The sequence below is a fragment of the Passer domesticus genome, chromosome 3 (assembly GCF_036417665.1).
Source record: "Passer domesticus isolate bPasDom1 chromosome 3, bPasDom1.hap1, whole genome shotgun sequence".
In the NCBI taxonomy this organism is placed as follows: Eukaryota; Metazoa; Chordata; class Aves; order Passeriformes; family Passeridae; genus Passer; species Passer domesticus.
The window spans coordinates 53338966-53483144 of record NC_087476.1 but is presented as its reverse complement, the minus strand read 5'-3'; the positions used below and the strand labels follow the sequence as shown (position 1 = coordinate 53483144).

General features: G+C 41.1%; 3 protein-coding genes and 1 long non-coding RNA gene across 21 annotated transcripts in view; 1 reads left to right on the top strand and 3 right to left on the bottom strand.

Moving 5' to 3' along the window:
- Positions 1-2055, bottom strand: part of LOC135296608 (uncharacterized) — a 25048-nt gene extending 22993 nt beyond the window's left edge. For both annotated transcript variants that reach the window (XR_010358664.1, XR_010358663.1), the window contains exons 1-2: positions 1122-2055; positions 859-1013 (exon numbers count right to left, since the gene is read on the bottom strand). This is a non-coding gene — a long non-coding RNA (uncharacterized LOC135296608). The remainder of the gene's footprint in view (positions 1-858; positions 1014-1121) is intronic.
- Positions 1870-46584, top strand: ECHDC1 (ethylmalonyl-CoA decarboxylase 1). Of its 9 annotated transcripts, none has more exons than XM_064413103.1 (6): positions 1870-2008; positions 9775-9996; positions 14470-14612; positions 19359-19411; positions 21341-21421; positions 40709-46584. In XM_064413103.1, exons 2-6 carry the CDS (start codon positions 9777-9779, stop codon positions 41112-41114), a joined length of 903 nt encoding a protein of 300 aa, XP_064269173.1. In that variant the 5' UTR covers positions 1870-2008; positions 9775-9776; the 3' UTR covers positions 41115-46584. The 9 variants fall into 9 exon arrangements, with proteins under 9 accessions (XP_064269173.1, XP_064269171.1, XP_064269172.1 ...); XM_064413101.1 differs by lacking the exon at positions 1870-2008 and adding an exon at positions 2470-2638; XM_064413102.1 differs by lacking the exon at positions 1870-2008 and adding an exon at positions 2668-2919.
- On the bottom strand, positions 46013-57045 carry RNF146 (ring finger protein 146). 8 transcript variants are annotated; one of them, XM_064413093.1, is made up of 3 exons: positions 56931-57045; positions 51336-51484; positions 46013-47777 (listed from the first exon to the last, which is right to left on the bottom strand). In XM_064413093.1, the coding sequence occupies exon 3, from the start codon at positions 47774-47776 to the stop codon at positions 46718-46720; it is 1059 nt and encodes a 352-aa protein (XP_064269163.1). In that variant the 5' UTR covers position 47777; positions 51336-51484; positions 56931-57045; the 3' UTR covers positions 46013-46717. The 8 variants fall into 8 exon arrangements, with proteins under 8 accessions (XP_064269163.1, XP_064269164.1, XP_064269166.1 ...); XM_064413094.1 differs by lacking the exon at positions 56931-57045 and adding an exon at positions 56736-56909; XM_064413096.1 differs by lacking the exon at positions 56931-57045 and adding an exon at positions 56317-56609.
- A 22302-nt stretch (positions 57046-79347) lies between these two features.
- RSPO3 (R-spondin 3) lies at positions 79348-137377 on the bottom strand. Of its 2 annotated transcripts, none has more exons than XM_064413086.1 (5): positions 137243-137377; positions 106252-106443; positions 104583-104729; positions 102067-102264; positions 79348-80393 (listed from the first exon to the last, which is right to left on the bottom strand). In XM_064413086.1, exons 1-5 carry the CDS (start codon positions 137337-137339, stop codon positions 80200-80202), a joined length of 828 nt encoding a protein of 275 aa, XP_064269156.1. In that variant the 5' UTR covers positions 137340-137377; the 3' UTR covers positions 79348-80199. The 2 variants fall into 2 exon arrangements, with proteins under 2 accessions (XP_064269156.1, XP_064269157.1); XM_064413087.1 differs by lacking the exon at positions 137243-137377 and adding an exon at positions 111299-111449.
- Positions 137378-144179: the final 6802 nt, after the last annotated feature.

Below are 144179 nucleotides of genomic sequence, written 5' to 3'. Positions count from 1 at the left end.
TGAGGTACTCATGGTGACTGCCCTGTCCCCAGCCAGCCCCTGCCTAACAAAGTCAAACCAAATGTAACTTGGCACGTGGGGCTGCATTTAGAAAGCTGCAGCAGCTCTGGGTTATTTCAGATATCTGCAGTGAGGACGGGAGAGACAGCTGGGGTGGTAGTCTTGTTAGCTAATCTGATATAAATTGTCTCTTCCCATGAATCACAGCTGTCAGGCACCAATGGGACTGGGGAGCCTCTAGGGTGAGGCTGTAACGAGAAACTGAATACCATGATTTTGGATTCAGAAATCTAGATTTTAGAAATATTTGAAAAATTTAGGAATAGAATGCATGTGTCCACCTTTTTATGTGGGTCTACTCTTTGGAGTATATGTTACACCATCCTTTAGCCTGCCACGCTTCCACACAGAGCTGATGATATTTGCCTCCTAAAAATTATGGTCAAGGGACCCTTTATGAACTGACTGTGGGTTTATGTGTTGGTTAGTATCCAATAATTCCTGAGATCTAAGCCCAGATCTGTCATCTATCTGTTCCATTGCTCTGAAAGGAGTTCATAAAAATAGCACCCGGGAGCTCTGTATCTATTGGAATTCAATATTTCAGTCTGGCAGCCTTGAAACAGAGAGTGAAGCATTGCTCTTTTAGCCACTACATTGTCGCCAGCTTCTGGGTCGGCAACAGGGAATGGGCACATTCTATATAATTCAGGTGGTGACCTGACTCTCCTCAGTCAGTACTGCTTCAGCAATGCAAGGAGAAAGTGTTATTGAAGTCAGTGGAATTATGGGCAAGAATAAGTGACTTGCAGGATTGTACTTTTTTTTTTTTTCTCTTTCTTTTTCTCTCTTACTGACCAGTCAAACATCCAGGGGACTAGTCACCATCCTGCTGAAAGTTACAGCCTGTCTGGTCTTTATTTTCTGTTTTCCGAGATGATCCCATCCACCTGTTCATTTTCCTACGGTCCTCATTCTTCACTCTGAGTGCATCCTAGTCTTTTCCTTATGTCCTGTAAGATGCAAGGCAATAAAACCAAAAATGAGGCAAACTGGTTTATGGATCTACCGCTCTGGTTTGTGCTACTTCCAGCAAGCGCTGCTAGGTGGCAATATGTCACCTGGAAAACCACGAGCTTCCAGCCGCCGTCGCCTTCCTCTGCTTCCGACCGAGCTGGGACGTGCCTGGGCATCGCTCTGCTCCCAAAGAGGACAGGCCCCTAGAGCAGGACCTGGTGAGAGCAGCTTCACTCACACAGATCTTTACTGAGTTTTTCCAGACACAACTGCAGGGCTGAATACTACTGGAAAAATTCTTTGTGAACCCAAGAGGAAAAATAAGAGGCAAGCCTGCTTGTTGCAGAGTGTTGTAAAAAGGAAATGTATCCTTCTATTGTATAAAGATAACACTGCCTGGGACAGGACCATATCATATTCTCAATTCTCTGAACAATACAAAGTTGAAGGGACCTGTTCAGCGTGAAAAGCTTTTGTTTTCTCCACATAAATGAATAATTGGAATCCCCTACATATTCAATCACAATCTTTAATTAACTAGGCCAATTTTGGAACATTTGTATTGACAGTTGGCTTGAAAAACAGCTTTAATAAAGATGGAGAAGATGTATTTCCAGATACATATTTCAGCCATGCTACAAATACTTAAAACGAGTCATCTTATGTATATTTCTCAACAAGGACACAGAAAGACTGGCTCATATTTGCATAATGTTTTGAATTTGCAAAGCGCTAAGTGATCTTCATTGAAACCATTTATTTCCCTTGATCTGGCTGCTGGCAAAAGCGAGGGCAGGGCTGTGTGTGACAGTGCCATTTTATGCCAGCCTCAAGTTTACACAATTACAGTTTGATGCCAGGGTAGTTTGCGGCTTGCTCAGCACTTTGGCCCAGCTGCCAGAGCTGGGCACAGGTGAGCGGCACCTGGAGCCGGAGAGGCACAGCGGCCAGGAATAGGACAGCTGGAAAGAGCTCCCACTTAGGCTGACAGGTAAAATAGATGGGGGTGAAAATGGGGAGCACAAGTCTCTCCTTGTGGCGACGTATTAAGCTAACTTAATGAACAATGAACTTAAAAGCTAACATCTCTGCTGCCTGCTGGGCACCCCCGGGCACAGCCAGTGCAGGCCCCGCTGCTCCAGGCTGGATGTTCCCGGCAGGGATTTGTATCCTCACCTTGTCCTGAGCCAGAGGAGAAACGAGGATCATTAATTACTCTGACTTGGATAGAAACACGGGGCTTGGTTTTCAGAGATGGAGGCGATCGGTGCAGAAAACAACAATAATGACGACCTGCTTATGTAGTACTTAGCAACCTTGGAGCTCACGAGTATCGTCTGCTTCAAAATTGCTTAAATTCAGGCAGAGCTCTCGGTGCTTGGGGTCTCGCCTCTATGGATGCGGTAGGAGACCTCTCCTGCCGGCCCCAAGTCAGGCCCAGCTCCCGGGGGCTCAGCCGGCTTTTAATGCGCTTTGCTCGGCGCGGGCTGCCCGACACCGCTGGGCCCGGGGCGCGGGCAGCGGCTGCGGGCCCGGCCCGGCGGCCGCGGCAGCGGTTCCCGGCGGGGCCCTTTCCCCGCAGCACCGCCCGCCTCCGCTGCTCCGCCGGCGCCGGGGCCAGGTCAGTGCCCGCCCGCGGCCCTCGGGGGAAACAGCGGCCTCTGCGGGGGAACGGGGCTGCCGAGGCGGCGCGGGGCCCGGCAGCGCCCGGCGGCGGGGCAGGCGCGGAGCCTCCCGCTCCCCGCGAGGCCTCGGGGCGCCCGCGGCAGAGGCGAGCTGCCCTCGTCGGTACCGGAGGGGCCGGCGGTGCTTCTGCTCAGCCCTGACAGCTCGGGCGTCGCTTCGGGAACAACCGGTCACCGCCCACTTCGGCCCTGCTCGGCACTGAGCCCAGCCCTGACGGTTGATTTAACATAAGTCATTTTGTTAAAAAAAAAAAAAAAAGGGGCCAGAAAAGCTCCCCTAGGTCAGACCGCGTGCAACAGCGCACTGCTGGGGATTTTGGCATGGCTGCTTAGCAGCAAGAAATGTCCGCTGGGGAAGCAGCCTCCACCCCTCGGTCCCTGAGTCTTGCCATCTTCCCGGGGTGATACCGCGCAGGGAGGTTGCCTTTCCTTCCCGGGATTCCTGTGTGGAGCCAAGGAAGCCGGTGACAGGCAGTCCTGGTGTGGTGCCCCTAGTTCCCACTTCTGTTACAGGGAGGCAGGAGAATCGTGGCTGCGTGGCCGGTTCAGAGCGCGGTATATGGGTTTTTTTGGTGTTGCTGTCGGCAGGATCATTTGTGGGCGGTGATGATAAGGAGAGGATAGTAAGGAACAGTGAATTAAGTGGAATTCAGAATACTTCTTGACTGTAAAAGTTACACTTTTCAAGGTAACCATTGGGAAAGCATCAGTATTTGTGGTTACAGCTAGAACTGAATTCATGCTTTTGTGGTTCAGGATTTGGTGACTGAAAGGCAAATGATGAGTTGGTTGTGGTTGTTTCCATTCCTGTTAAGTTGTGCATCTGCTGTTCTTAAAGGTCTCTAAAACACACCTAGTGAGCAATGAACTTAAAAGACTTTTCTGTCACTGTTAAAAAAGCTCCTTTGGTGACGCCTGTGAAGAGAATCTCTTTGGGTCAAAGCATTAAAAAATAATGGGCCTGAGTGCTTTTTGCAGAAGGTAAATTCTTGCCCTCTGCTATGAAACTCAAAATCTTTTACTCACCATGGGACCAAATTCAAAATTTTTTTAGGTAGTGTCATCTGTATTTACAAAAAGGCTTCCTTTGTCAGCTGTTTTGCATCCTTAAATGCCATTATTTTTCTGTGGCCTTCAGTATGTTTCTTTGTGATTTATTTACTATTTTTCAAAATAATTAAAATGGGATTAAAAGAGAATGTAATTGTTTAGGGATAGAAAGACAGTTCACATCTAAACTCTAGCCTGCAGGGATCATTAAAAAATACAAACCTAGACAAAGAACACATAGTTTGGAAAGGCATAGCTTGCTATGTCTAGAATTGGGCTGCTGAAAAACAATGAAAATAACAAGAAAAAAAAGAAAAGAGATAAAAGCAGAAATGAAGTGTAAATGGTCAGCCAGCTTAAAAGTGAAACTATGGACAAAGGTTTGTTTTTTACTTACAGTGTTATAAGGTTTTTCTTCTCCCAGTTAATTTTTATTTCCCATGTACATTATTTGATGCCATTTCAGTTAGTTACTTTGGACATGTTCTCACTTCTTGTTCTCTCAGCTTCTGGATGGATAAATTTTGTTTCTAGTGCTGACATCTAGAAAGTAGCAGGCCCAAATCTTTTTTTCTCTCAACAGTAATACAGAGGTTAAAAAATTGTCCTTTAAAATACCAGCTACTTTAAAAGTCCGTTTTAGAGGAGTAATAAGGCTTTTAAAGTAATTTGATGAACTGGAGGGACTGTTGATCCCATCTAATTTGTCTGCAGTGCAGGTACCAGAGACAATGTACTAAAAATTTGAACAGGGCTCAGCAAGTTTGAGAGAGGCAATGACATTTTGAGAAAGGCATGAGGAATCTGTCCCCTAGTTGGGGGGGGGCAGAATCTCCTCAGCTCCCCAGCTTTGTTAAGTTTCTGTATTTGCAAATTATGTTTTGTCAGTAGGTTTTCTGCTGCTGATCCCTTAGCAGGCTTACGATCTGCTTGCTGCTTGCTTTCAGCAGTGAGAAAGCCAGCTGGAGAAGTGACTGCCCTCAGCTTGCTTCATCTGGTAATTATTAGAGTGGGAGAACCTGTTGTACAAGGTGTTTTAGTTAACCTAACCCACGCATCATGGAGGGAAAGTGGAGAGGTGGATAAGTGGATGAGGTAGGTGGAGGTTACCCCTCTGTAACCTGCAGGTGAGGGGTGGTGACAAGCAACTGGCAACAGAGGAATCCTGCATGTGAATCCTCCCTACTACACCTTTCTTGTGTCTGAAGGCAGGGTCTATGGCTCGACTGGGAGACCAAGCTGGCCTCCTTTTGTTTTTGAATCTCTTCTCTTTGTCCAACACCATAATTTATTTTCTTTCTTTTTTTTTTTTTTTAATTCCCTATAATCACCCACTAGCCCACTGCCCAAGGTTACAGTCGGTTTGTTGGTTTTTTCACTCATTTTCAACTTACTTTTATTTTCATGCTTTGTTTTCTCCATCACTTTGTTTTTCATCTGCTTTCATGCTATAGGGTCAGTTGTTCCAACCCTCACTACTGGGCCACCACTTGCTTTCCATTCATTTGCCACTGCAGGAACCTATTGAAGCATCTGCCAGTCATGGTCACTGCTCTCTAGTACAGGTGAATGCCTTTGAAAGTGGCTGGTAAGCCACCCACACAGGGTTGAGTTGTGAGTCATCTCATCATCATCCTCAGTTCACATCTTCTATGCTTTCTTTTCTGTCTTTGCACTTCTGTGCTTGTTGCTGAAATTGCAGCTGCCAAAGGTCTTCATCAATTCAGGTTTTCTTCTTGACCAAGTGCCCTTGATGCCTTTGGTAGTCTTACAAAAGTGCCTGATTGTTTTTTTAATGCCTTTTGAATATTTTCTCCTCCCTGAGATTTATTTTGTGGATTTTGTCTGTTGAGTCCCATTATTTCTGTTATGCTTAATCTCAGTATACCTTCATCCAAACCCAGAAATTCAGTTGAATGGTTTTTTTTTTTCAGTGTCTATATCTGCATATCACACCTGTCACATCCTGTCCCAGATGAAAGGGCATGCTTATTTCTCTGATGTATTGAAAACCACATGCCTGCATCTTTTTTCCCCCATTTGCTATTTCCAGGACTTGTGTCAATAATTCAGGCACCATTTTTGAACTGGAATTTTCCTTGCTCATGTATTTTTAACTTGCTGATTTAGCTTGCTGTCTTGTTTGACATACAGCTGTAAGATTCTCTGGTTTGTCTTAGCTCTTCTACCCTTTCTTCTAGAAAGTTGCTACTTACAACTCTTACCTCTTACTTTAGCCAGGTATCTTAATGTTCAGTGATGATTGCAGCATTGCTGGAGGTTGGTGTTTGATACATCATGTGTTAGGAGACATTTGGGTTGCAACAGAGTCGTGGTAATGGCAAGGGCAAATACCCTTGTTAACACATAATAATTTTCCAAGGAATCTACTCAGGGAATATTCATATTGGTGTTATCCCTATTATTACTATGTTCTATTAACATTGTAAGGTCTGAATTTTACTTAGACAGTTGCCAGAGGCTGTCAGAAGGCCTGTGATTACCTGCATGCACAAAAATATATAGATTGGTAGTGCCTGCATGTAGATACATGTACTTTGCTTGTAGATACATGTGCTGCTCTTGCATAATGTGTGTCAGTCCTTGGTACTGGAGTGCTGGCACTCAATGTGTTTATATTAACCCACAGCCTGCTACCCCACGGGCAAGGGTGTTACAAAATCACTTGAGTGTCAAATGGGATTTAAACTGTTGTTTTATGTAAGAGGTACAACTATGGAATGAACAGCTACTGATGTCCATACTGTTGGCTTGTCTCTTAGTTGTCACCAGTGATATATAAAGCTGTAGCACTTAAAACATATGAAAGATGCTAATTTGACCACTGTTATTCCTATACTGTCAGGTTGGGTTTTTTTTCATTGTAGGAACTGTCCATAAACTACCTTTGCTACAGAGGCTAATGGGTATAGCATGTTGCCTTTTTAAAATTAGACTAAGACTCAATTTCTGTAAGTATGTATAAATGGATGTGATTATGCTAAACTGAAAATCTGAGAACTTCAATGTTAATAATATCTCTTGGCTGGTCCTACAACATCGTAAATATTACTGCAACATCTTTCTTGCACTGCTTTCATGCAAAATACAGAAATAATCAATCTCAGTCATGCAGTGGATTGTGAGTGTTCCGTACTGATTGAAATTCTGGATGTTGTTTGTCAGATATCAGTAGAAATTCCTTTATGCTGAGAGAGCTCTAGCTGTTCCTATCATACTTTTTTTGAGTGGTTACCTCAGTCAGACTGGACTATTAAAATAATCTTATTTTATTAAAAAATTGTATTGGTCACTGACCTGTACTGTAGGAGATGATTGTAAATAAAATAATTCAAAGATTATACCTTGCATGAGTCATTAATCGTGAGTCATGATCAGCAGGCAGTGGTGTCCAATTTGTTTTCTAATCCTGCACTTGCTGCTGTTCTTTATTACCATAGTGATAATATTAAAGAGCTGTTAATGCACATAACCACACAGCTGAAAATGACAGACTTTTTTTGTTGGAATAAAATTTCCATATCTTAAGTCTGTTTTGCTCAGTATATTTCTTGTCATGAGAAATTCAGTACTGTATAAAAGTAGTGAAAAAAGTTTAAGTCTGCAAGTGGTTAAGATAGCAGAACAGCCTTTTCCCCCGGCTTTGCTTTCACGCCAGTCACTGGGGCTTCCTAGAGAATTCCAGCTAGTCTCTTTTAGTATGAGAACTGGGGACACTTTGTATTCATTAAAAACTGGGAGCTGGTTGTTGAAATTACACGTTACAAGGAAAGGCTGCACTGTCCATGTTTTTCATGTTTGTTCTCTCCTGAGCAAAAACTAGCAGCTGGATGGAAAGTTTTATTGCTTTAATATATGCTGAGGAATGACTACTGAGGTTTTAGAGAAAAGGGAAGGCTGTCTCTCTCTTGAGAGACTGTATATAAAAAGAGTCAATTAGGAGAAATGAGCTTTAGAAACCCATTTTCACTCTTTAAATAAAATTTTAAAAGCTCTGAAAGGTGGTAGCTGAAGTGTTGCAGACTATTAGAATGTGCATAGATAGAGAGTGTTTGAGTGCAGCAGCATCAGGGAATGTTTTCTATGAAGTAATGAATCTTGTATTCAATTAGATTACAAAATTTAATCAAGTTTAAAATTAGTTTTATTAGTTTAGCCTTTGGTAAAGTTCATCATGACAGATTAAGGCCTTGTTTGCCAACAGATATTGAAAAAATCATCCCTTTACGTTTTCTTGTGCAGATGATTTTATAATGCATAGATTTGAGTAGGCCTTACTAGTTTCTTGGTGTTGAGCTTGTGAGATCCTGTTGTATTGGTGGGTGCAGTTTGGCAGGACAGGTGTGAATCTAGTGGCATAGATGGCTCTTCACAGTTGCCTGGTACTGCTGCATGTACCTTCACATCCCATAGTGTGGTTGCTCTGCAAACTCCTCCCCCCTTTGAATGAGGACTGTACCTGAACCAACAGAAGCATTCTCAAGTTTAGTGTAGAATGGTACAGCCAGTGACAAGATAAGTGTTCACCTGACATAGCTAATTAGGAACTAATTGGGAACAATTAGGAATTAATTGTGTGGTTTTTAATGTGCATTTACTTGATCATGTGTAAATAATAAAGGTTTTCAAAAATATTGAGTCTGTAAGATACCCTGAACAGAGCATACAATATAGCTGTCACCAAATTCTGTCTCAGTGAATGTGTTTGTGTTCTGAGTTCACCTTAGAAAAACTTTCCAACAGCTGCTTGCCAATTTTGAAAGTATTTTGTTTCTGCTAATTATGATTCAGAAACAAAGAAGGCCTTTTCCCAGTTATCAAAAAAATGAGCAGCTACCATGTCTTCTGAATGGCCAAGCCCATTAAAAAGTAGGTTGGGGCAAAGGTAGGACTACTCTATTATATTGCAAAATAACAAGAGGTTTTGTTTCCATGTTCTGTGGGGGTTCTTTTGATTCCCATTCTGATTCGTTTCTAAGATGACTTTATTTCCAGATCAGCTGTTTTCAGTTCAGGCTTTGCCCAGTTTCTTTCAAGTCACTTGTAAACTGCTTTCTCCAGTAGACCCGTTTCCAGAGTAAATAAATTAAGGCAGAGATGCAGATCAAGTGATAATTACTTTCTTGTTGTTTCCTGATCTACAGTCATACACTGTAGAGAGGAAATAGCAGAGGAATAAGCCATGGTATACTGGTACACAGAAATACTTTACAAGTATTATTACCTGTACAAAAGGCAAGTGTGGCACTCAGTGCATAATACTGTTGCACAATTCTCATCCTTTGGAGCACTGCACAGATTCTGTGTCCAAATGAGATTAACTAAAAGTGCTACTGGGATGACTGGGAAAAGCACATAGCAATCAAAAGGCTAGGCAGACTAATTAGTTTTAAGATGGCGTGTGACAACTGTGTTAATGGAATTAGGTGACAAGGAACAGACTTTGATATAAGAATGATCTTCAGTTCTTAAGTTCCTCAAGTATTTCTCTGGGGAAGGTCTTGCTCTAATAGTTGCTTACAGAAAAGCAGGACATCCAGACCTTGAAAGTTGTGGGATTTGATACAATTTTTCCTCTGTTATAGGTGTGTTTGGGGGTCTTGGTATTTTTTAGAAGGAAGGGTGAGGGAGGGTTTGGAAGAGTAATGCAAAGTAAATTGGTCTAGTGGAAAATGTATTTTTTCTGTAATTTTTGAGCCTCTTTTGTTTTCTGCACAGAATAACTTTTTTGGTAAATTTTACAAGGAAATATTTTAAAAGGTGCTAATACCTGGCGTAACTACTAAAATCACTCCATAATACTCCTTCTGTTAACTTTGTGGAGGTAGATTCAAATGAAGAATTTGCTAATATAATTTGCACTGATTTCTATCAACTGTTATGATTGTATCAACTTTATATTAGTTTCTGCTGTCATACTTCCCTCTTTCTCAGAGGACTGAAGTGGATTTCAAAGGAAGTGTCCTAATTTTTTTTTTCCCCTCACTCCATGAATTTCCAGAAATGGCCCTTGCTTTGTGGAAGAACTTTCTTCAGATTACAATGAAAAGGATACTACAACAGAGAAGGTTGTCACTGTATAATGGTGCTCATGGCTATGAGGAAGAACTGATAAAGAAGAAACTTCAGCAGTTTTCTGGTGGATCCATCAACCTTTCCAAAGAAGACAATGGCATTGCAATACTTACTTTGAATAATCCAAAGTTAATGAATGCCTTTACAGGTATTAATTAGTTGATGGGATTGCTGGTTGGTTTTGATATTTCTCTTGTTCAGTTACCTGTTGTGATATTTTGCCTAAAGAAAGTGAAACACTGCTTTACCACACCTTAGTTAAAAGAGTTAATGTGTTTATTCTGATGTGCAGCAAATATGTCCAGTGTTTTGTATAGTAACTTTGCTGTAAATGTCATAAGACTCTAAGAAATTCTGAGTTGACACAAGGATTGTCTTGCAGAAGGTGCTTCTCCCCATGTTGCTTAAGTGTTAGCACAGTTCTGCCACTGAGCTCTTTCTTGCATCTCCTCTCATTTTGTCATCACTGCTCTGGAAACATGGAAGACATTTTTGTGGGCATGAGACAATGCCATCTCCCTTTTGTAGGTGATATAGAAAGACTGAGTTTGTTGCTTGGTTCATTACCTAAAACCTTCCCTGTACATTAAACTTCTGTAGTTTGGTCTTTTCCACTTACCCAAACTGTCTTCCATTTGTTCTTCATTTGCCTTATGTCTTAAATATCAGCGACTGGTTAATTAAAGATCTGATGAGCTGGGTATTCTCAGCTGTTGCAGGTCACTGATCTATTTAATATGCTTTTACACTGGAGAATACTTAGCTATCAAAACCAAGTGCCCTATTTTATTAATCTTGTATTATGACAGGGTTTTGTTCTCCAAGTTGAGTATATTTGCTGTCTCTTCTTAATTATTTAGATTATTCCAATTTATGCCACTTTCTTCATATATGAATGGCACAGGTCCAGGGTGTGAATCTGCTTGAGCTGGAGCTGTGCATAAGCCTTTACTGTAAGAATGATTTTATCTGTTAATATTTTGATGTGGATGCATTTGTGTCATCTTGCTAATTTCTTTGTTGCTGTTCTGTCTTCCTGCCCAGTTCTCACTGTTCCTTTGCTGTGAGCAAACATTTTGCAACATGCTAGCAAAGTGTGCCCTTTACATGCAGAATGTCAATCTAGTCTTTCCACTAGTTAGTGTTAGCTGAAAGGAAGCTAAGAGAGCAGCAGAATTGCTGTTAATGCACCCAGATGTTTCTGCATTCTCTTTTATTTTGCTTAAAAAACTTACCTATAAAATCATTACCTAATTTAAGAAATTGTAGCTAAAAGATGTTAGCGTACGGATTGTCCTTCTGCATGCCTCCGTCAGCATACGTTCTGTTATACAATCATAATTACATGGTTGTTTCTCCTTTTTCTACAGAATGGTTTCTATTCTTGACTGAAAACAAAACTGTGCAATGTACGCCCTGTAGACTGTGTGCTTTTAGCTTATTTGTTGTGGAAGTTGAAAGGGGTATGCAAAATGAGCTGTAACAGCAAAAGGAGAGAGCAGGCTGGGTTTTTCTGCTCTTTGAAGATCAGGAGTAATAAAAATCAAATTGCTTAAACCAAACTTTCATATAAACTGGCAAATATGTTCTCTGTTTTCTATATGCTTGGCAGGAGGGGCTCAGAAGTGATTGGTAGCTGTGCTGAGCACGTGCAGCTGCCATTTAGACAACTGATAGCTGTTCGTTGCCTATACAATGTTCTGTGTAATGTTAATGGGCTAAAATCATATCATACATCTGGAGCTGAGCACCCAAAATTAGCAGACATTTTCTCTCTGGCTCAGTTAGTTGTCTGTAAAATAATCTCTTCTCTCCTTACAGGACTGCTGTGAAAATAACTTATTAGTGTATGCCAATTAGATGCTCTAGTAGCAAAGAGGAGCTACAAAAACCACTGAGGAAATTAATAGCTCTGTCTTTGTTGTGGATCCTCATTAGCATATAACAAATGAGCCGTGGGATCAGGCAGTTCTGTTTTAAAGCAGTGTGTAGAGCTCTGTAGAGAACTCTACATACTCCATTTTGCTAGGCAATAGCTACAAAAAATTGCTCTGGGAAATCTTACTGTCAGTTCAAGAGATGCTGCTTCTTTGTGCTGTACACCTCTGCTAGAGACTTTTGTTTTCATGGGAGGGAGAGTAGAAGCAAAATCAGGCTGGTCCCTTCGCTACTGCAGTAAATGGTAGGGCATCTTAATTTATACTGATCTTAATTTCATTTTTAACATTATTATTTGTAAAATGCAGTTGCTGAGAAACTACCAGGAACTTAATCCTTTGCCTTCATTTGTGTATTAAATAATGCTCTTCAGGGGGCAGGATGGGGTGTGCTACCCCTGAATTGCCTCAGCAGAACCTGGTGGACTTCATCAGCTAAAGCCTGTAGGTACAGCTACCTCCCCATCAAATTCTGTTGGTTCTGTGTCTCAGAGCTTCTGAATAGTGGCAGATGTGAATTTATATATCCATGCATGCTCCCTCTAAAAAGCTGCAAAACATTATTAAACTGTTGAGAGAAATTCTATTTTCCAGGCATTTAATTTACACAGCAGTTTTTTATCTCAAAGGAATTATGTTTATTCTAAGCTTGAGCAACTCCTGAAATCAAAAACAGAACAAAATTGTTGGCAAATTGCTAATGGGAGATATGGAGATTGTTATGCCTTTTTTCTCTTCTTAATTGGAATCTGGTGGCCACCTGTTTGAAATGGTCTCTCTGGAAATAAATCTAATAATGTCAGTTTAAGCCTGGTAGAGCCAATTTCAGCAACCCAACCTGTCACTGAACTAAACTTGAATGTAGTTTAAAAGAGAAGAAAGCTAGCCTGTAGGAATTAGAAAATAATGATGATAGTTGTTATCTTCTAGAATTTACTTGAAAACGTTTATTCTCAGATTATAGTTAAAATACAAGCAAATTATTTATTATTAATTCTGTAAAGAGGATGAACTTAGTGGTATCAAATACTGAAAGACTAAGATTGGCAGAAGGAGGATTTGTTTTAGTGGTGTGCCTTCTTCATTACATCAAACATCAGGAACCATATCTGTTGGTAAAATAGTAGTTCAGTGTTGTCTGGAATGGAAAAGAGCCTCTCACAGGAAGGTAGAACAGGCTCTGGCCAGTGTCTCTTGTCCCCTGCTATAGCAGGTAACAGGCTCATATGGATCCTGCATTTTTTCAGTTAACTCCATTGTTTTTTTTTTCTTGGAATACTCTGTGGAAAGACTCTTCAATACCTCACTGCTTTGCCTATTTAAAGAACCACAAACAGTAGTTCTGCTGTATTTGACTCTAGCAAAGCTTGGATGCCAGCCCAAATACCTTTCTGTTAAGAACATTTAAGAAAGAACATATGCAATGAGAGAAATCCACAGGGTTAATGCATACCTGTTTGAAAAGCAGCATTTGCAGAAAAGTTCTTGAGAGTGCCGTCATGATGGAAAAACATTTCAAGTGAAGACCGACAAAAATCTCATCTAGGCCTGGTTCTGCTCAGTATTTTCATTCTTGGCTTGGATGATGAAACAAAGTGAGCTGCTGAAATGGTCAGATGACCCCATATTAGGAGAGCTTGCAAGATTATGTTTTGGAGAAGAGGAGAGGCATTCAGTGATCTTGATTAGTTGCTGCAAAGAACTGAAGATCAACAGGGTGAAATTCAGTGAAAACAAATGTAATGTGCCACATACAAAAAGGATGACCAAATTATAAATACAGAAAGGAAAGCAACTGGCAAAACTGCTGGGATTTTTTAGAGGATCATAGTATGGACTTGACAGTGGGTAAAAAAAAACCCAACTCAATGCTGTTCTCGTATATAATATGTAATGTCCACTTAATTATTGGCTACCTCAGAAACATTGTCAAACTCTGTTATTTCAGTGGCTGAGACCAAGCCTAAGGGATGAATACTTAACTGAGTGTTCACCCTTGATGTGGGACTGGGAAGCTTATTTCATAATGAACTGTAAGAAAAAAACATAAGAAAGAAAACATAAATATCCTATGGACTAGCTGCTAATGGGACATTTCAGAAGAGGATGAGTCCTGTGCATGTAGGCATAGAGTTAAAAAAGCAACACTGTGATGTTGCATACTCTATGATGATATGCTTTATAAAGACAGTCTTTTTAGAAAGGAACCTTTATTAACATTGACTGGTTGTGCCTTGAGCCCACCCTGGACATGATTCCTTTCTGTTCTCTGCCAATTGTTGGGGCAGGAAGGAATGTTAGTAACTTCAAAATTACTAGTGGAACAGATCTTGATGGATACATATAAATTAATTTGTCCTGAATGTATGCAACTGCACGCAGAAATAAATCAGGCAGAGGGTTTTTGTTTGTCGGTTTTGTTTGGATTTGTTTTGGGGCTTTCTTGAGTGTAACGCAAATATCCGTCATACAGAATATCTTTTGGAATTTTGGAAACTTCATCCTTGGAGAGCAAATGTATGTCAGTGATTGTGTGCAGAATTTAAGATGATAGTTTCTGTTGTGATTTTAAGCCCATCTCTTATTAACAGTAACTTGGCTTTGCTGGTGGAACATGTAACAAAAAAACATGATGGGGATAATAATTTCCTGTTAAAAATTTTGTTTCTCGCCTCTTGTGACAGGCACTATGATGATAGAGCTCCAGGAGAGGGTAACTGAACTGGAAAACTGGAAGGATGGCAAAGGTCTTATAATCCATGGTGCAGGAAACACCTTTTGCTCAGGATCTGATTTGAATGTTGTCAAAGAAATATCCAATTCCCAGGCAAGTATTAATACACATTAATGTTTTGGAGAAAAATTAACATGTTGAGATTCTTTTTAGACAGAAGTGTTGCACTGCACTTCTACAATTTTACATACAGGCCACAGAATGGAGCTTTAATGGTAAAAAAAAAATGCTGTCAGCCCCTTTAAGCTGTGATTTAAGTGTTATTGTAAGTGATTCATAACTCTAAATTCCTACACTAGATGTTCTTTTTAGCCTTTTCTTTTAAAAGTGTCATTTCAGTTTCTCCCAGCAGTATATGGCAAATTTGCACGTCAGATAAAATGTGCTTCTGTAGTTTGACCTTTAGAAACAGATAAAAGTAATAATTTATCATATTCTAAAATAAAAAAAAAGAAATTTAAGTAGAATGGCTGCTATTACAGAAAGGTTTCTATTTTATCAAAACTGTGCTTGGACCTGCATGAAATGGAGGAACAGATGCAATTCTTGTGCTGTACTTGAGGCATGTGAGTCTTGTGTGTATCTATGAAGTTGAAGAGGTTGGGGTTTGATGGCAATTTTTTGCTCATGCCACCCATTGGACAACTTTCACATATTCTACAGTTCTTTCTGTACATTAATATGTGGACTTGGCAATGTGTGAAATAGGGCTTTGCCAGCTGCCAGGGAAGAGAGTCTTGCTGTGCTGCTCTTAGAAATGGTTTACAGTTGTGGTAAGTACCAATCCTCGTGCTTCTTTGTGGCCACTGCAAGTTTCAGGATTTAACCACGTAAATTCAACATTTAATTGGCCCTTCCTGTATGAATATCAACACAAAAACTCATTAATCTGATATTTGTCTTTAGTGATGATTTTTTTTTTCCTGTTGATAAAACTAAAGATGATAAACCCCGCAATGTCTTAGATTTTATTTCTGGGCTTGTAAAGTAAAAAGGACAGTCCAGTTTTCAAAGGGTATAGGATACTTTGTTTTCTTATGGGAACATTACAAGAAAGATGCTTTTCTTAATACAGAAATGTCATATTTTATAGTATAAATGGATTTGGGGGCGGTTTTCATCTGGATATTTTATAAGAACTTGTAATTAAAAAAAATATAGATGTAGATGAGATTTTTTTTCTAAATTGATTTTTTTTTTAAATTTTGATCTGCAATTCTTAACTTCTTTGAACATTGTACCAACAGAAAAGTAGCTGAAGCCAAGCAAGGCCAGTTCTTTTCTTATCTGCAGTCTAGGCTTTCCTTCGGAGTTCTTCTGCATTCAGTAAATCTCAGTGATTCTGCTTCCATACATTTTGTATTCTCTCTGTATGCTTATACAAATTACTTGGAGCCACTGCAGTGGCAGAGAGGGCTCTTGGTTCGATAACAGATATACTGGACAGAATTAAATGTATACGTGTTACAAATTTGTTGAGAATTCTCTGCACATAATCTAGATCTCTCAACTGAAATTAAAGCCTAAGAGTCACCAGAAATGCTCCAAGAATAGTTAAGCATAGTTGCTTTTCTATTTCAAGTTACTTATCTTTTACTGAGAGTTTCTGTATAATAGCTCCTAAAGCATGTTTGGTGGGATTTAATAGTCGTTACTAGAATATGAAATAGCATTTGCTGTTCTTCAGTCTTACAGAGCTCTTTTCTCTAACTTGATGCAGATGAGAGTGTTTTGTCTGGTTTCAGGTTCAATTTTCTGTCCACAGGCATCTTCAAGACAAAAAAAAAAAAGGGTGAATAGCTTCATGCCTGTACTGGTATGTCTTTCAGAGTGTCACAGAATATTCTGAGTTGGAGGGGACCCACAGGGATGATCGAGTCCAACTTTTAAGTGAACGGATTGAACCCACAACCTATTAGTACCATGCTCAAGCAACTCAGCTGTCCTTTATATATTTTTTTCAAGGCTTCTTTAGCCCATAGCTTTTAGTAATTAAAGAAAACACTTTTATTTTATCCTAGTGGTTGGTTGAGGGAGGACTGTGTTTTTCATTATTTTCGGTACAGTTTGCTTTTCCCTGTGGTGCAGAATAATGGCCCAGAATGCTGAAGGATTTTCGTGCCCCCTAGTGGCTCTTTGTCCTCCTCTTCCGCCTGATTCTTTTCCTCTTTCTTTGTCCACCTTCTCCCATCTTCAATTGTTCCTAACTCTGAAGCAAACCTAGATCCCCCACCTCCTTTTCTTTTCTAACTGCTAACATTACATAAGCAAATTGCAGAAGGTAAATGAATAGTGGAATTTAAATAAAAAATATTTTCCTTGTGTCTTTATAAGGCTTTGTAAGCTGTTCCCAGAGCAAGAACCTCATTCTGGAGTGAGACTTGAAAAGTTGCCTAGCTGAAAAGCAAGATCAGCTTTTAAAGCAACAGTTCAGAGGAAGAAGTACAAAGGAGAATTTTGCTTTCCTTTGTCCCTGTCTAGAAGCCCTAGGACAGAGGTTCCCAAACATAAGCTGTGGAGGGAGGACTTTGGAGCAGTTGGAGATAATATGTAAATTATGTTCTATCTGTAGTGCAAATGGATTCAAAGCTCTTGCAGCAATAAGAGCCAGCATTACACTTTTCTGCTTTATGAAGGTGACTTTCTTCTTCCCTGCATCTCCTAGGCCCACACCAAGCTATTAATCCTTTTCTTCCATATGTAGTAAATGTATTTTACTGCATTTTAGCTCCCTTTCTGCTAGTTAGATATCTTCTTATTTCAAGGACAGTATTAGAGCTGCAAATATAATTATTCTACTAGACTGCAGCGAACACCTCTTAGTCAGAGAATTTTGTCTGAATAATAGCCTTATTTTTCTTGTCAGGAAGGTTTGAAGGGTTTATTTGCCAGCACTCAAGCAATTGCTTTTTTTTTTCTTGGGTTTTTGGGGTTTTTTTAAGGAATGTGTTCTCTGGAAGCATTTTTTTCCATAGAATACACAGTAATCTCCCTACCACCTGAGAAAAAATTATTTTTTGTCTGCTCAGACATAAATGCATTTTTCAAGTTTGTCTGTTCTGGAATTAATATTTAATTACCATTTTGGATTTTGTCATGATTGAGAAGGCCAGTTTGAATGCAAGGATTGTGCTGTGATGAAGTGAAAAACTGTGTTCTCTGAAGAGCTTTTGTACAGCTTCATCCTGACAGTTGTAATATGGGAATTGTGCAAGTCTGTGTCTGAGAATTGGTATCCTGTATGTTTGTGTGGGCTTTGAACTTAGCTACTAAGGCAGCTATCACAAAGGGTTTGAATGTTCTTTGTTTTGGAATGGAAATATTACTAATGTTGTTAGGGGGTGTAGGAGATGGCTACAGTGATAATTAAAAACCTTTTTATAAATCAACAGGTGCTAAAATTTTTGAGGAGCCCTTTAGTGTAGTAAAACTAAATACACTGGTTCATGTGTAGTAATTGTCATGGCACTGACATCTGCCAGAGATCTGCACCTAAACATCATAATGCTGGTTGGCTTTGGGCAGAGTAGCTCTTGGGAATACATGACTAAATGGACAATAAATCACCTGCAATTGGCCTACTGTTATTTCAAGGTTCTATTCCAAAGATGTACTGAAGACTTACTGCGTATGAGTCAGAGGCTTTTAATTCAGGCATATTCTCTAATTTGCAGCTTCTGTAAAACTGTGTTTTAGAAATCAGTAAATTCTTGTTCAGAGATATTTGGTTTGGTTTTTTGGATTTTTTTTCTTTATTATTTGAAAGATGTACTGAAATTTTTACCTACTTTTTTTTTTTTTTATTTCTGCGGTGTCCAAGCATAATTTTTTCTTTTATATGGGATAAATAATACATGTTGTTCAATTCAGTATGTATATGAACATGGTGGTTCTGGATCATTTAGCCCAGGTATTTGTCAACTTCCTGATTAATTCTAGATGTCTGAGAAAGAGGATAACAACAGGGTAGGCAGATAGATAATGATTTTGTTTCAAAATATTTTCTTGGCTCCCAGCAACTTGTGATAAGACTTCTAGAGCTAGAGGTGTTGCCTTCTGTGTAATAACCTATTGTTGCTGTTCCTGTTGTGAGTTTATGTAGTTGTTCTTGAATTCATGTAGAGGGTGTAAAGCCCTGCTGCCAAGTGTTCCACATTTTAAGTGTGCATTATAGGGAAGAAATATTTGTTTTGAATGTATTTTATTTGGAGCCCTTTCTTTCTTGTACTAGATTAAAAGTAAGTGCTTGTATCTTTTTCACTGTTGATTGTAAGTAGATGTAAAACACAAAGGACAAGAGACATAAGAAGAATCTTCTTTCTGGTTTGGTTGTTTATTTGTTTCAGTGTTTTGTGGTTTGGTGTTTTTAGTTTTCTTTATCTGTAATGCTTTTGGCCCAAACAATAAAAGATTAAATTGGTAAATTTTATCTTGTCTAAAACTTGATGGATTTGGGACATAAAAAGTATGTAGCACACCATGGCTTTGTACAGAATTTAAAAACTCAGATTTATGCGTGTTCAACTTGAAGTGAGAAGAGGAAGTTAAGAGGAAACACTAAAATTTAACGGAATAGAAATTCAGTATTGCAATTACTTGAACAGTGGCTTAATTTTAACTGAAATTTATATAAGTTGGTTGAGTTTTTATTTTTTTTTAACCTGATTTATACTAGGTTTTCTATTTGTGCATTTGGATTAGAACTTGGCCAACATGAACCAGAGACAAAACCCAGCTGAAGTAAATATAAGGAATGCCTACTCCTATTTACTTTGTCTATGTGTTTAATTGCTTCACATTAAGATCACATAACATTTTTTAATTTCCTATTCATTGTAGGATGGGATGAATATGTGCATGTTTATGCAAAACACCTTAACCAGACTTATGAGGTAATATATTTTATTTACCCATTTATTAAGTAATTATAAGTATCAGAATGTATTTTGGCTAACTCTTTAACGAGATAAAATATGTCTTTTTATGTATGTAATTTTGAATCCCAGACCTTGTATTCACATATGTTAATCAGGTAGGTATTTATGGATTTAAATTAGACCTTAACATTTTGCAACTATTACACTTTCCAGAGATTGGGACAGGAAAAAAAAACAAACTAGAATTATATATGTAGAGCTAGGAGATATCCAGAATTAAGGAAATCTAGGCCTTCAGATTTTCTGAAACTCAACCTCTCTAACTCACTGGAAGTTGGTAGCTCTTAAATAACAAGCGCCAACAGGTTACGCAGCCTACATAGGTAACAGTTATTTGACATATTTATTTAATCTTCCCACTTCACAAGAGGAGTGTGTCAGTTCTACCATCTGGTAATTCTGAAAAAAACACCCTTTCCTTTAGACTTAGCTTCCCTTACAAAGTCATGTTTCTATTAAATCCATTTGTGGTAGAGTCTGTGTTTTTCTGCTTAGAGCTCTTTGAAGATGAATATTCTTTGTTTTCAAAAATTCTTTGTTTTCAAATAATCTGTATGAGAAAATGTTATGAATTAACATTTTTTCTGTAAAATTACCCAGGAGATTGGAAACCCACATTAGTAGTACTGTAAGGAGTCCTCAGGATTGGAAGCCATTTGCATAAGCTTGTCTCCATATAATCAAAATTGATGGGGCAAAGCTAAGAGGAGGAAGATGTGTGAAGATTAAGTCCCCACCTCAGGTGTGTAGACTTAGTGTATCTAAGCCATGGTTCAGGGGCAGCACTGAGCTGCTGTCTGGGGACATCTGTTGTAGATGGGATTAGTCTCCCTCAGAGCTGAGACCGACCGTGATCCTGAGAGAGGTGCCTCAAATGGATTAGAGTGTGGATGTAGCTATCTTGGACCCACATCTTCTGCTTTCTCATAAAGCACAGGAAAAATGAGATTGCCTTCTTCCAGTGGGTTCTCTTGTGCCATGTATTGTATGAACAGTGCTGCAGCTTGTAAGTGAACTTGGGCTGTAAGAAAGTGTTGGTGCTTCTATTAAAGGAGAACTAAAACCAGAGATGTGGTTATGATTAGGATGCTGACTTCTGAATGTGGTTTGCAAACTGCTCAAAGAGCTAAATGTCTCTTCACAGTAAAAGATGAAACAGCTGTATTAGTGTGCAAATTCTGTGACTAGCCAGCTGCCTTCATTTCTTAAGGAACTTGCCTTATCCTAAGTCACTACTCATTAGTATTCATTTCGCATCAGCAGTGGGGAAACATACTTTTCCTTCCCTCTGTCCTTTGAATTACCTTGAACATGATTAAATACCTTGAACATGATTAAATACAACACCAACAAAGGTAACAGATTGCTGCTTTCGTCAAAAGGTTTTGTCTGCAAAAAAAGTTTTGTTGATGACTGAGATAGTAGCACTCTGTTTGAAGAAGCTGCTGAAGCTGTCATGGTAATTCTCATTAATTTTAGATAACCCAGCCCTTCAGCTCTTTGTGTCTCTTTCTGCTGCTTTCTGTGGTGCAGTGGCTTAGAGTAGAATCTTGTGTTGCTATCCTGTCACTCCTCACAGGTAGTCTTTTTAGATATATTCTATAGCAGGTATTTTTCATTGCATGTTTTTCAGTACATGATCTTTATTTTGACTCCATTTAAAATATCTGTGTTACTGCTTCATTCTGAGATTCTGTATCAATTATGCAATAGTAATTTTGACATAAGTGGAATTGGTGTTGTGCCACAAAGATGTAGTTATTTGATTAAATTGGAACAGTATATTTTTCACAACTTTTACTGTATAAATGCTTTGGTTGAATTGTTTTGTAATTTCTGAAAGGCTAAAAGCATGAATTTTGCTTACTAGGGTCTCTTCTGCAGGTTGCCTTTGATCAGTGTTGCACTAGTTCAAGGAAAGGCTTTTGGAGGAGGAGCAGAACTTACCACAGCATGTGATTTCAGGTAAGGCTAAGAAGTGTGTAGCTGTTATGTTGGGTCAGTGATTTAATGGTTGTCCAGCTGAAATGTGAGAACCATGAGGTACCGCTTCTACCAGGAGTCACGTTCCTGGGTTCCAAGGCATTTGCAATGAGATTTTGTCATCAGATGTCACAGGAAAAGAAAAGTTGTGCTATCTGCAAAGTTATGTGATTTGGATCACTGGGTAAAATAAGAGCAGTAAGGAATTTTAGCAACTGACTTGGTTGGACACACCAAGTGGGTTCAACTCACCCCTGAGTGAGAGGTAGGAGGGTTGCAAAATTGTGTATCTCTCTGTGTCTCTTTTTTGAATGTCATAAGTAAAAATAAATAAATAAATCTCTTCACTACTCTTGTATTTCTTGTTCTGGGTTTATTGTTTGTAACATAATATTGTGCTGTGCAGCTGTTGAAACAAGAATTTGAGGTACAGAGGAAAACAAATGAGGTTTCATCCCTGTTTTTTTTTACATGCAGGTGCAGGGATTTGCTAGCACAAACAACTGGCAAAAAAGAGGACTTTAATTAAATAGGCAGAACAGGAATGGGAAGACACTAAAGTAATAAAATGTCACTTTATATAAACCATTGCTAATGTGTAAACAGCCTACAGATGTAGCAGGATAAGCACAGTGGGCAGCATCTCTGAAAATAAGGAGCCTTTAGTAAGTCTTTCATCTAAGAAAAGGAAATGTGCTCTTGAAGAGGGCCTTAGTGCATGAGGTCGGAAAGGAATTGCCTTGAACAAGCTGAAAGAAGATACACTCAAAAGTAAAGTAAGCTAGACTATTACAGTGCTGTTCCAGGTGTCAGGACCAGGCTTTGGATAGAGGAGATGATATCTGCATTGTCTGAGCCACTTGGAAGTAATCTTCCTTTGCTTTGAAAGTAGATGTGGCTGGATCTTTCTTCATATCTGCTCAGCACACAGTGCGCTGAAGCCCCAGCTGTGATGTGAGTCCAGGCTGTGTTACAAATAGCAGAGAGGCTCTGTGTTTGACAGCTGCAGTGCTGGCAGGGGAATGCACCTGGGAGACTCAGCAGACCTTTCTGTATCTGTGAGCCTGTCGACAGAAAGTGTTTCTTGTTATCGCTAAATAGGCGTTTAGGGAATGGGAATATAATGAAATGGAAATCTTTTGGCTTTCTAAAATATGTAGTCTCTACTTACGCTCCAGCTATGCTGTTTTGACATGCTGTGTAATTATAGGCATTATCAAGTAGCTCTTATTTGCATGAATTGAGCAGCTGCAATTCCTCTCATGCAGTGCCATAATTTTCATAATAACTACAGCTGTTGATCCATCTTCTATTACTTTCTACACACCCATCCAGTGCAACTAAATAACAGCCATTCAGGAGCAGCAAATGGGACTTAATTAATAACAGCAACAAGACAGAGAAACATACTCTGTGCTGTTATTGCTCTTGAATTTGAGCATTTTTATACTGGTGGACAAAATTCCAGGGGTTTTTTGAGGACTGTAAGTAGATACTAGTGGAATAGATATTCTGTCCTCAGTCACTAGATGACAAAAGATGAACATGAGACAGAAATCAGAGATTTGTTTTCTTCTTTGAATAATCTGTTTGACCATTTTATTTTTTAAAAACAAAATGAGTTTGTTGTGGTTGCTTTTAATTCTAGATTTTCAAACACAGTTCTGTTTTTCACAGTCTGTTTAAACTACCAAACTGCTTGGTTTTTGCCTGAAATGTTTTCTTATCTCTGCCACTTTGTACCATATTAACTATAGTGATATAGTTTGAGCAACTCAGTTGAAACAAAATGCACTGAAATGTGGTCTGGCAGCATGATGCACATCTCTACTAAAGTAGAGGTGTGGACAAGTCCAATTTTAAAATAGCTGAGGTGGTTTAAGATATTACTGATACATTGTTCCTGTAGCGGTTCTTGTGGCTAATTGTCCCACTGTGTTTTAAGCTGGCTCATTTGTAATTGGATTGAGGGAGATTGTATGAACTTCGGCACGTTTATTGCTGGAATAAGGACAATGATAAAAAGTGAAAGCATCTTAGCTTAGTCCACATTTAATCTGGAGGATGAGATCTTCTCAAAACATCTTCTTCAGTCTTAGCTGTTTTATGTGTTGTTGCAGTATGGCTTCTCCAGAAAAGCAGTATCCTTATAAAGATCATAAAATGTTACTGGGAAAAAAAAAATCAGGCCAGTCTAGACAAGGGCAAGGTAATTAATTTCCTTTCAGACTTTCTTCTGATATGAAAATTGGAAAGATAAAGCTTCTGACACTAGAATTATTTGTCTCAATTATTACTGCAAAACTGAGTAATGTAAAAGGATGCAAGTATGAAACTTGCTCAGACAGCTGAGCATTTTAGTAATGTTTTCAAGAAATACTGACTTTTCTCAATGTGCCGCAGTTGAGCACATGAAGGTGGCTCGTGTTTTCTGCTGCCAAATGTTAATGTATTTTACAGCTCTGCATGACACCGCAGCCATTTCAGTGAGGTGCAGAAGTGAATGTGATGTTGGATTTAGTTAGTGATGGAATTTTACAAACAATTGAGGTGCCTGCTTTGGTTTCCTTTATGCAGAAACTTGAAGTGTGTCTTGTCTTTACACAGTATGTGAAGGTAAGGAGAGCAGATCTGGCAGGATTGGTTGAGGACTTCAGACAGGAAAACAGGAATGTAAGCTGACAAATACGGGGAAGAGACAGTTGGTAATGAATCCATTTGTGCAATTAGCACATCACAATAATCTCTGAGTGTGGTTGCTGAAATTTGCTACCAGATAATAGCCAGAATAACTAACTTTAAATTCTGAGCTATCTTGTCTTCTATTTCATGTTAGCGCTTTTGAGAAATTTTGCTGGGGCAATGTCCATGTAGGTATTTTACACACATCTACGTCTTCAAAAATTTGGTCCTAGATTGCCTGGCAAATGGACCTCCGTGGTATCTGAGTGCTTCTGAGATACAGTCGCTTTCCCCCACCTCCTTTTTCCTCTCTAAAGCTGCTGCAGTCCAAGCAGAGGTGTGTCTGTGTCCCTGCCATGTCAATCAAATTTAAAAGTTGGTGTCTTGAGGCAAAGGACAAGAGTGCAGAGATGGAAAACTGCCCATTTCTCATACCATTGATCACAGAATGGGCTCGTAGGTAGAGACAGCAGTAATTTCCTTTTCTTCTTTAGAAAATAAATTAATGAACTATAATTTCTTCAGCTGTAGTTGATGTTGCACAGTTAAATTGCAAAGGGCCAGTTTCATTACTGTTGTAAGTGCTGAGCTAACTAATAGCTTATGCTAATAATACTGCATTTATCAAATTGGCCTTCTTTCATTTTAGTGGTGTGTTTTCTGTATTTCTGTGAAATATGTAGTCATGCTTACAGTATTACATTTTAAGGTGTTAAATGTGTTCCATGAAACACTTAGTAAGAGATACAATGAAATTAAATGTTACGGATAGCTTTTGGTGTGTGTGTTCCTGTGATAATTTATGTTTATTTGATTCTACAAGTTGTGTGTTAAATGCAACATATAGGAGGAAGTCAAAGGAGCAGAAGATAGTCTAGTCTCTGCATAGTTGTAGCTACACTATGACCAGCTTTTCAGTTTTTCACCTTTCAAAAAGGAGAAGTGGAAGAAGCCATAAAGACTTCAGTATTCTGCAGTAAACTTTTTGAAAAATAGGTTTCAGAACATCAGAGCACAGCACATGAGCTTCTTTGGAAATCTTTTACTCTGTACAAGGATTTGGGCTTTTAATTTTATCAGGAGGAACATTTAGATGCACAGGATGCTACTGTTTGAAACAAGGGTGCCTCAGGACATAGTAACATTTTTCATTGGGTAGAGCCTGATATGAATGTAGCAATATGAGGTTCACATATTTATGAGTTCTTGCAGAGTCCAGGCTTACAAAGCACTTTCCATTATGTGACTGTAACATTGCTACACATCATCAGAGAAGAATCAGTAGCCAAATTTGAGAGTGGGTTTTCTGTAGAAACTTAAAAGATAATGGACTAAAATGTGTATGTTTCAAAAACTGATAGCTGGATAGCCATGGAGCCAGCCAGGAGTTGTTGGTAATAACACACTGTGAGAAAGAATAGGGTGGGTGGAGAAGGGGTCCCTATGGAGGTAGAGCAGCACTTTTCTGGGACAGATATCCTTGTTCTGGCGCAACAGAATGAGCACAACACAGTACAGGGCAAGTGCAGCAATGAGGTTGAGAAGCGGACGTGCACTGTAGATTAAGACCATCGAAGACCCTTCAAGCCTCCAACCTATATCCAGAAAGATCTAGAAGAAAGAACTGTGCATGATAACTAATTTGCATAGAAAGTGAGAAGCTTACCTCCAGAACAGGGTAAAGATATCTATAAAAAGGTATCCCCACAAAGCCAAGGCATGTGTGCACCCCTGCACCCTGGATACTCCAGCTGGATCAATGCTGGGGCCAGAACAGGTGATCTGTCTAATTTTCTTTCTTCCTTCCTCTCTCATACACTTTAATTCATATCTCTCTCTCTTCCCTTTCACCCTACCCCTTATCCAAAACCCACTGCTGTATGCTTATGCTGGGAGGTCAGGGACTAGAATAACAATGTCCTTGCCAAGTGAGGAAATTATTAATAAAAGTCTACAAGCTTTTGCAGGTCCTCTGACTTTTGGCATTCCTTTCAATCATGAGCGTCTACAAATCTTGGGTTCTCCCTTCTCCTTAAGGGTGGAACACCACATTCTCACAGCTTCAAGTGCTTGCTGTGTGGCATAGATCACTTTTTAAAACTATGTAGAATTTTGGTCTCATATATATATGTGTGTGTGTGTCTGTGTGTGTGTATTTAATCTCTTGCAAATCAGTTGACAGTTTTAGAATTCCAATGCAGCCCTACATCACTTCACATTTTTAGAGCCCTGGGGGTTTGTTACTACAAGTTTCTGGTTATTATTTTGAAAGTCTCACATTGCCTGTCTTTAAGAAGGCTGTTCTTATTTTTGACATGGTACATTTGACATCTGGTTAAGTAAGCACTGCTAGAAATGGGCTCAAGAGCTTGTGTTATTTGCCTTGTATTTATGGGCTAGTATTGAGCATCTTTTAACAGTTTTCATTTGTGAATGAATTTTGGGTGCTTCCATTCTTTCAGGCAGAGGATTTTTGGATGTAGTCTACAGTTCAAATTTATCACTGTTTGATTTTAGTAAAAATTTAAATAACATCAACAAAGCATGAATTTGCATTGATGCTTTCTTTCTGAAATTGTCTTTTTGCAGGGATTTACTTCATTTTAGGTTTTTTCATTTGTTTTGGGTTTTTTGCCTTTGGGAGGCCAAACCATCTTATCCTGAATAGGTATCAGCATGTGTCATTGTTTTTTACCACTTGAACCATGCAATCTTGCATCCTTTCTGTTGAACAGTCCTGTCTGCAGCTGATAAAATGTGCTGCATGATAATAATAAACAGAGATAGTCCAGATAATGGAAAACTTAGATGAGGCAGATTTTAGAGAATACAGGTCTAGACCCATTTTGATACTTGCTGATACAATGAGCTGTTAATCCACCATAGAGAAGTATTTAAGTTTCAAATAAAATTTGAGGAAAAGAGTACAAATGCACTGGAATTGTCCATTCTGCTTGCATCTGGGAAGTTACTAATTCCCAGTTTAGATAAACTGGCATTGGAGGTGTTTGAGTTTGATGCATCCTTTCTGATCTTCACTACTGTTCTATTTATTTATTTATTTATTTATTATCAGATAGCTCCACAAATTGGATAATACAAAGTGTGAGAAGCATTTATGTATTCTAGTCTTTTGTTTTTGAGGTGAGGTTATACTGAGCTGTGGCTTCATGAGCACAGAGTGCCTGAACAGCTTCCTTGGATATGGAAGGAGGGTGTCCCTGTTGCCTATTCTCAGCTCACTTCTTACCTCTGGTTTGCAGGCATCAGTGAAGATGCCTGTGTGAGTTGATTATCTCATTGAAAAGCAACAGAAAGCCTGGGTTTTTTCCCGTTTTTACAGTTAACTAGAGTGACTTGTAAGGTCATATAGTATTGGCTGGAGCCAGTGTAAAGGAGAAGCTAAGTCTAGGAGATGGCAAGAAGTGTAGGGAGTGAGAATACAATCTACTCCTTTTGGCTCTAGGGAGATGTTAAATACCCTCAGTTTCCCTTGAAGCCACGGCTTTCAACTGCCTAACTTTGCACGGGATCAGCTTCCAGAGAATGTCTTCCTGAGTCCCTGTTAGCTCTTTTATATTTCAGCCCTATCATGTGCTATTGAAGGACTACAGAAAGAACTCTTCCTCTCTGTATCACTCCAAGTGGCAGTATAGTTAACATTGTAGACCTCTGAAGGATAATCACCCACATCAGGGTTACTGTTCATTAAAATGACCAATGTTCCCAAAATAACTCGGTTTCCCTGGGTGTAAGTAGGCGTTGTGTGGATCTCAACCTACTTTCACCGTAAACATTGCCTTCAAAATTGCAATTTCCAATCTTCCTCTTTAGCCTCTGGTTTTATTTTTTTTCTCTGATCCAAAGCAGGCCAAGGTCTTAGTGAAGATTTGGAGCCCTGCAGGCTGGACCTCTGTATTCCTCTTCCTTCCAGATCTATGCAAAATTGTGTGAAACAATCTGTTTGAACTTGTTGACTTGGTGGCTTCAGCTCCCTACGTTTGGGATTCTGTAGTCAGTAAGAAATTAATAACTAGGCTGTGACTCGGCAGTCTCAGTAAGAATAAATCAAATAGTAAATTCTTATGTTAAATAGATTCTTATTGTGCTGAAAGTTGTGTGTATAAGAACTTCTGCTGTATCCATGGTCTGTTACTAGGTCTTATATTCCAGTCCTGTTTTGTGTGCTGATGACTCATATTCATAAACAAAAAGCAAATATATAGACTGAGGAAACCCCAATAATTTAAGTTGGCATGGATTTGTATATGTGTGAAAAAGACAATGATTGTAAATAAAAAGATAGCAGCAGAAATTATACTTTTGGCGATAATTGGTCACACTCTTAAGCATATTTATGGGATCTGTTACAGTTTGCTGAAAATGTGCCTGCTTCTAGTCCAGGTAGTCTGAACATGACATCAGTGATCTGAAGTTGGTTTGAGATCCCCATCAGTATAATTAATACTTTATATTGTAAAGAAGAGAAGCAGCAAGTCACTGCTTCAATGTAGAATTTTAATGTTAAATTATCTATCTCATTTATGCCTTTTTGAGTTATATCGTTGTGCTTTTCCCCTCCCAAAATAATCTCAGAAGACATGTATCATATCTGGAAAACTTAGGTCGCAGTCACTGTGATAATTTAAAAAAACCCAAACCACTACTGTCGGTATTTTTTTGTTTGAAATTAACATGGTATCCTGACAAAGTGGCAACATTCCATTGTAATTGAATCACCAGTGATTTCAACTAAGTATGTGATCTCTCTTTGCTTTAGTCAGAAATTGTGTAGGAAGTGCAAATGCAGCATTGGTAGCACTGCGTGCAGAGATAGCTGAATTTCAAAGCCTGTCTTGTTACCCTGTGTCTTGTGAAGGGTTGCTAGTGTGATGTTACGTTGTATTTTAAATTCTTTAGTGCTGTGAGTTGCAGAAACCTGATACATCAAATCCATCATAAAGTATTAGAACAGCTTGAATATTGCATCTCTCATGACTGATGTGAAGAAATGCTGTTCCTTTCCAGTCAGCTGAATTCAGGCAACTGAGGTTTTTGACATTTTAGATGCCAAGCTCAGCCACTGTTGGGAAGCCCCTCCTCCCCTTTGTGTATCAGCAGTAGAGATGAGCAGAAAATATGATTTAAATGTTCCTGCCTTGAGAGACTCTTGAATTTGGTCTGGGAGAATTTTGTTCTGCGTTCCATGGTTTTGTTAAACATACACGATGAAAATAAAGATGTGGGAAGCCAAAGTTAACCTGGTTTGCATATGCTGCATGAAAGTGTGCACATAATTTAAAAAAGCAATATTTCCTCTTTGAGAACAAGCCTCACTGCACTTTTAAAAAAAAATTATTTCTAGAGGAATACTGTCATTTAAATTTGACTAAAATTTATAATCAAACACCTCTGCCTCCAGGTGGTCTTTTTCATTGGAGAATCTGTAAAATATCACTGGAGCTTTCCTGACAGAAATTTTTGCTTTAGTCTAAAAGGCATATCTGTTGTTGAAAATGTTTGCTTGAACAGAATCCGAATAGCTCTAGTTTCTTTTTTAGGAAGGAAAGACTCATGTAACATTTCAGATTGCTAGCATGAGTAATTTTTCTATGAGCATTATTTTGGCATTCACTCACTTGTGTACAGAGACTTTGGCAGTGTCTAAAGAATAGCTAAAACCTGCTTCATGGGTAAAGCCCAAGTGCTATGACAAGATGAAAACTGCTCTGAAAATAATTGTGTGGTAGCTGAGGTGCCTGGGACCCACTGACACCAGGGTAATTCAAATATAGTCATAACTGGGAATTAGAAGAAGAGAGTGTTAATAATATATTGGTCATTAGCAGGGGAGGAGAAATAGGGCAGTAGCCCATAGATTGCTGTTGTACACCTGCAGGTAGTAAGGAGGATCCAGGCACTGCAACTTGAATGATGGAACATCAGTCCAACTTTATGGCTCTGGGTGATTCATGTAGTTTTTAGAGTTTATACTGCACACTTCAGGGGAATAAAGCTCCCCAGTGTAACTATCTGCTTTATTCTCTTGGTTCTATGTGGTCTTAAATTGTGATCTGAGTCCTGTGTGTGTTCAATAATCCTTTGTAAAACCATGCTACTCCTCACTGGTGTGCCCACAGGGGGTGTTAAACAGGTCCAAGGCAGTACCTGTGGGCAGAGCAGTCTTTATTGCTGTCTGTGTAATGGTAAAAAGTTTGTCTCTCCTGCCTAAGAAATACCTTTTAATTTACTTTTTCTGCTGTTTTCTGAAACTACTCAGCTCATTTGGATGCTTAGGCACAAGATGGAATGAGGGATTGATGTTTGGCTCACACAGCTTTTATGTCACATTGCAGATTGAGAAGGGACCAGCCAATGTGTGTGTGCAGACCCAGGGCCTGGCTGCATGAGCCCTCTGGCCAGCCCTATCTCCACCAAGTCCTCCTGCATGGTGCTGCCCACCCCCAGCACCATGGTGGGGATGAATCTCTGGGCATTTCATGGGAGCCTAAAGAAGTGTCATCCTGGAAAATGGGGCAGATTCACCTTGTGCTTTGGCCAAATAATTTTCTTTCCTGTCAGTTTATTGAAAAATGACTGGGAAGGGGAAAACAAAATAAAAAGGCTCATCTTACTTCTTTTAATACTGCAGCTTGAGTTTAATCAGTCATGCTTTTTTTGGGCCCTTATTTCTTGCCTTGTGATCTGCCATCTAATTCAATTTTTCATTCCTGCTGCAGAAAATGTCTTTCTGCAATTTCCAATACCCAGCTTCATTTATCCCTTTTAGAAAAAATGTAGCTTTTCATAGCATGCTTTTTTCTCTCTGGCTTCTATGAAGCCATGGGTGAGAAAGTGTCAAGCCTGAGGTAATAAATTCGATTTAAACCTCCTAATCAAGGTCTGATGTGTGAGTCTCCATCTGTACCTGACTCCTGGGAGATCTGGTCCAGAATGAGATGGAAAGTCAGTGTGGATGGCAGCTGGTGTGACAGCAGACATCACCTGTGGAAGATTTTGGGGGGGGCCTTACCTGCCTTGTCTTGATTGAGCCTGTGCTACTCACCTTGCAGGGTATTAGCAGCAGTCTATTGTTTTCTTTCTATTTCTTTTTATTATGCCTTGATAAAACTAACAATCTTTCTGTCCCTTTTTTAACCCCCCCTCCTTAGATCAGGGAAGTGTTTAAGAAATAGACCCTATTTTACTTCTCTGGTTGTTCTTACACAATCATGTCTAGACCAGTTTTAATCTGGGTCTTGCCAGGGCACTTTCTTAGAGGGTCTTCTCTGCTGTCTTACTGAGCTCCTTCATGCTGCTGATAGGCCTCTTCTTGATTTTTCTCAGTGCAGACTTTGCTACTGATGAGATGCTCTTTTATGGGGGACATGCAGTTCTCTGTGTCTTCCTATTATAATTTAATTCTGGTTATCCAAGGGATCTTTTTCTAGTAACAGTGTTATTTTTGTGCTTCTTCCCTGGAATGGCTTCCTTTAGAATTGCTAATCTTGCCACCTTTTTGAGTTGACTTTGTTGATCTTGGAGGCTTCTCTTACATTGAATATCCCAATATTTGGGCAATAGGTGGTGATTATCCACACTTTAAGTTCCTGTTTATTCCTAGAGACGACATTCCTGCTAAAATGGCTCATGTCCATTTAGCAACTTCTGCACTGATGTCCCAGTGTTCCAACTCTTCCTATAACCCTTGTTGTTGCTACATACTCCATTTTTTAGATTCAGGACGCCACTTTTCAGAATTTTAGCATCAACCAAATGTTCTGGGCTCGTAGATAAAAGTGTGACTTTGTCATTCGTTCTTCTGCATTTCATTTGACTCTGGGTGATGTGAGAAAGCATGATAGAGTCACATTAAAAATTGCTATTTTAAGGCCTCCTTTGAAGAATGCAATTCTCATTGTTTAGGTCCCCTTACTCCCCTCTGGGAAGTGCCCTCAGGTTTCCCAGACAACTCAGAAGAATGTTAACTCTTATTTAAAAAAATACTTCTGTAATTAGGAGTGTATTTACTTGATCTCATTTTTACCCTGATCCTTAGAGTTCCATAAAAGGCATTGGAAAATCTGACTGGAGGATGACAAAAGTAGGGGGTAAAGGCAATATGTGCTAGGGAGACGTGAGATTTTCTGGGCTACTTTATGTAAAGTTTGATTCTTAGCTTTTGTGGTGAGTGGGGGGAAATGGATGCACTGAGTGTTACAAAATAATTCAGTAACTATAAATAAAAGTCCATATAGTCTCTGTAAAGCAATGTGAGAAAAGGAAGCTTTTGTGTTAGTGAAATTTCTTAGGATGGCATCAAGCCTACTCCTTTGACACTGCGATTTAGAGTGTGCCTAGAACACTCTGTGCTTGGGAGGCTTGATAGGATTTTGTTTTTTTGTTTTGCTTCTTGGGGATCATTTTAATTTATTTAAACCTCATATACAGAAAGTATACTCTTTGTGATTTTAATTGGTGGAGTGTTTTTAAATCACCAAAAGGATTTGAGAGGGGTGGCTTTCTGATGGCTTGTTAATATAGTAGCTGGACCTACTTCTTTCCATTGCTTTCTTGTAGAAAAGGTTATGGATTAAAGCTGATAAACAGGAAAGATTATTAGTGTGCACAGTCTTTTATCCTATTGAAACTTGGAATTACAGAGCATCTTTTAGCAACTGTATCTAAGATAAGCACAAGGCATGCAGTTCTCCCACACTATCTTTAAGCTATTTTGTCTTCATTTTTGTGTTCTTTAGTAGTTACCATTTAGTCATCTGTAAGTGAACATCTGTGACTAAAGGATTTTCAGCAAGAGCAAATATTTGGGGGGGTTTGCTTTTATGATGCCATAGTGGTCTGCAGAGACCATCACCACAAGCATGTAGCACAAATCCTTACTTTCATTGGTTTTACAGTATTTTCACTTTGGAAGTCTCACTTTGTGCTGTTGTGGATCTGGAGTAGCAACTGCTGCAATATCTAATTGCCTTATTATTTCTCTGCATAGGGCAGGAACATGAGAAGCCCTCAGTGAGAAAGAAGATATGGGAGAGACAGAGGGAATTAATACTAGCAAGCTGTGTTGGGAAAGCATGTAACTGTTATGGCTTGCCAATATTCACTGCATTGCTCCAGTTCAAAAATCCGCTAAATAGAATTAGCAAGGAGTTATTGATTAAATGTTTAATCTGTGTCTTTATGGTTCTTTAAAGCCTATCTAATTAATCAAGTGAGATTGAAAGATAAGTGAAATTATTACTAACTCTTCTCAGGATTAATCCACTTGTTAGCATTTTCAAAGAACTAGGGTGGGGTTATTTGTTTATAGTGGGTGTAGAAAGATGACTTTCAGAAAAATCTGTAGCCATTTTGTGTAGATAATCCCCTTACAGAGTAGATAGGTAATTATTTGATGGTGTAGTGATAAAGAGGCTGCTGAGATATTCCATTGGATAGGCAGAGAGGGATCATTTAGTCCCAGCTTGCTTTTTGGAGGAGGCTGTCTTATTCTTAAGGGTCCAATTCTAAAAACATCTGTCATGAAAATTGAAGTAAGGACTGGAAGCTGCTAATCAGCAAGTTTGCTGACTGGCTAAATTATTTTAGTGTCATACTGCATATTTCTTCTGCAGAATATTCTTCCCACAGTACCTTGCTGCGTCAGAATTTATTTTTACTGCAAAAATGACTGGTTCATACATTTGTTGTTTTAAGATGAGTTTCTGTAATAACTATGGAAGGCTTGTGTATTGGAATATTGAACGAGGCTTACAGAAGACAAGATGTCACTACCAAAACACAATGTTGTCATGTAATTAACTTTTTGGTGTTTAGGTTTCCAGGTCAGGTCTCTGCAGGCACAGACTGCAGCCTTACCTTTAGTCATTTCAGGCTTTCTGTGGTTTTGTGAAAATATCAAGGCAGTAGTTCATATTCAGATTGTGTTTTCAAGGCTGTACTCAGGAATTACTTTGGTTGTTAAACATTCTGGAGAAGGTAGGGATTAGTTTTGCAGCAATTGCCAAGGATCATTCATATACAATGCCTGAAGAATTTGTATCTTATTGCTAAGCAAGTTCTGTAGTTTCTTACACTTGCTGTAATATCTGTCTTTCTGTGGTGGGGAGAACAGGTAGAAGACATATTAAGTGGGAACGTGCATGATATCTGGTATATCTTTCTGACTCTGAGATTTGGAATACAAATACCAGAGATGGATTGAGGTACAAGTTAAACCTTGCAAATCCAAATGCCATGCTAAAGAAAACTGGGAGAAGGCAGTGAGCTTGGAGGATTCCAGACCCCTTGGTATGGGCTATGGGCTACATGAACTATTTAAAGTAATGTGAAATTCTACAGTGCTTGACTGGTTATCTTTGTGATTATCTTTGCCCAAACCTCAGGCTGACAGCATTTGCAGTCCCAATTAATTGCTCCTTATGGTCCAGCTTTCAGAGCTGCCACTTGCCTGTGGCATGATCCCTTAGTATCCCTGCCTAAGCCAAGGAACTGAAGCTACAGAATTATCTAGGTGCATTTGCAGCAAAGGTGGTGCTTATGTCTTACAGAATTGCTTTCACATCCAACTACCCACTTCTGCTTTATCCAAATGTTTATTGCATTTCAGCCATTCACTTTAAAGCTGCTTTTTTTTTCCTATTTAAGAAGCTTAAAATGCAGCCTAGAGAAGATTACTTGATTTATGTGGTGCACTGAACCAACCTGAAACAAAGGACTTCTGTTTAATCCAAAATCAAGGCTTTTGCTGTACAGATAAAAGAACAGGTAGTTTATTTCTTTCTCTGATGCTACAAATTCAACAATCACAACTCTCTCTTGCTTTGTTTTAATATATTGTAGCAGTTTAATTGAATAAAAACATACCATCACTGCCTATGTTCAGCAGCACTTTGTATGTAAGAGCAGCACTTTATTTTTGCTGGATTTTGTATGCCTCAGCAAGAGAAGTGAGATCAGATTCCCGATAGTACCTGTGTAACTGCTGCCTGAGTCCCATTCAATTGCTTCAGGAACCCACCATCAATACTGGGATCTGCTGTGTCTGTGGCCTGGTATACTGAGGACAATGGAGTGAGATTATGAGGTGCAGTTTGCTTGTGGAGTGGTGGGACAGGGATTGTATTTTTAGTGTTGAGAAGGTGCAACTGGAAAATAGGGAAGAAGTGGACAATGGACTGGCTTTCTTGCTCACTTAAGGTCGAGCATGCATGTGAGAATTTCTGCTGTTGTGAATTGTCCTGGTAGCACCCACCAAGAAGAGTTACAAAAACCTAAACCAGTTACACATGAGATTTTGTCCACTTGCCAGCAAGATCATTAAATTTTCATGTCCGCATGGCAAAGGAAGTTCAATTTGCATGATAAACACCATCTGCAGATAATGTCATAACTGACCTCTCAACAAACTCTTGAACTTGCACTCCCCAGCAGTGTGTATTTTAAAAAGCTCCTTTGGCCATGTGTCAGCATAACACTGCTGCTATTTAATTTAAAAAGAGTTAATTAAGTTGATGCCATATTGATGAGTGTATTAGAAAGAGATAAATGTTGGGCAGAGAGTATGGCAGCATTGTACATCAACTTTGTTCTTCTCTGGTTAAAACAAGTGTTTGACTCTTGATAACCTTCCTTTTGTTTTTCCCGCTAGTTTCCTTTTTTTTTTTTCTTTAATAGTTCTCTTTTCCTGTCCCTGCAATAGTTGCATGTGTGTTTTGGGTGGTATTTCAGGTCTGTATGGCCAGGTTTTAGTAGCAGGGGGGCTACAGGGGAAGCTGTAGGTAATAACTTCTGTGAGAAGCTGCCAGAAGCTTCCTCCGTTTTGGGTAGAGCTAATGCCAGCTGGCTCCAAGATGGACATGCTCCTGGCCAAGGCTGAGCCAATCAGGAATGATAGTAATGATAGAATTATAGGAATGATAGCATGTTTGAAAAGGAGAGAAATGTTACTGTGCAGCTGTAATGGTGGCCAGAGAGGAGCAGGGTGAGAACATGTCAGAGGAACTGCCCTGCAGACACTAAGGTCAGTGGAGAAGGAGGAGGAGGAGTGAAGGAGGTGCTTCAGGTGCCAGAGCTGAGATTCCCTGCAGACCATGGTGGGGCAGCTGTGCCCCTGTGGCCCATGGAGGACCATGGGGTTGTGAAGCTCTACCTGCAGCCCCTGGAGAAGACCCACACCAGAGAAGGTGGGTCCCTAAGAGAGGGCTGTGAACCTGTGGGAGGCCCGTGCTGGAGCAGGGATCTGCAGGGACCTGTGGAGAGAGGAGCCCATGCTGGAGCAGGCTTTCTGGTAGGACTTATGGACCAACACTGGAACAGGCTGCCCTTGAAGAACTGCACTCTGTGGAAGAGTGAATCACACTGGAGAAGTTTGCAGAGAACTGTGTGTGAGGGGCCCCACCCTGAAGCAGAGGAAGGACTCTTCTCCCTGAGCAGTGGCAGAAACAACACGTAATGAACTGACCATAACCCCCACGTCCCACCTCCTTGTGCCAAAGTGGGTGTGTGGCTGACTGTAGATACTGCTTTTTATCTGCCTGAGTGTCCTGCATCTATATTTTGCAAAATATGTAGTTCGAGTTGAAGATTTATTATTATTTCTGTAACTTTTGCTCTACAGCATGCTAAAATCATGGATGTCTTTTAGTTGTAGGCCTTTGACTCCTGTTTTTGGAGAAGTTTCGACTTTGTGTTGGTTCAATCACCTTGCAGATAGGCATTACTGAAATTTATGGAAGAATGTAGCAGATTTGGTGAGGGAACTTACTGTGACCCAAAGACCTAAGCTCTGTTTATTATTTATATTAATATTGGTGGTTTGAGAACAGGATGCCAAAGTATTTGTGGGGAGATAAAAGTCATCTCCTGCGCAGCCATAGCTGGGGACCAGGTGCTGCAGCACTGCGTGATGCTGGCTGCCTCCCTCCATGGAGTGCCAGTCCATGCCAGCTAAAAGGGGAGGATCGGAAGTCAGGAGCTGTGTCCTTGTGTGACACTGGGAGTCAAGCAGGGAACAGGAGCAAAATTCAGGTTGCTGACAACACATAATGTTTTAGGTGTCTTTTTTCCCGATAGTGGCTTTCAAGAGTATAGTTGTAGGAGCTTTTAAAAAGCATAAAATAGAGGGTGGTATCTGTCCCTCCCTAGTAAACTTGGTTAGTACCTTTGCCTTGTCAAAATGGTGAATATAGCTCAAACCTTGAAGTCCAGGAAATTATGACCAGCACAGATTTTAATATAGTCTTAGTTATGCCAAAGAACGTATTATACCCATTGGAACAGCTTAATAACATTGGTATTTATAATAAACAGGTATGAAATATTGAGAAAGTATATTTTTGTTTGCATATTCAGGTTTTATTATATATGCTCTGGCTTCAAGTAGCTGGGAAATACTTTAGCAAAGGAAAGCATAGCTGTTAGCTCACAGCAAGTACTGCCTTTGGGAAGCAAGTGTACCTTTATAAGGGTGGGATTTATTAGGCTGCGGTGTTAATGACAAGGAAGGTTTCTTCTCACGTGTATTGCCAGTGATGTGATGAAATGCAATGTGACAGTGGTTTGTGGGTGCGATGAGATGACACAGAATGGAGGAATCCTCAGATCAAAGGGGGAGGATTTGTAACGTTTAGTGCAGCTGAGCACATTTTAAAATATACAGCAGCAACATTTGCTGCAGCTCGTTTGCTTCAGATGATTAACACAAAATTGGATGTGGCCCATGGTGACTGTGCTTTCTTCCTAGGGGGGTTGTAGTGTTTGTAACATGGAAATAAAAGGTTCTCAAAGAAGGTTTCAGCTGCACTTTGGGGCTTATATTACCTTAACCTCTTATTTCCAATTTAAACTGTGAGGATTTTGCTACCCTTCACGTTTCTGAGGGATGCTACCCTGCTTACTGTAACATCTTCTGTCACTTTGTACGTTAATTACATTGAATAAATATTTTTTCAGTACTGTCATGCAACAGATTTTCTTTATTAGGGTGGGGAAGGCATATGTGTAGGAGTCTAGCAATGTGATCCTCCCCTGTGTTACAGGGGACCCAGATTTTAATATCTTCAACATGAAAGACAAAAACAGGCATACTGTTGAAATCAGGGTTAATTTTGTATTCATCTACTACTCTGTCTCAGGCAGGACCAGTACTAGTTGAATAAGGTATAAACAGCTTAGCAATAGTGCTTTGGTCTTTCCAGCTTTTTCCTGTCTGCCTCTTTATGTTAAGTAATGCTTGGTGTGCTTTTCTTACATAAATTCTTTTAATGGGAGATCAGATTTGTCATGTCTCAGAAGGTACACTCAATTCCTTTCATACAATAAAAGGGGAGATATGTATGCGAGGCTGCAGCTGGTGGTGTTCAGAGGCTGATCCCAGGCTGGCTTGGCAGCTGCTTCTGCCTCTTCAGACATGAGCTCAGGTCTCCATTCCTTCCTGGGGCATGGGGACAGCAAGTGAGTGATAAATCTAACAGAGAGTATGATGGGTGGTTTCTGTAAGCAATGGTGTGACTTCAGGAGAGGATTCATAGTTGAAAAGTCTGGAAAACCAAGGATACCTGTCATAAACCTGAAGGCAGTCCAATACTGCAGTTACACCTTCCACTGACTACCACTTATCTCAGTACTTTCTGTGGAGCTTGTTCAAAGGAGCCTTATGGGAAGAGGTGAATCCCAGTGAGCTTCTGGAAGCTGCAGTCTCAGATTCTCTGTTGGGTTAAGCTGTCAGTGGTTTACTTTACTATCATTGTGTTTGGTTCCGTTTTCTCTGAGGGGGGTGAAGACTCTGCAGGGAAACAGAGCCCTTCCCACATAGTAAACATTGCCTGAAACAATCTCAAATTCAAGATACAAGAGCAACTTGGCCTCCTCTGACCTGTGGTGGCTGTCCTGTGAGAATGCCTACAGATTGTCTAGCATCAGATGCTCAGCTGCCAATGACCCTTTCTTTTCTAGTGCCCCACATCGCTCGTCACAGCTAGAATTAAACCCTTAATAATGTTTTTATTACTGCTTTTCCAGTGAGACACTGGGTTGAGTAAATTGCAGAGTAAGCTGAGCCAGTAAAGGAGTTCTGGAATACTTGCAGAATCATTCTTTTGAGAGAAGAGACCTGAGCTCCCTGGGATTTGCTGGGTCTGGAAGCACTTGATAATGTTAGCTTAAAGCCTTTCCTCCCCTGCAATACTCTGCTTTCTTCCTTTTGTCACACAACCTTCCCCTGTTATCTCTACAAAAAGGCTTTCATGCAATCTGGCCCGTCAGCTGTTGCCTTTGTGCATTGTGCTGGATCTGGGATAAAGCGTAAGCTCTTCAATTCTGATGCTGTACAGTGTGGCATGAATGCTGATGGTGCTCTGGTTAAGAATAAGGCAACCAAGCAAATGTACAATTGACAATAACTAAGCAGATGTGAGAACAGCGAGTTCCTAGAAATAGTTGCATTTTTAAAGGTTTTCCTTTTCTTTCCCCTTTCAAAGCTGCTCACCTCAGTATTTTCACTATCGAAAACTGCATGGTTAGGAAACAGACTTGTGTGTAGACCTCAGTATTACAAGATTTGTCTTCAAAAAGCCAATTAGTGCTTGAAGTAGAAGCTAATCTACTTCACAAATGTAATTCCCATCCTTTGCCAGCAAGCAACCACACTGCTGAACATCACTTTGAGAAAGAGCAAGCACTGGTCTGTTTCTGTACATCTTTTCTATGTGTTTCTATTTCTAGAGGTTTTTTCCACTAACCTAATGTGTGTCACTGTGACCACTGTGTGAAGACAGAACAATCTGCTGCAGCAGAGCTCCTCCAGGGAGATAGCTTAATGAGCCCTAGGATGAGTTCTTAAGTAAAGGAGGTGAGAAGCTTTAGAAAAGAAGCACAGAAAAGAAAGATGTGATATCTTTGGGAAGAGGAATATTACTTACCTGGTAGAGGGGAGCAATTCTATTACACATTACAGGCATAAATAGAAAGCAGTTCTGTTGTGCATTGTGAGCTATAAATTGAGCATCCATCCCGATTTCCCTTTCTGTAATGAGCAATTAGAAATCAAACTCACATGGATCTCTAAAATACAGAACCAAAAAGCCCCACCCATGCTGTCATCACCACGGTGCTGACAGAACCTCCCCAGTTCAGATCAGTACTAAGACCACATCCATTCTCTTGAGAAATATTTTGTGTTTTAGTTTGCTTGGGTTTTGCCCAATACCTGCTTGGTTTATGAACGAATTAGCAAGGCAGTGTCACACTGTGAATAAATGTAACATGTCCTCTGTCTGCAGCTTTGTTTTCAACTCTTTTTAGAACGAGATGTACCAGTATGGGCACTAAGAATCTTTACTTGTAGCAATATACATGTCTAATTTTGAGAAGGGCCAAAAGCTGCAGCTATGGCACCATGTGAGGTAAAAATTAAGATACTCCAGCTCCGGCTGCAATGAGCACTCTGTCAAGTTGTATCCACCTTTGGAAGCAGAGGGGAGGAGAAAATAGAAAATTAAGGTCCTGAATAGAGCTGAAAACAAAAGTCAATGCATGGATTGACCTCTGTGTGTTCTTCATTGACAGGTTGATGACGCCTGGCAGTGAAATTCGCTTTGTCCACAAGCACATGGGCCTGGTGCCAGGCTGGGGAGGAGGTGCCCGGCTGGTGCGGATGGTGGGCAGCGGGGCAGCCCTGCGGCTGCTGGGCGGGGCTGAGCGGCTGGACCCCGAGAGAGCGCGGAGCCTGGGGCTCTCCGAGGACACGCTGCCGGCCTCGGATGGAGCCACAGCGCTGCGAGAGGCCCGCGCCTGGCTGAGCCAGTACACTGAGGGCCCGGCCACTGTCATTCGGGCTGTGAAAAAGGTGGTGACAGCAGGAAGAGAGCTCCCGCTGGAAGCTGCCCTAAGGACAGAGAAGGACATTTTTGGAACTGTATGGGGTGGGCCTGCCAATTTGCAGGCATTGGCTAGAAGACCAAAACATAAGTGATGGTTTATGCATAAGAAATGGGCTTAACTTTTTTGCAAACAAAGCTTTCAGTAAAGCAGCCGTTAAGCTGAATCATTTAAGGACTTGTCCATTTAAAATGGAATTAACATTCCTGCCATTTAGGTCAGGCAGGCATATTTGGTGTGCAACCACAGAGAAATCCCAGGCAGATTCTCTACTGTCCTAATCACCCACTGAATCGAGATTAGTGAAATTACTATGTAAAGGTAAATACTGTGCTGAAAATAGAACTATAATTCATTTGGAATGAGGCTGAAGATTATTTGGTCGTTGTTTTTTTGTTGGTTTTTTTTTTTTTTTTTTAACTAGTATGGAAATTAATTGCTTGAAAGATCTGAGATTTATTCATTTGCAGAACAGGTGCATCTAAAGCTGCAAAATATGAGTTCCCCAACATGAGACCAGTGTCTTTAAGCAGCTTGGAAAAGATGATTACTAGTGGGAGGATAGCTTTTATTTTTTTATTCTAGTTCGTTCTTTGTGCAATTGCTGAGAAAGTATCCTTCAATTTTAATGGTGCTTTTACAAGAAAAGCTTTGAGTTACTGGGAAGCTTCTAGCACTCATTCACTATCACTGATTGAGGCTTTTAAATGTATTTTGGTATCTTCTCACTGCTCAAGGAATCAACTACCCACACATGCATCTGCCCATTCCCATATCCTGTACCTGTGCAAAGCTGCTGGCCTGGTTCTTTACACAGAATCTGGTTGAAATCTTGGAAGGCTGTGATGTATCATGCCCCGAAAAAGTTTGTCCTTAGGTGACTGGATGATGTGAGTACTTCAGTGTTCTGGTAAAGATGTGAGTGGATATGTCTGTGTCTTTCATCAATGCATTTTTACTGGTAGGGTATATTTGGGCTGACTAGAAGGTTTGGAACTCAGTCTCCCCTTCATGCCAGTAATTGGATAACTCAGTGGGGAAAGTTTTCCCTTTAGAAATTAGAAAACTGACACAGAGTGCCTGCTTTAAAAATAAACATCTGTGAGAGCAAAACCATAAAGACATATCTGTGACTGAGAGTTTCCTGTACCGTTGGTTAGGATGCACTTGTCTCTAAATCCAGCAGGGACTGAGATCTGAGCCAAGGACCTAAGTACTCTGTGGGAGCACGTAAAGAAGGAAGCTCTGGGCTCTGTGCCACTGACATACCTTCTTGCTCTGACCAGGTATAACTAGCTCAAGATCATCGAACAAGCTCCCTTAAGAAAACAAGGCAGTATCTTTGATGGAAATCCATGTTACGATTTCCTAGTATGGCAGGAGTCCTGAGTTTTAGACAGTGACGTAACTACATATGTTTGAGGACTTGGGGACAAATCAGGGTTGGGAATTAGGCTTGGATTGCCTGTTATGATTATGCAGGTTTTGAGCAGATTCTGTGATCTGCTGGGGATGTTTTACTGTGTGGTTTTCACAGCAATGAATATAGCCTGAAGCAAGAGAAATGCTGAGGAAAGGGATGTATTTTGAGTTGGCATCTCAGGGAAGATAAGGAACTTACCTCCACCCTGTTGATCCTGCTTGATCCTAGTTGATCCTAGTCTCACATTTGCTTCAATATCTGAAGCACTAATGGAGGAAGCTTTCAAATCTCTCTTCCCCAAAAATAAAGTTTAGTTTTTCCTTTTAGGTTAGAGAAGAAACAGGAATGAGAACATGGGGAAGAGAGTAGTGTTTTGGTTTGTGCCTTTCTCCCCTGGCTCCTTTTTATCCAGTAGCCCAGTAGTTACTCCTGTGTAGCTGGATTATTTCCCATGCCCTAAAGAACTTCAAAACTGTTACTTCAGAAGAGCGAATGCTTTAGTATAATCAGGCAGCTCTTGACTGTTTAGTCGTGAAGCTGTTCTGCTTTTCATTAAGTTTCTCAAGATTAATAGGGACTTGAGGCTTTAGACTGCAGCATTACTGAACCTTCAAGGCACACTCCAGTCCATACTCATCCAGTTTTTTGAAGCAATAGCACATAATGTTGTTGTGAGTCAAAAAAAATATGTTTTAAAGGGCAACTGATTATGTCTTTGCTTTTAGCAAGAATGTATGTGCCATTACTAATACTGTTATTGTTTTTTAAATTGATGTGAAAATTACTTGGAATCTGAGTAAGATCCTTGGATATTTTTTTCTTTGGTGTATTAGGCTCCTAAGTGTATTCTGTGTACTGGGTTATAGAAATTTGAGAGGGAAGAAATTGTAGGACAAAGGCAGAATCTGGTTTCTTTCACATTTTGAACCAGATCTGTGCTGGCAGTTAGTGAATGGTAAGTACACCTCTGGGGATCTCCTTCCATTTTGATTTATAGACAATGAGCTTAATTCTCATTTCAGCAAATGTATTTCCCCAGCCACCCTTTCTGATTTGTATCAAAGGCCAGTGTTTGCTTCTAAGAAAACAGGACAAATAATTAACTATTACACACCAAGACACATTCAGAACAGTTTCAGAGAGGGTTATGGAACCCATTTTGCTGGTATCATAAATATACCAAGCATAGGTACAGGACATTCTGAAGATCATGACAGGTTGTGATCAAGGATATTGTGAGCAGTCTTATACCATATTCTCTGGTTTATTTTCTTCTAAAAGTAAGTAGAGCCCTTCATACAAATACCAGCCCAGCTAAATTATCATGAGTGCTAAGATGAAAGTTCCAGACTGAGATGAAATGGAATCCCATTTTACCCATTTGAAAGCTAAATGCTTTATTTCACAGAATACTTTCTTATCATCTTAAAGTGACAAATATCTTTAACCAGCAGTTGATAAATGTTTGTATTTTCTTTACAATTATTAAAGATGTTAAGCTTCATCTCAGGGGTTTTTTTTCCTTCTGAAATGGTTTAAAAACAAACAAGTACTAAACGCACAAAATAATTAGAAACATCAAAATTTATAGTCCCAGTCTCCTAATTAAATAGCATGCCAGCTTTTGTATTTCCTAGGGGCTAGCTTGCCAGCTCCCTCCTCAGCAAACTAAGTTTCCTTTTACATTGTGAAATGTCTGTCTTGTTTTTCTTCTGTGTAGACAATCCAAGGGTTTAATGGGAGTTTGGATTCTGTACCAAGCCTGTAAAGGTTGGATATTGGAGATCACTTTTAGCAATACAAATACTTCTATCTTATTTGCTGCTGATAGAAATATATTTACCAGATGGTCAATCTAGATAAGCAAGGTGTTCTTGCAGAATGCTTGGGTCCCTATCTGATTTGTATTTTTTTTTAGCCATGAAATAGGATTCCTGTATCTGTGGTTATCTGTTCTGGAAATGATGAGATGCTGTAGATTTCATAGAATTTAAACTTCCTTTCTCATTTTCCCTTCTGCTCCACTGCACATTTATCTGGCTACACTGCATAAGTTGAAAATCACTTAGTGCATGGAATTACAGTCAACCACATAATGCAGTGTGGCTGTGGCTTTGCTAAAATGGACAGAGAACACATTTCCTACTGAAAGTAATGGTTTAAATATAAGATGGGAATTATCAGTTACTACTTTTCCCTAGCTTGATCTGGGGAGTGCAGTTGCTACTCTGACAGCTTGTTATTAAGGTCTCACCAGCCTTACTTTAACTAATTTTAGTGTTTCACAGCTGCAGTCAGCCAGCAGGAGCCAAAAGCAGAATCACGGGTGTGGGGCTGAACTCCCTACTTGGGTTAAAAACCCCAAAGATAATCACTGATAGAATTATTGGGCTGTAAATCCTAAAATTAAGTATATAGTGGGTCATGTTCCTCTATTTTCTTTCTTGCTTTTTTCAACCCATACTCATGAAATGCGTGCACATAGCTGATGTGTTCTTAGTGAAGGCTTTTGCAGTACAAAGTCATGCTTTGGTTAGAGCCACTGTGTACTAACTCAAATCAGAGAAGTAAGACATCTAGCAACTAACAGAGATAAAAGCATTCCGTCCAGTTTCCTTCCTGAAGTCCATGTAACTGGTGTATTTCCTTATGGGACTGGAAGATGATAGTGAAAATCTGTGATCATGAGCACTTATTCCTAACTGAGAATGGAGGAAATCTTCCTTATTCCATCCTAGTCTCACCTGCACTTTCCTGATCCACTGATCTCACCTGTAGGCAGCAGAGAAGGGGCATAACTTTGTCCAATATCAGACACATTTCATTACAGTAAGAACATTATAGATGTTTAAATCTACCATTTTTAAAAGTCAGCCTTTTAAATTCCCTTCAACTGGTTGTTTTGTTAAAGCAACTTTTGTCTTAAGATCAGAAGCACCTATGTATCAGCTACTGTCCCTTTCTATTCTGAGATACGTATACTAAGAATTGGAGTTTAATTAGCTTTATTTTAAAAGAAAATCCAAAGTCAACTAATGCTGTTTCTCAGTCTCAAAAAAATGCTAAAGAACTGCCAGAGAGATAAAAGACAAGCTGTGTTTCTCAAGATATAGCTTTTAACATTCAGAAGTCTGTTGAAATGCAGCTCCCACACTGCTAATCCAAGCACGAAACTACCATTTCTGTGCTGCCACCACAATTTTGCTATGAACAGAGGAACAGCACTACAGTCCATAACATCCATGTCCTTTGTTATAGGGTCAGCTTTGATAACTTACCCTCTTTTATCAATATTTCTGCTGTTAAAATAAGGCTGTGTGTTACTTCTGCCTACCATCAACAGTGAAGTGAGTTAATCAGCTCTTCAGATGTCTGTGTTAAGCTTGCAACTTATGATTAAAAGACAATACTCCTACAGCATTGTGTTTGAGCGACAGCCAGTCAGGGATGCAGGAATATCAGGATGGCACTCAGATCTAGTCCTCCCTTCTGGTAAACATAGGAAGCTGTTTTATGATCATTTTCTTTCAACTTCCTTCAGTGAAGTTCAATTAAACTGGAAACATATCTGAGATTGTTACTGATAAAATGTAGTTTTATTAAATTATAAATTCTGTAACAAAAACAAGACAGATCAAGAAAGATCTCAATAAACAAAACTACAAGGACTAGATGGCAAAGCCAGTGAAAAAGCCATGGAGAGTGTAAAGGTAAGGATTTGCAACACAAGTTAACAGCATTTTTACATTTCCATTGAAAGAAGGTAAATGATTGCTCTTGTCTAGTAAAAACACATTTTAACTCCAAACTCACATCTATTTTCTCACATTAAATTAAGCATCCTGCTCACACCCAACACCTTGCCTGATTCCACATAGCTTTAGTGTTCTTTTCATACATCAATCCATGCAGAAAGTAGTAAGACACTTAATGCAACAGTCAGATAATGAAGACAATTCAAGTTGTACAGTAGATATACATTGGCCAAAAAGGGATAGAGTATCTTCAAGGGGAAAATGCTACAAAATAAACACAAGACATTTTCAAGAAAACTGGGCATTGCTAAAGAGCTTTCAAACCATCAACAGGACAACCCAGTTTCCTAGAGTTAAAGAGTCATGTTAAGAGGCTTAAGTTAAAACAGGCCAAAACTGTTTTCTCCCCTTCACCCCACCCTCCCACCAAACACGCTGCTAGGTTTGAGTGCAATGCCAATGTGGACAGAAAATTTACAGAAAATTACAACTGAGTATTTTTTTTGCATGGCTCTAGATTTAAACTTCAGTGACTGTGCACTGTCCATCTGGCCTTCTAGATCTTACACTTGTGTTTGCCACCCCACCCCCTGCCCCTGGTCTATCTGCTCCTGCCTGGCTTGCACCAGCACTCAAGTGTCTCTGCTGACCAGAGGACGGGTGTTGCTGAAGGTGGGCAGACACATCCTCGCTGTCGCTGCTGGCATCCGATTCGGTCTCCTCAACAGAGGTGTCGGGGCCTGGCACCCTACCAGAAGATGATGATTCGTGGTCTTCTTCTCCCTCTCCCCTGTGACTCCTTTCAGCCATACTGTCTCCATTTATTTGCAAGTGGGCAAAAGAGTTCTCTAGAGAATTGCTTGCATCAGGTGATGGCGTCGAAGGGCTCACGAGCTGACCATCTAGTGCTGGGAGGGGCCTCACAGAAATGGATGCTAGAGGCTGCACAGCTGCAGCCCCTGGAGTCAGTGTGCTGTCCGCACCGTCAGCGGAGCTCTCTCGTGCCAGGTTGACAGTGTTGGTGTCACAGTCCAGCCTCAGCCCGGCCACTCCCTTCTTTGGTATATCTATTATGTCCCGTTTTATTTTTCTGCGACGTCCATGCTCATTTCTCCTATACTGAACCATATTTTCAAGGTCTGCCACGTATAAAAAACCAGCAATTAGCATTTCAGTGCTCTTTTTACCCTTGGAAAAGGCATCTTCCAGCTCTCTGCTGGTACGTTCATCATACTGCCACCAGCCATTTCTACCTTCGTAGTACCAAGCATATTCTCCATTGCCTCTGCTTGCTGCTTTCAGTTCTTCTGGTGACAGTAAGGTTGGCTTGTCAAGAAAATCCTCAGGGATCTCCTGCCGGCAGAGGGCACATCGTTTCCCAAGCCAAGAAGCGCCCTTAACACATAGATAGCAGAAAACATGTTTACAGGGCAGACTTACTGGATGGACACATGTTTGCAGACAGATAGCACATTCAGGAACTTGCAGGGAAGGTGCTGCATTGGTACATGACTCATTTGTTTTCCTATTTGTGGGAAGCATGTTGATTGAATGATCTATTTCACCACAGCCAGCCATCCTGCAGAGGATCAAAGAAATTTAAATCAGTTTATTATGTCAACTTAAACTAGCACCTCACATCACATTTCAGCTCAACATCCACACAGTGAGATGTCTATTGTTTCCTGAGGTGATGGACAACATTGAGTACTGGGAAGATTTCTTTTGCTGATCATCAACCTTTTATCTATTTAATTTGCAGCAAGTTAGCAATACCAAGTCAGAAAAAAAACTTTGGAATTTCCTCTGTTCATTCCCTGAAGTAGAGCTGATTAATGAACCTTCAGTCGACCAGTTGCTTTGATACCTCCCCGGGAAATTTAAAGAAATTATGGTTCTTTCCTCAAGAGATGACATAGCTGCAAATTGAACTTAAACTTTCTTCAGACTACAGGTGATCATCTGTTTGATTAAGGGACTTCCTGAACAGTAGCTTGGACTAAGTTTACACAACAGAAAATATGCCTGACAGCAGCAGCCAGCTGAAGAGTTCCCCACTAGGTTTCTTAATTCCCATGCACCATGATGGTACACTACCCTCAAACTGAGCTCAGAACAACCACAGGGCTGCAGAAAGAACTGATTTGAAAACTGAGGTGGCCTTTTCAGAAGATACCTTGGACTCCTTTTTCTTAAACATCAAGTGAACTCCTTGATATATGCGAGTGCCTCTTGAAAGGAATCACTACAGACCAGCAGAAGCAGCAGTGTATTGCAGAACACAACACACAACTCTGACTTGCCTGGTTTGTGAACTCATTGCCTTTAATAACATATATAAGATACGGCCAGAAAAAGTAAAGATGATTTTGTAACTGTAAGAGAATGGGGAATGCAAATCTGCATCACTGTGGCATCATGTAGGATTTAAGCTGTTGAAAAATTCTAGCCTAAATATGCAAATGCCTTCTCAACTACATTTTGCCAGGCAATCTTTCACAGTCTGTTTCATGGTAATTTTTATTTTATTTATTAACAATCAAAACCAAATACCAGATACCAAATGAGGGAGGAGAATGGGCTTTGGGGAATGGGGCCTAAAAAGGTGACTTTTTATTTAAAAACCCCAAGAAACTTCAAGACTGATATTCAACAAAACAGCCTTTCAGTGAAAGTGATCTTTGTTGTACAGGCAGCTAGGAATAGTTAATGCAAAATTACCACAAGCATGTGAGCCAAAAGGGACCTTTAGAATCACCTAGTCCAATCTCCTGCTCCATATGGCACCAACACCAATACTAGATTAGACCAGCTGTGGCTTTGACTAGCTGAGTTTTTTTGAGATCTGCAAGGATGGAAATACCACAGGCTCCCTGGACAGCCTGTTCTAATGTTATACACATTTCTAACGAAATGTGTTACCTCAAGAGAAAATGCCTACTATTACTGTAAAATCTTCCACTGTTTTAAAATTCTTACAAACATATGCTGGGATTAAACAAAAAACCTATGCTTCAGTATCTATATTTATCTTTACAATAATATATCACATCCTATTTACTTAAAACATTTTTCTGTATGCTGTCTGTTCCCTTCTATCACTAAAATTTCCTCTTCAAAGACCAATGCCTCTTTAATCCTTTTTTTATCAAATAATTCTTTTAAAAGCTCTACAGCTCAAATACTTTTTCCTGAAGTAGCACAAAATTGTATCCATCTATATTTCAGTTTCATATCTGAATTTCTTTTTCTGAGATTAATGACCAATCTGCATAACAGTTCTTAAATCAGCATGTCAGATACACACACAGCATTACCTACCAGCTGGCAACTGTGCTTTTACTGCACAGCACACATCTGTGAGATCCATTCTAACAATGTTGTGAACAAATTGTTTTTTGGAAGCCTCACACTTCTGAGGATGCATTTTGAAACAGATTTTTATAGCAAATGTTGGGGCTTATACCAAGAAACTTATTAGAAGAAGGGGAGAAGAAAGTCTGTTGAGATTTCAGAATACCACAAACACAACCCAACCATCATTTCACAACAGAAGAGCTGAAAGAGAAATCTATTTATTGATTAATTTGTGCTAACCATGGCTAAGGGAAAGGATCTTGATTTTCAAGTGCTCCCACAATGAGACAGTACAATGCAAAAAAGCACAGCAGCAGAGATTTTTACTTCCATGCTACAGTTTTACAAAAGGATGCTTCTCCCTGAATATCCTTTATAAAATTATCATTTTCAGAGTGAAAGAAAAGAGTAAAACAACCTGTAGGCAAGTAACTTCTATACAAGTCACCGATCATAATTAAGATTTTGGAGGTGATTAAAATGCTATGCAGGGATCAAAAAGGCAATGCACTTTGATAAACCAAATTGTGATACCATAAGCTAAACTAAAGAGAGTTTACCCTGAGATAAACCAAAAGAAGAATTAAAAGTTCTCACCTGTTCACTGAAAGCAAAAAATGCTAACATTTGAACTGTGCTCAATAGGTCACCCATTAATTTGAGGGATCTTTGGTTCCTTACCAGATCAAGATAATAATGCAGTACATGAAAAGGATTAAATGTTTGGGTATTTTTTTTTAATTCCTATTTGATTTTTAATTACTCTAAGGAAAATTTTATGTATAAAATGAATAGAGATGGAGGAGCAAACCCTTATCTCTGAAAGTGCTATGCAGGAACATAAAACCCTGATACGATAAGCACAACTGCAGTTGCATGTGCTCAGAATTCAGGACAATTATGCACTTGAAGATTTATATCAACTACACGGATTCTGTCTCACTTTTTTTTTTTTAAAAGCATCATGCTAATTAATATTCCTTTTTTAATTTACCTTTTTAATAGCAAATCTAGGTCATGGAGTTTGTTTATAAGCTGGTTAGGAGGAGGTACACATGGGTTTTTACTGAAGAGGTAATCCTTAGAACGGAGGACAAACATCTTGGACTGCTACTCTGCTATGTTATGGCTGTGGAAGCACTTCCACTGCAACTTCATGGTAAGAAGAATTAAACAAAATTGATTACACGGTATTTTTTCTGAAATTAAAAGTAATATTTTATAACAAGGTTCAATCAAACAATGCTGTTTTTATCAGAACTGTTATCAAATAGGAAAGCTCTATTTTTGGGGGCATTGGGTTCCCTTTAAAACACTCCTGGCATCATGAAAAATCATATTCTTGACTACTGACTACTTGACTAAGAATTAACTAAACTCAAAGGAATAATTCTAAAAATAATTTTATACTCAATTCAGGTAAAAATAAGGGACCAAAAAGAACCTGAACTCTGCATTTTAGCAAATACAGTCTAAAACCAATTGAGACAGTATGGAATTAGTCTGAAATCTTGAGAGATCCCACCTCTTGTGGTTTTTACTGGTAATCTTAAATAATACAGTTAATTTCTAAGCTATGGGGCCTTCATCAAGACATGAAGTATGGAAGAGGTGATGTGTAACAACTACATGAAAAGAACCCAGGCCTTCTTGGACTCTAATGGAAGAAAATGTGAATTCCCACAAAACCACTTCAAATTCCAGGTCAAATTATAACTGCAACTAAGTAGTCCATCAAGGAACTGACATGTTTAAGTTCATTAACAAAACAACAGCTTACTTTTTCTTAGTAATTTCTACTGAAGCATGCCAAAGACTGAAATGTCCTCTCTTCAGATGTCTCCAGCTAGGATGGCAGGTCCTCCTTCCCAAGGCTGGCTCATTCCTGACTTGTCCTGGTCAGTGGTACACTACAACGTTTCAGCTTCTCTGTGAATTAACAGAAAGCAAATAATACCACCATTACAATGTTGTCCAGAGGTACGAGCAAGCAAAATGCCATGGTTCTGTTACAGAAAGGAAATTACTATGATTTTATTTACTTGATGCATGTTATTTTCAATAAAACTATCACCAGACTTCTGTTTCATTTTTTGTAACCATCAATTTTGATCCAGTTTTTATTTTGATGTCTGGCCTAAAAAAATAATCATTTTTAAAGCATTATAAAAGGAAATTATTTTTTACTATAGTAAGTTAATTGCTCATTTCCATATAGTGACCTCACAAAAGGAGTAAAAGACCAATGTTGGGAGCATGTTATGTTTATGCAAATTTAACCTCTAATAAATGATCCCTTATATTTAGGAAATTTGGAAAGTCACAATGGCTTCCTGAAGCTTTTTATAAAACTTTTTGTATGATACCATCCCAAAGGACCATCTAGCCATGTGTGTTGTCCTGACACAGAGCAGTATCAGATGCTTAAGGAAAAAGCAGTGCACACGAACAGCTGATTTCCCTCAGGTCTTCTCCATATTTCAATCAGAAATTTGCCTCTTCATATTCCAAGGCTCAAAGCCCTGAATCCTCATCCTCTTTTACAGATATCATTGCATCCATTTAATGAATGAACCTCAGAACAATTCAGAACTTTCTTCTTTATAAACCCACATTTGTATGTCCTCATACCAGCTTATAAACAAACAAGAACAAAAATTAATTACGACCTTCCTCTATTTCTTTAAAATGTCCTGATGGGCTCCAAGGTTCAACAATAGAAAGAGTTCATATGGTCTCTTAAAAAAAAGAGGACAAGGATGCAACTCAGCCTGCACACCTCAGATGTAATATGCCCCTCTTCAGGCTAGCAGATGATGTCAGTCGCAATATATCTGGTGAATGCCACCAACCAGAATCTGAGCCAAGTCCCTTCACACAAACGTAATAATCACTAAGTACCACTAAGTGCCTAAAAAATACCTTGAAAGTTCCTACAGAAGGGAAGTAGGAATCTGCAAACTCAAAAAAGGGAAGGGAGACCATCGCTCTTGCATTCTCACAGCCTAATCACGAAGGTCTTGACCTAAGAGAACCACCTTCAGTGAATCCTCTGTAAAAAGACAGATGAGCCACAGAATCACCTCTTCCTTTTGGTCTGTAGCTTTCTGGATGATTCTCAAACATCTTGAACTACAGTTTCCCGTTGCTGCAAAACATTACATATAGGAATGATTTGAAGCAGACCTGAGAATGTCACCTCTTTGATTTCAATTTGTTCAAGGAAAGAATCATTTCAGTGTAAATACAGTGCAGAGCAGACATGTAAGGGTCCAGTGAAGTCAAGGAGTGATAAGTCCCTGAAACAACATGGAGTATTGCAGTGTTCTGTGCTATAGCCCTTCACCAAATGATCGAATATTTATCATTAATAATATCAGAGTGTTCAGATGACTTCAGTGCATGAAGCATTACTCAAACATGTTATTTTCTTTGTAGCTGAGCTCCATGTAACATTTTGTACAGCTATTTTTAGAATGAGCTCCAAAAGAAAAATGCAAAAATTAACAAGCCTATCCACACCTTTTCTCCCCTCATAGTTCTAGCAGATTTCCTTTCTTCACACATGAATCTGAGACCAAGAGAGGCAATCACGTCAGAATTGTGGCTCTACTAATCCACTGAGACAAGATACTATGTTTTCTATGATCAAAGAGACAGCTGCAACAAGCTTGATGCTCTGGGTGTGGTAGTCAGTCCTTCATCTTGGGAGCTGGCTTTCTGTTACTTCAGTAGGTATCACCTGAAGCCTTTTATCTGCTCCCTCTCATAATGCACTACTAGAGGCAGCACATCATAAAACCAAATGCTATGTGGAGATGGCAGAAAAAGGCTGGGTCAGTTTTTGGAGATTTCTTAGTAAATAAAAATGCCTACACATATTCAAGCTATGTAATTATACCTAGAAGAATCCAAGGAAGGCATAATTACAGGATTGTGATAAGGCAACTTTCCAACAGCGGCAAAGGTCTTGAACTAGTTCACACTCTGACACCAAGTAACCGCTACAGTTCATGACATTGCTACTTATTTAATATACCAGTCTTGAAAATTCTGCTAAATGGACTGACAAACACTTGTGGTTACACATACCCCCTTTCTTGGATGAAAGCTCCTCCTTTGAAGTCACCTGGGTAAAGGCCGTGTTCTATACTTAGCAATTAATTTTCTCCTTTTCCTGTACTACGAGGAGTTATGTTATCTGCAGCAACCTGCAGGTATCCCTTCCTAAACGCCTGCATCTTATCACATAATGGTTTTGAAACTTTAGAGATGCAACAGACAGAAGGACAATGTCATTGATCAGGACCATCTCCACCCAAAGTCAGGCTCAGCCAGCATGGAACTGTTCTCTTTGTCCCCTTGGAAATCTCTCTTACTGGAATAAGTCATGCCCATTTCTTATGTGCTTTAAGAATTTGAAGTGGTGGACTTCTCACCAGACCTATCTCCCAAAATGACTTCAGCTTCTCCTTAAGAACAATGTTAAGCTTTTACTAGGTCAAGATAGAATGAAACCCTTTCTAGTCAGTTCAACCAACTGTGCTCGTTAAATTATGATACCCAGTAAATTATCAGGCCCAGAACAGTTTTTCCACCCTTATTCCTTTGGGAAAAAAAAACAGCAACAATTACAAACACCACTTCACCCCCCACCCCAACCAACCCACTGAAACCAAAATCAGAATCATACACATTTAGGAAGCCAGCTCCTATATATTGATCATGAGTTACCTATAGTCTTAAGTTTCCTCTGTAAATAAAATCTTAGCTTTTTAAAAACACACAAGTGCAACACTGGTGAATTCAACAAACATTAGCCTAAGACTATTATATGAGTCCTACTTCAAATAACAGAAATCTAGGAATACTGCAGCTCCATACAGATTATTTTAAAATAACTATCACAAATTCATCACTTCCCCCCTTGAAAACTCAGCAGAGTTACAGTATTCTTTCACAAGAGTAAATGCTCTTCTGTGATTAAATACTTGGATTTTTTTCCACCAAGCTCCCTAATTTTTAACTCAATTGGTGGGTAGGAGGGGAAAATGATCCCCTGCATTCTGCCCTTCCCCACAAGTAACCATGACCCAGACAGGGTAGGAAGAAAGAAGGCAGCTGTTTTATTTAATGAGAAAAATCACTCTCCTGTCTGATGGTCTGCTAGTGTCAATACACGACCAGCTCAAAGTACTGAGTCTCATCACAGATGTTTAAAACTGTCCCTGGACTGGACAGCACAACAGATAAACAACCTCACTGTTGCCTGTGCTTGCCTACTTTTTTCTATCTGTTTCTTAAACTTAGAATATTCTCAGGAATTGCTGATTGTGACGAGCTGCCTGTCATTCCTTATCGTTGGTTACTGCATATTAGTAAACCCCCAACATTTATATGTGTGCTTGGAATTGAATCATAGAACAATAGTCAAGTGCAGAACAGTCAGCCATTTCAGTATTAAAATGATACATATGTATTGAAAATAAGGTTGTTAAAATGTTACAACTGGAGCACTCATCTTGAATTTTCAGCATATATCCTATTTCAATCTATTTAACACAGAAAAATGTTAATTTCTCACTCAAAAGCAAAGGTGTGCAAAAAATGGCAAAAAAAATGAAGCAGAAACTGGTTCATCTTAAGTTGCCAATGCTTCAGAAACTCATATAAGTACAGGGGCATCTCTTCATATGTGTGTGTATATATATATATATAGACTTGATTAATATGCACAGAAGGGAGGAAAAAAATCAATTTCAATATGAGGACTTTTCCAGCGGCTCACTATTCAATAGGCTATAAAAATACTGCAGTTCCAGCTCTTTAAATAAATGACAACTCAATTACATCTAAATTGATGCAATATATTTTGAAGGAAACAAGAACAAACTTTTTTTCACTGACTACAGATTTTGTATTATAGCAATTTAAACAACTTGCACTTCATCAGACTTGAAAAGAAAATACAGTATTAAACACACAAGACTATAAAGCAAGTTCTTGCAAAAACGTTCAATATTTAATATCTATTCAAAATTACCGAATGAAGATTCAGATTTCAGCATGTCTTCAATACTATTTCACGCTGTAATTTTTGGTACCACATTTCTAGAGATGCTTCAGAATCTATTTTTGAGTAGCCCACCGTTCAGAGGCAGCAGCTAACAAATAAGAAGGTTTGGATTTTTAGTATTAGAAACCTGACAGAGGCAAAACGTTTAAAGCTCTGCTCCTTACTCCTGCTGGTAATTGTTAATATATTACTGCATATTACACACCAGTAACAAAACCTACAGCGTTTCTCAGGCGTACCACTGAAAAGCTGTACTAAGATTAAAACCCCCCCCAGTTTCAGTTTGACTATTTTACCATTCCGATCGCCTTATTACAAAACCCTCGCATTTAGTTCATGCATTTCAGCGGCGGCAACGCGTACCGCGCCAAAAGCAGGACCCGCTTTCACATTTCACGTCCCCTTTCAACATCCCGAAGGGACGCAAAGCAAACACCTGAGCCGAGGCGGTCAAGCACAAAGAAACAAAAGCCCTTGCGTTAGGAACACTCGGTTACTTCTGTCCGGGCGCTGCCGTGGCCGCCCGGCAGTGACGGGCACAGCGGGGGCACGGCAGGGGCGCAGCCACACGGGAGAGCGCTGCCCATGCCCTGGAACGGGAGCGCTGCGCCCGCCCAGGGGATGCCGCCACGGCTAATGCTCCCGACCTATTTTACTGCCCAGCACAACAAAACCCCCGACTCACAGAACCAACACGGCTGGAAAAGACCTCCGGCCATCGAGCCCAGCCTGAGCCGGGCCCGGTCAGGCACTCTGCGCGCACCTCGCTCCGCACCGGCGTCGGGGCGCCGCCTCCTGCAGGGACGCGGCTCCGCGGAAGGGGGCCCGGCCCGGCAGCAGGGAGCGGGAGGCTCTGCCGGCGGTCCCGGCTCTCATTCCCAGCCTGTCGGCGCGGGGCCTTGCGAAGGGCTCCCGACAGGGCTCAGCTGCCGCGGCCCCGACACCCGGCACGTGACCCCGCGGGCGGGGCGGCGGCGGGCGACACCCCCACCCGCCCCCCGCCACAACAATACCGGGCAGGGCTCTGCCCGCCGGGCGGCCGCCCCTCGCTCGACTCGGCTCGGCTCAGCCCAGCACGGCCGGCCTTTTGTTCAGGGCACTCACCCGCGCGGGAAGGCCGCGGTGCCCGCTCCAGCTCGGCCGGCGGCGGACGGGCGAGGGGAGGCAGCGCCGCCCCGGCACCGGGCGGCCGCGCAGGGGGCGCTGTCGGAGCGGCCTTTGGTGGCCGAGGCCGCCGCCGCCACCGCCTCCCCCCGACCGCTCCAGCTCGGGCGCGCCCGCGGCGGCGCGGGGACTCACCCGCCGGGCCGGCCCGCGCCGCTCGGCTCGGCTCGGCTCCGCTCGGGCCCGCTCCGCTCCGCTCCGCCCGCCGCCACCTGCCGCTCCCTCCGGCCCCGCCGCCGGGACCGCGGGACGCGCCGACGTCACGCGCGGGCCGGGGCGGCCGAACGCGCCACGGTGACGCCGCCGCGGCGGGGGCGGGGCCGCGCGCGTGATGCCGCGGGGAGGCCCCGCCCCGGCCCCGCGGCGCTGCCATGGCGGCCGCGCGCAGCTCGGGCCGCGCCCGGGCTGAGGGGAAGGGGAAGGGCCCGGCGGCTGCGGCCCCGGCGGGTTCCCTGCGGGGGAAGCTGCCCGGCCCTCGGGAGGGCCCCGCCTCCACACACGGGGTCCATTTCACGGACCCCCTGCCCAGGCGGTGCCGGCTTGTGGCGGGCTGACCGTGGCTGGACTCCCGGTGCCCTCTAAAGCCGCCCTGGCACTGCCCTCCGCAGCTTGGCAGGGGAGGGACAGCACAACGAGAGGCGCGTGGGTCGAGATCAGGACAGGATGAGATCAGTCGCGAATTGCCGTCATGGGCAAAAGAATCTTAACGTGGGGAAATGAATTTAATACCAGTCAAATCGGAGTAGGATCATAAGAAATAAACCCAAATCTAAAAACAATCCTTGCTTTTCTTTCTTTACACGCTGATTTTTTGCTTTCCACTCTTGATTTTTGGGACACAGTCCTCCAGGAACAGCCTGCTCCAGAGGGTGTCCCCTTGGGGTCAAAGTCCTGCCAGCAAACCTGCTCTGCTGTGGGCTCCTCTCTCCATGGATCCACAGATCCTCACAGGAGCCTGCTCCAGCTCAGGCTTCCCTCAGGGTCACAGCCTCCTTTGGGCACCCACCTGCTCTGCCCTAGGTCCTCCATGGGCTGTGGTGCATCTCTGCTCCCCCATGGACCTCCCTGGGCTGCAGGGGCACAGCTGCCTCACCGTGGCCTGCACCAGGGGCTGCAGGGGCATCTCTGTTCCTGTCCCTGGAGCACCTCCTCCACCTTCACTCGTCTTGGGGTCTGCAGAGTAGTTGCTCTCACTCCCATTCCACTCTTCAACTGAAAATGTTGTTGTGCAGACTTTTTCCCCTTCCTAAATCTGTTATCCCACAGGCACTACCCCTGTCACTGATAGGCTGAGCCTTGGCCAGCAGTGGGTCCATCTTGGAGCTGTCTGGCATTGGCTCTGTCAGACACAGGAGATCCTTCTGGGAGCTTCTCACTGTAGCCCCCTCCCCAAACCCCTGCCACTACCAAAACTTTGCCACACAAACCAAATTCACCAGAGATGAAAGATCTAGAAGTGGTGGGAACCTCAGTGTGTGTATCCTGGAGCTTTCTGACCAGAAATGTGCCAGGCAGGCACATTTCCTTGGGATTCATTGTTCAAGGCCCTGGTGGCAGTGCTGGGGGAGATGAACTTGCACAGCTCTGTCATGCTTGATTAACGTGAAGGCAGGCTGCAGTTGCCCTTGTTCACACCGATGAGGCCAGACAGTGGATTCAGCAGGAGGTACAAACAGTTGCTGGCCTTTTCAGGGGCATGTTCTGCAGCTCAGGGAAACTGCAGCTCATTTTTTGCCTGAAAATTTAGGTGGCTTGATAGTCAAGCATGTGCCTCATGCTTCTGTGCATTGCCCAGCATGATGCTTGGGTTGCTGCAGACATTTGGCTGCTTTGGCTGTCACCCATAGGTAGAGATGGACCTCAGCAAGACCCAAACGTAATTGCAGGAGGTCAGACCATCCCAAAACTGAGCTGCCCCTGTAGATGAGGTGCAGGGAAGAGATCTGTGCCACCTGCTGTTGTCAGTTGAGAAGCCTGCTGTATTAATATTTTAATAAAGCAGAATGGGAAACAATAATCCACACATCATTTAGGCTGGAATGGTATTTAGATGGGGAGAAGGACTGTGTGTCCAGGTACTCATTGCACCTAAATGGAAAACTAAACACGTCAAGGTGCAAACTGTCTACCTAAGCTTGTTAAAACTAAAGCTACTGTTTGGCTGCTGTTTTTGATTTTTAAACCTGTGGAAATCACAAGCATCAAAAAACATAAGAAATAACTCTAAAAATACTAAATTCTAAGTGTAATCAGGAATAGCAAAAGAAATGTTGCAGTTGAGACAGCCACAATACAGAGTACCACCCCACAATTTGGGAAGGCTTTAACATTCACCCACACAGGGCAACACCACACCAAATCAGACAACTTCAGGTATCTGCCCACACACCATACCACCTCAGAAGGCTGCAACTGTCTGCCCTCCTTGTCCTTTAGCCCAGCCTTTTATACCCCTCATTGCTCATGCATTGCACCTGAGTGCTTTCTGTTCCCTTTGGTGACTGGTCAGTGCACCTCACCACTCCATGGCTCATTGCTTTCAATGCTGCTCACCTGCTTTTCACAGCCCATTGGGGATGAGGCTCGGCTGCAGCCCCACTCCCGATTAGCACAAACTGTGTACCTACAAAGAAATGCATTTTGTTAAATCACTTACTCTCTTCTAGAAGCTCAAAAAAGCCTACCCAAAATTCCCACTGGTTTTAATAAATGTGACATGTTTGCATCCAAGGACAAGCATTTACGTGGTAACCTATGTTCTATTTAGATAGTTCTGTGTGAGGCTGAGTCAAAGAATAGAGGTTAGGGAAAAGGAAAGGTCTCTTACTGGCAGCATGTGCTCAGCAACAATAGGCTTAATCCTTTACTGAACCAGACCTTGATCCTGTGGATGCTATTGAGGCCAAATTCCTGTCAGTTTCTGTTAGAATATGACCTAAAAAAAGAAAGCAGGCTTGTACTCTTAAGGGATCTAAAGAGTTTCAGGCAAAGCTACTCTGACTGCATGCAGCTTTGTAAGAAAGGCAACACCTTGGGAAGACTGTACTTAGTAAAAAAGAAGTCTGTGGCTGTGTATGGATAGGCTTGTGAGTTTCACTGCAACTGTAGATGAACTGAGAAAACGTGCTTGTGAATGAAAGGTTTTATTTTACACTCCATTAGTTATGGAGCAAGGATGGCAATCAAAGGAATATCAGACAGTGCCAAAGTTAGTAACCTGTATTGCACCTTCCTAGACTAAAGGAATAAAGAACATGGAAAGGTATCTAGTTGAATAGATTGTAATAAGGGGATCAGCTCTAGTAATACACCTTCTAAAATGTTCCCTACATGGTTATCAATCCATGTTACAGCTCCTATTTCAGTCAGAACAGGTACTATTTAAACATCTTTTTTTTTGTGTTTCTGTTTTTGGCAGGGACACAACCTATTCTTTCCACTGATTGCTTTCTTTATGCCTATTACTTTGTACCTGTCTGTTACAATTGAAGCCTCCTCAATTGTACCTTTTCTACATCTACTTGCTTCACATTTCTGTTGTCTGCTATATTTCTCCTTGTGTATTTTTATTGTGGTCTGCAATGTCATCACTGTGAAATTTATGTCTTTTGCTCACCACTAAATTATTAATACAGTGGTTTGAAAAGCAAAGATTTGCCAGACTAATTCTTAAAAAACACTACTTTCTCTTCTAAGTCTCTACTGTCCCACCATCAATATTTTGCTGTGATGGTGGAGAACTATTAATCCATATGTGAAACATTTTTTTCTGCTTCTTCAAATCTCTATGATACTATGTAAATCTTTGCAGATGTGTCAATGTCTTATATTCCTCAAGAGCTCAATCCTTGCTACAGATGAGATGGGAGAAAAGCAGTTTCCTTTTGCTGTGATTTTGAGTCAGTTTATATCAAGGCAGTTTGGGAAGTTGGTGTGGAGAACATCAAAACTGCTGCAAGTTAACAGTATCAGCAGAAGAGTGGATGATGTGTGGTATCGTGCCAATTCCACACTCCTGCACCTTCAGCAAACCCTCTGTAAAGTCCAGAGAAGGCGTAAAGTTGGCAGTGCACTGCACTTGTCTTTTCCTTGCAAGGGGCCACAGAGGGGCTGAGAATCAAGTTACAATGTCTGAAGACAAATCTTGATTTTGCTTGAGTGGTACATTCCTTTATGAACCCCCTGTTGCTTATCACTCCCTGCATTCCTTTTCCTCTAAGCTGTCTTAAAGCAGGAGATTCCCATGTTGAAGTGCCATTTTCATTGAAGTAGTAAATGTCATATTGTCATCAAAGACTAAGATAAACAATTTTTCCAGGATTATTTGTTTTTACAAATGATATTTATGGTTTTTCACAGTCCAAGACACAAGCTTGGGCTACAAGTTTTAAGATGGTGTCAGTGAGACAAAATTACATTCACTTGAACTCTTGAAATGCAATTGCAGTTGTGCCAATGATGTATGAAATGTAAGTTGATTGATGGAAATTCAAAGCCCCTTTGGGTTTGCAAGTGTTTTTCCATTTTGACTCTCTAGAAACTGCTGAGGTTTATGCCTGTTTCAGCAATCTGCATTTACAGTCCTGCTGCACTGTAGCTAAACTGATTTACAGTTGCTATTTGTAGATTCAGGACAAAATGTCAGTTAAAGGCCGCATTGGTGTATGGAAATGCAACTACTGTACCTCATGGAATATCTGTATTTTGCTTACATAATCTAGATATGTAGTAACTTCTGCCAAAAATGCTGTTATTTAACAGTTTTGGAAGGATTGTGCTGGTTAGTCATGAGAACAATCCCATTTTGCTTTAAAAACAGGAAGCTGAATGATGCTGAGGAGGAGGAGTGGGAGAAGAGGAGCTCAGGGCGAGTTCTTTTTGTCAGTTCTCTCAATCTGTTACTTTTGCTGTATCTGTACCCGTTCTGTCTGTGAACTCCCAGGGAGAGATCCTGATTCTTTTGTTTTCATTTAGTGGCATTAAAAAATTCCACACAGCATACAAAACAAATTTATTTTATTGCCCCAGTTGGCAGGCAAGGTAACATTTTCTTCTGCCAATAAGTAAACATTGACTTTTTCCATTATCCCAGCTGTCAAAATCCTATCACAGTATATGTTGCTGTGGAATTGAAGTCATCCATATGGTGATGCAGACAAGCAGAAAAATCCCACCACAAAACAGTTATTGCATTACAATACAGTGTGTTTAAATATTTTAGTTTTCCAGGCAATGAGTTTGCAGGATTAAAGCCTTCTTTTCCCATAAGCAAACCTTGTGCTTTAGTCTCATCATCACTTGAATCCCTTTCTCTTTGGCTTCTTCCCTATCAAGCAGGGGAGCAACTAAACTCATTAAAAATAAAAGTATTTTGGGATCTTCAAAATCATGATGTTTACAAAATTCACAAGATTAGATTTTGGTTGGTTTGGTTTGGTTTGGGGTTTTTTTTGTTTTGTTTTTTTTTGTTTTGTTTTGGTTTGGTTTTTTTTAATTTGCCCCCATGTTTTACATCTGTAGGACTTAACAGTAACTTATATATAACTGCACATAAAATATCCATCTGTAGCTATAAGGCAGGCTTTATTTTAACTTTATTGAAGCTGAAATTCTTGCAGAATCATACATCTTCCGGAATGAAATCCTGAAAACTAGCTGGAGTCACAAGATTCTTGATATATGGAAAAACAGTTAATCACAAGGAAGAGGTAGTGCACTCATACTATATTTTATTTTAGTGAAAGGAAAGCAAACTATAAAAAAATTGGTGTCATCTTCATCTTTAATTTTTAAAAAGTGAATGAGCAATTGCAATTTCTTTTTGTATCACTAGATGGTATATGGTAACTGTGAGGAAGTTCAGCTCTTTTAAAAAAATGGATATAGTATCGGTACTGCTGTCTCTCCTGATCCAGATGTTGCACTGACCAGACTCCTTACTTTCAGAAGGAATGCCTGCAAAGCTGTTCCTGACACTAAAACTGTTCCTTGTTGTACCAAACCCCTGGCCCTGTTGTAGGCAATGGCAAAACTTACTTTCTGGGAGACTGCACAGTACTTAGGCCTCAAACTCAGAATTACATTTTTGAAAAGGGGAACTCTATATTAAAATGCTTGAAGACACCCACACTTTATTGGAAAGTTAGCAAAGTCTTCAAACATTATGGATCAGACCCTCTGAGCTGACTGCTGGTGAGTGCTCAGTAGGTGTAAAAGTCCATATGGAGACAGAACCAATGGAAGTTTCGGTTTGTAATTTTAGTTATAACAATATGAGCTACCATATAATTTCCATGCAAGGACCTACTTTTACACTAGAGGGCATATTTTTATTTTCTCAGGTAATATTTTTGAATGCTACATTATCACAATCAAAACAGCATCTCCTATAGTAATTATATATATATTAAAAATATGCTAGTATAAAATGTTTCCTAGAATTTTATAAAAGAACCAAGAACATTTTATACTGTTCCATTTGGATAACAGTTCAGCAGCTTAAATGAAGCTATTTCCATGTAGTTGCTGTAGTAGTCCATGACATTGTACTTTGAAAATTATCAGTTCAAAATTAAAACTTTCCTGGATGACTGTGTCCTCTGGGCTTTAGTTGTGTGAAAAGGGTGTCATAAGTAAAATTTGTAGACACAATTCCACAGTTAAATCTTATTTCTCCTGTTCCATAGGACCCAATAATTTCTTAGTGCTTTTTAGAACAAAAAGGTGTCCAGTTTTAAGAAGAAAAATGTGTCCAGCTCCTGTGCTGTTTGGTGGCTTGTGCTTTTTGCATTCCCTTGGTCTCTCGTATGCTTAGACTCTGTGGCTTTCTGCGTGAGAAACCCATTATGGTGGGCAGTGTCATCTGAAGCTTTCATAACCATTTCTCACAGTGTCACCAGATTCCCTAGCATCAGGAAATGCTGTGGAGAAGGACTCAGAATGCAGGTCTCTGTTCTTCGCAGCCTGACCCTGCTGGGCCCTTGCTCTCCTTGGTCTTCTCCGCAGTGTGTGGCAGGTTCCTCAGGAGGGAAGGGAGTGAGGAACGGAGCTGTGGTGTGTGGTGTTCATTCCCCAGCACTGAACCAAAGCAGCGAATGAGGAGAGAGTGTCTTTCCATGGCTTCACCAGACTTTTCTCCAGAAAGAACAAAAAGAAGATGGAGTTGTTACGGTAAAATCTTGGAAGGAAAGTAATTTAAATCAGTGCTTAAATAATTATTCTAATTGCAATGTTGATGATTGTCACATCTAGGAGCCATACAGAGTAAGACAGTAGTGTTTCTTCCATCTGTAATATTACCTTTGCATTATTACCTTAATGCATAGGTAATATGGAAGAAACACTATCACTTGCTTTTGCATCTGTCTAATAAAGTGTTCTGAGACATTATGGTAGCATTGGACAGAAATTTCTTAGTGGCATGAAACTTTGAGATGATAGGAGTTCATTGAGGATTTGATGCATGCCTTAATCAGTAATGCTGTACTGCCTGTTATATCTTAGAGTTTAATTAAAAATTCAGTAAAGGAAAATAGCATCCATAAGCTGATAAAGGGATGTTCAGCATAGCTTGCAAAATAAATAATACAGTCAAAATTTAATACTTCTGATAACCCACATAGCCCCCAGGCCAGTACATTACACACCTTACATTTTGCAAGTAGTTTCATTAGGTCCATCAGGATAGACTACCCACATGAATATCAGTGTGTGTTTAACTGCCTGCTGCCTGCAACCCCCTTGGGTTAGCCCATGGTGCCTATGGAAAGTTTTATGCCTTCTCCTATGGAAAGGAATGGTTTGAAAACATGACAGTGTAATTAACCCCTCTGTAGATCTTCTCTGAGCGGCTGAGGGTGACAAATTTACATCCTGGTTTAATTTGCTGCCAGACTGGTTTAGAAATGGCATGAGCAGGCTGCCCTGATAGCACCATTTATCAGAAAGAGGTGCTCCAAGAGAAGATAAATGACTTGTAATCTCAAAAGAGAAGGGGCGCATTTTCTGCAGCCTAGAGTGCAAAGCCCTTTCCTTCTGTATGCTTAATCCCTTAACTTCAACCATTTCCTGCTCATTCGGTTGGCTATAATAGTCCTAGCTTTTCTGATTGAGTTCATATCAGTTCTGTGGGTTTCATAGGATGACAAAAATTAGCTGCAGCAATACTATATTCTCTCTCTGAACCCAAGTGAAGAGAGCAAGTAAAGGAAAATGGAAGGCATGAAAGAAAAGTTCACAAAATTATCATAGTACTTTTGGGATCCCAAATTTGCCAGATCAGTGATCATTTTAACTATCTATGAAATGAACTATAATACTGACCTGTTTCACTCGGATCTTATCAGGATTCATTAGATACAGTCCTTTGAAGATGGAAACTACAAAGTGGTTGTATTCTGCTGACCCCAAAATCCTCTCCAGGTTCTTAAGTGTCAGTAGGCAACTCTCTGGCTAAAGCAGCTGTTTTCAATCTGCAGTTGTGTGTTATTTATTGTGCATACAATAAATTATTGTATCTATTATGTATGTTTGCATTTATATCTGCTTGGGTTTTCTTTGATGCATTTTTTCTTCTCTTTAGTTTGGTTGATAAAATCTCAAGATGAAATTAATTTCTTCAGCTCGTGGTGAAGCTTCCCTGGGGATGACTCACTTGAGCCTTTGTGTGCACCAGTGCATAATTACTGGTCTCACTGGAATTTTGAAAAGTGCTGTTCCAGGGCTTCTTGTTGTGTGAATTAGGTCTCTTGGTACATCTGTAATGTTAGCTTGGAGTTTGTTTGTGGTTTAGGTATGTTTTATAATCATGAAAAGCTTCTGATGTATTAATGCATCATTAATTTTCAAGAGTATGTATTCTGTTAAAGGCTAAGGTAAGTAGAGCAGGCATTTTTTTATTTCATTTGAAGTCTTCACATGACCTGCATTCCTAGACGTGTTCTAATTATGGAGGGCATTGAGAAGTAATGGAGAGAAAAGCAATGGAGTAAGATGTTCTTGCTTCTTCGCTTCCAGCAGTGCTGATAAAAGCTCATGAGGGCTTGATATTAGAAACAGATGAGGAGTCTCAGTTCCATCACTCTGGTTTTGGGTAGGATGCCACTTTGGGCTCAATTCTGGCCATTTTTCTTGCTGAGTAGCACTTAACTCTAGAATTATTTTCACTGATTTCAGTTAAGTCATTCAGTTGTATGATTATCACTTCTTTCACTGCTGTTCTCTCTTCAGGGAGTTTGTGTTAGGCTTTTTAAAATTCAGGTAAAGGAAATGGCTACACCATTTCCAGTAACTTTGCAATGAGCTCTGAAAAATCTCACTTTTGCATTTCTCAATTTTGTGGCACCACTGAGCACCACTGCCTTTAGCTGTGTATTGCCTAATGTCAAAGGAACTCACAGCCAGCAGAGCTCAGTGCCATTCTGTGGAGTTAGCAAAGTTTTAGCTACTCACATCAGCAATGATTAATGTGTAGCTTTTAAAGTACACAAGTATGTGATCAGCAAGATGAGTAGTTTGTATCTTCCAATTGTATAAATTCCTGGATTTATATGAGGGCTGAATTTATGGCATCTATTTACCTGGGGCCTCTAGGCTGCTCCCGTTACTCATTTTTACCAGGATGCTGGAACTATGTTATTCCACTGATCCTTGATTAAATTCACTGCTGTTGTAACAGGATGTAACTAACTCCTTGAGTTCCAGTGAAGTGACACTGGTTTACACCATGCACAGACTCACTTGCATGATTTCATCCAAGATTCCAACACAGCTGGATAGTGAAACAAAGTTGAAGCATAATGTAATGGCTTAAAGAGTGAGCAGTAAGGCTAGAAAAGGTGACCAGGTAATGAATGAATGAATGAATGAATGAATGAATGAATGAATGAATGAATGAATTAATTAATTAATTAATTAATTAATTAAGTTAATTAATTAATTTAATTAATTTAATTTAATTGATTAATTAATGAACGAACTTAATTGTGATTCATATTAAAGACTCTGCAAGGCTATAGATTTTAAAGATGAGGCCGTACATTTTACAGGAGGCATAATGCTTGGTTTGAGTGGAGATAAATGATTCTGTACTTCCATTTGAGTTTCAATGGCGTGAAAGGGATCTCTATGTTTTTAATGAAGGTGTGCAGTTGTATACATCTTCACATATGCAGTTGATGATACATTGTGCTTTGTGTTGTGTGGCAAATTTCTGTGATGCTTAGGCCCAGCAAAGCAGATATTCTGTGTAGGTTCGGGTTAATTAGTGCTGGTGGTTTTGGTTCAGCTTGATGTGATATCAACTAATTATGTTGATGGAGCGATTATTTGTACCATCTAGCTTACTACACCTCATTACTCTCACCTCATTTTCTAGTTTGCTGTAAAATAACAGCAGGAGGGATAAATTACAGAACTCTACAGGAGAAGCAGAAGGCTTTCCCAGATCTGCAGAGGAATATTCAGGACTCAGGGTATCTGGATGGGTGTGGTGGACAGTTTGCGATTGCTGGGTATATGCAGAAGCTATATAATTCTGCTGAAAATGTTAGCAGTGGTATGATTACTCATTCTATAGTACTAGTCTCTGATTTTATCAGGCTTCATTCTTCAGTGAGGCGCATAGTATCTATCATTGTTTGTCTTCCGTTAGCTGAAGAGCTGCTGAATCTTTTTCAGGAGCCCAGATTCTGTGGCATTGTTTTTTCATTATCTCCAACAATGGGATAGAAAGCTCTTGTAACTGAAATAAGACTGGAAGAAAACTTACAGCTTTACACAGAACAAGAACTTATAAAGGAACATTCTTTGAGTGATCACCCAGCTAAAATGCAGTAGCAGTCAAGACCTCTCAGGAAAAAAATGAAAGCCCATATTGGAGAGGCGCCTGGGTGATAGTAGACTGAAAAGGGCAAAGAACGAAGGACTCGTATTTTAAACGCATTTAAAATTGTTAACTTTGTTTAGAATAGACAAATGGTCCAGTTATGACAGCTTAAGAGCTGATGCCCTTAGTTGAGTGCCCATAACTGTATTGTATAAACTTTTCATCCAAAAGGAGCAGGTCAAATCTGGATCACACTGGGAGATTCAATATGAGTATTAAATACACTTCAGACTCTCTTAAGTGTCTATAGCTGTGCCACCCATTTAAATCTGTGGAAAGGTAGCTAGGCTTCAGGTGTCTATGTGCATGTGGCTTGGGCCTCGTGAGATGCTGTAGAGTTTCTGAGAAACCCACTGGGGGCTGGTACAACTAACACAGTGCCTTTGGGACACCCAGGTGTGCAGTGGTATCTGAACTCCAAGCAGGCTGTCCCAGGGCATCTTGGAAATCCATGAGCTGTTCAAGAAGCTGCACTGAGCTCCTGGGCCGTACAGTCAGAAGAGCCACTGGATCAACTCAGTTTGCCCCTAAGTGACTTAAAAGGCAGGTGACAGCCATGCTTCATTTCAGATATGACACAAGCTTTACAGGAGACGTGCCCTTTTTGATGTTGTGTTTGGAAGTCAGCACAAGTTTGACAGGGAACGTAAAATGGCCCTGGGCACCTACCTTTGCACAGCTGCATTACCCTCCAGCCTCCACTACTCTGTTCACCAATTTAATGTTGACAAAAACAGAATTTTAGACATCTTATCTGTGCAGACACCTCCATGGAAACAGTGAAAATTGGGCATGGTAATCTTAGTGTGAACCTTGTCCTTTACCTCAGCCCTGAAACAGAGAGGTGAGAGAGGCTGATTTGGCCAATGATTTATGCTCCAGCAGATCACTGACTTCTTCACCAGAAGCTGCTCTTTCTTGCTGGGAATTGCTCTTGCCTGTACCCAAGCATCCATATGTTGGTAGAAGCCAGAGGTTTTAAGGGCAGCTGTGAGCAAAAGAGAGGCTGTTGCACTGGTCAGAGCTGCAAAGGCTTTCGTGTCCTGATGGCAGATGATGAAGAATTGGATCCCAAGAGCTTGCACTTGTGTTCTTTTTAAAATATGAGACATACATAGAAATTCCCATGACAGCAAAGAGACAATGTATTCAAGGGGTACCAACGTTTTCATCTTTCCATTGCCCATCTGTGAGTAGCAAGACGGAATAATGCCATAATAGAATAATTACCATCATATTCTTTAACAATGGGAGTCTCACTGATGGCTGAGCATGTTTATGTCATTTCTCATGATGCAGTGAAAGGCAGTATCGTTGTCTGTCAGTATCCATAACTTTACAGGTAATTGCAGTTATGTATGAGCCATGCTCTTGGTTGATTAAATTTGTTTACCCAATAATTGAAGGGTTATTGTTGTATAATTGTAATTGTAGTACACTGTGTTATTTCTGAACAATGGAAAAGTAAAGGCTAAAGGGTATCCAGTGGAACAAAATACCTCCTGCATGCAAATAAATTGTCCAGTTGCTGTTATAAACAAGAGGCATTATGTTCTGCCAGACTTGCAACAAAGAAATCATTATATGTCTGGCCTGTGTGTTGAAGAACAATGATCTCTATTTCCAAAATTAAAACCATAATTAACCTATTATTATGAGTCCACAAGACAAGAATGAAGAAAATGATAGTGTTAGGCCCCTCTGAGTCTCACATCCCCAATTAGCAACCCCTGAATCAGTGGTTCAGATTTTTCCCACATGAAGATTGCTTCATGCCTGACTCTCTGTTGGTTATGGAGGCATCATCCCCATGGTCTGAGTCACTGAAATGCTTCTCTCATTACCTACCTGCTATGCAGGACATTGCCAAGAAAGGCAAAGTCTCATATGGATGCACCTCAAATACCTTAGCAACTTTGGCCCTGTTAGTTACTGGAAACCAGAAAATTATATAGGAGGCCTCTCACTGGTAAACAGTTGTCATAGAAATTTTTTTTAGCTAATAAAAATAAGCTGAAATCCCTTCTTATGCCCTTTTTCAGGCCTGCATTTCACTTTCCTTTGGGTATTGCTGGGAGTCTTGGTCTTGATCATTCAGGCATAATAGAATTGTGGAAAATAGAGTAAAAAAAGTACAAAGGTAGCATTTCAAGATTTCTACCAAAACAAACTCTCTAAATTACAGCTGAGAATTTACTGACGTCTGTGTACGTAAATATTTGTTCACATCCTTATTACAGTCAGATGTTAAGACCAAGATTTGGTTTCCTATGTGTTGTTAATGTGTCATTGAATTTAAAATGAAGATATTGTCTCAGGTCATCTGGACACAGTGGCAAATAGTAAAAGTCAGTAAAAAGTCTCTGGGTAGATCTTCAGTATCACCTAAGCTTCTGTGGAAAATGAGTGAGAGCATTGCAGCTGAAGAGTTTGCTACATTATTTAAACTGGCTGACAGCGCAAAAGCGACTTCAAATTTTGAAATACAAAATTGCAGTGAGTCAGAAAAGAAAGAGAACAATTTTAATGTGACTCACCCACTCATATCCTATCTCCAGGTTTAAGGCTGCAACCAGCTGTGCAGTCTGAAATACCCTGCAAGTGTAGGGTCAAAACTAAGGCCAGATGACCAGGTCTTTTCTTTTTGTAATGAAAACTTTGAGGAAAAAAACATGATCCAGAGCTAGAAATCAAGAAGGTCCAGGTAATATAGGTTTTACTGACTTAATATTATGGCCAGATTTCCTATCCCATCTGTTGTTCATGCAGCTTCATTCTTCCTCTACACTTCTGTTTTACTGCCTCCTTTAGTGCCTTTGGAGGGACTCCTTAAGCCAATGCTTTCCTCAAATGAATCCTTCCTTGTGCTCACATCACTTCATCTGCCACATCACTTTCTGCCCTGCACACCCATGTTTTGCTGGTGAGCAGATGTAGCTCTGCTCAGCCACTGAGGCCGGTGTCAGAGATCTCAAAACAGGTTTTCTTTTAGTAGATGTTGCTTTGCTTCCTGGCCATGTGATCCTAGCTGCCTTAGCGTGCATGGTCTGAATTGGAGCAGTCATACAGTAGGAACGCTGCTCTGCTTGGATATCAGCTCCAAACTGGGACACTCAGCTGAGAGTCCACCTGTCTACTAGTCCAGTGAAATGTCACTGTCCTGGATCCAGGTATTTGGAGTACAGGACTCTCCCTGTCCCCTTGCATGTGTTTTCCTTGCAGATCACAGCATATGCATGAAATAAATCACTTGCTTGGACAAGTGACATAGACATTGATGCACACACCTGGAGATTCAGTCCAAGAATTCACTCTTTGATTCTGACTGCATTAGATAGCTCTTTGCTCTGCTTTCTGATGAAAGCTGTATTGGATCCTTGTTTTCAGAATACACCTGGAGTGGGAGGACTATTTCAATATCGGGAAGTCTGCACATGCTGACTGGTAGCTCAGGATCTGTCTGTTGAGCACCTGCTTTGCACACACTTAACTTTTTTTTCTCCCCAAATTAGGGTGAAACTGGCCATCAAGGTGGAAATTTGCTAAGCCAGCTCACTACCAGTTTTCCAGCATGGTAGCATGTTTTTTTCCTCTAAGAAAGATGATAGCATTTATGTTTTGCATTTTTCTTCCAAATTAGGAGGCTCCAGTGTTTCTTTGAATCTCTGGGAAACAAGGAGAGTAAATTTTATTTGGAAAAGAGTAGGAAAGGTGTTATTCTTTTCTAAAATAATGAATGAGGGAGCTAGGAATGCAAACACGCACATCCTGAGAAAGGGTAAAATTAGGTACTGGCTACAGATGGGATGGAAGAGACATGTTAATTTTAGTGCCGGGAGTCTTGTGTTTTGTTTTCTCTTTTGCTAAATGCTCCCAGTGAGTTATATTGTTTAGTATATCCAGAAAGGGAGAAATTTGTACAGATAAAGAATTATTTATTTCTGTTTCCTTCAGTTGATTCCCATTTGTGGCCATATCCCTTTCATCCTTGCCAGTGCTGCTGTATGCCTATTATCTCCTTAATATGTAGGTAGGTGTGGGAACATTTTCTTTTTTAAGCTTTGATCATTTTCAATGCTTTTGTGTGAACAATTTCTAGTTATACCACTTCTTTCTTCAACTGTGGTAACTTAAGCTGAACATTGTAGTTCAGCTAATACTTCTGGCAATACTGAGTAGAACAGAAGAATTGTTTAATATATATTTCAAGCTATATTTCTGCATGTGTGTGCCAGTATGATGTTTGCTTTCTTTGTGATATGACACTATTTACATTCAGCTGTGAATTACCACTGCTGCCTAGGGGGCCTTTTCTTCTTACTCTCTGAATTTGTGTGCTCCTACCTTCATGTGGTGCTCTGCATTCTTCTCTTTGACTTTCATCTTGCTGCTTTACAGAAGCCCACAGGAACTTTCTCAGCCTTTGGCCACAGCCTTCTGAGATATTTGTTCTTGTGCTTAGTTGAGGAAAGAGACTGTGGGAGCTTCAGACCACCTTCAGCAGAGCTTGTGCAAGGGAACTCATGTTTATATAGACAGCTTTATCCAGAATTGTAGGTCACTGTTACTGCTTGCACAAATCGTGCAAAGACACCTTGACTACAGAGCTGTGTCACTGTATTAAAAAATCAAGGTAAAAGCTGTTTAAAACAATACACAGTGCTGTCAATACATGCTTTAAGTAATCCTCTGAGCGCTTTGCATCGCCTGTTGCCTTATAGCAAGCACAGAATGTCCACTTTTCAAATTAATACAGAAATTCCTTTTGATACTGTCAATTGTTCTTCAAAACATGGCAGTTATTGCTCTCCCACAGGGGGAGATGGCTGAACCATGAGGAGGATGCTTCTGCAGCTCTCCCTTATAGCAATAAATAATACAATGCATGGAGCTGCTACTGTGATTTTTTATGAAGTAACATTTCAGTAAAACTGGTTATAAAACATGCTAAGTATGATTTATAGGCCTGAAATGATGACTATCCAGCATTCCTGAGTGATGGATTATTTATTCTTGTAGTCAGAATACAAAGCTTTGTATATTGAAAAATAGCTGATACCTCTTTAATTATAGCCTAGGTACAATGTGCACATTGTGCTTCTTAACCACCCACTGACAGACACTAAAGTGCAGTGGACCTGCATTTCCTAATGTAAGAAATTGCTCCTAGGATCCTGCAGGACCCATGAGAAAATTGCAAAGAATTCTTACTTATCCCTGAGCAAGTCTCTCTCAGCTGAATAAAACTTCTAAGTCTTTCTAAAACCTTCATTCTTAAGAACTTATATTGAGATGGCCCCCTAACGGTGCACCAGAATTTCAGCTTAAGGTGCCCAGCTGACTTTCAAATTGTTACTTTTAATTACCATTCTTTTCTTTCCCCTGGGATTAATTTTGAAAATGTAAGTCTCTGGGTGCATAGGCTTAAGAAATTTTCTTGTGTTGTCATTTCTCTCTTGTATAAAAAAGGAAAACAAACCAAAACAAGAATTTGATATCTCAAGCAAGATTTCTACTGCCATGAGAATACTTGGTTTTCTTTTTATTTTCCTCTAAGCAGCAAGTACAATATGTCTAGGCTTCAGTAATGCATTTGGCACAGCAAATGTAAGGTTGTAGGAAACAGGCTGTGAAAAGAAACCACAGATGAGGGATGCTAATTACATCATTTGATGCACTACTGGAGCTCAGATAATGCAGCAAGGTTAAAGGATTCATAAGGAGTAGAATATGTGCTCTTGTTCAAGATTATCTGGGAAGTTATCACCAAAAGGTACTCCAAAGAGGATTTGTCAGGATGGAGAGTAGCAGGTGGCTCAGCCCTCACTATTCATTAACTATAATGTAAACAACTTAATTAACATTCAAGAAGACTGTTCATTTGTTACAAATCCCATTAGGAAGTGAGCTGAGCATCCGTAGTGAGGAGAATAATGCAGTAATAGCACTGTATATTCCAAAGGTTACAAATGGGCCAAAGCTGTAGCCCATGAGGTCAGGATCTACCCTTGGGATTCATCTCAAAGATGACTACAAGAGACTAAAGTGTGTGAATGGTCTCCCACAGGCTTTCAAGGTGTTTTAAAGTATAATTTTGGCTCATGTAATATCCCCCCTCTTTTAGAGGTGCCTGATCCAAAGTGCAGTCTCCACCAGTCCTTCCATCCTTACTCCAGTCACACACACAGGCGCATGAGACATCCAAACCATGCAGTCTTGTTCTCAGCAGAACTGGGTTAGTTATCCTACATGAGGCACATCTATGGAACAGAAGGCAGGGGCTGGTGGGTAGTAGAAAAATGTTTTAGAAAGAAGCAACTAGCATCTGGAAAAAATAGAAGCTCCTCACTTTGACCACTCTGTGAATGGTCAAAGTCACTCTTTAATGAAAGTAACACAGTAGAAGAAAGTAATATCTCAGGTATTATTACTGGACAGAGTGACAGCAGGACATAAACCTCTGACATGGGAAACATTATCACCAAACATGACAGAATTGTGCTTTTCAGCCACTGTTCAAAAAGTCTCCTGGTTTAAAAACATGCTGATTATTTGGTCTCTGGCTTGCAAAACCAGATGCTTTTTTATCAGCTAGTTTAGGAGTAACAGGGGGTGAAGGGCTGATGAAAGGATGACCATGAGTTTATTATTTTGGATATTACTTTTCCAGTAACTAGCAGGAATACATGGTTATCCATCAGTGTCTTGTGGACATAGTTTACTCATTTTTTGTTCCCTCCTGCTGTCTGAAACTGTCAGAGAACAGAATTATTAAAGTAGCTATAGGACAGATTCTGTTGTAATTTACTCACTGGAGGTTTATTTTATGAACAAAGCATCACTGTGAAAAATAATCTCCCTTACCCTTTGGAATTGTGCTTTTGCTGTGAGATGTTTTTCAGTTTCTACCATTGTTCAACTTTGACAGCAGACTAAACCAATACATCATTTCTTATGAAAAAAGAACACAGCCCTGAGCAGATTATGCCGATTTCCATAAGAAATACTATTTTCCACATTTTCCCTTCTCATGGCAGAATCCTTTATGAACTGCTATGTATTTTAACAGTACATGGATGATATAGTAATGATTGAATCATTTGTAAAACCAGGTATTTTGTGCTATAGCCTGAAGTAGGAAGGAACTGCCCTCCTGTTTTTCAGTCACAAAAATTACTTCAAAATCACAAAAGCAGTTCCTTAATATCACGGTCTGGGAAAACACTGGAGTTTTACTAGAGCAAGGTTCCTGTACTGCTTCCCCCTGGACAATGTCTGTGTGAACATCTGTAGAACTTTAATAACCTGTTTAGACACAGGAGTACTGGAGTAGACTATAAATGAGTAGAGATTACTTAATGCATAGATTAAATAATGGCGACAACATGTTTTTCAGCTTCTTGCTTATCTGCAGGCAGCCAGCACTCTATTCCCTTCTGTGCATTAATTTGTCTCATCTCTGGTTTCCTTCTAAATGCACATCAAGAACCAAATTAATTGAATCCCATTGGTTTCATTCTGGGATCATTTATCATAGTGCTTTATTCCCTTTATACAAGAAAATGTGGTTGCTGTTACTAGTTTAATTGTGTTCACATCATCCTTTCAAAGATGGCAGACCAACTTTTTTCTCTCCTCTCCTTGCTATATGGCCTCATATTTTTGTGGCACCTGCAGAATTTGTTCTGCTTCCTCAGAAGTGACTACAGAAGTTGTGCTGCCAATTTTATCCAAGAGAGGTTGCCTACCTTACCTTTCTTTCCCATGGCTGAGATTCCAGGTGAGTCTGCTAGTAAGACTGTTTGTTTTCACTTTATTTTATATGGACATTGTTAGCACTCTGAAACACTGTATAGAACATTACCAACAAGAATTTGCACATGAAAACACAGAAATTTCTGTGTCAAACCAATCAATGGGTACTCTTACTTTTTAAATGCAATTAACATTCCAGATCTGAAAGGGCAGGCCTAACCCACTAAGAGTATCACAGTGAAGTTGTGAGAGGAAGAGGTAATTATTAAAATGGTGAACAAACATGCTGACTTCACTTTTCTTTAAATTATGCCAAATTATTGCAAAATACTGGGAAAAATCCAACCCCCCATTAACAAAAGGCCACATGAGAAAATTATTTGTGGATGTGTAACCACAGAGTGTGCTTGCTTGTAAGAATGAAAGGTCTTTAATGAGTAAGTTTTGTGCTAAATAACAGCAGTGGAGTAGCAGATTTGAGCCTGCAAATGTGACCAAGCCCTTGCTGATGGACTTAGGAAAGACTGAAGCTGCAGCTGATGCTTGCAGAATGTCACTTTGAAGAGTAGCTCCCATGATGAGCTGTTATGTCATCCTATGCAGAGGTTTTTGTTTGAATTTGTGCAACTTCATGTGAACCATGTGAACTAAACCCAGTGCTGTCTCTGCAAATAACAATGCATAACAAGTAAGTACAAGTGTCATGGTAAATTCATGCTGCATCAGAAAGTTCAGCCTTCAATAAGTTTCAGAGCCTAAAACCACAGAAACAAGAAATAATTATAGTGACTCATGAGGGCTACAGAGGGATTCTTCCAAATTAATAACAATATTCATGTGCTGCTTCATGTGCTTGTCAGCACATCAACCACAAGTACTCAGAGGCTGTTGGTAGAGGCACAAGACCTTCATTGTGGGGGATGAGGGTGATGATGATGGTCCCATTTTGCTGATGGGTTCTTCTGCTGCCACTTTGCTACAGGGTACAGCAAAACCTGTTATTTATTTAGTGCATTGGTCAGCCTGACATCTTTGCTGTGGTGGCTCAGAATAAAGCTTCTGAGACAAATTCAGTGAAGGGTTCAGCAGTTCAGCACTTAAACTCTTTAACATTGGATTCCTTTATTCAGATCTTCAGGTGAGAGAACAAGATACAGCTTGGTCAGACAGGTCTGAAGCCTGGGACATAACAGTTACTTGATTTTCTCTGTCTCTGTTACTGATAACAATTCCTTGAGCAGCTTAACTATCAGAAATAGCACTCGATATGTGTTTATCTACTGGCCTTAACTGATATTTAGTATTTTATTTCAGATATTTCTTTAATAATTAGCACACTATGAATTTGGCTTCTAATTAATGTCCATTAAATTTAGGTTCCATTTTAAGAAAAGCTGTTCATAATTCTCTGGGAATCACTTCAAATAGCCTCTTAAGATTTTGAGGTATTTTTTTAACTGGGAAGCAATTGTCAGGGAAGAAGTTTTGCACAGATCGAGTCACAGCCACTCCTATTAGCTAATCAAATCTTCTCCAGTAAGGTCCTATGAGTTCTCACTAGCTCTTATTAGCATGTAAGATCATTGACTCCTCATTTTACACATTTATTACTGCATGGGCAAAAGGTGTTACTGTAATACACTTGGCCTACAAAGGTCCATATTCTCCTTCACTTTCCTGGGAGTGCCAATTTAGTAGTTCACCTACCAGCAGGGTGATCTACATTCTGTGCAAGGACTTGGGGAAATTTTAGTTGCCCAAGGGACTTGGATATACTTCTTAGTACTTCACCATGGCTATAGGCAATATTATCGAACATTTTTCTGTGTGGGAGGAAGCAATATGACAGCAACTTCCTTGCTCATTTCCAGGAAAGAGGTAGCATGTTTTTTCAGGTAGTAATACTATAAATTATTACTGCCATGGGCCAAATTCTGTTTACATTTTTATTCCCTGTTGAAAGGTAACAGCATTCCAAGTTCTGCTCTTGGTAAAACAGACTTGTCACTGCCTCTTGTGTAAGCAGAGGATTTGTAATAAAGGTTTTTGTGACAGTGTATAACAGAGCTCACATTTGTATCCTAAATTACTTTCTTTTCCCTCAGTCTGTAATTCTTGAACTACTGCTTTTCCAGTCTCCTGTTTATCTTTGCCAGATAAATGGCATTCCTTTGACTCCTCTAAGTGTTGTAGTAGAGAATAACTGAGATCAGGGACATTCTGAGTATAGCATCTAGTTTTGCTTTTTCCTTTTTAAAAAAAAAAAATCCTCTCTGAACACTCTTGTTCATTTTTATAGATTTTGTTTGTGCTTCTATCAAAAGCAATTCTTCCATACCAAACCCCCTTGCCATTTAATGCCAATATTTAATCAAGGCAGGGAAAAAACAATCCTACTGGCTAGTTTTAAGAGTTGCAGACAAATCTTCCCTGAGTGCAACTATTCTTGTGGTCCAGCTGCTGACCTAGTTTGCTAGATCCAAGTAGGGATGCTTCATCTGGCCAAATTGGAGGAAGTAAATTGAACAGTAAATTCTTTCCAAGCAGCTGAACATCCCTGTTTGCCCACCAGCACTGCAGACAGATGAATGACTGCAGCTGTAGTAGAGGGTTTGAAGCACTGGGTTCCCTTTTCTGTTGTAATACCAACACTTCTCAGCCCAGAACTGCTACTTGCACCTCCTCTGGTGCCAGGAGTCTGGCAGCATGAGGATTTCTCCTTTCCTCTGTCTACATCAGCATCACCCAGAGCCTCAGTTGTGCACACAGGTTCTGCACCTTCCACTACTCTAAGACCAGCTCCTCCTCAGCTGCTGCTGCCAGCAAGGTGGTGGAGGGATTTGACTGCTGCTGCTTGAATCAGTACTGGGAGAATGAGACCAGACCACTCCAGAGGAGGTTATAAACAAGTTATGCAGTGGAGCTGGGAGCTCACAAATAGTCACTCCTGCTCCAGCCTCCCACTGCTAGGTGCCCCTCACAGGCATTCAGCACACCCTGCTTTGCTCTCTCACCCATTCAGACTCCATTGTGTGTGAGGTGTGTTACATGTGTATCCTGCTCATCTCTGTAAAATTCAGCCTTTCGGTCTTCTCAACTGCAAAAATATAGTCAATCCATAAAATCTGGGACTGGTTACAGAAAGTTTTAATTAATTCTCATGAATGTAGGAGGCAAACTGTGGAAGCCTTAAAAACACTGTGTGGTTAGACTACTGCATCTACAAGTATCATTAGAGACAAAGCTCTTACAAAGCAAACTGCAGGAGACCATCCTACATTGCTGTGTAGGTTATTGGTATACGAGTTGGAAAGTCACTGGCACCTGTCACTCAGGTGTCCTTAGCCTGAGATACAGGCTTCAGCATTGAACAGGTCTTTTTTAAAGTCAAACTCACTGTGAGAAACAGAAATTGTGACAGGAATGGGAACTGACTCCTGCCACCTGTTCTAGTCCATGCTCCGCAGTGGGCGGGCTGCTACCCCCGTGACAGCTGTCATTGGGCAAAACATGGCAACAGAGCACAAATCGTAAGGTATGTTGGTTCCTCGACATGTTTCTGGAAAAGGTAAGTCCATTTCTGAGCAGCAACTCAGTGTGTAGCACTACCTGTGTTTCACTGATGGGCTGCTCTAGCCTCTAACATACCACAGGATTTGGTTTGTCCTCTGAGCAGTGGAGATTTTCACCTCTGCTGTGTCAGAGAGAAGAACCAGAATAGGAATTTAAGTGAAATTGGACACAAGTTTGTAATTTTTATACATTTGTAAATTTCTTTTTGTGGATACGATTTTGCTAGATGCACAGTGTGGGTGTAAGTTGTGTCCTCTTCTGTCTGTGAAGCTATGAAATTATTCCCTTCCCCAGCAGAAAAAGTGACACCATCACTGTGAAAAACACATACTTACATGATCTATTTTTCTGGTTTTTATTAACTCAACGTTGTCTCCTACAAATACGATTTGTCATTCACCAGAAGATTTGAAATGTAGACTTAAGTTACACATAGGTATAAAAAGCATAAAACAGCACACGGTACCACTGTTTAGACCAGAAAACATTGTGTTGTCCACAGATAAGAGCGTTATTTGAGCTCAGCTCAGTTTCCTTCTGCCTCAGGGATTCAGTCCTCAAAGCTGCAGATGCTTCTGCTTCGTATTCCTCGGCAGCTGAAGCCCTGCTGGCTTTCTCCTGATGTTTCTCACCCATGTCTGGAGCATAGACCGGGAAAACACAGGGCAATCCCATCCTGCTCCACCAGAGATTGTAAAACCTTGGGCTTCTACTGGCTCTTCAGAAATGTTTTCCTCCTTCTCTTAATTATGTACAATATATGAAGGGATACGATTTTCATCTTTGATTTAGACATATCTCTTGCCTCATACTTAAACAATAACTTGAAAAATATTTTACAAAGAAAAAGAACATTGTTCATCTGAAAGTCATTCATTATTATATTGCTATATTTTATACCCTATTATTATTATATACAAAATTTCTTAATTGCCTTTTACAGATGCATGGAAGCATATAATATAACAGTTTTAAAGGATCCCATCTTTAGATTCTTTTTTCCTTGGCTCATGTCAATCTCTTTAATAAACTATGGTTGCTTGGAGAATATAGGAAGTATTTGGAATGTTGTTTAAAGTTTAATAATAACTGGTAGCATTGTCCATTTGCAGCCTGAATGGTTGGAACACCTGTCAGGGCGATCTGGTAGAGATAGCAGCATCATAAGACTTAAACAATCATGGAGGGCCATTAATGTGCAGTGTCAACGGGTGCCAGGTCCTGTTCTTTGTTTGGGGCTTTCCTTTTCTTCGGCTGCGTTTTGTTGTTGTTTTCCCTCTGTTCTCGGTTTTGTCTTCGGGCTGCTCGCCCTTTGCTTTCCTGTCTTGTCTCCTTGCTTTCATCTTTGTTGGATTTTTTCCTTTTCTCCTCCCTATTTTTTTTCCCTGAAAAGAAATGATGGCATGTTAGAAGATTTGCTCAGACTATTGAAATTTCTCAGTCCCTCACTTTGCCATAAGCTGTGAAACCAGCCCTGGTTTAGTACCTCCCATTAGGAGCTGGACACTAATATTTGGAAATGTCCAATCACCACACCCACATCCCAGGGGATTCTTGGTATTGCAACATGAATCCCATGGCGAAGTGTCTGCTCCAGCACAGGTGTGTGATGGTCTTCAGGCTAAAATGTGTCTCAAATAAAACTCTACACTTTTTTTTCTTTTGTCACAAAATTAGGTATTCAACTATTTTATTGCTTTAAATAAGGTAAGATGTAGAAGAATTTGTTTCTGCTACAGACCTCTCCAATAAAGCATCCTGTCCCCTTAGCAACATTAAAACTTTGTATATTGGCTGTGGAGATTATATAATAGAGTGCATTTATGCTTGCATGTGAGGAAGAAATTATTTATGCTGAGTGTGGTGCAGCCCTGGAGCAGGCTGCCCACAGAAGCTGTGGATACCTCATCACTGGAATTATTCAAGATCAGGCTGGATGGGGTTCTGAGCAACCTGATCTAGTGAAAGATGCCACTGCCCATGGCAGAGGTGTTCTTCAAAGATCCCTTCCAACCAAAACATTTCTGTGATTCTACGATTCTGTTTCTTAGCTTTACAAACCAGTGCAGGAATGATATTGGCTTGAACTTGTAAGTACACATGAGCCTAAAACAGATTAGATTTTTTGTCTGTGTGGAACTACTGAGCTGTGCAGCTGAAATTCACCTGCAGTTAGATGAATCCCAATGATATCTTCAAAGGCAACCTCTCTGGAGACTTTCCTGATGGAATGTCATACTGACCCCTATGCCTGCTTACATGGAGAAATTTCTGGACAAGTATTGAAAAACATCTGGCTAAACTCTCTTTTATGATATCTCAATAATGATACTAATGAAAGTAATCTATCCTTCTTTGTTACAGAGAGAATAGTTTTGTTTTTAAATTTTAACAGAGATAATCCAGGCTTTCGTACACTGGTAGGGAGAGTTACACAAACCTGGCAGTAGCTCTTGCTGTTGAGGGTGCTAAATTTTTATCAATTTTGCCCATTCCTGCCTCAAAACCAAAACCAGTGGTTTTTGATGCCTCACTGAACTCTGTGGGAGTATGTCACAATGAGAGAGTAGCTCCAGGGGAAGTGGCTTTGTTTTGAGAACAGATAACCATCCAAGGAGGTTCAGGGTGCAGCTCAGATAAAGGAAGAGAGATTCAGAGGAGGTGAAGAGAATGCAGAAAGCAAGGAGCAAGATCAAGGTGTAATAATATGCTCTATCTTCTTCTTCTTGTGTAGCTCTATGGGAATATTTTACAGCTTCTCCATTCTTTACCACCACTGCTGGGACTGGAGAGCAAGGGAAGGTTTAGATACACACGTTAAGTCGAACAGTGACCAATATCTGCTTTTATCATTTGTTGTTTCTGAAACAGTAAAACTTTAAAATGACATCTTAAATTTCAGGCAACCAGTTAGAGATTACCTGAGTATACACCCACATACCTGCAGAATCCCTCTCTGAATTTGTAAATGCCATCTAAGATGCCCAGAGGTGAGCAGGGGAGACCTGCAGAAGTGGTGTGGGAGGCTCAGAAAGAGCTACTACCACTGGGAGAACTGGGAGCTCTCCATGCAGAAGTAAGGCTGCATCTTACCCAGCTGCAATGCTGTCTCTTACTAATGGGTAAATGACAGTATGGGATTTCATTCCAGTGGTTTGTAAATACTATTGGCCCAAGATGAAATGTTATTTGAATGGAAACTGTCCAGACATCCAGTGTTTGACATTACTCACTTGGTGATTAGCCAAAATCATTCAGCTGTGACTTCCCAGCCACAGTTCTTTAAGTGTGTTGGAATGACATGTAATGGTTTCCCATTCAGTCATGGACCAGGATATATGTATTTACATGTGTGTGGATATACTAAGAATAAGATATCTTTGTCTAGCTAGAGACTTATCTAGGCACAGCTTTACTGTTTCTGTTTTAATCAAACTGGTATCTTTACAAATGACAAAGAAAACTGATCTCTGGAAAATACTTAAAATTGAATCGTAATTTTCTTCTACTCTGTGGAGTTTTGTAGATGGTTTAATGTTACCACCTCCACTCTGCTGCCATTTGTGAAAAGATCTGACCTCTAGATCTATAATGTTATAGTAAAGCAATATAGCATAGAAGGGTCATCTTTGCTGGCTCTTTAGTTCTTTTCACTACTACTTTTAAAAATGAAAATTTTTGTGTGACAGTGTAATGTTACTCCTAGTCAGTCTGTGTTTCAGTTTAGACCCAAGAGAAGATTCTACCAGCAGTTCTCTGCTAGCACTGGGATATATTTTTGTGTACATCACCCTCCCTGTGCTCATATCCTTCCTCTCTTCTTCCCAGAGATTTGTTCCTGAATATTTTCCTTCTTTATTCTCCTTGCTGAAATTCACTTCGTAATGGCAGCAGATTGAACTGGGTACCTGGTATCATGGAAATTCACTGAAAATGTGGGCATTTGGCTCTCTGTGAAATGAAAAGTGCAAAAATTACATGGGCCATTATGTTTACAAGTTCATCTCTGAAGAAGAGTTGGTCTTTCAGTGCTTAAAGAAAGCTTATAAAAAAAGATGAAAGATGGTTCTTTATATGAACAGAGAGTGACAGGACAGGAGGGAGAGATTTTGAACTAAAAGAGAAGAGATTTAGGTTAGATGTTAGGAGGAAATTCTTTATTGTGAGGGTGGTGAGACACTGAAACAAGTTGTCCAGAGAAGCTGTGGATGCCCCATCCCTGGAAGTGTTCCTGGCCAGTTTGGATGGGGTTTGGAGCAACCTGGTCTTATGGAAGGTGTTCCTGCCCACGGCAGGGGTGCTGGAACTAGATGACGTTTAAGGCCCCTTCCAACCCAAACCATTCCACATTTCTACGACCTACTTTGCCTTTGAAGAAGATGACACGGCAAGGCCATTATTACATCTGGAACTCAGCGAAGAAATAAACGATGCAACAACATGACCCGGAGAACACATTCTCCCGGAATTTCTACTGAATGTCCCTGCCAGACCCTTCTCCCCGGCGGAAGCCTGTAACACTCTGTGCACATTTGTGCGTGTGTCTCTCTCCCTCTCGCTGCGCGTCCCCGCTCCCCGCGCTGTGCTGCAGTGCCCGCGCTCCCCGCGCGGGGGCGCCGCCGCTCCGCAGCCGCGGGGTCCCGTCCCGTCCCCTCGGAATTCCCGCCGTGCCCTTCCTGCCGCTGCACCGGCTGCCTTGGCTTTGTTTCGCCTGCGGCTGAACTTTCCCCACGAGTCACGGAATTCTTTCTGTGATGCACTAACGTTATTAACGTTTATTTCTTCTTATAGATTCAATACAACTGTTCAGAATTTTAAAAAAAATATATAGGCTAAGTATTTTTAGACAGGAGATTAAATATTTTCCAATAGAGTGTTTTGCTTATGAAGATAATATATGTAATATCAGAGAAGTATTAATGAGAACCTAATTCTATATTAGATTTATCTATATTATTTATATATAAAAATTTATCTATATTATTTATCTATTAGAATTTATCTGTATTGTTTATATATTATTTATATCTCTATATTTATTATGTATATATTTATATTTATTTTTATTTTTTATATATAATTATATATTATGTGACATATATTACAGCTATTGTATTATGAATGTATAGTGCTATGAATATACATTACAATAAAGTAATTAATGGGTGTTAAAATAGCTTTTATGTTGGAACTAAAGCTTTGTACAGACAACTGTACTGGAAGAATTGATCTGCAGGCACTGTGAGTTTTCTGGTACACAGGAGAGACCTTGTTGCTTCTAATAATAACAAATTCCTGTATTGATGAAAATCTAGTGACTTGCTATAATTTTGAGAAGTACAGTAGTTCAAATTAAATGCAGGCATGAAATTAGTTTGGATAACAATATGATTACATGTCTAATCAGATTCAAGGTGCTGAGTTCTTGTTAATATATTTTATAGCCCCAGGTCAAAGAAATTCCTGAGTCTGTATTTACGCAATCCATGTCTGAATACATCCATTTAAACAAGCCAGGGTATTTCAGAGAAGCCTGTGCATTATCTCCTCAGATGTGGTGTTTCTACTAGATCTGTAGCTGTATTTTATGGATTAGTGGGAGGATGCGTTGGCCATGACTTGGGAGGCCTTGGTGCTCAAAAGCACTGTATGACAGACAGTTGCTTAACAAATCATGGCTGACATGGATCAACTACCATAGCTGACAGATTTCTTATGCTTTAAGCATTGTCACTTAGTCCCACTATTATATTCATCTGAAATTATTACAGGAGACTTGGGTGCTGAAATCCCAAAGCACCATAGGAAGACATAAAATCTGATTGTGCAAACTGCTTCACTTTGATGGGGGGGAAGTATTACAGGGTAGGCTTCATGGAAATCCCAGAGGGATGAGAATCTGGCATCAGACCTTTGTGATGATTGTATTTCTTTCATCACTCCCATGAAGACATTTACCATGGGAAAGCAAAAGGAGCAAGAGGGTCATGGAACTGCTGCTGTTGGGATTGCAGGCACTGATGTAACAGGCCCTCTTTGGAAGGGTCCCACTGCTTCTGCTGTGACTGTCACCACGGACCACAAATCCTCCCCACTACACTGTAATAAGCTGAAGAGCTGCAATAAAAGACCACAAGCCACTGCTGTAACATGCCACAGTGTTCTTTCACACCCCTCACAGCCTTGTCTGACCTCTCGGCCCTTTCCTGGCTACTGGAGCACTGTCAGCACTGGTGCTGCAATGCCTGTGCCCCAATCCCTCTGTACTCCATGAGGCACCTAAAGGTTAAGTGCCACTACACTGTGTTGCTCTCCTTCCCACCTGTCCACACCCTTCTCAGAGGCATTTTTAGTCCTCTTAGGCTAAAAGTCTGTCATGCTTTCCTCATCATGTGGCCTGGACAACATCAGCATGACGCAAAGAAACCATGCTGAGCAAAGAAACCAGGAAGAGAAGCATGCCCCAGGCTCTGAACTCCCTTAGTCTAGCTCTGTCAACAATACAGTCATGCCATATTATGCAAATGAGCTGATCATTCTCATTTTCAAGAAAAGTGACACATTTTTTTTCTGGAACATAGCCTGTAGAACGTACTCACACTACTTGCCAAGATAACATCCCTCCAAACCCCTGGCTCCCAGTGATGCAATGGACTTTCTCCTTTCGTTCCCAAGCCACAAGTGGCTGATTCATCTGGTATGTCTTTTTGAAGTTTAAACAGCATAACTGCATAACTTTTTTCACAGCAGTCTTTTTTTTTTTTTTTTTTTTTACTTTTATTTTTTTCCTTTAATTATTGTGGCCCTATTTTATAATCACTAGATTTCCAGGTAGCCAGAGTGTGAGGGTCAACAACTTCAGATCAATCTAGATGCTACATGACTTGGTGTAGTTGCTGGCCTGCCTTACTGCTGAAGATGTTCCAAATGCTGAAGAGAATATAGGTAAAAATTTTAATAGAGCTAAGATCCAAAGACATTCAAGGAGCAAGTAACTTGGCCAAACCTATGTTCTCCTGCTGCTGAGATGCATGATGGTAGCCTACCTGGTTTCCATACCAGTCCATACCTAGTTTCCATACCAGATGGATACAGATTTAAGGCACATGACATATCCGTAGTTCTATGTAGTGATCTTAGATAATCCAAGATACCTGGACAAGCTCAAAAAGTGGGCCCTTGGGAATCTCATGAGGTTTAACAAGACCAAGTTCAAGGTGCTGCACCTGTCTTGGGACAACTCGCAGTGCCAGCACAAGCTGGGCAGTGAACAGACGGAGAGCAGCCCGAGAAGGACTTGGGAATGCTGATGGATGAGGCTGGACATAACCCAGCAATGTGCTCCTGCAGCTCAGAAAGCCACTGGTATCCTGGATTGCATCCAAAGCAACGTGGCCAGCAGGGCAAGGGGGGGGAATTCTGCCCCTCCTCTCTTGTAAGACCCTGCCTGGAGCACTGCATCCAGCTCTGGGGTCCCAGGTGCAGGAAGGACACTGACTTTTTAGAGCAAGTCCAGAGGAGGGACACCAGGATGATTAGAGGGATGAAGCCCCTCTCCTGTGAGGAAAGACTGAGAGAATTAGGATTGTTCAGCCTGGAAAAGAGACATCTTTTTTGTGACCTAATTGTGGCCTTATAGTACCTAAAGGGAGCCTACAAGAAAAATGGAAAGGGGCTTTTGACAAAGGCAGGTAGTGACAGAACAAGGAAGAATGTCTTTAAAATGAAAGACAATAGGTTTGCATTAGATCTGAGGAAGAAATTCTAGAACTGGTTGCCCAGAGAAGCTGTAGCTGGCCCATTCCTGGAAATGTTCAAGACGAGGTTGGGTAGAGCTTCAAAAAACTTGGTCTGGTGGAAAGTGTCCCTGCCCATGGCAGGGGATTGTAATTAGATTATCTTTAAAACCCATTCTAATCCAAACCATCCTGTGATACTATGGTGATGCTATACCTCAAAAGCTATTGATATTTATGGTTGAGCAAATGTATTATGGGACTTGGTGACTAACTTTTTCTTACGTGTTCTATCTCCTCTTAAGAGTGGAAATATTTCTCTAGATGTCGACTTTAGATGTCTTTGTATGAGTATCCTTAAGGTTTGCTTGCCTCTGAAAATAGGATCTGGACTACTAGATTGCATTCATGTGAAAAATGTTCTTATTTACATTGTGAGTGCTAGCTTGTCCTTGCAAGAACAGTGCTGAAAGAGGCACATTAGCAGGAATGAGAATGTTGTTTCCAAATACAGAAATAGCTGGGGCCTGCACCACAGCTGTTGGCATAAAGCAGGCAGAGAGGGATGGGAGGAGGCTGACCAGATTAGTTACGCCAAGACAGGAGATATCGAGTTTTTCACTGCTGTAGGAGATAAGGAGAAAGTTGTATCCTGTCAGGTGTATTGGAAGTCAGGAGATATAATTTCTTCTGTGGATGGTTGGGAAATGACACTTCTACACTCATGAGCTCATAAGCAAGGTTTATGGAAAGTCCCTGGCTTGTGATGACCTCTTGCAATAGAAACTGGTTGGATGTGCCTTTCCTGTGCCATAGAATAGATATTGCCAGTGCCTGAAAATAGAATAACCTCTAGTCAAAGAAGCAGCCAGAGAAGGAGGATTTCTATAATGAGTTCTGTTTGCTGTTTGTGGAGACATTTACTGCTGCCTCTTCAAACAAGTTCTTGTGGGGATTTATTCCCTTCATGCTTGTCTGTTGGGACTAAGGGAATTTGCTAGCAGCCTTGTTTTAATTAGGATTAACATGCTAACAACACCAATTTTGTAATTACATAACAGTTTTCATCTTATAAGAACCCGCAGCTTATAAAGTCTGAACGCAGCTTCCAAAGACAGGAAAGTAATGGCAATTTAGCAGACCAGAAAATCACTCCCCATTTCTTAGCACAGGAAATTCCCTAGACCGTGCTGGTATTTAGGAGACTGCCATTTTCTTCTTTTGAGACTTTTAATGGTGACTTCTGAATGGGATTGGGTTTTTACAGCTCTCCTAAAGGAGGGAAAAAGGTCCACGAGTGTCCAAATCCACTTGATGGATTTTAAGACTAGGAGAATCGGGAACCAGTACAAATATTGGGAATAATAGTGGTTGGTACCAAAAGCCAATCCCCAAACCTGTTGTTAGAGCATCGGGATATTGAGAAAAATCTCTAATAGCCTGTTTTCCTTTTAGTCACCAACAATCCAATCCTGCTAGCTTGGATTGAGGTAATAAATACAGTCCTTTTTAGAGACTTATTTCAGCTGGTGCAGTCTTTTGAACAAACCAGAAATAAAAATGTGATGCTGCATTATGTCAGAGCTTCATGTTTAGTCTGCCGCTCTAGAAATAATCAAGAAAAGTTATACATGATAAGAGACAGATGCTGGTGCCTCAGCAGACATTTAGACATTTAAACTCTTTCTAGTACAATAGTAAAATGGAGAAAACCCCCTAAGAAACTTGTTTTCAAGTTTCTCAAATTTGTGCTCAGTGTGCTCTGAAGGGAGGGATGAGTGAGAAAAGATGTTTTCCTTGGCTTTACTTAAACTGATTGCCTCAATGGAACCTGGTAATTCAGATGATACTTATATGACCCCAATATCTGGGTGCATCCCAAGGAATGCCTTTTTCCTTTATCGACCATGGCTCAGAGCTGGGCTGTACTGGTGATTGGGTGCAGATCCTGGAGGCATTTTGCAAGTGCTGACTCTAACACTTGACTCAGGCCAGCAGTTCCTGCCCTGGTACTATACACCAGGACCAGGTGCCTGGGCATCTTCCACCATTTCATTTGCTGGTATAGGTGCACCTGTACCCTCCCCCTGGAATCCCCTCCTTACATTTTCTTAGGTTTTCTGATATGCCAGGAAGGTAAAGGAAGATGAGGAGTCAACAGGATGCCCCTCTGGCCCCTCTCGGCATGGTTCACTTGTCCCTTCCACTCTGAGCATCGTTTGTTTGCATTTCTGCCTGGGGTGACACCTGTGCTGACAGGTAGACAGGAGCCCCTGTGCACCCCAGGCCAGCTGAACAGCTGGATCAGCCTGTCAGCAGCAGGTAACATACAGGGAGACAGCAGCTCCTGATGGATCCTCTCAGCAAAACCATCAGCACAGAAGCAGGCTGTTTTTGCCAAAATTCACCGGAGGCCTGATTCTGACCTCTTGTTGTACTTGCTCAAACACACGGAGGTCACCAAGGTTGGTGTTTGGTGTAATTGAAGGGAGAATTTGCTTTCAAGGATACTTTTCAAGTCAAGGTGTTGAAAATTGACTGTCTCTTTCTGTTTTGTGTCTCCAGTGTGTGTGTAGTATTTCAGCCGGCCAAAGCATTGATCCTCCCCTCTCTAAGTAATGCCAGTATTTCCAAATACATTTTCACATTGATTAAAGTGACAGGTCAGGCTTCTAAATTTCATATGGATCAGAGACTCCAGAAGTTCCCTCTCTAAAAGAGTGACATGAGATTTAACTTTGGCCATCTCCATGTGTTTCTGAAGGATTTTTCTTACCTATTGAGAGAATACCTGGCCGTTTATTGGATAAGCTTAAGGAAAAGGACATTGGGATCACCAATACTCATAGGCTGCCTCTGAAAAAGGCTCAGGGAATTTATATGCCAGAAGGATTCAGAATTTAGCCCAATGAAGCCTAGGAATCTTGGACCAAGTTGCCAAAGGGATCTCAGGTTTTCAGGCTGTTGAATCTTTGTCAGCCTGGCAGATGGGCTGCCAGAGGCCAGCACAATGGACAAGCTGGAAGGATATTGGGCAGAAACCTCACACAAATGCAAGGTTGTTTCAAAAACTGCCTACTTTTGACTGGGACTTCATTGAAATCAGCAAGTTTCTGGGAAATGTGATGACTGGTAATCTGGTATTTTCCATTTCTTTGGAAAATCAACACCTATAAAATATTTTTTAAAAGTATTTCTGAGTCAGGTTTATGGTGGATGTGCACAAAAGGAACTTAAATGCAAATATTTTAGCATTGCTCATAATTCTTCAATTTAACTTGAATCACAGATAGGAGTTGTCCATGTAAATTTTATCCAGGCTGTCTTTCCTTCTTTTATTTTTCTTTTCTTCCCCAAGAATGTGATAAGTTTATTCTTTTCAAATTCCTCTGAGGATGAACTTTGCATTTAGAGCTTTTTGTAGTAACACAGCTTTGCACACTGAAGTGAGCAGCCAGCTTTATGAGTAGCTGGAAGTGGAATGTGAAGAATGATTTTGCCATGTGACAGTGCATCACTGGAGCCCACTTCACTTAGGATACTTCACAAACTGACTGCCATGCTCTTGAGATGGATGCAGGCAAGCTCGTGTGGCCCAAAGGCTGGAGGAGATACAGCCCCCACTGAGATGAGAATGCAGCCTCTCATGAGAGAGCACCCCCAAGTGCTAAGAAAGGTCTGGAACCCCTGATCCACCTCCACCAAGTGATCTGCTCCGTGTCCTGTCTCACACAGATCCTGCCAGCAGTGCACAATGGCCATTCTGCACAACTTGCATGTTTTATGTTTTGGCTTGGCAGGTTCCTTAAGAGTGTTACAGCAGTGCCGGTAAAATGGAAACACCCCTACGTGTTTCTGTGGTGTGTGTGCAGCCTGTACAGCAGGGCTGGTTACGGGACCTGAACTGCTGGAATGCGAGAAAGGAACCTGACGGAAAAGTTCAGTGAGTGATATTTTCAGTACAATGATATATTGCACAAAGTCAGGATCCTCTCTGGCCTCTCTGGGAAAAATTGGGACTGTGGGGATCAGCAGCCTCTCTCTCCAGCTGCCTCCTGCCTCCAGGTGAAGAAGCCCACTGTACAGTAGTCACCAAATATGTTCATGCTTCTTTTTCAAACTGAGTAACTAATCATTTTCCTTCCTGCTCCAAGAACCTTTTCTTCAGCCAAAAAAATTCAGCAATTTCTGCTTCAGAAATTGCTCACTATTTCTAGAGATTTAGGCACCACCTGCTTTGGTTAGCAACTCCTTTGGCACTCTTTCATAAGACCTGAGACCAATCCTGTAGCCACTAAAGGCTAGGGTCTGGAATGGCATACTCAGAAACAGTTTACAGACAGTTAAAAACCTCAGGAGCAAGAAAACACCAAATAATTGGTGCACACATACTGTAGCAAGATGCTATAAGGAGCAGGATGCTTTGTCCAAGGGATTCAGAACAAGTAGACTCTTACTTCAATCTCAACCAGAGACTCTAAGAAGTTACTTGAAATTGTTGTTGTACTTTTGAAAATGTTACCCAAGATGTCTCTATGTCCAGGACATTAATTTATGTGCAGTAAAAGAGTTTATTTCAGATCAAAACTAGAGATTCCATCAGCCTAAAGTATTCACAAGAGACAAGATGCTTCCATCTCCATGGTACATCTTCCATTGTGTCACATTTAGATTTGAAAGATATATGCATCATAGCTTTAGTTTAAGACCATTATGGAAAAAAAATCCAGTAACAAAAAAATATACTGTGTCTGTCACTGCAATCTTTTTTCTCAGTGACAAAGACTTTTTTTCTTTATAATACTGTATTTAAATTACTTTCTCAGGTTCCACAAGTGTAAAACAGAGGTTAGAGTTCCTTAATTTTGGTGCTTTAGACTCTATGGATAAAAACCACTACTGCTGCGAATCAGAGCTGCCAAAGTATGCAGAGTGCTCTCCTTATTTCAGTTAATGTTTTGAAGGCCCAAATGTCATCCTTCAAATAGAGGGCTCAGGATTCTTTTTTAAAGAATTATTGTTTCCATGCTCATGCTTAAAGGTAGCAAGGGCTGGATCACCCACTGGAATTCCCCACCACCACCCCACATCCATACAAGAAATAAAGTCAGTTCCTCTGGATTTAAACTAAATACTTCTAGTTTAGCAATGCACGTTTCTGCTTAGGCAATAAACATCTGTCATCTGCCATTCATTAATATTAATTATAAATGGTCACTAGCTCATGGGATCCAAGTCCACCAGCTGAGATTTTTCCAACTCTGACCTTGTGAGGGTTTGTATAAAAAGTGCTCAGAAGGGCTCTTCGACGCTCGAAGCCAGCAATAAGTGCAATTTGCAGAGTGTAGCATTTAGATTGTGCACTTAGAAAAAGAGCAGTCACAAGGGGTGATGGGGAGTGGGGGAGGGAGGGGAGGAGGGAATACAGAGCCTGAAATGGAGCTCCTTTAAATGCTTAAGAGTTTTAGTCCTTTCTGCAGGCTAATGACAGGGAGAGGCATTGTCCATAATGAAACCAGCCCATCCATTAAACATTACCGTAAATGAAAGGTTGCATGAATTAAAGGTTGTTCATCTCATGTTTCAGGAATGTAGCTGTGTTTCATGTCTGAAGCCTGTTTTCCTTTTAAATGGAGTTCTTCAGATGACAAATGAGAGAGAATTTCAGAAAGCAAATGGGCAGAAGTAAATACACGCTCAAGAACAAAGCAGAGACATAACTGTAGCTGTAAATCTTTACACTGAGGCTACTGTTTGCTGTAGATATTGGGGAGGATTAGATTAGAATTGAGAAAATTCATTACTGGGTCATTTTGCTTGTAAAACAAAACAACAATAGAAAATCCCCACAGTTAATTGTCAAATTCTGACCTTATTGTTAGCTGTATACATTTCTCTCATGCAACACCAGTTATTTTTTTTGCTACCATTTTGAATTTCAAGGAACTAAAAATAGAACATTTAGAAAATGCTTTTTCAGAATCTTGAATGGCCATCACATTTTTAAATGAAGAATGTTGGGTTTTTTTCTTCCAATAATTTTTTGTCACTGCAAAATTGCTTCAACAAAAATTACTGAAAAATAATATTTGTTTGCATCTGTCCTTAGTTTTTTTCAGGCCTAAACATACAACAATATGTCTCTCATATCTGCATCTGCTATTAAAATAGACACATTTTCAGTGGCAGAAAGTTGCTATCATATCTCTTGTAAATTAGCAAGAAAATCCAGCCCTCTACTCTTCCTGTCACAATTGTTCAAAGCTGGTGAATGCAAAGAGAAACATGAACAGATATCTCTGCAATGCAAATTACTAAACTAGACAAAAATAATGAAAAGTTGATTTCAGTTCTTTGACCCAGGCCCATATAAAAGTCTGAGCTTGGTAAATGACACCAGGAGACCTTATACTGGTGTCAGTGGACAGAGATACTTGGATTTGTGCTCTGTAAATAGGCAGTACACTGTCTTTTTGTGGGAGTTTTCCACAAAGCAACAGGCAAGAAAAACTTTTGTGGAAATTTTGTTGTCATTTTATAAATGCTTATCAAATAATTATCTAGTCCCTTACTAGTCTATGAATCTGAGCTACTATACTTAGGTTGGCTCTGATGATTGTTTGTCTAACCTCCCTAAAAATCTTCCATAGAGATTCCCACAACCTCTCTCCCAATCTTTAGGATCTCTGAAAATAACACTGGATGTTATCATCTCATTGGGAATGTTCTGAAGCTTCCTTGGTCCTTTATAACACAAGGTTATGGCAGCAAGTGCTTAACTTCATAACTTCATACCCTTTTCAAAACTTAACTTCATACCCTTTCCAAAGGTGAAGGTGAAAGGGAGCTGGGAGGTGGCAGCCGAAGCAGACCAAAGGCTGCATCAGGTGTCAGAGCTGGCTGGGACAGTGAGCTGAGAAGAGACAATGAGACTGGAGATGCAGAGATCTGGGTGGGGAAAAACAAACAGAGCTGCCTGGGTGGGGAAGACAAGGCAAATATCCAGAGAGATGAGGAGAAGCAGCAGCCAAAAAAGTGCTCCTTTGTTTTCACTTTGTTACAAAGGAATGCTGAAAATCCCTGCTTTATGGTTAGACCCACAGTACTCTGAAGTCAGTGGGATTTCAGTGGGTCTTGGATCAGGCCCTTTAAAATGAGGGCAGCTGTAACACAGTAATGAATGAGTGCCATGCTGCCCATGACTGCAGTGTTATAACAGCATTGCTATACATGGAAGTGTTCCATAGCCCAGGATTTAGCTGATTAAACAGTGCTGGATTCGTCGCCATTAGGCTTGAAACATCCACAGCCTGATTTACTCTGTAGCTCACATACCCCAAATGTTTTGCATTCTTGGACTAAATTTGATAGATGCCCTATCAAACTTCTCTCTTGCATTTGTTCCTCTTTCCAGGACACTCAGGTCAAAACAGCGAAGGGTTTAGGTCTCCAGGTGGTGAGAGCCAGGTAGGCCCTGCTCCCAGCAGCCACATCCTCTCACATTTACTTTGTAGCAATATTGTCCAAAAGTGAGAAAACAGCTTGATGTGGGGTATGCTGAAGCGTCAACAGAAAGGAGTTGTGATGGTATCCCACTGAGGCACACATCCTGGAAGAGCCTCATTTCCTCTTCCAGCAGTGACAAACATGTCCCTTCCTCAGAAAGAGCTCCTTACATCACTAGGAGTTAGGGGAAGGATTTGGAAGCATTAACTGTGAGCTGTGATAGAAAGCCAGAGTGGGTATGCGAGGATGTTCCGGCAGAGGACGGAAGGGATGAGGCGTGGGAGAGAATGGCACGCTGCTCTTTTGCACATTGTGTCTGCCATGCAGCGCTGAGAGGGGAGAGTGGTCACAGTTTCCCGTGTGCCTCTCCCTGAAATGATGGGACGTCTTGAAGGTGAAGGTGCCATGAATAAGTTGTGCCACAGTTGTTCCCAGCTGTGCCAGGGAGTAAGATCAGAGACTAGGCAGACTCCTGCATGTCTCTATAACATAACTGGGAGTTTGTTTAAGGACTCTGTTCGACCTGCCCCCCTCCCCAGTCATATCTGCTCTGGAGGGAAGAGCCCCAGCTGGTTTGGTGGCAAGCCAGAAGGTGGATCTGGACTTTGTGGGCAAGGAGCAGACCTCTGCTTTCTTTTCTTTTGTGGAATAGATACAGATGCGGGTTTCACTTTCTGAAGCTGGGCTTTCAATACCAAACATTTTTATTCAAGAGGGAAGAGTTTAGGCAGGTGCTAGAAATTTAGTGCTGAATGAATACCTGATGGATACTTTGCAAGGGGGAGGAGGAAGGGTTCTTGAGGGGCTTGTATACCCTTCAGATTTTCCTACAAAGCTCGGGCATCTAAAATATAGTCAGCTAGCCAATTCTGGAGCACAGGGAGGCACCAAAAGGGAAGATCAGAAGAGAAAAAGAGCTGATTTCTATCCCTTATTTGGTTTAGTGATCTGAGGAGGACAGCTCTCACATTGTTCACATTTTAATAAAAGAATGCAATCAGCTTTTTTCTGATTCACTTCCCTTACAAGAACAATTGACCACATACTTCTGTCTCAGCTTTGACACTATTCCTGTTAATGTGAGGTTGATGCTTTTTATCAACAACATGCCCAGCACATTTTTTATAGCATGCTCCAGAGGAGCTCAGGGCATCTGAGTCGCCTCCTCACTGCTCCCAGGCTCCCCAGGACAGGGAGGAGGCAGAAGATGGCAAGAGAGGAGCTAGTAGCAGGAAAGGAGAGCATCTTCCAAGGAGCACAGAGACAGTGTCAGCCCAGCACCCTGCAGGGCTTAACCTAATTTTGATATCTGAGGGCACAACCATTTTCATCTGACTGTTCATCAAGATGCATATTATTCAGAGATCACAACCTTGGCATGGTGCACGTGCACAGGGGGTGTGCATTCATGTGCAGTACCATATATACAGAGGCACACAGCATGGATATACTACCTCCTTGTGTGGCTCATGTGTGTCTGTCAGAACTGAGGTTTGATGAGAAGTTAATGTTCACAGTAGCACAAACAAAATAGCTTGTCGTGAAATTAAACATTACTGGTAAATAGTTCAGTTTTACTGTCTCTGTTTACAGGTCGTAACTTAGTAAAACTTTCAAAACTGCCTATGATCAAGTCTTGAAAATGCTACAAGGTTAAAATAGTTTTTTCCAGCCTTTTCAGCCCTTGATTTCTAGTCAGTATATCCTCTACTATTAGCTATTTTAGATTCACAAATCATTTGGACTCATTTTGGCCTTATTTTTCCCTTTGAAGCCTGTTCACCCAGATCTCTTCTCTAGGTTGTGCTCATATTTGCTGGCCAGAGGCAGTAACAGCTGGGTGCTGGCCATGTTCTGCCTGGTTTGGGGTATCCCCAGGATGCCATTTCCCTTCGTGTTGCAGCTAGTGGATTCCCAGTCTCAGCAGCCCTACGATTGGAGGCTGGAAATGTGTTAAAGTTAAAGAGTCAAAACCCTTGCAAGGAAAGGAAATGAGAAGCCCTCTTGGCAGCAACAAATGGAAAATAAACAACCAAACTCTTCACAAGACAGATTCCTCAATTATAGTAACTCAGGCTCGCAAAGGCCAGAGTTAGGGCCCATTGGCATATGCAATATGTAAACACAGGGATGCAGTAATTAGCTTCATGCTCATTTTGAGGTTTCAGAAGTCCTGTGACCTGCCATGGAGTAAGGTCATTAACCATAACCACACTAGTGACCCTCACACAGGACACCCCGTCTCTCACAGTTACACAAGTGAACTGTGTGCTGGGACGTCTCCCTGGCTCACATGTTCCAGCCCTCTTGTTTTAAATGCCACTGAGCTATATATGAGTGAGAGGATGTGACTTGTGGAATGGACTGTGATAGGAATATCTTGCTTTCCCACATAGCCATGCTTAGGACTTAAATGTGATTAAGTAAAAGTAGTCAATACCAGAAATATCTAGAATTGTAGTCAATTTTTTTTATTTTAATCAGAAAAATATTTGCTTAAAAATAGTAATCTGAGGAATTACTGAAGCAGTATCAGCCTCCATTGCCTTGGGAAGAGACTTTTATCTTTGGAGTATGGAGTGTATAGGGATAGACTATTCATTTGAATAAGTAGATGTACAGCCGTTACTACACATTTATCAACACAATAAAATGTTGCTCTGACCTGATTTTGCCAAGACTAGGTAAAATTAGTATTGGACATGAGTATTTTTCAAATCCAATTTTTGTTTTACTGTGGTTCCCCTGAAATGCACTCATCCTGCTTGGAGTCCCACCTCACACCACACCCAATTGAAGACTTCTTCAGACATTATCTGATTAATATGTTTGGAAACATTATGTGGACATATAAGAGGTGGAAGAACTAGCACAAAGAAACAACAGAAATGAGCTGAGTCTCAGTTCTCTAAGCTATTTAATGGAACCTGCAGTTTAATATTCACACGTATGTCATACAGCAGAGAAGTTATTATTTTATTTACCCAAAATTTATGCACTTCCTCCTTAAAATTCCTTAGCAACAAATCTTGTTCCCTTAGTTCCCTTCTGTTCACTAGTCTGCATCTAGAATTCAGCTCCTCACCTCAAAGGCATTTCTCTCTCTCTTATTCTTGCTGCAAACTTAAAAAGAATCACAGCATAATGTCTCTAGTTCTGTAGAGCTTAAAGAATTATCTGACAAGCTACCTCACCTCCAGGGGGTTGTAGTCTTTTGAATTTTGACTAAAATTATCCCTCTTCCTCTCATAACAGTGTCTTTATTTCAGACTGTACAAGGTAACAACAGCTACATTCCACAGTGATAAAGAAACATGCTATTCTACATTCACCCTCCCATGTCTTCATGTCTAATGCTTGAAATTTTGCCTGTCAGGAACGGGAACTTTCTTTGGTTTGTATTGGAACAGAATGGGACACAGTTAAGTTAATATGGCTTCTGTCCTCTGAACATTTTTGCACCACCAACATGCAAAAATTCAATATAAGAATGAGAAACAATTGAAATGTATTTATTTGCTTACAATAATGCAGCTGTGTAACCAATGTAATCTATCTATTGGCTTGCATAATACCCAGATTTCTAAGGGGTCTTCCTTGTTCATAACTAATACTAATTTTGGTGAGTTCATTTATTATCTTCAAACTGATCAAAACATATTCTCTGAAAGTATGTGAAATTGTCTGATCAATGTGGGGGTTTAGTTGGGACTCAACAGAAAGTCATGTGGTGAGTATTCTCTTCTTGGCAGAATTAGTCATGAAAACATGCAATTCTTTCCCCACAAATACTTTTGTATGCAGAATATCGTAATTTCAGAATATTTGTCTTTCATCCAATAAAGTCACTCTCATACATTTGCAGACAGTAGTCCAAAGGGACTTGTGTTAGGCCGGAACACATTTATTAAGGCAAAGAAATAATATTGATGGATAATTTGCTGTGGTTGAGGAGCTCTGAAAGTTTTGCTTTTCCAACACATTGTTTGCCATTAACAGACATGCCTACAGGAAACATGTGTCTCAATTTTTATCTGTCAATGAAGGGTAGGAGCCAAGAACGTGTTACATGTGGGAAGGTAAAAGTTACAGTACCCTGCACTGGGTGAACAAAACAAAAAGTGTGAGCGAAAGAAAGGAAGAGGAAAAAACTGGAATTTAATATCATATAGTCATGCAGACTAAAAAGAACACAACATTATGGGATCAAAAGACGAGAATGATGAAATAAATTACAGTGAGGTTTGGATGGGACTGAACTACAAAAGGAGCCTGTATGTGAAATGCATGGGAATTACCATGTCCGATCACACCGGGATCAACTAATTTAGTGCTAAAATAAGTAAAAAGAACCTTTTAGTCTAATTGAGCTATTTGAATCCTCATTATCCCATTTGTTTGCATCCATTCTGAAAATATTATCATCTTCTCACAGTAAAACATCATTGCATAGCCAATGAAGGAGAAATAAATGGTTGCAATACATCTCATCATCACCATCATCTTCAATGACACAGCAGCAGATGGAAACAAAGAAAAAAAGCCCCCTTCATCTGCTTTATCTCGTTTTGCGTAGCTGTTCCAGAGACATGTCCTTGCTGCTGAGCGATAGCAGCGCCTCCACTGAGCAACATCCTGTCGCTGACCTCAACGTCTCGAGCAAAGTCATTGAGGCATCTGTGACGAGCACACCCCGTCATCATGTGGTCTTTGACCTAAATCCCTCAGCCACAGACATCTATCCAACATGGAAACAGCCAAGAGTGACCGAGCTGACCCTCTCTTCATAGTCATGGAGAAAAGATTAGCAGTACTGCTGGTCACTGCCGGGTCTGCTGCAACACTTCAAAAGCCAATGCCATGGAAGTTCAACTCTGAAGCAATGCCTGAGTGGCCACAGGGAGTTGTACAATACAAAAGAGCCTTTTCAATATTTCTCAACAGTAAATACAAACTTATCGACTTTCCCTTTCCTTTCAAGTTTTTCTGTTGTCACCTCCTTCTGCACTCACTGACAGGGCACAGCTAGCCTTAAGAACAGAGCCTGGCTTGCTTTCTTGGGCAATTATTCCATTGTTCAAAGGGGAATAGAAATGTCTTTTTGTGTAATAAGGGACAGTAGCAGTAGGGAAGATATGTTGCCTGGAGATTAAGTTGGAAAGCTTTGTTTCCCCATTTCAGTAGGAATAAAAGGACAACTTATAGCTTAATTCTTACCTTCCTAGCCTGTCACCATAATTCAACCCTTAAAGCTCTTTTATCCTGATGCTTCATGTATGATATTCCTCAGTTTTATTACAAATTATCTTTCTTTAAAAAAGAAAAAAAAAATCATCTTTCTGAAGCTATGAATGTGAGTGGAAAAGACTTCTGTGAATACTGAGAATGTAAATGTCAGAACAAACAAAAAAAGAGATGGTCTTAGACACAGGCATACAAATCCCAAGGGCACAGACAGAGTGGGAACACAGGTTCCTCATTTGAAGGAATTATCTACTGAGCACAAAACAGGCTAGAATATAGACTGTGACTTGCTGAAAAGAAGGAAAAAAGCCCACCTTTATGCATATTGCAGAAAAGAAAGAAAAAGATTTATGATTGTGAACAAATTCTTGTGGTGCACAGTATTTTTCAAGTATGGTTTGGCTCAAATCCCATAAAATAAGAATAGATAGCAAAATACGTGAGTAGTTTCTTCTAAAGTTCTTATTACACAGGAACAGCAGGCATTTCTCAAACAGAAATGTCTTGTCCAATCTGAAGTGTTTGCCAAATTGCTATAAGCAAACACATAATATCATCACCTAAAAAAAAAAAACAGTTTCATAGTCCAAAATTACAGTTCAGTTCTATATTTTCATCTCTGTCAAGATTAGGCTTTGGTAGGGGATAAAAAAAATGGACTCTTTCTCCAGTTACAGTGAACTAATGAGAGGCTGTTTCAAGTTGTGCCACTGTGTAGAAACAGAAGCAAGGGCATTTTGAATGTTGAAATCTCTAGGACTTCTAAAGGGAATCAATAAATCGGTTGTTTTGACTGTGACCTTGACACAGGTAAAGCTCTCTACCTCTTCAGGACACTGCCTGACACAAGGAGGAGAAGGTGACATCTATGCCCTGTAGATCAGTAAATCTACCCAGTTCTTGATTGAGAAGGAATCACCTGTAGCCATCCGGTCCATAAGACCCTCCTTCCAACTACAGAATCACAGAATCTGTATCGGAAGGGACTCTCAAAGATCATCAAGTCCAACACCTGACCTTGCATAAGACACCCCAACAGTCACACCATGTGCTTGAGAACATTGTCCAAATGCTTCTTGAGCTCTGTCCAGCTTGGTGGTGTGACCACTGCTCTGGGGATCCTGTTCCAGTGCCCAGTCACTCTCTGGTGAAGAACCTTTTCCTGATATCCAATCTAAACCTCTCCTGATATAACTTCAGGGCATTCCCTTTGGTCCTGTCACTTGTCAGCACAAAGAAGAGATCAGTGTCTCCCCCTGCTCTTCCCTTCACAAGGAAGTTGTAGACAGCAAGGGGATCTCCCCTCAATCTCCTCCTCTCCAGGCAGAACTGATCAAGTGACCTCAGCTGCTCCCCATATGGCTTCCCCTCAAGGCCCTTCAACATCTTTGTGGCCCTCATTTGGACTCTCTCTAATAACATTATTGCCCTTCTCATGAGGTACATCCCCAGGGAATGAGCTAACCTTCAAAAGGGTTACAAGATCCAAGCCCCTTGAGCGTTTCCCTAAGTCATCTGCAGCAACCCTGGTCATCATTTTACAGTGGAACAGGGTTGCTTGGTGCCAGTAGCTACTGCTGCCTCACAGATGTTCACATGGAGGGGCTGCTGCTGCACTTCTTCCACTCACCCTCAGAAGGGGTGGGAGGAAAGAGAGAAATAAATGAGATGTGGAAATTGGAGGGACAGAGAAAATGGGAAGAATGGAGAAAAGGATATAGTCCATAGTTCATCCTGTGTCAACCAGAGTAACTTCGCTGAGAACAGATCAAGTAACTTCCCCTATGCAAGAAGGGGAGAATAATCAAACAACAGTATCTACTGAGTGGAATTTGTGTAAATTATTATTTCATAGACTTTTTAAGCATCTCCCTGTCTTAATACACCATGCCATTCCCTCACTGCCATGCTGGGGAGTAAGTCCCACAAGCTGCCTTTCATGGAGGGACAGTTCTGCTGGCAGTCTTGCTTCTTGGGTGAAACCAAGTGGAGTTTCCCTTGCCTGCCATGCAACACTGTGATCTTTCTCCCATGCTGGGACTCGATGACCCAGATGCAGATGGAAGGATCAGGTTGTGTTGTTCAGCCAGAGATAGTAAAAAGAGTTCAGGCTGGGAGAGAGGCCACAGAACTGCATTTACAAGAGTTAAAATCTTGTAGGGAAGAATGAAATAGGAATTGGTTTGGAGAAATCCCTCTGTTGAAGCACGAAACTTGGCTGCCTGATACCCAACAGACAACGCCCACCCTGACATGTTTTATGATGGATCTGTTTGTTCTGAGCACTGCAATGCAACTTTTCATCTTGGCAACTCTTTCAGTAGACAGAATTGGGAGACAAAGTGCCTTCCCTTCCAGCCCACCCTGTCTTCTCTAGATCACACAAAGCACATTTTTTGAGCAGTGTTAGGATTTTATTTACTGCAGGCAAAGGCACAATTCTCTCCAGCCCAAAAACCACTACATCAATGGCAGCTTTGGTGAAGCCTGAAATTGAGGCCTAAGAATTCAGGTGTGACTTATTAAAAAAACACAATATCAATCTCATATTATGATGATGATAACTTGGTACCTTTTCCTTCCTTCTGACATCTCTTTCTTTGTACAATACATTTTCTGCTCTCGGTTGTAGCTGGGCAAGGATTTCCCCTTGCTGACGGATGCTGTATGATCTCTTTGACCCTTACTTCATTTCCTCTTTTGAAACCACAAGTCTTTCCTTTCTTCATGCAAGGGCTCCATGGACTCCACTCACTAGTTTCACAGTGCACTGCAATAAACATAGAACAAACTTAGCCTGACCAATATATTTTTGTATACAGAATACATATGGAACATTACTTTTATTCTGCATCAGCCAAAAGGAGGAAAAACTAATGGAATTAATCAGTAGTGAGTTGCAGCAATGAATTGACAGAAATTGGACTGTTAAGGATATACAGCACAAAACAATGTCAAATAATTATGGCAGATCCTATTTTCTACTCGCTGTTTTGTACTTTCCTGAAACAAGGCACTAACAGCACAATTAGTCTTAATAAATCAGTTACTGGGGTTTGTTCTGACTTTGCTTTGGTTTGATGGAGATGTAAATCCCATTAGCTTCAGTAGAATAAACTTTGGTCATGCCTGTCTGAAAGGTGAGTACAGCCATTGGATCAAGATGCTGTAGCTTGTCTCAAAGGTGGAAATTTGGAAATTGATAGTTATAAAGGACCAACTGATATCAAAAGATGTTACATCGGAAGTCAAGTGTCTTTAGCCATCTAAAGACCCATCATCTGTAGCATACACAAGCTAGAAACAGGCAAAGCAGAGGAGAATTTGGGTCACTGTGAGGCTTCAAGCTTTTCAGGATGGTGCAGGTTACCCATTCTAAACCAGAGTGATGCGAATGTGCATCCTGTACTGTTTGGAAGTCAGAAGGTGTGTCATTTCATGCTTATCCAAAGAGTGTGATCAAAAAATGGGAATAAACTTGGAAGGCTAACAGTATGCTTTTCATAGTCCTTTTCTTATGCCATCTCACTATCTTTTTCTTGAAAAAAGATAGCAAATATATATATTTACTTTAAGTCCAACTGCATACTTAAGATTATAAGTCACCACTGAAGAAGAAAAGACTTCCGGTTCCTCTATAAGGAGGAATTAGCAAGTTAACATTTTTCTAGATCCAGAATTTACTTCTAAATTTTCTGAAACCTAGAAATATAACAGACTTTGGGCAATCTCTGAACCTTCCTCCAGTGGATTGTCATACGGGTCACTTTTTTCATGTTACACTGGAGCTTTTCTGCTAAAATGATTTGCTTTCACATGCACAAAAATATTCTGGTTTTACTCCATAGCTTTAAATGGCTTTTCCTCTCTGAGACTGACTCATTGCTAAAGTAGCTGAGCCTGAGCAGCTGGAAACAGCCATCAAGAAACAAAAATGATCCCTTAAATTTCTTTCAAAGATGAAAGTCTTTGCTTGAAAATAAAACCATAAAAGCCTACACTGTCACCTGAACGAATGCATATTTGAGAAGGAAAAGAGCATACTACTGCACATTATTTTTATTCCTGCGTTACTTCCCCTCCAAAACACTCGATGCCACAGAGAGCTATGTGCATGATACTGTGGAGAAGATTTCCATCACTTGGGCCAGACAGTGTCTAAGAACTCCCTGGTTGCTGGTGGCTGAAGAGGTTACGGCTTGCAATGCAGTTCACAGCCCTCAGCCACCACAATTCACAGCCCACGTGCTAAAATAAGCTGAACCCTGCCACAGCTTCAGTGTGCCCGTGGTGGGGCATGCTAACTGCAGCTGTTCACAGGCAAACATATCACTTGTTCTTCTTTCATTTGGAGGGATGGCAGAGGGATGGACAGACAGTTAGGTGTGGCGGTGTCCACAAAATTGCCCTTGTGTGAATAATTGGAGCTTTTGAGTCAGAGGCTCAAGATACAAAAGCAAGTCTCTTCTCCACAGCCAGTGAGTCACAATGACATCAATCTCACTCCTTCAGTGTCAGTGACACCCTATTTGTAATCCTCATTTTCTGAAGTCAGGTGATTATTGCACCGTTTTGGAGATTGGAGGTTTTTTGGGGGGATGTTTCCTTAATATATTAGTTTTTAGCCTTCACCTTTGAAAAGGTAAGATTCAAAATGCTGTTGCATACATGCTTTGAAGGCTCAGGCAGTACAAGGGAGCTAAAGCAAAGCCATTAGTATTTTAATCTTTTTTAAACTACATGTGAGATCTGACTTAGGGTTTTTGAAACTTTGATGTTAGTGGTTATGCACAACACAGTAAGTAAGTAAGAAATGTGTGTCTTGCTACCTCAGGGCAGACCAAACAGGCTGTCCTTCCTCTGGCAGAATTGCCCTTAGCATCAAGGCTCTTTCTGTGGGACACAACCAGGTTTGTGCCTCTTGTGAAGTGGCAACTTGAGAAATACCTTGAGTGTTTTGTGCTGGAGAATACATCTTGTTATGAAGAGCATTTTAATTTCCCTGGTGTTGTAACTGATCATGACATTCCTTAGATCCCACACCCCCTCTGAGAAAATGAGGCAGGACATGGGGAGCAGCAGACTCACCGATGCTGGTGCACTCCATCGTGTGGTTGTTGGCTTCCAGCCCATCAGGGCACTTTTCAAGGCACTTTCCACTGTATAAGTAAAACCCACTTTTACACTTTGTACAGAAGTTTCTGGTGAAGCAGGTATCACAGTCAGCTTTACATTCTGAAACGCAAACAGTAAACAACAGCGTTGTTGCCCGTTGCCATGAACTGCCACGGGCTCTCTCACATATACCAAAATCACACAATTCTATCAATGTCAGACAATCCTCAAAGCAAGCAAATTATGTTAGGTCTTCTTCCTGGCCAGTACACATTGTGAGGCCAGCCACAAGTGACCCTGGCATGGGTGAGAATTTAGAAAGGATGGCCTGATGCTGAACAGCCTCACACTGCTAATTTCCTTGGAGACCTATGCAAATGGCACTCAGAGCAGAGCCCATGAGAATAACACTGTGCTGCTTCTGCCCTACCCTGGCACTACATAGGTACTAATGAACCCCATGGGACACAAGTTCTGGGTCAGCTCCACACTCCTCTCTCCTGTCTCCAGGAGATAAAAAATAGTAATCCAGGAGAAAAAAAAAAAAGCGCCAGAATTTAGAATCTACTTAGGAGTGGTTTTGATCAACATATCTTTATTTTTCTTTAAATGGTTCCCTGATGTTCAAGCAGATGTTCTGTAGTATTTAATGTATTCTCTATATGATTGCCCAAATTGGCATTGCTGCTACATTTCCCAGTTCTCAGAAATTTTTAAGAGAAATGCATAAAACCTTATGTATGGCACAGCTCATGTTTGATATGCAAGGCCACACACTGCTAAAAAGTGAGCAAATACTTTGCAGTGTCAAATTACTCTGTAAGACTTTACTCTGGGGTCCATTCATTAAATAACTTTTATTACCAGGTAAAAACTGGGAGAGTTTCTTGGCCATCGCTCTTATGTTTTTATATCACCTGTGGGATTAAAAACAGTGAATTCAACAACAAAAAGAGGAGTGGGGAGGACACTGTGATCTTTCCCAGTTCATTTATGGTTCAAAAATCCATAGTGGGGTCAAAATGTCGCCTGAGCAGTAAAGAATAGAGTTGGCTTCTCTGTCCTTCAGCCTGGAGACAACACAAACCGGTAAATTCCCCCAAATCAGGCTGAAGCCTGCTCAGCTTCTACAGGCATTCAGAGGACTACAGTGAGCATGAGACAAGCTATAAAGAGATCAGGGCAAACCACATCTCCAAAGCATGCCACCTGCCACTTTATTTCCTTGTCACAGGGGAGTGTGAGCAAGTAAGGGCAGTGGATTAAACAGCTCCAGACACCAAGATTCAGCATTCCTCAGTCCCCTCTCTCTCTTCAGAGCTGCTGGTGTTCTTTTGCTTCTGGAGGGCAGTGCCTGGTGCCCACCAGTGCTTCTCCTTCACATGGGGTTGTAGAGGAGGAGGAGGCCATCACCTGGGTTCTAGGCAGGTCATTCATGCAGGGCCAGGATCCCTGAGCTTTAGGCCATTTTGTGGTCTTTAAATTCTTGCTTGGGTTAATATTTACTGCACTACTACAAAGAACTGAGCAAATAAGGACAGAGCCTGTCAGTCTCCTTCTCTGTTGGCCTGACTCCTAAGGAGACAGAGGATTCAAGAGAGAACAAACAAATCCACGTGCTTCCCCTTTCCCCAGCACTTACTTGCACACTTATTAATGTCAGGATACCGTGTCCCATAGTATCCGCTTGGACACGAGGAAAGACATACTCCAATCTGTTTCATGCCAATCCTCTCCAGAACAAAAAAGAGCCTGGGTTTACATGACAGGCATCCGTTGTAGTCAGAGCATGTAGCACACCCTCCTTGGCAACCCTGGCTCACGTTAGGATGCACTGAGAAGAAAAGAATTTAAAAAAAAAACAAAAAACAAACTGTGAGAAAAAAAATACATTAAACAACACCATGAAATAATGGTTCCTCTGCACTTGGAATGGTGGACCATCCATCTCTCTGACAGCTCTTTAAGATTGCTTCATTTTTTCTTGTGTTTCTTATGACCTGACTTGTCACTCAGAAATTATTTCATCTGCATAAAAATAAGAAGATCAGCTGACATCTTCTCATCATGCAGAAATAGTCGCAGAAATAGCCAACAGTAAATGATCTTTGAAATAGATGGTATGGAACAGCAGCATTCTAGAGAACATTTTTTGTTTTCCTTGTTTTCAAGGGCTTTTCTGCCTTGTGTGCACTTGTTTTGGCAGATAAATTCATGTTCACTTATTTTTTCTTTTCCTAGTTGGATGATTAAAAATCGATCTAGTATATATTTTCCTTTGTTGACTAAATGCCATTTTATTTGAGTTCTGCTGTGCAGGAATATGCCCTTGTAAGATCTGATGATACTTTGCCTTAAAAAAAAAAAAGCACAGGAGAGCCATCCTTCTCACCCTCCTTCTTTCCCTGGAATGTTCTCTCTGGCATGTTTTTAATCTCTAACAATTACAACCTGATGTTTAGACTTAACTGTGGCATTTACCCTGCTCCAGTCTCAGCATGTAGCATAGGTAGGATTATATTTGCCTTTCAATTGAATTGTTCTAATTCTTCAGACAAGGAAAGTGAAATTTATTACACACACTGCCTAACTTCTTTAGGAGCTTGGGGATAGCAGGAAAGAGGATGCTGTAGCAGACTATCTTTTCAGTAGCAGACATTAATCTGCTGTGTGATATAATGAAGTGTATTACTTCTCAGTGGTAAAGAATAAAGTTTGGCATCCTCCTGTATTTTAGAAGTTGTTACCTACTTTTAATTCTTTCTTGCTTGCTTTTTAAAATAAATTGAAACTAAAAAATAATAGAGCATCAAGTAACTCCAGACCCTGTGTCCACTCTTTTTTTGGCCTTGTCTTGCATGAAAAAATGGTCTTTTTTTTTAAGAGCAAGCTTTAATGTCTCAGCCTAACACATCTGGTTGTATTTCCTATATAGAAGAAATACAGTCCTCATTTGTAACTTGTATTTCTAAATACTATTGGCTTCCTGTTCTGCCTTATCCTCAGGCCAGTGATAATTTTATAAATATGAACATGCATGGTGTGATTGCCTATTTTAGTGCTTTGATTTTATTTTGATCTGCAGACACTGCTAAATAGCTTGCACACACAATTAACTTGTTTTTTTCAACTCCTTTCTGTGGAGCCCTTGGAGACAGCCCAGGAGTCCATAGGAATCCATGGCTTACATGTTGAGAGGCACCACTGCTGCTGCTCAGGGCAGGGTTGCCTGGCAGGGAAGTTCAGGAACACCTCTGTACTCTGTTCACTTACACTCTCAGCAGAAAAGATGTGTCCCATGAATGGGAAAAGCATTTGGTTGGGCTCTGAGGTTTCAATGACAAGTCCTGCGATCTGAAGAACCTCAAAGGGAATTCAAGCTCACTCTTCCTCTTTCATTAATAAAATGAGGAATGAGAGTTAATTCTCTCAGTAGGGCTGCACGTACATGAGATGCACAACAGTAGTACATACATGAGATGTACAAACTTTGGCCTTGCTGTAGACAAGCAATTTCAGTAAGAATACAAGAACTCAATTCTCTGTGTGCACTGACACAAGCATTTTGTAGCATAACTTAGAGGAAATGTGTTGACAATGAGGACATGACACCACTATGAGAATAAATTACATTCAGCAGTGAGAAGTTGCAACCTAAATTCAATTATCATACTTGCTTTCACTAGACTCTCAAAATATTGAGTACTTAATAAATATAACACTTCTTTTTTTCCCTGAAAATATTCCAAAGGCACAGAGCTTATTGGTTTAGAAATTAAGAGCCTGGAAATTTCTTTCTTTCTAAAGTTAAGTAAATGAAAACATCCTTATCTCTCTCTCCTCTGTCTTGTGGTCCTTGTATGAAACAGCTTTAAAAGGCAGACACAGTAATCTGATCTAAGAAGCTGACATTATTTAAAAACTATCTGTGACTTTCCTTCATTAAGTCTGACAGTTGGATGAAAAAGCAGCTGAAGTACAAAATATTTGTCATCAAAGCTGCTGTATAAAATATGGATGATCACTTTTGACGGGAAACATATTATGTGTGAGCACCTGTGACACATCATTATGAATAGATTCTCTTCACAGAGAAAACATTATGTGCAACTGCTCTGAGGTCAAGATGTGTGTGTGAGCTGAGACAGGCAATACTTTACTATTGAAATATGATAATTCTCTATAGCTAAGATCCATTACATGGCCAATTTCTGTCTCCCCTTTAACTCCAGAAGTACTAAGTATAAAATAAAATGTGCTCCTCGCCATTTTCATAATTTTTGCCTCTTTTCATGCATTCCAGATACATCTCATACCACTAACGCAGCAAAAAAGGAGAGCATAGTTCCAAATGGAGAACATTGTTGTTAGTGCTATGGAGCAAGGAATAGGATAAAATATGCAAGTCAAGCTTCACTGATTTCATGTCCTGTTATAACTAAATGTGTGAAGCAAAATAAGCTCCAGTTTTTGGAAATTCTTAAAGAAAAATATCACTGAAAAGTCAGAATTAACATTTTACATCAAGCACAGTTTTTTTCTTTTAAAAACTGTTAAAGAGATGCACCTTTTTGATTGTCTCTTACTGCATTTGGCATTTCTTTGAGTCTTGCATCTATGTAATAAAATAGTTTCTCATTTGTCTTGCAATAAGGGCAGAACCTTATTCTGGCCTAGGCAAGAATCAAAGCAGGGAGGGACAAGCTGCATGCTGCAGAAACTGGCATTCTTTGAAAGCACTGGGCTTTGTCATTGAACCTGGAAAAAAAAAAAAAGTGGAGCAAAAATATTTGTGCCTTCAGAATGCGATAACGTGTTTGAAATTAGGCATCTCCAAGGTCCAGTTGAGGATCTCACTCTTGTTACCTCTCAGCCTCCTCCCTCTCTGGTTCAGATCCAGATGCTTGCCATATCCTTGCAATGTATGGGCCAGCCCTTCCCCTGCTGCAAAGGCTGGGTGGGATTGAAGGGATTCCAGCATCCATTCAATCTTCTGGGTACAGAACTGACCCTTACTCTTCCTCTCTCATTGAATCAAATTGTTAGTACCTGCAGATCTCAAGTGCTTCAGCAACTACAACCATAAACCCAAGGAAGCAACCAGAAGTTTTACCTCCTTTTTCCCCTGTATCAGACACAAAACTCAGAGTTTAAGTGGTGTGCCACAGGAAGCTGGAAACCTAAACCCCACCTAGAGAAATCCAGTCACGGTACACCAGGTATAAGCATTGCTTCAAATTTCTATACTAAGATAAACAGTAGAAATGTGTAAGTAATGTATATCCACATTAAGAAACACTTTGAAGTGAAAAAGCAGGTGATAAAGCACTAGGAGAGCACAGACCACTCCTGTTAGCCACAAATTATAGATGTGGTAAGAGGGATGAAGAGAGATTCAGTGCCTTGGCAGAGGGTCGGGCACTGTGGCCTTGTGGGTTAGACAGTGGCTGCAGAACCAGGAGGTATGGAGTGTAGCATAGCAAATATGTCCAAGACATGCTCTTGCTAAATACCCTTGCTTGAAACCACTTGGTCTTTGGTGCAGCCTGCTCCATTACAAAGACCAAAAAAAAGAAAATATAAAAAATTCTCAACAACTTTCAGAACTGAGTCAATGGGGATGAAATATTCTATGCATGACCCTACTAACCATTGAGTGCTCCACCCTCTTGTATCCAAACACTTTTTGAGCAGAGTGAAATCATAGACTCTCAGGAATGGAAAATGCAGCATAGCAGTGGGCAAAGCAAATGATGGGAGCACAGAGACCCACAGACAATTTCTTTCTCAGCTCTTACACAAACATCAGCCAGAAGTGATACCAGCTACTCATTTGCAGACTTATGACTGGCTATAGATCCAAAATCTATCCCTTCTTTTTTCTTTTTGTAAAACCTATATAGTGGAGATTAGAGAAGACCCTAAATGGATGTTGAGCTATTCTCCTGTCTCCTTCTCCTGCCTGACTTTAAGCTCTTTTTTTCCCAGAGGCCTCTTTTTGTGCAAGCCATTTGTCCAGATATTAGTTTTAAGTCTCATTAGCAAATGAAATATCAGAATATTTTCCAAAGCCCTACTCTGGAAACAATGTGTTATAATCTCTGTTAAAAATAGAAAGTTAAGGATAAGGAGCTGAGTTTGAATCTGAACTGTCATGGACAAGAAGCTAGATTTTGACCATGTGTGGCAAATGAATTCTAAACCTTTGTGATTATATTTTACTCCATGTATAGATTAAAACTTAGGGGATCAAAAAAACATGGAAATAAGAAAATGCAGGAGAAATCCAGCTGGGCATATGTTCTGACACCCAGGGGAAAGCACAGGGTAGAAGAATATTCCTTGCCCATTTGCCACAGCTGAGGTGCCCTGTCTCATCACCACTCCAACAACAAGACACCCCTTCAGAGGTTTACTCTTGAAATGGATGTTCTAGGCAAATGGAATCCATCCCTGCTGCTGCTCCTGGTTTCTCAGGCTTGCGTGTTCTCACAGGAAATATTTTCACAGCAGAGCTGCTCTGGAATTCGGCCTTCCCAGCTGGGCTGCCCCTCTGAGAGCCAGACCCCACCTCAGCTTTTACCACCAGACAGCACCCACACGGACATTAGCCCTTGTGGTGGTGGGGACTTGGGGTGAGAAATCCCATGGGTTCTTGTGTCATTCAATTGCTCTGTGGCCTCACTCACGTTCCTTTCTCTTTCCCTTGCCCAGTGAGGAGCAGCTGCCTGTGGTGGTGGCCTGAAAACAATACTTCATGTAAAGCAGAGCCACTCTCAATCATGCAGACCATCCTTTAGGCAAGCGCAAACAGCATTTGGCAGTCAGCTCTTCTAATGAGAAAGTCATTAAGGAATTCAGTTTGCAAACCACAACGTATTTCCTCAGACTCTTTCTTGGACAGTGTTTCTTTGTGTGGAAAAGCACTAGAGGTGGGACGCACAATGGTGGGGAGAAAACTTGAACTTTTGTGCAGGCAACAGGCAGTGCAGAGCAGGGACAAAGCCCAGGAGTGGTAAAACAGCTCTGGGAGAGCCACTATGCATGGGCTTGATAAATTTTTATTATCAGTGCTAAATAGATTGCCAGCCTGGGCCAAGGTGAAACCTCAGCTCAGTCTTGCAGGCTAAGCTCTGCTTGATAACTAGGCCTGAAATCACCTGCAGGGAGGCAAGGGACTGGATGTGCTGTGATAGAGGAGCAGCAGGGGAAGATAAACCTGTGCACGGCAATTCCTACACTGGATTGGCAATAAGTTTTCTGGGATGCAGCTGAATTGGTGGTGATAGCTGAGGAATGTGGACTCTCTGTTCTGCCTCCTCTGGATCTACAGGAATCTGAGGCACCCGCAAAAGAGGCAAAAAGGGAAAAATCAGTCTAAAATGCAACTGTTAAAGGCTTAATGTCTTCTGCTTCTCTTTGTGATTTGATCTTCACAAATATTTTAGGACTTCTCTCTGAGAGGGTGGTAACTCCTTCAGAGATTTGCCTGACTTCTATTTTACTTGAGTATCGCTGCCTTCTCATACAAAACATGTAGCAGAGAGGATTCCCAAGTGTCTTCCTATGTTTTGAAGGGAAAAGATCTCATTCGAAGCAAAAAAAAAATTTCCACAAAATCTGCCTGGCTCGACAGTATTTTTCTCTTCAAGAGGCACTTCACATCTGAGGGAAAAGAAACCAACCTATTTTACTCACCAAATGTCAAGAGTACTAAAAAGCAACATAAATGTGAGTGTGGGACTGTTGCACAGTCTCAGGGAGTATCTGTAACTGTTTTATAGTGGTGACTATGAGCAAGGAGGCCCTTGGCCCAAATGGCCAAGACCTCACTGGGGATTGCCTCATCATTATTAAACACATGTCTGGCAGAGTGATCCTGAAAATTAAGTATACTGGCAGCCAGAACGCATTTCCCCTGAATTCGGTTAGAAAGAGCATCAACAGGCTGAAAAATCTCACCAGGGGTGCAGAGTTTTATGCAGTCTCCTAGCATCTTTAGCACAACAGAAATCAGCCACAACAACCACAAATGACTCCTTGTCATTCCAGAGAGTTTTGTAAATAAACTGAAAAATTCTTTTCATGGAGAGAGAAGGGAAATTGACTTTTTTTTTAATCACATACTATGGAACACCACCAACATTCAAAGATCCAGGAAGTTTAACCAATATAGGAACCAAAGAGGATCCCTGAGAAAATTGCCTTAAACAACCAGGTAGTGGTGATGATGGTGAAGGCAATACTTTCTCACATCAAGTTCTAAATCCTGTAAGCAACTACAGATACTACTTTTAGAGTCAGCTGTAGTTGTTTCCAAATACCCAGTCTTCAAGACTATACATTATGACTTTTTCTAAAATGTAAACTCAATTGCATCATCTCTATCTTATTGTCCAGCTAAAAAAAAAGCTGTTGTAGAAGGGTATGTGATCTATTAAAAGTAGTAACGTAATAATTCTATAACCAGCTGTGTTATGACAGTTGTCAGATTCAGCTACTTGCAAATAAAGCATCTGTGCTCAGATAAGTAAAGGAGATGTGACTTTTGGAAAGAGATTATATTTGATGCACGTATAGACAGTATTTTAATAATCTAGTCCTTCAAGTTGCTGTCATGAAGATCCCCAGCTGATTTTATACTGTTCATATGGACACAGAGCTCTAAAAACAAAGTTGCCAACACCACTGTGAATCCCTTGACTCTCCAATCTCTCCCCTACAAGAGATGCATGCTTCTACTGAGTAAAGAAGTAAAAATGTATAGTGTACAGGCTCATTATTTGAAATGTGTGGTCTTTCTGCTGGATGGTAACTTTCCATCTCCCATTTTTGTGTTTCTAACAAAGGTTGTGAATGCTTGGGCTATCCTGGTGGCAGCAGAGCCTGTACCCCCCACATCCCTCCTGTTTTGTTCTCTTAACATACTGGAGACTTTGATTGTTGCATATTATGCAGATGCTCATGTATTTCCAATCTGTATAAGGATCACTCCGCTCATACTGTCAACATTACACAACTACAGTAGCATTTGCAAGTTTCTCATTTCCCACAGGGTCTTTTGAGACCAGAGTTTTTCTCTCAAAGTTTTGTTTCAGAAACCACAGAAAGAACAGCAGGATGTAACAGATTTTACTTTCCATGCCGGGGACTAGGGAGAAGGGTTTAGACAGCAAAAGCCTGTAATCCCATGTCGGAACTATGATTTTCTACTACCATGTTTACAGCATTAAAAAATTAATAAGCCAGACAGCAAGCCAGCCCACTGCCTTGGCGGTGCTCAGATGTGCCTTTGGTCAATTACTTAATATCCTCTCGATTTAATGTATTTTCCTAAGTGGAACTGATCAAAAGTTTTTACTGAATGAAATTATTTCTTTCTGTGTAATGATTAAATTCATACCATACTGAAGCTAACTGGAGGCTCCAAATAGTTCCTTGCAGTGGAACTGTTCTGGACTGATGCCTGCAAACATTGAAATGGAACATGTCTCTTTAAATTCAAGAATCACATCAAGATTTTAAGTCATAGGATAGGTATTAAGGAGTATCGCAATGCAAGAAAATCCCTAAAAATTGTGTTCTACAACTTGTAACAAGGAAAAACTCTGATCTCACATTTTCATGAAGGAAGAAGTCTAACTTCTCCAGGCTGATTGGACCATCCATCTGCCAGTGACACAAAATACTGTTCAGAATTCCAAATTGAAATTAATGATTAAAATAGTGCTGTGTAGTGACATTCAGCAAATTATGATCCAACTGTTTTCACCTTTCACTCATGTCACTGGGACTCATGCTTGTCTAAAAGAGAAAGAAGTCAAAAGTTTCTGACTGCAAAACATGAACAGTGTGATGTGAAATCAGATTAAACTCTGGTGGAAAACAGACAAGAGTCATCATGACCAGTCAGCTTGGACTCATTGACAAAAGTCCTGGGGCCCTAAAGTCAGTGATAAAACTCCTGTGAAGAAAACAGGGTGAGGATAATTTGTGAATCAGCATTAGCATAGTCCATGGTTTGGAGCATAGTTATCTGATTTTTAGAGGGCAGTGTGATCGGATGGCCTGTTTAGATTGGGATTAAGTAATAGGATGAGTGAGATTTAAGTAGGCATTTGAATCCTAAGAAACTGACTCAGTTCAACAGCTCTGTGTGCCTGGATTTTCTAGTGAAGTAACTATGAATGGCACGTAGTTAGGGCTTGCTTTATCACCCCTTCTGCGTGCTGCCCTCCCTTTGAAGTCTGAGCCTTTCCCTCCCAACCAGCTTCATTGCCGCACACACCGACCCACATGAAAGAAAGCTGGCGCTCACACCGAGCATCATTCACTTCCCCAAAACCGTAATGCATCTGACATCACTGCAGTGACACACAGCAGGCAGTTTGCTGTTGAGCTACAGCTGTGCTGCAAAGTGTTTCAGCTGAATTATTGGGGTGCTGGTGACGAAATCAAGGCTATTGTCTGTTTTGTGCTAAACAGAGAAACAGTTCATTTTCTTTGTGGTGGTACGCCACCAATTCCCCGAGGACTTGCACACCAGTCAGGTCAGTTGACTGGAAGAAAAAATGAATTAAAATTAATTAAAACTTCTGTTTGGTTTTTGGGTTTTTTTTTCAATTGATATACCATCTGTAATAGTATGTCTGTTATACCAAATCCAATTAACACCAACACATCAAACTTTTCCAAAATATTTGACAAAATATTTCTATTTTTGAAGAGCATCATATCCTCATGGAATTTTATTCCATTAAGAATTGTCTAAATGGCATTAATTTAAAATAGCAATAGCAACATTTTAAAGGTGATAAAGAATTATAAGATACTGAATTTCAATTTAAAAGCAAAAAGAAATTCTGCAGTAAAAAAAATAAACTGAGGCCACCTATTGACAATATTAGGTAAAGAAAAACAAAACCTCATAGCCCAATAATTATATATAAAATCAAGAATTAAATATCTAGGAAACTTTGGGTTAGTGTTATGAGTCTTATTAAACATTTTATAGTAAGAGCTGAAAAGTCAAATGTTTTGAAGCCATTTTAATGTTTCTGTACAATGGCAAAAAATATGAAAAAAGTCTGATTTGTCTTTAAAATTTGTCTGTAGCCTAAATGGAAAAAAACCCTCACATTTGGAAAGACTAATGGGCAAACTTAGGAACTGTAAATTTTAAGAATTACTTTTTTATTTGTCTAATATATTGTGTAATATCACTGATGCACATCAAAAGTGGCATCTGACACTTTCTATGCACAATTGAAGACGTGGTCATAAAAACATACTTTTGTTGAAGTATTTCGTTGGTAACAATGGTAGGAATCACATCATTTAAGCCGGCTCAGAGCAGCATCCTGAGGGTGCATGTTTAACCTTGCTCTGCACATTCAAGTACAAATTTGTAAGACACATCTTCCTGACCAAGCTCTTATACAAGAAAATTATCCATTTACTATTTCGTGGCCTAAGAGAGACGTTTTTTCAGGTGCCAGATGCCTTAACCAACTTGTAAAATATCCTTAGCACTTTGCAGCATGCTCTGTTGAAGAACATTTTTTTAATAACTCCAGTAATGAAGAAGAAAGGACTGTTCTGTTCTGTTCTGTCACGCTGTAACTTAATTAAGCTGATGCAGAATGATAGAAATAGAACCCATTATTGCAAATAGAACTGCCTAATGTAAGTTATGCCAACAATTAGTTAGGCTTCAGTGAAAACCCAACATCCCTTAGATATTAGAAAAACATGAAATCACAGCAGTTATTTTAAAAGTATCCGATATGATGAATATTTGGCAGCTCAGCTGGTGGCTAGTGGCTTGCCACCACGTTGGGCTGCCACGAGACAGGGCTCGGATGTGAGATGACCGCAACAACACCACTCAAAATTCTGGGCTGCTGCAGAAAAATTGTGCTAAAAAATGTCACAAGCAGATGCCAAAATGGAAAAAGTGAAAGGCAAGACTGAACTGTGCCCTAGAATGAAAGTATCCTCCTTGACTGGCTTCTTGACCTCCTGGAGTTGCATGAAGAAAGTCAAGCTGTTTGTCTCACAGAGGTAGCAAACTGCTCCCCCAAGTACCCAAAAAGCATATGCTCCTGCTGACAGCAATCAAAATCATCCATGAAAGGATACAGGCCTGAGGTAGAATGATGGGCCCAGCTATCAGCTTGTAATCTGTAGATGACTAGAGCTCTGCATAATGTTAACAATCAGAAAAAAATATTATGATGGTGTCAGTTCTGCACCCCCAAAGCAAAAATATACACAGTCCAGCACACATGAAAAAGAACCCATGTGGGAAAAGGTAAAAGGTGTAGGTTAACTTTCAGCATCTAGTTGATTTGTCTTTTGCTAACAAAACCACTGAGTTATGTGCCTTTGAAGAAAGTTAGGGGCTCTTGTGTTTGAAGGCTGATGAAGTTGTCTGGTAAAGGTCCCTTTCTAGCATTGTAAAGTACTAGAATCTACATTTTCAAATCTAGGCCCTCCAGTGAGACAACGAATCTGCTTCATTCCTGGGTACAAACACTCATTTTCAGAATGGCTGCAGAAGATGGAGGGGGTCAGAAGTCTGCAATTGAAGCTATTTACTCAGGAGTTCAATCAAAGAATTGCTATTTCACTTCTAGAGCCAAACTTAAAAATTTTGGCTTTATCATCTTTGAGCTTCAATTTTTTTTATCTGCAAAGAAGAAACGATACTTATCTCTTAGGATTGTGAGGTGTTTAATTCATGGATATTTACAATATGTCCTCAGCTTTGGCTGAAATTTCTGGCTTCTTTGCATGAGCAAGCCTTCATGAGAGAGTCTGTTTCTGGCACCACATTAAACTTTGCTTTATAGAGGGTTCTCTCATATACATCAGATTGTTATGGGCACAACTATTGAGTCATGGGTGCAAGTGTGGTAACAATTTATTGTAGTTATTCACACAACATTTCCATGCACAGATTTCAAAGGCGGACTGAGACAAGTTGAGAAGCCAGTTCTTTTAACTTTCTGATTTCTGCTCTGTGACTGAAGAGATTAGATTATTGGAAAACATGCTATTAGCACTGGCTTGCAGCCAAAGGGTCTGCTATGGATTCTGCAAGGGGTGCTGTGCTCACTGTAAATTAAGGAAAAGAGCTGGGTAAGTTACTCCAGCGAGGAATGTTCCCTTTGGGAATTGTCCACAGCAAACGAGAGCTGTGGTTGGTGAGCAAAGAGAAACAGGGAGAAGAAAAATAACAAAAAAGGTCAGAAATTTCAGGGAAATAAAAGGCTCTTTTTCTCCTCTACACTGAGCACTAAGTTAACAAGCTTTAATGTTCCTTGATCCCTTTTATGCTACTTTCTGCCTACCCAGACCAAATTGGGAAAAAACGCCATTCAATTACCATGTAAGCCCATGATTAAATTCCTCCTCATTCCAAAAAGCACATCAGCATATGGTTACCTACACGCATATGTTACAGACCCCTTGACTTCAATTAGACTTGAATACCTGATTAAAATTAAGGACTCATTCTTGAATGGCGGCTCTTGTGCTTGGAGCAGACACTTATCTTCCTGAAGTAGGCAAAAGCCTAACTCCTAACATACTAACTTTGAAAATAACACCTTGAACTTCTCAGTCATTAACTAATTCAAAGTTAAACATTTCCATTTTCTAGCTTTTTACCCAATAGTTTTGGGTAATTTTGTATTGGCAAAAAAAAAAAATCAATATTTTCAACATAATAACCATGTTTTCATGGTGTCTCAGAGAGTAAAACCATTATTCTTTTCTCCTTATTTTTAGAAGATTTGAAAAAAATTATCTTCCCTAATACTGAAGAGAAAAGCATAGCTGTGTGAATTCAAAAGACTTATGTAAGGCTTCTAGCACTACTTTATTAACTTTTAAAATTAATGTTCATGCATTTTAAATCATTGCCATTATATTTGGGAGTAAGATTCCTACAGTGCTGGGAATCTCAACAGCTCTGTACCTTTGTGTGTCAGCAAGAGACTCATCAAAGATAATAATTTCAGTGCTTTTTAAATATAAAAGTGTTTGACTTTTAGATTACTAAGTAGTTTTATAAGGGGCTACTAAGCTATATCCTGACAGGAAGGCAAACAGATTGCTTTGATTTCTGTAAGACTCAAACCAGTGTCCTATAAAAGGAGAGACTCAAAGCCTGTTCATTAATCTCTAAAGTATCTTTTTCAGCTTAAATCTGCTGTTTGCCTTATAATACTTTCCATACCAACATGATATGTAACACTCCATATGGAAAAAAGCCAGTACCACAAAGGTGTTCTCACAGAAAATTAGAAAGAGGTGTTCAAAGGCAAGCTAAATAAAAAGGAGGCCAAATGATCAGGGAAAACATTTACAAAGTTTATCACATACATGGGGAAAAGAGAAGTATAATTAATGCAAACTATCATGATTTCAACCATCCTTAAAACCTCCGAGAAAATGATACAATCACACAGCAACAGCATCAGTAAGACTCCAAATATACGAGCAGTTCTGTAGGGCTTTTCACCCTGTAGTCCTCAAAGCACTTTACAGCAATCAAATGAGATGCAGCTCCATGATGTAAGTAAATGCTTTAGGGGCCATGTTCCCTTTAACAACACATGTTTGGAGAAGGATGGGAAATGCAATGCCTGCCTGTTGGCTGCTATAACCACTCTGAACTGAGACATTTGGGGAACCCCTCGGGCTGAAGCTGTGATTCTTGCCAGCAAATCCAGATTGGTTGCTATGGGTCTTACTCTGCTTTGTGTTGCAAGAGGAGGCACAGCCATCCCAAAGCCCATGCCAAAGCAATAGTTCAGTACCAGGGATTAAGAAGGGACAGTGCATCACCTCACTGCTACTTTTCCACCTAGGAAGATCTCTAAGCTTTGAAGGGTCTTGCTGCTTCATAGTGCTTGAGAGCTGCTGGTGGCAGGCAGGGCACGGCAATGAGGGAAATTGGGATGTCCAATTCTTCACTTCCAGCAGGAACACGGTTTCTTGGTCACAACATAGGGAGAGCGCTGTGTTAGACCCTACCACAATTCTCCCATAACAATTTTGTAGGCAAAGAACAGGTACATGAAGATTTATCACCAAAAGGCTTTCACTGGCATAGAACAGGGCTGAGCACAGACATGCTGAGGCCTCGGTCAAGTCTGCTCTTACAGATAAAAAAAGCATAGTAAAATCTGCAACTAGCTTAGAGGACTGTTTTCTCCAAAACCAGCCTTGTCTGAGCACACTTCACAACAGTTCTTTGTCTAGGCAGTTAAAAAAAAAAAGGCAGTCTGTAACAAGACATTGTCCCTAAAATACCTATGCTATAATGATATCTACCATTGGAAGTAAAGATATAACCGATCAATGGTTGGAAATAGGCATCAGCGAGACTGCATTAATTAAGATAAAATTTAGAAAGCCTTGGTAGATAAAATTACTTCAGCAGTCTCAGGGAGGCAGTATAATCTCAGTCACATGTAAGTTTCAAATCAGAGGTAAGATATCTGTTAAAAAGCATGCTGTAGCTTAGCCATAAATTATTGTGTCTGGGAAAGGAACTATTGAGTGGATCCAACAGTTTATGCTGAGCACCTTGCTGAGCACATATGCCCTTGCTGCTGTGCCCCTCCCTAGGGCTGCATGCTGGCAAGATAGCCTTTTGTTAGCATTTTGCATTATGATGGTATCAGCAATATCACAGTTTTCTTACTCACAGTGGGTTGTGTTATACTTATCAATCTAATTCTAACATTTTTTTAAAGATAACAAAATAATACCAGATAAAAGCAAATAAAAGTACCATATGTCTAATATAAGGTGATGATCCAATATTTTCTTTGTGATTTGAGAACTAGTTGTTTCACAGGAGATTTCAGAAATTAAATAAACTTTAATTTCCTTATAATAAACTCCACGTTGTTGCCTTATAAAGAAAATTGGAATTTTATGTCTAGTAAGGTTTCTATGTAGCATATCTGCTGAATGAGGCATCAGTGTAAGCAAACAGATTGTAGGAGTAGGATTGTTGATGTTACCATTATATATTTGTGCAGGATGCAGAGTGGGAGAATATCAAGAAAGTATCCTTTTGATTTCACGTAATTTTCTCTTGTTGTGTCTTAGCCACTTGTCTAATCTACTAGGTTAATAATGCTCCTGTTTCTTGAAGAGACTACTACAGCTTTTCTAGAGCATGAGTATCCTTTCTGCTTGGCCTTCTGAAACTCTTATAATATGCACACACAGAGGTACAGAAGAAGATAAATTCCCTTACATGCTACCTTCTTCCCTGCTGTGACACAGAAGCCACCAGCTCTGTAAGACACCATGATCAGAGATGGAAGTACCCACCAAGTTAGCACATTCCTGCTCAGTAGCTCATGCCCAACCCTCCAAGCTGTCCAGGTTGCTTTTATTTATTTCTCCAGCTAAGTCACTTATAGAAAATCTAAAGTCACTTATAGAAAATCGTGACTAATTTTGAAAGGCTGGATATGACTATGAAAATGAGTTGAAAGAATGAACACAGATTGGTGTCTAGGATAACCCAGACACATTATCCAGATATTTTATTTAAGGTAAGTGGATAAGAAATGGGAAGGAGACTGGTAGCTTTGAAAACTAGACATGATGCTAAGAGGTCCACCTTACATGCATTATTTGTGCATACCAGACATTTCCACCCTGGGAAAGCATCATAGGCGGTCTGGATAAACTCCAGGCCTTTTTCTTGCAGGATTTAACCTGTTCAAGGTGGACCTGGAGTCAAATGTTGTATCCAATTTTTACCCCTTCTATATTGGAACTAGCAGGCTCTACTCACTGACCACTGACAATAAATAAAGTAATTAAAATTTTAAAAATCTGTATCACCAACCTCTGTTATGATAGAAAAGTCTGCTATGGTGTGCCCAGGCATAGACATATACCTGCTGCTCATCGTGTTCTTAAAACATCATTTACTTTTTAAAGCAAACAAATAGGCTAACATGTAGATGTGTTTATACATCTTCATTCATCTCAGTTGGTTGCAAAAGCAGCATTTTTTATTCTCAAAATTATGTCCACTGGAAAGAAACTTCTGTTAGAATAACTTAAGTATTTCATTGATGCTAGCCACTGCAGTCTTTAGCTAGCTCTTTTAGAACACCAGTGGCTGATCGCAACATTTCATAATAAGATCCAGAACAGTGTGAGTGTTCATCCTTTCTCAGCCCCTTATATCCTACTGCACAGGGAATGTTTAAGATGCTGTATAAACAGGATAATTTTGGAATACAATAAGAGTTTAAAAAAATCCAGCAGACCAGTGCTTGTCTTTTCCCCTGTAATATATGAGAATTCTTGATATACTTTGAGGTGGAAAGGGACTTGGTGGTTTGGGGTTTTTTTGATTTTGTTTTTTTTGGGTGGGTTTTTTGGGGGTTTTTTTTGGGTTTCTTTTTTTGGGGGGGTGAGGTTATGATTTTGGGGCAGACCAGAGAAAAGCAAAGATGTCAACATCTTAACAGAGACTCTGAGTGCTCTCGTGGTTTATACGGATCATTTAAAATACATTGGTCAGGGTAACATACTCTGCCCGTTGCTGTCTGGAAGATTTGCAAGCATGGTACACACTCGACAGAATGCTGTCTCTGTGCTGATATTTGTAATGATAACACACTGACGCTCAAATTACACTGTGTTCTGGTTGCTGCTTTCTGTCTTGCCCTTTCTCACAAGCAGCCTAGAGGTAGGACTTTCATATGCATTTGTTAAGAGTCTATAGCTGCAAACATTAATAATAAGAGCTATCACTTAGGAGCAGTTACTTACACTTTGTTTAATCTCTAATGGATTCTTCTAAATATTTACAGTAGAACAGTTGTCAGACCAAATGCTGGACGTTACTGGCAACTTCCCAGCAGCCAAAAAGGAAAAATAGGGAAGAGAAGAGAAAGAGAGAAGAGGAGAAGAGAAGAGAAGAGAAGAGAAGAGAAGAGAAGAGAAGAGAAGAGAAGAGAAGAGAAGAGAAGAGAAGAGAAGAGAAGAGAAGAGAAGAGAAGAGAAGAGAAGAGAAGAGAAGAGAAGAGAAGAGAAGAGAAGAGAAGAGAAGAGAAGAGAAGAGAAGAGAAGAGAAGAGAAGAGAAGCTATTTATTGCATTCTTTTGTGGGGCTTCAGTGAGACAGGTTCTGCATTGAGTAGCCTGGTGGCACCGAGCAAAACGGTCCAGAGGATTGTGCAAACCCCAGCATCAAGTTGTGGTTCAGTCATGTAAAACTGCCTCTATTTTTGTTTATCTTGGGGAAAATTACTGTTTGACTGTTTGCTTTGCAGACACTGAAGTAAATAAACTGTGTGAAAGGCCAGTGGCTGCTACAAGAGGTGGAGGAGTTCCAAATTGTTTGGGGGTGTCAGTATAGCACCTGCTGTTCTCTTGGACAATCTCTTGGCTGGTAGATCTGGAGCCTGCAATATTTCTCTGTTGTTGTGGCTCCCTGACACAGGCTGATATAGACGTTAAAATAAATAAAGTTAATATTATGAGGCTGAAAGAAAGCCCTTTGTGGGCCTCATCTCCTTAGGCTCTGAAGTTACCTTGGCTCTGGTGAGAACAGGGTGTGAAGCAGGTGTGGAGAAGTAACAAGAGGATGAGCAGCAGTAGGAGTTTGTGGCTACTGGGAAGGACCTCTGTGCCAGTAGCTGCTGGCTAGCAGATCACCCACCAGGTTGTCCAGCTGTGTCTAACAAGTGGGGTCTTGGGCAGGCAGGAGGAGGGGACGGTGGCTGCATCGCTGCTTTACAGCTGGCAGAAGTGCTGGTACATGGGAGGGGGCCCTGAGACACCAGGCACTTGTGTGTCTGGCTATCCGCCACTGTGTCACAGCAGGTCTGTACTTACACAAAAAGGCACCAAGGATTGTTGTCTTTCTTTGGAAAAGTTTCCATTGACTTGAAAGTAAGAGCCTTGCATGAATAAGAATCTATGAATTTACCCAGATATATAAGTTTTCTGTAGCATTTGCTATTGTAAAGTCCTGTCTTAATTTTGAGACGTGTGTGTGTCTGTGTGTGTGTATGAATGCATGTATGAGAGGGAGAGAACTCTCACTGCCTACAACTGTTCTGCCAAGATAAACTTTGGAGCATTTTATAAATTAACTCTGCTCTGTGTGTTTATTTTTCTTTTGGAGATTCTAAAAAGAGACTGTTCAACCCATCTTATTAGGGGCAGCACATTTTTTTAAAGAGAAAAATAAGTTCCGACTCTGCACTGGAAAGTATTTGCTATTTTCAGCAAAAAGTATTCTTTCCTTCTGACCTGGCATATTAGATAAGATTTATATTTCTGACCTGACATTAGGTAGTTAAGATTTATTCTTCTATATTAACTTTAGTGAGCTTGCAAGCTATTCATTTACAGCATAGGGAATATATTTATGGCAGAAGCAAAGAAAGTTCACTACAAAGTAGTAAAATATGTTATTAGGAGTGTCCTGTAGACTGATGAAAATTGTGAGTACCCTTGCAGCTGGCTCCCTTCTGACTCTTTTTTCCTTCTTTGTTATTTCAACTTTAAAACTTGAATTTGAAGTCAGTTTCAATGGCAAATAACTTAAAAAGAGTCCAGATGATTCTAATATATCCACATATATGTACATACACTTATGCTGTGATTGAGAGGTGTGGGGAAGGGGATAACAAGTGACTTGAATTCTCTCCGTGTTCTGCTGGCAATGACCCAGGCATAAGTAACATTGGACCTCACTCTCCTGCCAATATAAATCAGGAGGAACTCCACTGGGGTATAAAGCTGGTGTGTGAGTGAGCGCTGAATCAGATCTGGAGCTTTTCTCTATCCAAAGGTGTGGACCCAGGCAATCTGTTAATGTCCAATTGACTTAAAGAGGGGAACCGCAGACTATGATGGAAACCTGGAAGTACTTCAAGACTCTATAGGCAGGTTGGAAAGGTTGGAAAGTTAGAGGCCTCCTATTGAAATCAGTGGCAAAACCTCCCATTAACTTCAATAGGAAAAGAATCAGGCCCTAGAAATGTCTGGAAGCCAGAGAATTGCATGGCTCAAGAAAAAGGTAATAGGAGCTGATGACTTGCACCAATAAATCACCAATGCAAACCTGGCCATGCTTGGTTTAGGCTCAAAATTGCTTTCATCTGATGTTTGTTTGAAACTTTTTCATTGTAAAACCCTAAAGAAGAACTGGCAGCTGAGAGAGCTGTCTGAGCACGAGGCTGACGGCTGGACAGGGTGTGGTACCTCCTCTGCCCCTGCGTCATCGGACGGAGTCCATCTTAAAGAGAAGCAAGAAACGCTGGCCTGCCTGTCGAGACAGCAGTGCTCACACTCTGCTGTGAACCAGAGGATTTCTAATCCAGAAACTTTCAGACTAACTCTGTAAATCCACTTAGACTGAACATTTTGGGGGAGGGGGATTATGGCTCCACAGCAAGCCAAGAGGAGGAGTAGATATTTCCATTTGTGGACATTATTTAACTCCTGTCACTAGAGAGAATAGAGATGTGCAGAGCTTTGAGGAATTTAATGTGTTGGAGAAAGGTCTTGGCATAGGGAAAGTTGGGACCATCTGGCATTACAAGAGCTGGGAATTGCTTAAGGAGCATAGTGAGCAGAGCTGCACATTGCAGTTCAGCTGAGGAACTCTGCTGCCCATTCTGTCTGCAACAATGCAGCTGAGGAGGAGGATTCTACTTCTGAACAAACTCCTATTTGTGAGTTGTACTGAGTCGAGGCCAACTGCCCTGCCACATGTCTTGACCATCCCTGATAGAGTGGTGGGGAAAAGCACAATGTTGTGGAGGGGGCTTTCCTCCCTGCTCAGTATTTTTGCAAACAGTGCATTTTTTCTGCTGGTCCCTGAAGGGGAAAGCAGTAGACAAACGGGATGGATAGTTTGGTATCTGTGCTTGGTCAAACAGCCATGGACATGTTTGATGTCAGCTGACACATTCAGAATAGTTCACCACTTTACAAAGGTGGTGAACTATTCCTATTCTTGCATTTGATAGACCTTAGGGCTACATTCTCTGTCACTCTATGCAAACCTTCCCATCCTTCCTTATATTTAACATAGTCTCCAAGGAATCACATCTTTCTGTATGTGCAGAGATTTATGGCTTGTTTTTACAATTTGTCTCTGTAAATCAAAGAAGTTGTTCGCTGCTTCTTCTCTCTCACCAAGAAAACCCACTGCTATCATCAAGTCATCACACCACAGCTTAAGGGCATCCTTTCTCTTTCCACCATTTCTCCCCAAAACCCTGGTCTCAGCAATACAAGTTGCAATAATTTCAATAATTTATAATTGAAAGGGAAAACTATGTCGAGGCAGAAACTTGCTTGTAGATATAAACAAGGGAGTGAGGATGAGAGAACACTAAAAACATGTTACTTTGGAGTGACACTAAGGAAGAATCGAAGTTTCTAAGACTATAAGAAAATAAATATTTTTAAAATTGATTTGACAAAAGTCACATTATTGTACATCCTGTATGTTGGATGTATGACTTCATGTGAATTCTGGTGTGTCTGTTCTGGTTCAATGCATTCACCTGCTAGTTCTCATTTCCAGTAGGCTTGGGCTGGGTTCATGCGTTGAATGGATTATGACAAGGACATGGATCATACATGTGTTAAATCTGGCAGGCTAATGGAGCTGGTCTAGACTTATTACTCCCTCTGCTACTTGCCACTTCAGAAAATGCAACATTTTGTGTCCATTCCTGTGCTCACTTGCTTAGCTAATGTTCTCATTTTGTGAGTTACATCAGGCACTACTTTGAGAGATAGTGCTCAGGTTTAATATCTGAAGGAACAGAGGGAAGGTAAAGGAGGGAAATGCTCAGGAATACACAGTGCTGGGCAGGGTGGATAAGTACAACATCAAGAAAGCCATAAAATATTTCTCCTACACTTTTAATTGGCAAATTGCATCAGTTCTCTGACAAAAGACAGTGGAATATCCTCATGTCCTGTAACAGCAACTCACAAAGTGAATTACAGACTGCATTTCTGCTCATTTTCTTGGTGATTGGCAACAAAAGCCTCCCACTTATCATGTTTTTTTAGTATCCTGTATAAACATTTAGGCTGGATTCAGTGCACATGCAAATTTTATGCTGGCAGGGCTCTGTGAGATACTTGCTTCCTGACATGAGTTGTAACTAGAAGCAGAATCAGTCCCTTAACCTTTGTGACATGTTTATTCTGCCTAAACCATCTCCCATTAAAAACAATTGAAAACCTTGGGTTAGTATGGCATGTGCCTTATGATTGTGACATTTCTGTTTGCTGATAAAAGAGAGGAATATTGTCTTGCCTTGCATGTGCACAGATGCAGTTACAGAAGTGTACCCATATGCATGTACCCATGTACCCAGGGAACATCAGCAGCAGTGCAGCTGCATTGTCACAGTGGCAAGGAAAGACCCTTTTCACTGGAACTACCAATTTTCCCTGCCCAGAGCATAATCTCTGGAGCATCATCTTTCTTCCAAGTGGCTAAGTAAAATTCCCAACCTAGTGATACAGGTCTTTTGAAAAGCAAGAAAGATTTCATAATCAAAAAGGGAAGGGTCCATATAACTTTCTGATACAGTTTTAAACATGACGAGCTCATCAGAAAAAAAAAAAAAGAGGGTCCCCTACCAAGCTTCCCGGACAATTTTTCCATTGTTTTTTTAATTTAGCATTTGGTTTAACCCACACAAATTACTTTGTTTTCCATGACCAAACAGATAAGAACAGTGGGAGAAGAGTTGGAGTTTTCAGACAAACCAAAGGACTTCATGTGGAGTCAAAAACTTCTACCTGAGGTTATCAGCATGAATTTCTCCTATATTTTAAGACAATCTCAAAGTGAAAATACTTTAATTCTTGCTTGTGTTGATATGAACTTTTGTGTGTGTATGGGAATGCATATATGCAGATATAGATATTAATGTGTAGAGGAGAAGGGAGAGATGACAATGCATAAGGATGAGTTTTTCCAGTTCTAGGACAACAGCTGTGGGGTCAGGGAGTTCCAGGGTAATAACTATATAAGCCAGAGAATGTTTCTGTATGAGTTAAAGAAGGCAAGATGGAAGATTCTGCTTCTGAATAAACTCTCTTATAAGCAGTACTGCAATTTCTGTGACTGATCTCTTTTGAACAAGATGTGTCCAAGGTCTCTGCATACTTCCACATGAAAAACACAGGCCCTTTTTCCTGTTCCCAGAAGTAACCACAGCCAATCATGGAACCAGACTAGAAGGCTCAACTAGCACGTTTCACAGATGAATAATTTACTTTTCAAGAAATTATGCAAGGTTTGAAAAAGGATTATAGATTGACTTTCATAATGCTTGGTGGTCTTTTAGAGATAGCTATGGTTAGAATCCTCCTCTCTCACATAATCAAGAAATTATGAAAATGCAAGAGAAGGCTACTCTTTTGATTAATCTATTTTATCCAGACTCAGGTGTGATTTATCCTGAGGGAGAAATGAACTTCGATGCTAACTGGGTAGCTGGAAATTATGTGATTTCAGAAAGAGGTGAATAGCGGCCTGTCCTCATCTTGAACTGGCACAGTTCACAGTTTCCTTTGTGGCCAGCCAGATCCTCCCCCACTCAGTGCGTCTAACCTCCATAAGGCTTGGGAAGACCTGTGTTTAGCAGAGTATCCAGGTACAATACAAATGAAAGCCTGTGTGAAATTTCCTCCATAATTTTCAAGTTCACAGAGTGACTGAGACCACACAACCATAATATATGTCACTGCTTGTTAGATATCCTGAACTCAGAGATAGTAATGTGGCAGCTTACTTTTTCTATGTTTAAAGGAAGCCAGGGCTTTAAAGCAGGATTAGTATCTCAGTTAATTACTCAGATGAAAGAACCCAGTCATGGAAGAGAATAAGCATTTTCAAATCATATTGATTTTGTAGGTTTGTAGCAAAAATAAATTATGCCAATGGACATAAAATGCAATATTTTTGTCCACAACCTGCCTAGAGGAACTAGTTTTTTATGTTTATCTGTTCTTCAAAATGACTTTGGTCTATTCTTCAGAAATAATGTATGACCTAAGCAGCAATAAGGATGCCCTTTTGCTGACATTCACTTGCAAGCTGAATCCTACTGACAGATTTTTACACGTCTGAAACTTCTCCTCAACTGGTGGTTTAAAAAGCACATTTAAATAGTTTCATTCCTAAAGTCATGGTCTTCATTTTAAAAATACTTGTCTAGGACATAGCACAAGTTATAAATTCTACACTCTCATACAGAATTCTACTTTCCCTTTTAATACGCCCTCAACTCTGAAACTTGTCAATTGCCCAACTCTTCATAAAACATAAACACAAGAGACAAATGTGTGATTTCATTTTGGACTGCAAAACAAAAACTGTTGTGGGGTTTGGTTTTTTCTTTTGCAAAACACAAAATCGTGTCATTTTGTGAAGGCCTTCATGATCTTGCTATTAAACATCTGTGGCCAGCATGCCCAGCACAAGAAGGTCTCATTTCAGCTGATTATTTTTAGTTCTGTGTTATACTAAAACTTTCTGGAATCTTCATCCATCCCCATGTGTTTGCGAAATACTTGCACTTAACATCTGACTCCCATGTTGAATAAATAGCCTTTGCTCCCACTTTTCTCTTTGGGAGGGCTAGCTCTTCCCTCGGCAGTAACATCAAGTAATATAGCACCAGCAACTCATTATTCAGTGGCATAGAAAAAGTGAAATTAATAATGAACATTCTAGGAAAAGGAAACAGGGTTATGAAACACTTGCCGACACTGGCTTGTGTAATCTTCATGAATAAGCAACTCAATAATGCTGGGCAAGTGCGTGTGGGAGGCTCATTCTGGAGAAACTGGCTGTTTTCCTCTCTCTGACCAGTTGAGCTGTTATGATAAAAAATGTTGTTGCTAAAGAAACCTGTAATAAATCCTAATGGGAGTATTGCATGTGCTGATAACATACATAAACTTTGTAAACATATTAAAGTGTCGGGTTTTAGTAGCTCTGGTTCATGTGGATGTTCGTAAAAGTTTTTCAAGGAATGCAACGGAAATCTTGTTCCACCAGCTGGCTGCTCCTCCGATGCTGGTTTACGTGAGGCCCTTGTCTCCCTTCCCCTTGAAACACAGCCTCACCCTGTAGGGAAGCTGAATTAAAATATCTCAATCCCTAACTTTGCTGTGACTTGCCATGAAAACGCTATCACCAGTGAAGCTCTGTACCCAGGGAGTTATTTGGGGAGAAGTGGGGTGGATAAGCTGGTGCTTGGTAGAGGATTTATGCTGTTCCAAAGATCCCTGCTTTGTTTCGAGATGTTCTCCATTGACACCTCCATTAAAGTACAGCTGGCAGCTCTGAGCAAGATATTTCAGTTGCCTTTTAGTAGGTGAGAAGAGTTGGGTGCCTACAAAAGGGAAAAAATCCAGCACGCTAAACAAAGGAGTCTTAACCTGGTCTGAAAAGATGAGCTCAAAAACTGTATCAAATCCTGGATGTCCATGGAATTCAGGTGCCCTGGCACTACTACACTGCACTGCAAACCAGTACATTCTTTAACAAAAGAAAGGAGAATTCACTCTTTTCTTCTGAAATGCACCAAGAAGGGAGCAACAGCCTTGCTGCCCCTTAATCATACAAAAGCTTAGCTGCTAAAACATTTGGCCAGAAACTGAAAACTTTGAGAAAGTCTCAAAGTCTGCATGAAAGAACCTGAGCTCAGACAGATGCTCAGTGCCAGTAAGATGAAACATCACATTAGGAATGGCAGAGCATCTGAGAAATGTCCATGTGGTGAGGGTGAGGTGGAAATTAAGCATTATTTGAAGGTGAGGGACTCATATTTAAATCCTGTCCCAGACACACCTTAGGCACCTTATGTCCAGTTCTTGGATGTGAGCCTTTTTGTGTTTGCCCTTGCCTTTTACAGGAAGCCACAGGAATCACACGTCGTTACTATTCCAACGTCTATCAATGACCTCCTGTTTCATTTTACAGTGCCCCAAAATCTTATTTACCCTGTAGAATATATTAAATGTCTGAAATCCCATCTAGGACCTTGAAATTTTAAACATGAAACCTATCAGGATGTTATACTGACACACATTATGAAGCTTGAATGGATAAAGTATATATCAGCACTATGAGAACTTGGTGTAAACCTGTAGATTTGGCTTTTACTTTTATTTAAAAGTACTACTGTAAGCATTCTTTTATGCTCTTCCTCCCAATTATTCTATTGTGTGGAGCCAAAATATCAGTGCAAGGCCGGGGTGCTGCTTCAAGCTGTCAGGAGCTCAGTGGCACTGCCACAGCCAAAGGCTCTCCCAGTTCAGCTCTGGTCCCCGTAGGTGAGTTCTTGCCTAGGAGCACTGGAGCAAGATGTGTTTTGTGGCTCCTTTACTTCAATGGCTGTTATGTTGGTTTACAGGAGTAAGTAAACTATTTTAAAATGCAAGGTGGATAGCTCATAATCTAGAAACTGAAACACACAGAAATGTTTATTAGTCAGCCGCCGTACAACCGTAGTACAATCTTTCCTTAAGTAGCATTGCTCATTGCACTGCTCTGCACTAGCAACAAAAATAAGGTTAAAGTACTCATTAATAAAATCTGTTAGATTTTATTATGACAGAACATCTAATTTTACTGATTGTGCTGTCACCAAAAACTCAGTTATTCAATTAGTTATAAAAGAATTGGGGCTTTTGTCTTTTTTTTCTTTTTTTTTGAGAGCCATAGCACGTTTAGCATGAATAAATGTTCTCTGAGTACTTTTTTCTGAAGCATTGTTTGTGCTAATAGCAGACAGACAGACTTTTGTATAAAAACGTACATGGTTTCAACTGCCGTTTGTCATCTGATAAGATTGCTTTGTTCAGAATTATTTTGGTAAAAATATTGGCAAAGTGATTTTGAGTAGTTCAGACACCAGAATTAGAAGTGAGACAAAAATATTTTTTTAATTTGCTTTTATATCTCCCCCACCAAGCTTTCGCAACTTCTAATTTAATTTCAAGCAAAAGGGACAATTCACTGCAGGGGAAAAATCGTTCTTAAGAACATCCATCGTTTTACTGGAGGAGTGTTGCTAGTAATCACTGTCTATAAATGATTGAGTATGAAATGACAGACAGCTTGTTAATGTTAGCGATAAAGTGCAGTGGTCCAGCCAGCACACTTACTTTGCAAAGCAGACAGCAAAATGAGCATGCTAAACAAGAGAAAATGAGTAAGTCTGATTTTTGAGTTCTAGCTCAGATTTTATCAGGTGTAACACTTCCATAGTCTCCAGTGAAAAATTTATAGCAAGAGGAAAGAGGAGAATGGGGATTGGCAAAGGCTTGGTACGTTAAGGGCAAAGCTCAAAAGAAGAAATTATTCTCAGTTAACTTGTTTGGCTTCAGTTGGCTCAATAGGTGGAAGTAGTAAAATAGTGGTACTTTTCATATGATTAAGAAAGATACTGCCTCCCAAGCAGATTAAGTATCACAGTTTTGAAAGGTAAGAGGCATTGTTTTATCCTCTTTAGGGGTTTTACATGTTTGAATCATGCAATTTTGCAAGTATTTTAATATGGGATTTCTTCCAAACTCAAAATGTATCCTGAGGTCCTGCAAAAAAAGCTCACTCCAGCTCCAGCATAATGCACAGGACTTTCTCCACTGAAAGTAAAGGAGGCAGGTTCAAGCTCTAAAACCTTCTTACCAATAATAGCAATATTTTATTCCGTCCACAGAGAGAAGTAGGATTTTTCATGTATTTTCTGGTATACCATCCTACGTCAATGTCTTCCAGAAGTTGTGGTATGGTGTATTTAGAGTCTAACATGAATTTTACATAGTATAAGAAATGTCTTCAGCGGGTCAAAGAAAAAAGAATTGAAATTATCACCCTTTCAGATATCAGGTATGAAACGGGAACTGGTCAGTAACGTCCTTTAGTCTCTGGGGATAACAACACTTATCGTTCCACATATGCTAGTATGATCAGGCATGGATTTTACATACATACCAAGTTATTTTTTAAAAAATAACACAAGCAGTCTATCCCTATCATGCTTCTAAAGCTTTCAGCGATTGATATTTAATTGTTTAAGATATCTCTACAGTGAGATATGTTCATAGTTTATGACAACACGATGGAAGAACTTCTGCTTCCAATGATTGCAATAGGGATTTTACTGTCTATTTTTAAATGGACAGTTTCTCATCCAAAAAATGAGAAATATAGTTTAATTGGGGAAAAAAAAAGAAAAAAAAAAGGACACGCTTGTCACCAGCAAAGTATTTACCCTCAGAGTGCTAATATGAAGAGATCACAGAAAAAATTATCAGCAGCATACAAACACTTTGAAAGAGAACTAACAGTAATTCAATCCTGCCCAAGGGGGGCTTGCTTCACAGCTGCTTGCCTGGCTAACTTCTGCTTAAAACTGTTGCACTGAGATACAAAATTATGTCTATTTTTAAAAATTGGTAATAACATCTATATTACTTTCCAACTCTGTAGTACTGCCATCTGTGATGTGCCAACCCTGAACATACATGTAGATATCAATAATATATATAGGTGGTGAACTATTAAAAGAATTGCTTCTGCAGTAAAGTATTCTTTTAACTAATAATATAGTTCCTTGGTTTTTGCTGACATTCTGCCTCCATATGAATTACACTCTGCTCAAGAGTATAAAAAGACTGAAGAAATAATTTTACCAGTTGGTGTTTTGTCAGTATTTTCCTGGTTTGTTTGAATTTACATAGCTATCTATACAAATTGGCTGTTAAACACCTCCCTAATTTTGAGTTCGTAAGTAGTTGTATGCAAACCAAGTCAGAGATGCAGAGGGTTTGCAGACTGGAGCCCTCTACTAGTAACTGTGACCAGAAGCAGATGCTGGGAGACCTGCAGTCCCACATCAGCAGAGGAATGCACAGAGGAGCAATGGAAGGCAGGTAGAAAGGTAGGCAGGAAGGTAGGAAGGAAAGAAGGCAGGAAGGCAAGGAAGGAGCACTGGGTATCCTGGACATGATGCTGTAGTGAAAGGCAGGAGGCAATTCGATGGGCTACCAATAATCATGGGAGTTCTACATCCAAATTGCATTTCCATAAAGTCATATAGACTCACAAATGTAACAGTGTAGTAGAAATACAGAATTTTCTGTCACTTTGCTTATTCTAGATTTCCAGTTTTAGTCCATGGCTCACTGCTAGTCTACAGGGTCATGGCAAATGGTCTGATGGTCACTCACAGACCCGCAGCAAATAATATTTCATTTCTGTCTACTAGAAGGTCAGTGAGAGATGTACATAACTGTCAGTACTAAGTTTTGGGGGTTGGTAGTAGTCTACAGAACCAAAATATTTTGGAGCTATTGACTTGATCCTCCTTTTTTTTTTCCAAGCAAACTGCAATCACTGGCCAACACACAGACATTCTTATTTATTGGTACGCTAGTCTATACTCAGCTGCATATTACTCTGTCTTGTAAGACTCAAACTAGCAACTTTGTTAATCTTGATTGCTCTTATCAGAATAAAACCACAAATTTCTCTGCTAGCGGTATGTTTGCTTTTAAACTTTTATTGATTGTGTTCTACGTCTAATTCTGGACCCACTCATCTGCCTGCACTTTGTTGTTCACTTCAGAGGAGTTTTATCTCTCCACAGCCGACTATATCTTTACTACTGATCATGGGACAGAAATTCATTATTCCCCAACTAGAAAATTCAGTAGGAGTTTGGAGAGCAAAAGGATTGCAAACTAGACATTTCTCATAGGAAGGATTACTTTGGCAATAGGTACAAAATAAGTAATGCATCAGGACCAGATCCTTCTGATGGGGTAATTTAACAAATGAACTTCAATTTATACTAGCTGGGACTCTGGCATGGCGTATTCTGAATTAGCCAGTTCAGATTTTATAATTTCTTTACTTTAAAATATGTTAGTCTGCAATATAATACATGGAACAGAGGACTCTGATAATAACCAAAACAAAGCAACATGCTTTGTTTGGGCTCACTGACTACTTGATGGGAAGTTATTTGTACTATATTTAAAAATAAGTAGGTTAAAGAGAAATTTTAAAACATTTCCCTAGAAATGTGCTTATGATTTGTGATTAAAGGAGACTATCTGAGCAAAAGAAACAGAAATCCAGGGAAAGTCTTCCACACAGTAGATTAATTTGACAGGTGCCGTCTTTATCTGCACACGATAATTATGACAGAGTTGCGTTATTCACTAACAGCGATTCATGGGATTTTAAAGCCAAAGTGATTAGTGAAAGTGATCATAACCACTTTTATAATCTTTCATAAACACTCACTCTCTAATTCTTTGCTTCAAGCTACGTAACCACTATTTATACCAAATCATGTTTTACAACCAGCTGGATTTGAAGACCTCGGCCAGTAGACGATGAATAGCACGTCCAGGTGAGGCATTCTGAAAGACTTCTTGCCTTCACTGCCAAAATAACAAGGCAGATTCCCATTCTGACCCTCTAGCTGTGGTTTTCCAGCCACTTTTTCTGCTCTGAATTTATCTTAACTCCTGCATTTTAACCATAAAACTTCGAGCAAGCGCTCGGTACCTTCTCCACGGTGTACCAGCCTGCTCAATACTCGCGGCCAACACTTCCGCCCCTATTTCCCGAAAGCTGCCCCGCTATGCAGGTTGTCTGAGGACGACCGAGGTGGGACGGCGCTCTCCTGGACGGGCACAGCGGCGGGACACGCTCGGCAGCGGCGGCTGCGCTGCGCCCAGCGCTGCGAGCGGCCGGGGGCAGGAGGCAGACCTGCCTTCTCCCGCCGAAAGCGGGGCAGCTCCGGGGCCGTGCCGGGCCGTGCCGTGCCGTGCGGCGGGAGCCGAGCACCTGCAGCCGCAGGGACAGCAGAGGTCGCCGCCGGCCCGGCGCTGGCCCGGCGCGCCGCGCTCCAGGTGCCGGGGCGAGTCCGGGACGAGGGGGCCCCGCTCCGCGCCCCGCGGGGCCGTCCTGCCCCCCGAGCCCTGCCGTGCCCCCCGCCCCGGGCTGAACCTCTCTGAAGCTCTGCCGAGCCCGTCGGGGTAGCCCTGCGGCTGGGGGTGGGGGGCAGCCGCAGCTTGCGGGCCCGCGGTTGCCAGGGGTTAAAGGAGTGGGTGGGAGGTGATGGAGGCTGCGGAGCCCTCCCTTGCCAAGGATAATAAACCGGATGCCCTGACATGTTTTACTTAGCCCTTAGTGCTCCCTCGCCGTGGGGATCGGAGGGCTGGAGCCCCGGTCTCTCTCGTCCTCAGCTCCGCTTTAGGGGCACTTTAGGTGAATCAAAACTTGTTTGCAGGAGGCAAACCATACAAAGGAGGCTTTCAAGGGCCAGCCGTGCCAAGCAGGGCAAGGGAGCGAAGGCTGAGCAGGAGAAAATTAAAATAACAGTACCTCCCCTCCCCGAGGAAGTAACTCAGTTACTTCTTGCTGATGAAATGCAGGGGGCTGTGTTTTATGACATTTCCTCGGTGTCTGCTGCTGTCAGGGAGAGCGGACAGGCATGAGCAGCCCCTCCGCAGTAGGTGCGCAGAAAATGCCTCCAGAAAATGCCTCCTGGAGCAGCGGCGGGTCCGATTCGGGCGGGTGGCGAGGCCGGGTCGGGGGCGCGTCCCGGCGGCCTCTGCTGCCGCATCCCGCCTCATCCATCCACGGCTCCTTGCGGCAGGGTCATGGCAGAACTCCGTCAGGCGGCACTGCCGGAGGTGTCACCCCGGGTTCGAGCCCACGCCGGAGCCAGAGACCGCCTGGCCGTGGCAGCGCCCCGCCACCTGGACAGCGACTTCCCAAGGGGGCGACTCGCTGCTGCCTCCCTGTTATTTCTTCCCCGATGACGGGGGGCTCTCCTCTCTAGCCCTCACGGGGGGCAGGGAGCTTCTGCCAGCACCCTGGGCACTGCACCTCGCCCCTCCGGCCCCTGCCTGCCTCTGCCCCGGACCCGGGCGGAGATGGACCCGGGCCGGTTAAATCAGAAGGGATGGACTCGCCTCATCCCATGGGATAAAAATTTTTAAATTAAAAAAAAATTAAAAAATTCAGGGGTCAGTCCCAGGACAGTGGGTGACTAGTGGCCAGCGGAGGCTGAAAGCGCTGCCGGACAGAGCCGCGACACCCCCAGCCCCGCTCCGCATTGCCGGGTGCCAGGCTAAACCTAGAGCGATAATCTGTACTGCCCGTTCTTGGGAAGGGGACTTTGTGGCCGGGATGGAGAAAGGCGCTTAGGGCACACCGGCAAAAAGTTACCTGTCGTGTCATCAGAAAAAGGGAAAACCTAAGAAAGGACGTTCCCTTTCACCAGACATTAAAATGTAAAGCACCCGACGCAGGTCCTCCCAGAGCCCGCGCTGCTCATCCCGGTGAGGTGAGAAAGAGCAGAGAGAGGTCAAAAATCGCTTTCATCCCTCCAGTTGAATGAAACTGCCTGCAAATCCGCTCGGCCGCGCCGCTGACGCGGGATTGGGTTCCCAGCGCACTCGCCCGGGCACCGGGGGCACGGAACCCCCCGGACAGGTGAACAGCACAACGAGAGGAACCAGAAGTTATCAAAGTATAAATCTCTTCGCACTTACTTCTTCCCTGTCGCCGTACCCTGGAGGCGTGCTGGCTGCCAATGTATTCCATAAAGTTCAAAGTGATAAAAAACCAAGAAATCAGTCGCAATTGCATAGTAACCCTTTGAGAGTTCGACTTCTCCTTTTCGTCCTTTTTTTCTTTCCTTAAAAAAAAGAAATAATAAACCGGGGCGGTAGGCGGCAAGGGATGAACACAGCAGCAGAAATACCTGCACTGAGATCCAAAGCTGGGTTTGGCCGGCTTGATGTCTTTTGCTTTTTTTTTTTTTTCCCTCTTTTTTTTTTCTTCCTTTTTTTTTTTTTTTTTTTTTTTTCCTTTCCCTTCCCCTTCGCTTTTCCTATTGCACTTTCCAGGAGTCTGCCCCGCTACCTGCCGCAAACCTCAGAGGGCAGTCAGCAGCGGAGAGGAGCCGAGCAGCCGCCGCCGGGGTCCATGCCGGGCCGGTGGCCGGCAGCATGTTGTGAGGGTGCCGGGGTGCGTGCGGCTGTGCGCGCCCGTGTGTGCGCCGGGCGGGCGAGGTGCCGACAGGACGGATGGATGGATGGCGGTGGGAGAGGAGTGTGCGAGGGCGGGAGCGGCGGGGGGGCAGAGGGAGGACCCAGCCCCGCCGCCGCCGATCCGGAGCAGCCGCGCTCTGCGCCGCGGGCACCGCCAGCCGCCGGGCGCAGGTGGGCCGGGTCCCCCCGGCTCTCCCGCCCGCCGACCAGGAGCCCCCGGGCTTCATGCGGGAGCTGCTCCTGAGCGGGGCCCCGGGGGAGAGGCCCCGGGGCGGGGCGCGCCGGGAGGAGGCGAGCCCCAGCGCCCCGGCACGCCGGGAGGAGGCTCCCCGCTCCCGGCCGAGCCCCCTCGGGGCATCGGAGCCCGAGCATCCTCCGGCAGCGGGGCCCGAGGGCCGTAGGGCTCTGCAGCCTCGCTGGCAGCCCCCTCCCGCAGGTCTCCGCTCGCCTCCCCTCCGCCGCCGGCCTTCCCGGGGTCACGGCGGCGATGCGCTGCCCCCCGCGCCCCGGCCCCTCCGTGGGGAGGGCCGCCCCACTCGCCAGGGGACGGGGCGGGGTGCTCAGCCCCTTCCCTGCCGAGGGGGACGCGGCGCGGCACCCTCTCTTCCCCGAATTTGCCGCTCGCAGTGGAGGTGGGGAGATGGGAATGGGGCGCTGGGGGGTCTCCAGCCTCTCGGGATTTTCTCCCTTGTGGCCTTTCCCCACTGGGCAGGGGTTTTCCGGGCTGGTTCCTCCGGTGGGAAGGAACAGAGCAAACCCGCGTGTCCTGCCGGGGTCGGGGACCGTCCCCACGGCCGGCTGGCGGCAGGCGACACAGAGGCTGGCCCCGGTCTGGGGTCGAGCGGAGCCGTGAGCCCGGCGGTGACCAGAGCAGCCCCTCGCCCGTGCCGCCGGGACCCTCAGCAGAGCGCCCGCAGCAAGGGCACGGCTCAGCTGCATCTCGGCCAAGCGGGGCAGCCTGTTTGACAGAAGGGTATCGCGTTTCTTTTCTCCGGCAAGGGTTTCCTTATGGGGTGAAGGAGAAGGCTACAAAGGGGGTGGTGAGGTTGATTCAAGGTATAACTAGCGACTACACTGAGCCCTCTCTCGCTTGCCTTATCTCGGGTGCCTATCGCTGGGATGAGAGTGAGCCGTGTAAAGCGGCGCTGATCGCATCAAGAACCTCAATGGTGTGAGGAGCGGCCGCTCTTATTTGTAACTGTTTTCCCCACTGTCTCCCCCCGCTGTCCCTCTCAGAGCTGTTAAATATCGGCACCATAAAATGTGGGGGATTTAAAGGTCTGTGGGAGGCACCCTTTGAAAAGGACTCTGGGGAAAGTCTTTCTAATCCAGGATACTTGAGCCGGATGGGGTGGGATTGCCAGAGAGGCATAAAATAAAAATCATTCAGGAGACAAAATTAGGGGCTACCCTGACATGTAGAAAGTGCATTTGTCACGATGTTTTGTTTCGTTGGAGATTGAAACTTCTTGTGTGCTAGTGTGTATGTATAAATAGCTGAGCAAGCCAGGCGAGTGGCATAAATAAACAAGGCAGTGGAGAAAGGATGGGACATGTATGTGAGCCAACCTGCAGCTAGCCGGCCAACTCACTCAAGCAGCATTAGCACCAGTGGGCAGAGAAAGCATGTCAAAAAATAAACGCTCTGCGAGAAACATAAGGAAAACATTAAACAAATGGGGAGTGCACTCCCTCTCCTTGCTCTGACAAAGCACGACTAAGAAACTCTGCTCACTGTCTCTCCAGCCTCTTGCCTCTGCTGTGTCCTCGCTCCAGCAGAGATGCATGGGACAGATGTGTTGGGAGACAGCCCCGGGGACTGCATGGGTCACCCAAGACCCTGCAAAACCGACTTGTGGAGTGCGCACCAACCGAGGGCCAGGCAGTAGGGCAGGGCATGCATGAGCGACCAGCAGCGGGGGGGAGAGGTGGTTTATTTGCTGTGGAAGAGGGGCAGAGACATAGACCGAGGAGAAAACAAAAGCTGTGCCTTGACTAGAGACAGGATCCAAAAAGCAGCAGGGTGAGAGGACGCCAGGAGCCTGGTTGCCTCCACAAACCAGCCCCATTAGGGGGGAAGAAAACCACCCAACAACAATAACAAACTGAACCCAAAAACAGTTACTGCCGTTCTGTGATAAAAGGGGAAGATTTATATTGTTGAAATGTGTGGAAGGAGCTTGTTCCAGAGCAAAACTCTGGCGTGCAATTCTCTGTTTATGTCGCTCATCCCGATGGATGAGATATCAGCGGCAAAGTTCAGGCTGACATCAGCCCTGGGGAGGCAGAGCCAGCGACCGGGCTGGGCTGTGCCGGGCTGCACAGCTGTGCCTGGGCCTGCGCTAGGTGGATGATTGGTTTTGGGGTGATCCAGCATGCAAGAAGCCTCCCTTCACCAGGACGGGAGATGCGAGGAGCCAGCAGCAGCACACACTGTGGAGGGAGTTGGATGCAGTGCTTCCTTGCAAGTGAGACAGATGAATTGGGAGCAGTTCCCAGGGTGGTTCAATGTGCCTCTCTGTTTTGGGGTTTATTAAAGAGGGTGGGGAGGGAAAGAATGGCTGATGGTTTGTGTCTTGCTGGAAAGACAAATATATCTGTTTTACTGAGCTGCAATGAAGCCAGCAGCAGAAGTCTGTAAAATCAGCCAGGTATTGTTTTGCTGTGGTTTGTATTTTTTTTTTTTTAAGGAGTGTACTCTTTCATCAAAGAGTAATAGTGTGTGGTGTTTTCACTATCATAATTCCTGCCCATCCTGTGCAAAATTCCACAGCTAGAAAACCTTGATTTCAGCTTTCTAAAAAGCTCATACATTGTGTTAGAAAAAAAGGTGGCCTCAGGATCCTCAGATTATATCGCAAATAAAATATTAATATCCAATTAATGGCTGATATTGTGTTTGCTTAAAATGGCACTCTAGTCATAAAAACTAGCCATGTGAACAGGACAGCTGAATGCTCACCCTTTGTCATTCTTCTCTAGACTGGAAATAGTTTGTGTAAGTGAACAAAAGAGTCACTAATTTGCCTTTTCAATTTGGGAAACACAGTAAAGGAATAAAGGATTACTTCTGATATATAACTTGAAAAAGAAGCATACAGTGTTCGATACATATCCTTATTTTTCAGGTACTGATCAGGGTGTAGATGTCATAGGTCAGACTCCACCATCAAGGAGTCATTCCTGGTAGCTTCCCCACAGATCTGGGTCAGTAATGTGTGAGAAGGGAGAAGGGTTGGAGGACTGGAGCAGGAGTCCTGAGTAACTGTTGCACAACCCGACACATCTACTATTTGTTAAACACCCACAATATTCTTGGCACCACACAGGACCCCAAATCATGACAGTCTTTGCTCCAGATTTCTCTTTTCCTGTACAAACTAAGGGCAAGCACAGTTGGCAAGGCACACAGGAAGACACCAGTATATAAGGAATTACCCAGAACACACACACAGACACAGACACACACACACATATATATATATATGTAAGTATTTGTGTTTCTGTGTGTCTTTTCCATATTTCCCAATCTGACAGTTGTTACTTTTCTCTGTGTTTCCTAACATAACCCATTTGTTATTAAGCCATGTTCAATTTAGGATGTTAATCCCCTGCAACATCATGAGTACTCTCGAAAGCTGTTAATATCACAAACAGAACATTGTATTTGAATAGTGTAAGTATACTGGAAAAAAGTGAGTGATGAAAAATGCTTTACTCATAACAAGTTGAACTTAAGTATGCTTTTTAAAAAATAAACTGATTCTGAAAAGTCCAGTCCCAATATTCTTAATAATATCTTTATGTTTCAGGTATTTAAAATATCTAATGGCACAACACTAACAACATGTGCAGCAGAGAACAATCCTACACTGGCAACAAATAGACTAGATGACCTAATTGATTTTTCCCATCTCTGACTTGTGCAATTCTGTCATTGTAATAAAATCCCAGTGTAATCAAAGTTTACAGGATCAGGTCCTAAATTAGCATGTCGATCTGGACTACCCCTCTGTCTGGGTCAGGTCCAAAGCCTGCTGCTGTCAGCTTGACCTTTTATCATTCTGAGAGAGGTTTGGATCTGGTCTTTGGGATCATACTGGGGGAGGAATGAATTGTTGTTTTATTGTATGTGGGGAAAAAAAAAAAGGCGTATTTGTGGGAAAAACACACAAACAAATTTTGCAGCACAAACCTTCCAGATGCAGTTCAGTTAAGAAAGCCCAACAGGAAGGCCTCAAAATTAGAAGTTTTTGGCACAGAGGAAATTTTAGCAGTTAATACGACGATGATCAAACCGTGCTAAGTCATTGTTTCCCTGTATTCATCTATCAGTTGGTCTTCTCTTGGACTTGCGATCCAATTGTAAAACTCTTGGGATGCAGACCAACTTTTTGTTCTGTATTTGCAGAATCTGTGCCTAGAGCAACTGTGTCTGCAAGAAAAAATCTCAGCATTGCCATGGAAGTATCTGTGTATTTTGGGTGCAAATACTCATTCTAGAGCAGAAGCAATTAACATAAATGTTTTTCTAATATATGTTAAATTGAAATAAATCCCAAAACTTTTGATGTAGGCTAACTTTAACCACCCAGAAGGCAATACTAGAATAACTGTATTGGCTTAAATTCATGCATCAGTTTGCCCAAGTCTGCTTCTCCTGTGGTGACAGCCCATAGGGTGGAACTATCACTGGGTAAAGCTGGAGGATGTGAGTAACCGGCAACAAAGGTTCACTGCTGTCTGACACATCCATTTGTCTAGGCATTGATTTCTCTATGATTTCAGTATTCGGGAGGAGCTGTTTTCTCACTTTGGCAGTGTTTCCTGTGAATTTCTTTGGTGTTAATGTCCATCTAAGTAGAATCCACGCTTGCCCAAGTGACTTGCTCATTCCCACTTCCTGGGCTCTGTTGGTCCAAGGGTTTGGGAAATATCTGGCTGAAAAATGGAACACAAAAAAGGTTTTTTTCAGCATATTCAGTTTCCTGGTCTGGTACACCATAAGGAAATGAAAAAACCTGGCATGTAAAACAGTAAGGGCAGGGAGTGTCTCAAATAGGTCAGTGAAGCAATCTCAGTACTGTAGGTGAGGTTACAAATGTAGGGTTCCTTGGAAAGGCAGGGACAAGGGAACAAGCCTATTTCTTTATGTGTGTGCTCACTCAGCGCATGGCGTGGGTGACGGGCAGGTTGCCTAGTGTTCATACAGAGGAACAGGTGGGCAGAAGAAGATGATGATGGCAGAAGAAGGATGATGGTGCACAGTGTTGATAGAGCTCATGTGCTGCAGTTCCAGCTGTCCTCAACAATGCCATCCCATTGCCAGGATCTACTGAAGCAGTTCAGCTCCAGCAGCCTGAAGCCATAAGAGGTATTACAGGGTTGTAGGAGGTGTAGCTGAGGAACTGGGCAGCCACTGTCACAACATGAGGAACAGAGCATAGAACAATGGGTTACCCTACCCTATCCTTCCATAAACATCAGTAAATGTGTCACTGATACTTAATCTGTGGGATGTTTCAGTATTAGACAGACAGTGCTGAGCAGTCTGGAAACCTTCTGTACCCAAATGCTCTTGTTGATTTCAAGGTGTAAAGTGAAATTCTGGAAAACTGCAAAATGGTAGTCCTGAAGAATATTTATTCTCTGCTTGACTCTGGTGAAATAGTACTCTTCAGAAGGACTTTTAAGCTCAAGCTGATATCCATCACTATGTCTGGAGGGTTTGAAGCAATTGGATATGTTACATTAGTTCATATTTTGCATTCAGTTCATCAGAGCTGAAAAAAGCCCTTGTACTTCTCTGAAGAAATGTACAGACGTTCCCTAGTGAAAGCCTTACCCTTTTTGTGTACCTTCCAGCATATTTCTGACCGCTGTTCACGAATGGAAAGAATCACATCGTGTTTTACTTCTGAACTTAGTTCTCTTTCTGCATGAGACTGATGACTGGTCCTTGAATAACAAGGATTTAGTGATGTGGATCTTCTGCTAAGCTAATATCTACATCTACTACGTTGAACAAATTGCAAATCAGGCATCAGACAGCTACAACTGGAAAGCCAAGATCTCATGAAATAGGGAAACACCTTCAATTTAGGAGTAGCAAATCCTACCTGGTGGGCATATAACTTTGCAAGTGACATCCAAAATTCAATATTTAGATGTCTAAACTCTCCAAATAAACTGCGGCAATAGGTGTTCCTTCCAACCTGTTACCAGAATGCACATTCATCCTGAATTGAGAGCAAGCAGGAGCTAGCAATAAGGAAACACTCAGCCCAGCTAGGATTTTCAGCACAGCCAAAAATCCATTCATGCCTGAGTCAGCCAGCCTCTTCCATCAGGAGAGAAATTAAGATCCTTTCTTTACAAAAAAAAAGTCAGTTTTGTCTTTTTCTAGAGTTCTCTTTAGCCCAATGGCAATGAAGCT

Excerpts from the sequence above, each read along its gene's own strand:
- ECHDC1 (XM_064413103.1), top strand. The coding sequence starts at position 9,777 with ATGGCCCTTGCTTTGTGGAAGAACTTTCTTCAGATTACAATGAAAAGG. Across the intron at positions 9,997-14,469 it reads GTTAATGAATGCCTTTACAG|GCACTATGATGATAGAGCTC; the intron begins GTATTAATTAGT and ends CTCTTGTGACAG. Across the intron at positions 19,412-21,340 it reads ACCTTAACCAGACTTATGAG|GTTGCCTTTGATCAGTGTTG; the intron begins GTAATATATTTT and ends TCTCTTCTGCAG.
- RNF146 (XM_064413093.1), bottom strand. The coding sequence starts at position 47,776 with ATGGCTGGCTGTGGTGAAATAGATCATTCAATCAACATGCTTCCCACA.
- RSPO3 (XM_064413086.1), bottom strand. The coding sequence starts at position 137,339 with ATGCAATTGCGACTGATTTCTTGGTTTTTTATCACTTTGAACTTTATG. Across the intron at positions 106,444-137,242 it reads GGTACGGCGACAGGGAAGAA|TGCATCCTAACGTGAGCCAG; the intron begins GTAAGTGCGAAG and ends TTTTCTTCTCAG. Across the intron at positions 80,394-102,066 it reads ATGTCAGAAGGAAGGAAAAG|GGAAAAAAAATAGGGAGGAG; the intron begins GTACCAAGTTAT and ends ATTTCTTTTCAG.